This window comes from Palaemon carinicauda, chromosome 41 (genome assembly GCF_036898095.1).
Source record: "Palaemon carinicauda isolate YSFRI2023 chromosome 41, ASM3689809v2, whole genome shotgun sequence".
NCBI classification, from domain to species: Eukaryota; Metazoa; Arthropoda; class Malacostraca; order Decapoda; family Palaemonidae; genus Palaemon; species Palaemon carinicauda.
Window position 1 is genome coordinate 26,238,001 of NC_090765.1, and position 127,956 is coordinate 26,365,956.

General features: G+C 41.4%; 2 protein-coding genes and 1 long non-coding RNA gene across 6 annotated transcripts; all 3 read left to right on the top strand.

Annotated features, from left to right (window-relative positions):
* Positions 1–565: 565 nt before the first annotated feature.
* Positions 566–60,563, top strand: LOC137632459 (TAF6-like RNA polymerase II p300/CBP-associated factor-associated factor 65 kDa subunit 6L). Of its 4 annotated transcripts, none has more exons than XM_068364393.1 (9): positions 566–718; positions 8,941–9,081; positions 9,576–9,673; positions 27,630–27,769; positions 32,933–33,084; positions 34,314–34,493; positions 35,565–35,669; positions 41,273–41,539; positions 58,169–60,563. In XM_068364393.1, the coding sequence occupies exons 1-9, from the start codon at positions 647–649 to the stop codon at positions 58,832–58,834; spliced, it is 1,821 nt and encodes a 606-aa protein (XP_068220494.1). In that variant the 5' UTR covers positions 566–646; the 3' UTR covers positions 58,835–60,563. The 4 variants fall into 4 exon arrangements, with proteins under 4 accessions (XP_068220494.1, XP_068220492.1, XP_068220491.1 ...); XM_068364391.1 differs by having other exon boundaries at positions 569–718; positions 8,914–9,081; XM_068364390.1 differs by having other exon boundaries at positions 680–730; positions 8,914–9,081.
* A 7,431-nt stretch (positions 60,564–67,994) lies between these two features.
* On the top strand, positions 67,995–68,507 carry LOC137632370 (zinc finger MYM-type protein 1-like). Its single transcript, XM_068364305.1, has one exon. It carries the CDS (start codon positions 67,995–67,997, stop codon positions 68,505–68,507), a length of 513 nt encoding a protein of 170 aa, XP_068220406.1.
* A 5,857-nt stretch (positions 68,508–74,364) lies between these two features.
* Positions 74,365–116,936, top strand: LOC137632249 (uncharacterized). Its single transcript, XR_011042025.1, has 4 exons — positions 74,365–74,513; positions 100,300–100,432; positions 101,027–101,167; positions 116,751–116,936. It is a non-coding gene; the product is annotated as an uncharacterized lncRNA (long non-coding RNA).
* Positions 116,937–127,956: the final 11,020 nt, after the last annotated feature.

The following is a 127,956-nucleotide window of genomic DNA, read 5'->3' on the forward strand; positions in this document are numbered from 1 at the left end:
TGAGGTGCCTTGGAGTCTAGTGCTTGCTGACGCCATTGTACTGACTGATTAACAAGCGAAGGTATCCAACTCAAGCTAGACAGATGGAGATAACTTGAGAGTACTGTAGAGACTATAGATTGGCGGAGCAAAGGCATTATATGGGATCAGGGATATTAGGCCAAGAATAGCCTACATAAAGTGTTAGGCCTTTCAAATATCTGGGTTCTGTTATGAGACTTACCAAAAAGGTTATAAACATGGAAGTAGGGAGGGCAGAAGTTCAAGTATAAAGATAAATTATGGAATGGCATGAAGGAAAACGGTCTAAGAGAACAAGATGTACAGTACATATAAAAATGTGAAAATGTGAAGGCAAAGAAGAAGAAGAAGACCCTAACAGTGACCATAAATATTCAAAATATATGTTTTTGGATTTTTCCATATCTGTGTAACTTTTCTTGTGTCCGAATCCCTGTGCTGAACTGAAACTCAGTATTTATATATGGAAAACTTTAAAACGGTTTACTTGATTTAAGTTTATGGTTATTATTTTATTTAGATTATATTTTGTGTTAGTTTCTTGCAGTTTTTTATAGTTTATGAATTTTTTAGACTGAATACAATATCTAAACAGACTGTCCAAACGATTGAAACGACGATCTTCATGTCACAGTGTCTATGTTTGTTGTTGTTTGAAGAGAATGTTACGGCAATGGTCGACCGCAATGAAAACCGCGTAAGTATTTTGGTGTGTATAATTTTTGTGATCTGTTTTTATCTGGTTATAAATTGTAAATTAGACTTGGTTTCAGGCAGTGCATTAATAAAAATCCTTAAGTTGTCAGTTGTCACAATCTAGGGTACTTTATAGAGATGACCTTTTAGCCTTTGGTGGCATGGATAGATCCCTAAGCATTACTAATCTAGAGTACGGCGGAACAACGTTTGCTTACATTGTTTGTTGATATCACATGTCCTTCAGAGGGTAAAACGATAAAATTTACATATGCTGTTTTATAGAAAAGAAGATAGATATTGCTTATTTCAACAGAAGTAATTTACATCCTAACAAAACCCTCAATGACACCCTTACACGACCTATTCTATGGTAGCATACGGGGCACTAACCTCATTGCCTGCCCCCAATCTAATCTCACCACTTCCCCACATAACCTCACTGTCCCTCCACCTATGATTACAGCCACCCACCTAATCTTGTTGCTGCCCATCTCCGTCTAACCTAACTTGCCCAGGAGCATCATTAGTCATGGAATGCTTTTATGTTATATAAACCATTGTTGGAGCCTTTGCATATCAGTGGCCAGTTCCTCATGCATTGATTAAAAATGGCCCTAAACTTTCCCCCCTAACCTAACCTACAAGCCATGTCCTTACCTACATACTTAACAGGGGGCTAACTCCCCCTTGCGACCCCCCTTATGCTGCCGTATTCAAAGTTAGCCATAATAATGCATACAGGTGGCCGCTATCCTACATATACCCCCCATTGTTTTTTTTTAATATAGTTTGCACAACTGTTTTGCAGTTTTACATATTCCAGTGCCTGATCTCATGTTGGCTTGGGCACATATGTGAAAAGCCTGCCGGTACCTCTGCTTCTTGTTCAGTGATTTTGTAAAGCATATGTATTCTTTCAAATACCATTTGTCCTGTAACTGGAATACAAATCTTCGCTATCGGCGAAGCTGAAAGGACAAGCCATTAGAATTTAGCGAGGGTTAACCACCCATCCTGTTTGTTAGCGGGATTGGGGAGTGGGGACTACTGTCACTCACGCACCTGTTACTGTATCCCACTTTACTTTTGGTTTGAAGGGAGAACATTTGTTACCGCTCTTCCTCCTCCCCTTTTGGATTGCCACTAATAATCTGTCTTTTCAACTTATGTTTTTTTTTTTTTATATATATATATGAAAACATTCTTAATGTTTTGATATATATTTTAAGCTTTTTTTTCATTGTGTGTCAATGTTGTGCGGCAGGTTCTCTAGGACAGAACCTTCCCTTACGATCTTTCCCGGGCGAGTGTCCTTCCGAGTGAGTTGACCTTCGCCATGGGGGATTCTTCATGACTGGATACTACTTCTCCGTTCTAATGTTTACGTCACCTTCCCTACATGTTCTTGGAGGAATCTGCCTGCGGCCTTCACAGAGCTTGACTTCGGTTTTGCTCTTTCTCGCCGCTCTCCCTCGTCATGTGGGCAGTCGGCAGTTGCTCTGTGGAGGAATACCTTTCACGCTCATGGGCTAGGTTGCGCTCCTGGATAGTTTTTTCATTAATTAAGCTGAATTAGTACTGTACATGGTTGTTTTGTTACAGTTTTATGCTGCTGCTCTCCTTCTCCCCTTGGTGTAGGCCAGCAAGGAATGTGGAGTCCTTAATTTGGGTCTGTTCTCTCGGGGGACACATTTCCCTTTCAAGGATTAGGTGCTCCTCCCATGGGAGTTTTTCTTGGATTTTTTTTTTTTTTTCGTTCGGCTAATACAGCTGACATAGAAGAGCGGGGCCGTTCGTTCCTTTGGATTCTGCTGTCCTTGTGCCGTCATTTTCCTGTTCTCTGGAGCTTGTGGCAGCTTCTGATCAGCTATGTTTTATCAGGTAGCGCTCAGTGCAGACCTTTATCTTGAACAATGCTTGTTGAAGCGAAGCAAAGACCGCTGCTTGGAGGTCCGCCTCAAGGGGTTGGCCTACTTTCCCTTCCGAGGGAGAGTTTTCCTCACTAGGTGTTGGGCTGTTTCTCCCTTCCGAGGAGAACTTCCCTTCATCATATTTGTTGTCTCTTCTGCTGATGATCACCTCTCTCATTTCTGAGAGACCACCCACAAAGACTCTTCTTCAGAGTCCTTCCTGCTGAGCAGTCTTCCCTGCGGGGGATTGTCATTGACGAGCTCGCTGAGTTCATGGTCTTCCGTGTTGCCTCAGACACGCTCTTTCGTCTTTGGCAAAGAGTCGGCCGATAGACTAGTCGTCGACTTCTGACGAAGTATCCCTTTAGAAGGATCGTGGTATTGTCACCCTGACGAGTTTCATAAGTTTCTCTGTTTTCCCCCTGGTTGACGACCCTTGCCTGTCCTATTGACTACTCGGACTCGCCGTTCGCCAGCCTTACCTTGACAGTCAGATTGTTAGTATCTCAGCACACAGGTTGCATAGGCCGCAGACTATGTATAGCATTGTTAGCGAGGTGTTAGGGTTTCCTCTTCTATGTGCTAACATACATAAAGGGGAATCTCCAGGTACAGCCAAAAAGCCAGTTGTTCCGTAACTGGAATACAAACCATGCTATTCAATAGGGGTATTACTTTCGGCGTAGCTGAAATGACAAGCCATTAATTTTTAACGTGGGTTTACTACCCACACTGCTAGTTAGCGGGGGTAGGGGAGGGTAGCTTGCTACCCCCCCTCTCACACACCTGTGCTTGAGCCCACTTTTGCTCTAGGCTCGGATGGTAGTCGGACGTGTCCGCTCTCATTCTCGCCGTCATTTGACAGCCATTTAATGCTTTTTTTGTTTTTTCTTTTCTAGTTTTGTGTGTCAGCGTGTGCGGTGTTCTCAAGGGCGGAGAAACCTTCTCTTCGGTCTCTTCCCCTTTGATGTCGGTCTACCATAGGCTGGTAGCCTCTCCCGCTTCTCCTAGTGCAGCAACCCGTAGGGAAGACCTCTTGCGGCTTGCCCAGAGTTGGACTTCAGTCTTGTTCTTCTTCGCTGACGGTGTTTCGGATTACTGCACCTCTCAAGGGATACCACTCCCCTCAGCGCAAGCAGCCAACGTAGGAGTGCGAAGTCAGATGTTCCTGTCAGCCTTCAGCTTTGCCTGCGCCTGCTGCAGTCCCAGACCTCCGCAGCAGTGGCTGGTCGGAAATCCTGGGAGTTCTGCTGTTAACTCTGGGGAACATAGAAACACTGGTCGGAAATCCTGGGAGTTTTGCTGTTAACTCTGGGGGAACACAGAAACAAGCTTCGGCTTCGTTTCTCAGGCAACACTTTATGTCGACCTTCAATTTGGGGTAGAGCTTGTTGAAGGTAAGCAGAGAGTGCTGCCCGAAGGTTCCCCTCCAGGTGTTGGAACTTTCCCTTCCGAGGGAGGGTCCCACCACCAGCTACTGTTTGGCAATCTTCTTGTTTGCAGGGAGAATTGCCGACAACAGCAGTAGATGTTGGTAGCCTTTCCCGTCCGCGAGAATTTTCCTTCACCTGTTTCGGTTTCCCTTCGGGGGATTCCTCTAGCAGAAATTGGATTTGTCCATTTCTGTCCTTTGTGCTGACGTTCGTTCTTCGGGGAACCCAGAAACAAGCTTCAGCTTCGTTTATCAGGTAACACTTTATGTTGACCTTAAATTTGAGGTAGAGCATATTGAAGGGAAGCAAAGAGGGCTACCCAGAGGTATGCCTTCAGGTGATGGAACTTTCCCTTCTGAAGGAGAGTCCCATCACCAGCTGCTGTTCGGCAATCTTCCTGGTTGCGGGGAGAATAGGTGACGGCCGTAGCAGATTTTGGTAGCCTTTTCCGTCGGGGGGGGTAGTCACCCTTCACCTGTTTAGATATCCCCTTCGGGAATGAGATTTGTCCATTCCCATCCTTCGCTCTGACGTTCGTTCTTCAGATAACCTCTTTGTGGGAAACCAGAGAATGAACTTCAGCTTCTTTCTCAGGCAACACTCAATGTTGATCTTCGATTTGAGATAGAACTCGTTGAAGGGAGGCAGAGAGTGCCTCCTGGAGGTTCGCCTCCAGAAGTTGGAACTTTCCCTTCCAAGGAAGTCCCTCCACCAGCCACTGTTTCGCAATCTTCCTGCTTGCGAGTAGAATTGCCAACAGCGGCAGTAGATGTTGATAGCCTTTCCCGTTGCGGGGGGACTATCTTCACCTGTTTTGGTCTTCCCTTCTGGGGATTCCTTCGACGGGGATAATCTTCATCCTTTTCCCGCTCTTCATCTTTGGAACAGCACTCATCTCGTCTCGTCTAGTCTAAATTCCTCTCTCCCTGCTTTCTTGTCTCTCCAGCAAGACTCTTCGCTCCAGCAAGCTTGTGTCACCCTTTAGACTCCTGCTTCTCGCCAATCGTCAGCTTGTCATCACCTGTTTTCAGTTCGCTAATTGCCAGCTCACTGATCGCCCATTTCCAGTTCGCCGATTGCCGATCGCCAGCTCGTCAACTCGACGATTGCCAATCTTCTGTTTGCTGAACTCCAACTTGCCGATCGCCGATTTTCAGATCGTCAACTTAATGATCCCTGACAATCACTGATCTTCAGTTTGCTGGTCATCAGCTAGCTGAATTCCAACTCTTCGTTCGCCGATTACTTGCTCTCCTTTCGCCGATAACTGGTCTTCAGCTTGCTGATCGTCAGACCATACTGCTGTTCTCCAGCTCCCAATTGTCAATCACGAGCTCGCCAATCATTGTTTCAGATTGCCTTTTGCCAGTTCACCAATTGACAGCTTACAGATAAACCATTCGCCAACTCGCCGTTCATCAGCTCTTCTATTTGAAGCTCGTCTATTGCTAACTAACCAATTGCCAGCTCGCTAATCATCGATTGCCAGTTCGCCGATTCGCTAGATCTCCAATTTGCCAGCTCGCCAATCGCCTATTGAAAAGCTAGACAATCTCCAGCCCCAGCTCGCCATTTGCTTGCTTGCCGCTCGCTGTTCACCGGCCCGTGATCATCTCTAAGCTGCTCAGGATCATCACTAGTCAGGTCTCCTCTAGGTTGCAGTTAGAACCAGCATCTAACGGTTTAGCCCTGGATACTCTGCCTTCCGGGGTAAAGACACTTCCGGAACAATCCGTTCTGTCGAAGACCCTCACTTCATTGAAGTACTGTATGGGCTTCCCGATAGTCTCTCATCTAGAAAACGTAGATAGTCTTCTCACCTCTCTTCGGTAGCCCTCCCACATAGAGTTGAAGGAGTTTAACACAGATTGCTCTCTTTGAACCTAACCCGGCACAATATCGACGATTGGGGTAATGCACAAGGGCTAACCTAGGTGCTTAATACCCATCTCGCCTTTAGGGTTTTGTTTGTTTTTCACAAACAAAATTTCTTCGGTTCCCGATGTTTTCATCCCCTACTGCGAACTTCAAGGAAACTTCATTCACGTACCCAGGTTTCTTCATCGAATCCGGCACGTTCGTGGACGTTTATCCCTCATGAACATACGTTCTTCACCTACACTCCGTTCCTACTACAGAATGGCTTATATGCCATGTACCTCAAGGACCAGATTGCTGCTTCTGCTGCTACTTCCACTCTTGTTTCATGTATGGTATGGACTACCTCGCGAGCCGACTTTGCATGGATAGGAACTGCACTAGTTACGCAGTCACCAACAGCAAAGTCTTAATGACTAGTCTTCCAGCTTCGCTGAAAGATAATCCCTATTAAATAGCTACAGATTTGTATCGTTAGGAAAAATACAAATTATTTCCAAATTTGTCATATTACTTTTAAAATTTATGATATTACTTCACTGAATAACCCACTATAATCTTTGTTCTCCTTCATATTATTATTATTATTATTATTACTTGCTAAGCTACAACCCTAGTTGGAAAAGCAGGATGCTCTAAGCCCAATGGCTCCACCAGAGAAAATAACTATGTGAGGAAAGGAAATAAAGGAAATAAACTACAAGAGAAATAATGAACAATAAAAAAGATATTAAGAACAGTAACAACATGAAAATAAATCTTCCATTGATAGACTATAAAAACTTAAACTAAGAGGAAGAGAAATAAGATAGAAAAGTGTGCCCGAGTGTACCCTCAAGCAAGAGAACTCAACCCCAAGAAAGACCATGGTACAAAGGTTGTGGCACAATCCAAGATTAGAGAACAATGGTTTGATTTTGGAGTGTCCTTCTCCTAGAAGAGCTGCTTACCATAGCTAAGGAGTGTCTTCTACTCTTACTAAAAGGAAAGTAGCCACTGAACAATTATAGTGAAGTAGTTAACCTCTTGAGTGAAGAAGGAGTGTTTGGTAATCTAAGTGTTGTCAAGTGTATGAGGACAGAAGAGAATGTTGAAAGAATAGTCCAGACTATTCGGTGTATATGTAGGTAAAGAAAAATGAGCCGAAACCAGAGAGAGGGATCCAATGTAGTACTGTCTGGCCAGTCAAAGGACCCAATAACTCTCTAGAGGTAGTATCCCAATAGGTGATTGGTGCCCTAGCCAACTTGCTATCGTGTAACGGTAATAAAATTAAAAGTGTTAACATTTACCCAAGTAACATAAACCCATGGTGAGCAATGGGTTGAGCTTGCAAGGGAATGAAATACACTGCCATCCAAAATATGACTCAACCGATCAGCGCTAGTTGAAACATTACCAGCATTAAACAGCTTAGAGAATTATATGATATGGAATGCCATCCACAAATGAAAAATGACGTGGCTTAAAAGCACTAACGTTACTAAGATAGGGATAAAAGGATCCAAACTACCAACTCAGTCTTTTTCCTCACAATCTAGATGTCTAAAGGAGCAGCTAGGAATGGGGGAATGCAAAGGTTTAGCAACAGAAGGATCTAAAATATATTAGGAAATTGAGGCTCTACAAGAGGATTTAGACTCTCCAAGGTGCTGTGAATATTCAGAACACTTACAGAATGAGACACTATGGCTGCCAGACCCTACTATGGAAATCTGGTTAGGGTAAGCAACTGGTCAGGTATGTCAGACTTATGGCCTACAAGTTAAGACTCCTTGGCCTCCTGAGATTAACTAATGAAACTAATCAAGGCTTATCACTAACAAAATAAACAAGTAGTGTGGTTTTCTTTTGATTTTTTCCTTGAACTAAAAGCATGTTTCATTAATACATGAATTAGAAAGATACTTTCCCTAAGAGAAACTTTGGCGCAAGAGTACTCCACTCAATGGTTGTTTAAAACATTGCTATCACTGTGCAGGAATAATGATGAGTTCAGAGGAAGGTAGCTTTAAATGCAATAAAATTTATCAATCTAGAAGGGGATATGCTGACAATCACGAATGTTACAAAAATACTGAAGAACAAAAACACACGCTTTGCTTTTTACCATTTACTGCTAGTGTCTCATTACTTTGCTAGAGGCATGTATCTATCTTAAGAAAAGAAAATGTGAGAGTTTTTATAAAATTTTAAGGGTAAACATTGATAAACTGAGCTTCTGAAGCAATGTAAACACCATGTGAGTGACTGAAATAATTGAGAAGATTGGGGATAAAGTGCAGGTATAACAAAAGTTGCTCACATTATCACAGAAATTACCCATGGATCGGTACATAGCATTCACAAAAGCTGCTCAATATAAAGATCTCTAGTTGAGTAAGAAACAAGTAGCACAAATAATTGTTTATCAGCAATATGAAAATTAATTAAAAAGTTTAAAAGCAAATACAAAGAAGGCTTGAGATTGGTATGAGGAATAGAGAGAAATACTCAACTGAGCAGACTCATTTGTATATACTGCTTCATCCTATGCAATTTTGTCTCGTTAACGACTTGCCGACTAGCACCCCTTGGTTGCCATGTAGTAGTACTTAGGTAAGTCTCCCTACCTAACCTATATGTACTTGATGACAGATAGTGTACTTAAGTATAGAGAGGTCTTGTGATGAGGGGTCAGTTATTTATATATTCTGAAATTCAGCATATTAAGGTTCGGATGGAAATAATAGATACAGAATGATGGGTAAGAAACAAATTAATTCAGAACTGTATATACATAATTACCTAAAAGGTGGAGAATCAAGTTGGAAAAATGAAAGCAGCAGGGCAGGATAAGAATTGTACATTTTATGAGAAGTGTATTATAGAAATTCAGTGAAGTATAATTAAATCTGCATGTTTAATATAAATAGGAATATATGATAGAAGGAGTAATAAATCATATTTATTGTCTTATTCACTACTTTCAGACCTACATGCTTTTTGATATCCTACAGAATGATGACAAACGATGTGCTCAGATTGCTGTGGAAAGCATCATTACCTGGGGGGAGAGTGTGGGGATAGTTGATCTCTCCCAGGAGGTTGCCAGGGCAATAGCAGCTGATGCTACCTACAGGTTACGTCAGTCTTTGAATGTATGTATTGTAGTCATGTTGTGTGTGAAGTGGCCATATGAATTTTCTTGGATTTTTTCAATTTGTATTTTATGCCAAGTAATCTTGGTTGTTACTTAGTATTTATAACCTAAAAAATATTATTTTGAGTATTATAAGATATTTAATAGAAATTTTAAATGGCATTGTGGTGATTTTGTTGTAATAATATTACTGTAAGTTTTTGAGTACCATCGGGTGTTCAGTAATTAACGTCCACTAGTTATACTCCCTTGAGCTCCATATGATGTAATTTACATCCTGTAACTACCAGTTTTTTCTTTTTATTTTTGAAGTGTTACAAGTTTTAAAAAAAATTTAATATTATATATCAATGGAAAAGAAATTTACTTATGTACTACAGTGCTGCTAGATTTTCATAATTTTTTTCATTGGATTTAGCTTGGACAATTGCAACATTGTAATTTTTTAACATTTAGTTATTTCATGCTATTCTCTTTGTGTTTACATATTAGGTATGTGGTCAGTTTTTAAGACACAGCAAGAGACGCAGACTCACACCAGATGATGTCAACCGTTCTTTGAAATGGATGGATGTCCAGGGAGTTGCAGGGTATGTTGTAACTGCACGTTAAACATCATAAATACTGTAGTACTGTAATAACTGTATTTTATGTAAGATCACAGAACAAAGCCATGGTGTGTATCCTTCAGTTTTACTCATTCTAAATAACCAAAACATCTCTCAGCTACCTGAATTTAGTTTCCTGAGGCAATCAGGATTATATGTTTTTCGTGCTATAGTAGCAAAACTGGATTGTCTTAGCTAACTTAGTATGATAAAGTATTTCTATTTTATAGCACTGTAAATTTCACTCGCCATTTAATTTTTGAGGATACTTCAGATCTGGCTATGCAACTGGGTTGCAGTCCATCATGAAGAATGGTTAAGGAAAAATCTTTTAATCGAACAGCTTTTAACGTACAGTGATACCTCTTGATACAAATATTTTGGCTCACGTTATTTTTATGATGCGAAACGAGATGCAAAGATTTTCCCGTCCCATAATAAAAAAAAAATTTCTTGATACAAAACAAGGTACGGTAAGAGATTCACCCAGCCGCTGAGACTAATTTCAAAATTTGCGAGCCACCAACCTGTAAACTCGCCATCATCCTCCCGCGCTCCCAGGTTATATCCCTACTCTGATGCTAGTTATCGCTATAAGATCCTCCTCTGCTATTGGTCAGCATGTACTGTAATATATCCCATCGTACATCTCTGCATTGGCGTTCCTCGGCCAGCAGTATCGAACACATCAATTTAGTGTTTGTGATTTTGCTTTCGTGACCATTACAGCATACTGTATCGTGTTGCGATATTACGTTTGTGTATTAACCATGGGTCCCAAGTGTTTTGCTGATGTCTAGGGAAATAAGAGGATGATGCTTACGATAGAAACAAAGCTTGTGATAATCAAGAAGTATGAGGCCGGCATGCGGTCAAGTGTGATCGCTAAGGATTATGGCCAAAATCCGTTGACCATAGGAACCATCCCATGGATTCATGCGAGCTTTCCTTACCGGGATCTTCCCACCGAGGGAAGAGACATGCTTAATGTTAGAATGTCCTTCACGCCCCCTTCTGGGACGGATGTGCTGCCGTAATTAAGAAGCATGCTTCTCACAAGAATCCCTTTGTTAGTGAATAGCACCTTTCTCAACAAACACTCAGGCATGGCTGCACACACACCTCAGTGCCTTGGCTCTCCTGAGCACAGGTGGGTTAACTGTTTCCAATAGACAACCTCTCTTTTGAATACTTTTATGGTAGCGTGCTTAACACCAGCCAATTTTGGGTCATGTATGGATCTCAGTATCCTTTAGTGTCGACCCACTCTTTATACTTGCCTAGATAAAGTCAGTGTGAGTTTCCACTCACTCACTATTGTTACACAGGTCATCAACCCTCTATTAAACTCTTTATTTGTATCCCTGTGTAAAGTTCTTCAGCCTATTAGAATTGTCATTTGTTCCGTAACCGAAATACAAACCACGCTATTTACAAAGGGTTATTACTTTTAGCGTAGCTGAAATGGCGAGCCATTATAATTTAACGAGGGTGTATTACCCCCGCGCTAGTTAGCGGGGGGGTAGGGGAGTGGTAGCTAGCTACCCCTCCTCCCCCTCACACACAGGTGAATACTCACTTTAACTTTAACTTTAACTTTTGGCTCGGACTGTGACAGACGTCTCTGTCTTGGTCCTCGCTTGGCAGCCATTGTCTGTTTTGTCTTTACTTAATCGCTTACTTTTCTTTTACTCAATATATATGTAAACATGTTTTCATGTTTGTATATATATTTGAGTATAGAAATAAGTAAGTTTCCTTTTCAGATGTGTGTGTGTAGTGTACGATATCTACGTGGAGGCCTCGGCAGTTAGGCCACCACGGCGTATTTTATGGGTGGCGATCGAGTTTGACTTATGTCTTTCTCTCTCTCTCTCTCTCTCTTGAGGTCGTTCACCCTTTTACTACGTGTTACTACGCCCTTGTAGCCTAGCTTCCTTTCCGTGTGGGGGGTTGCTACGCTGTACGTTTGTATCAATTAGTTATGAATCTAATTGTAGTTGTTTTTTGTTTTTCAGCTTGTAGAACGATTCCTTTCGGGGTTTTCGTTCTTTCTTTAGTGTTCATTCATTTTTAAATTACATAATTACATAGTTACATAATTACAATTGTTATAATTCTGTTTTGGTTACAGCTCTCCTTCCACGAGTGTAAGTGGTTGTGAGGGCACGTGCCTGTTGTGTAATTCTTGTTCCTTTCCCTCGGGATTCCTCTTCGGAGCCTTCCCGGGGGAATGAATGTGTACTAATATTATTTGTTTTATTTCTTTACAGTTACCGATCTAGTTCGTTTCTGTAATATAGCAACGGTGTGAGCTGTCTGGTTGAGTCCTGGGGATTCGGCTGTTGCTGCCTCCCCCCTTGTATTTTCGTCAGGGGCGTGTCTCCTTCTACTGGTAGTACTCCCGTGTCGACGGACAGCTCTCCAGTTCATTTTAGAACAGTCAGGAGGCTTGCCTCCTTGGGCGGATAACTTTCCTTCCGAGGGAAGTTTTTCCTGTCCAGGCTTGAGTTTTTCCCCTTTTGGGGGGTTCTTCTCTTGCCTTTTTTTCGTGCGACTATGCTCTTGGTGCTGAGCGGTCGCACCTGCAGTTTCGCTCAAGGGGCTGGGCAACTGCAGGAGCTCCTCTTCGGAGGATTGCTCCTTTTAGGTCACTGGCTGACCAGTCTCTTCCACGAAGTGTTTCTCTTTCGTTCGCGAGAGAGTACACTCATAGAGACTCCTCTTCGGAGGTTTCTTCTGTTGCTGTTGGCCTCCCTCGCCGTAAGGCCCTCCGTCCGCCTCGTCGTAAGGGCCTCTCATCTCCCTATAAGGGTGCTTGAGGCGCCCTTTTGGATCTCCGTTTGCAGCCTACAACTCCTTTTTCTCGATCTTCCGCCTTGGTGCAGATGGACAGCAGTCTGATCTCGTCTTCCGAAGGGCAACGGTCTTCCCGACGGACAACGGTCTGCCCGACGGACAGCGGTCTTCCGACGGACATCAGTCTCCCGGCGGACAACGATCCCTTCGGGGCAAAGGGTTGCCCCCACGGGGGTTCTTCCCTTGCGTGTCAGGGTTTCCCTGCGCGCCCTTCTGCTCATCAGCGCTCTCCTGTTCGTCAGCGCTTTCAAGATGATCTTCCCTGAGGTTCCTGTTACGTGCCCTGTGCGCCCACGTTCGCCCTCGCGATCTAGAACTTCAGTTCAGGTCGGGGTCAAGGACTCTTCTTCTTTGCGCAGGCTTCCACGCGTAGCCTTCTGCTCGTCAGCGATCATCAGCTGCTCGCCAGCGATCATCAGCTCGCCAGCGATCATCAGCGATCTCCGGATCGCCCACGTGTGTTACAGCTGGCACTCCAACGTTCTCCAACACTTCTGAAGGAACATGGTTCGCCAGCTACTGGCTCACCTGCGCATGCTGATCGCCATCGCACGACCCTCAACTGCGGATGCTGATAGCCATCGCGCGACCCTCAACTGCGGATGCTGATCGCCATCGCGCAACCCTCAATTGCGGATGCTGATCGCACGACCCTGCATTCACCTGCGCATGCTGCTCGCCATCGCACAACCCTGCACGATCGCCCGCTTACGCATGCTGCTCCTCATCGCACAACCCTGAACGATCGCCCTCCTGCGGATGCTGATCACCATCGCACCCTTTCACGCGATCATTCACCTGCGCATGCTGCTCGCCATCGCACAACCCTGCACGATCGCCCGCTTACGCATGCTGCTCCTCATCGCACAACCCTGAACGATCGCCCTCCTGCGGATGCTGATCACCATCGCACCCTTTCACGCGATCATTCACCTGCGCATGCTGCTCGCCATCGCACAACCCTGCACGATCGCCCGCTTACGCATGCTGCTCCTCATCGCACAACCCTGAACGATCGCCCTCCTGCGGATGCTGATCACCATCGCACCCTTTCACGCGATCATTCACCTGCGCATGCTGCTCGCCATCGCACAACCCTGCACGATCGCCCGCTTACGCATGCTGCTCCTCATCGCACAACCCTGAACGCTCGCCCTCTTGCGGATGCTGATCACCATCGCACCCTAGCACGCGATCATTCACCTACAGATGCTGCTCGCCATCGCTTACCATCACGCGGTCATTATCGCCAGCGATCGTCTTCACCTACGCGGCAGCACGATCCCTCGCCGTCGCGCCATCGCTTGCGTTCGTCGCCTCGGACACGTGTTCATTTACCTGCCCACCGTCACGCCCACTCGCCTGCGCGCCCGCGCGATCGCTCGCCTGCGCGACCGCTCGCCCGCGCGACCGCTCGCCCGCGCGACCGCTCGCCCGCGCGACCGCTCACCTGTGCCCCCGCGCGACCATGCGCCTTCGCGCGACCGTTCGCCCTCGCGCGACCATAGTTCGCGGCGAATTCCACAGCCGGTGGTAGCAGCAGGGACGCGTGCTCCTAGACGGCACTCGGGATCACCTCCATCCAAGCACAGGTTGGTAGTGCAGGACGAAGACAGGTCAGTACAGCATTCTTCCCCACCTTCTTTTCAGGCAGGTACCGTCATGTCCACTCCAAAGGATCGCCCGATCCCTTTCACCTTAGCGAGGATTTCGGACTCTGTGTCCTTGGAGCAGCAGACATGGTTTGGTCCGCTGGCACGGGCGTTAATGAGGGTTATGAAACCAGCACTCGCCGGCCAGGGTAACAAACCAGCGGCTGTCTCTCCTACGCTGAAGAGAAAGAGAGGAGTGGACTTCGTGGTGACTTCCCCCAGGGCGAAGTTGGTTCCCAAGAGGTCGGTCTCGAGGGTCCCCTCTCCTTCTCCCGCCCTGGAAGGATTTTTGGCGGGGGGGCTTTCCGTTCAAGATTTCTCCATCGGACAAGGGGTGACTGCTTACCTCTTCCTCTGGGAGCTTACCAAGTTCTTTCCCTCCTCGGTTACGGCCCGAGGTTTGGTTCAAGGAAGCTACAGGAAGATCAAGGGTACTTTCCTCCTCTCGAGCTCAGGCACCTTGGCCTTTCGTCATTAAGTATCTACTTGCGGACAAGCTCGATGTTGTACCATCTGGGCGCGCTGACTGAAGGCTTCCTTCGGGTGTCTCATCTGTGGAGGTCGACGACCTCAGACACCCTTCCATCCTTGAGAAGAGTTTTGTTTGTGCCCAAGGACAGAGACTTAGACAGCTGCTGTGTGGAGTAAATCGACTTCCGGTTTCACTCCTCCAAGGCGCTTTCTTCCAGACTCTGCAGGGCTCCAGCGCCCTTTTCTTTCAACCACGTCGTCCTAAGTTATCGGCTACGACAACTGGGACAAGGTGTCCAATTGCAGTTTCCTCCTGTCAGGAACAGATGGCACGGGAGACTCCCCCGGGGGGGCATAGTCCTAAAAGGAGTTCACGAACTCTAGGATTGCAGGTTTTTTCGCTGGGAGGATGCTTAAGGTTACTCATCCGAATGACAGCTTCCTGATGCCCATTCCCGCACAATCTCTGTGAGTAGCCAAGGATATCGCGCCTGCCGTCTCTGTCAGCGAATTCAGTGTCTCTGAACCTCTATGCCATAGCGTCAGCAGAGTTGCCTGGTTGGGCAGAATGATCCATACCTTAGGCGAAGGTCTTCCTTAGGATCATCGACGGCTTCACCCCCGGCCCCCTCAGTCGATCCTTTCTTGTAAGGAAGGATCTGAGAGGGGATGTCCATAGTCGACCTCTCAGCCCTGATCAAGTTTGTCGAACAAACTTCGGCCAGCGTAGACCAGCAGAATCGATCAGACTGGTAACGAGGCGACAGGACTCCTTTAACCCTGGATCGGAAGGACGGGTACTTTCAGTCTCCATTCCATCCATCTTCCAGGGTGCTCGTCGAATTCAGCCTAGACTGCAAGTATTCCTGCTTATGATGCAGTGTGGCTATCCCGCCGTGGCATAGCAGGTTTGTTTCCCCAGAGAACTCTCCCTGCCTTCCTCTTGGCCGCTCAGGTGCAGGCTTCCGCCTCCTCTGCTGTTTGGAGGACTGGTCAACTCCGGTAGGCTCGGGTTTCGACCTTCTTCAGCGCCGGGACAAGCTTCCGGATGCTGACCATGAGTGTGGGCTCATGGTATTTTGCTTGGAGCCTTCTCTTCCTCTGCCTCAACATCTAGAGTATCTGGCCATGATATTGAGTCAACCGCCTTACCACATTGGAAACCCCGCTTCTCGTCCGTCCAGCGAGGTTAAGCAACGTCGGTACTTGGATGGGTGACCACCTGGGGACGCCAGATTCTGTTACCACATCCTCCGAGCCTTCCTTTTGGTTGACTGTGGCAAGACTGAGGAGAGTTGCAGTACCTGTTCTCAGTCAAGCAGAGCTTTCAGCCCTACCTTGGAACGTTTCCTAGTTCTTCTTTCCTCATTGACCCGTCTATAGTCCGAACGGTCGCCTCAGGATAAGTTCCATGTGGGGCGATCCAAGTTCCGGTGGCTTCAGGCAATGTTTAACCGGACTCCCTGGCCCTATGGGACCAGCGGAACTATTAAACCTGCAATGGGTGTTGACCTATGGAGCCTCTTGATGGTAGTGGATATTCTCGTCCTTTCCCCACATTCTTGATGCGGTTCTCGGACTCGTCAAAGGAAAGGGGGGGGGGCATGTTCCGGTCCAGGCCTATGGTCAAGACCTGAAGGATACCTCTCCATCATTCAGGCAGGCTTAAGGGCCTTAGTCTGGCCCCTCTTCAGATCCTACAGCTCCTGCCAAGTCGCCCCGTAGCTCGTCGACTTCATTCTAACCAGCAGGGGACGCATTTTCACACCTTCACATCTTGCAGTAGAGATACCGGGATGATTGAGATTCTCTCAATTCCACCATCGGCTCTCTCATTCCAGGCAGGGGAATGTTTCTCTCAGACTATCCGAGCAGAGCCTCATAGAGAGAGTGTACCTAGGGGTCTTTGACCTTGGGGAACCAGCAAGTGCTGGTCTGGGGGACCTGATCGCGACACCTCAAGCTTCCGCTAGTCTTCCCCCCAGTCTCAGACCCCGAGACTCTGGCAAGATGCATTCCGGTGATGGTGGGACAACGTCGACGCCTGCGTCTTCCCTCCTTTTTGTCTGCGGACAATGGGTCTCAACAAAACCAGGTTGTCTGTCAACCTTTCAATGGGAGAGCTCCACTGGGACTATGCGCAGAATGGTTTCTGGACCCTCTGCTTCCCCTGACGGAACTCCCGGGAGAGCTTCTCCCACGGCGCAGACTACTCAAGCAACCACACTGCAACATCTCTCCCGAACCGGGGCGTCGCTTCGGCTTCATGCCTGGAGACACTACGCTTCCTCCTCTAGAAGAGACAACCCGCTACAGTCGCGGTACGGAGGTCGCGTCATCTGCGATAGTCATCCACAGGGGTCTCCCAGGCAAAGTGAAGAGTCTAAGGTGGTTGGTGCCGTGGGAGATATACCTCTTCCCGTGAGGCCTCTTCTCCAGCAATAACGGTCTTATTGCCTTTCGGCGGGAGGAAACTCCTTTCCGCTCTCGGCAATGAAGCCTGTCGCTCAGCCTTTCCCTGACCTTCAGGCTTAAAGGAATAACTTTTTCCTGCCTGCTGGATCTATCCTCGCTCATGCGAAGCTACGATCGTCCCTGCCCTAGTCGGAGGAAGACCTCCAACTTGGAGCATGGCTCGGACTTTTAGTCCTTTAAGAGATCTTCTCAAGACCCTTTTACGACAGGCCTCGGATTGTATTCCGCCTTGGGTCTTCTGCTCACTCTGGCCACGGCCAGTGTGTAAGCAATCTTCTTGGTCTCTTACTACTCCCCCCTTTCTAAGGAAGAAGGGAAGGCAACATTCAGGCTTGCTCCTGAGTTGTTGGCTAGACTCCGAATCTGAGGGTCCCGACCCTTCGGTCCGATTCATTCAAGATTTCGAGTCTCCATTCTGTGTCTGATGTCCCAAGACCTTCTCTTTCTTGCCAGTAAGGAATCGAGAGTTTAGCGCTGGGAACAGCTGCAGTTTGGCCTCAGTTGCAGCCGATTTGGGAACACAAGGAGGACATGGGGGGAGAGTCATCAGTATACCTCTTCAGCCCGGACTCAAGGACATTCATCTCGACCTGTCTTCAGACCCTCCCCCGTCACGTCGCCCTACAGCACGATGTTGGATACATCGCAACGTCCCTCGCCTTCGAGTAATACTACTCTATGACGCAGGTGCTACAAGCTGGAGTCTGGAAGCGTCTGATGACCTTCGCAGCCCGCTTCCTGCAGGGCGTGACCCACAGGAGTCTCGATACGTTTTCTATCGCTCTGTGGTGGCTACACAACAGCTGGTCTAACCTCAGGCTCCTTTTTGGACAGGTAGCAGAAGGTTGAGGGCATTGTTATCAGGTTTTAGTCTGCATGAACGAAAGAAGTATGTCTGGCCCTTACTTCTTTCTTCATCATCCCCTCTACGGGGAAGCAGCATCCTGGTCTCTGCATAGCTGACCTCAAACCTCTGCAGGTAAACCATGCTTCCTTGTGTTCCGAGTATTGAGTCAATACTGTCGCGTCCCCCATACCCTGACGAGGTGGTATTGGGAACGTCCTAACCCAGAGTTCCTTCTGGAACTCCAGGTCAACTGCCTAAGACGGGTCACACTTCTTCCTTCACACACAAGCTTACGTAGGCCACATGGTTCCTTGCAGAGCAAGGAACTTGTGAGGTGCAGGGACTCCTTTTCTCGAGTGCGACTCACTCGGATTCTGAGTCCCCGGGTAAAGCCAAAGCCAGTATGGCTGGGGACTTTCCACCCTTCCTAAGGGATAAGTCACCCTTTGTAAATAGCGTGGTTTGTATTTTGGTTACGGAACAAATGACAAATTCGAAGATAATTTGTATTTTTCCTAACCATACAAACCTTAGCTATTTACACATATTTGCCCGCCAGCCCTGTCCCCCAAGACAAGTCCTACCTCTAAGTGAAAGTGAGTATTCACCTGTGTGTGAGGGGGAGGAGGGGTAGCTAGCTACCACTCCCCTACCCCCCCGCTAACTAGCGCGGGGGTAATACACCCTCGTTAAATTCTAATGGCTCGCCATTTCAGCTACGCTAAAAGTAATAACCCTTTGTAAATAGCTAAGGTTTGTATGGTTAGGAAAAATACAAATTATCTTCGAATTTGTCATTTTAAAAGTGTCTTTCTGTAACTTTTGGACTTGATAACGTGGAAGGGGAATAATCTATAGCATCTTATGACACAGCCCTTTAGACAGACTAACTGATTGTCCAACCCCTTACAAGTTCGGAAGACGACGATATCAGGAGGAACGAACTCTCCTTCCCGAATGGAGACTATCCTTTGGTTGGGTCATGTGTGGGTCTCGGTATCCTTGAGTGTCAACCCATTCTTTATACTTGCCTTGATAAAGTCAGTGCGAGTCTCCACTCACTCACCATATTTACACATGCCATCAACCATAATGCTCTCGCACTTGAGAGCAATATGTCTCTGAGTACGTAGTATTTTGACTTTGAATCATCGTTTACCAATGAATGCACTGCTTTGCTTGCACAACCTTTTCTGACTAGATTGGAAACCCAGCAAGCCACACTTCATCTGTGCTTAGCGTAATCCTGGTACACTTGCGAGCATCGGCTGCGCTCACACTTGAGCACTTCACAAGTAACAAGGCTTCATGTGATCCCATGGATTCACGCGAGCTCTCCTTAGCTGGATCTCCCCACCAAGGGAAGAGACATGCTTAATGTTAGAATGCCTCTCACACCCTCCTTGTGGGACGCATGTGTTGCCGTAATAAGAAGCATGCTTCTCACAAGAATCCCTTTTTGTTCCGTAACTGGAATGAAAAAATAACGCTATTTATATGGATACTGTATACTTTTGGCGAAAGCTGAAAGAACGAGCCATTAAAATTTAGCGGGAGTTAACTACCCATCCCTTTAGTTAGCGGAGGGTAGGGGGGTTAGCCTGCTACCCCTCCCAATCACACACCGGTGATTGCACTCACTTTACTTTTGGCTCAGATGGAGTGTGGTTGTCACCGACCTTCATCCTTTCCAAATTTTGGACTGCCATCATTGAAGGCTGCACCTGCAGGAAATTCATGTCTGATGTGGAAACAGATCCCAAAGCCTTTGCCTTGTCTGCAGAGGACAGTGCTGTGATATTGATAACAAGTGTGTTGAATGTCGGGAGTGGTCTTCCTCCCAGGTATGGGCGTAGGCAAAAGAAGAAGTCTGAGCGGGACTCTTCTCCTACGAAGGATGCTTCGAAACAGAAGAAACCCAAGGCTTCTCCCTGTCTTCTGACCTTCTTCCGGGGAGCTGACGAGTAGTAGCGTATGCCATTTAACTCCCGGCCAACCTTGGTCCTTGAGAGACGGTACAACCTCCCCTAGTGTGGTTGTCCTGGCTCTCACCCCAAGTGAGGCTGTCTCTTTCTCCTCTTTTACAGGTCTGGCCATCGTTGGGGTTGCCTGGTGATCCTATGAAGTAAGCGTTACTGCAGTTTTTTCATCGGGATGCTGAGTTATTGTCGGACGTCGACCCTTTGTCAGTTGTTGACACTGTGGTGTCGGAGTGCTCGTCAGCTGTTCCGTCTGCTGCTCCTGCGGCTATGTCCGCTTTACTATCATCTGCTGCCGAGGTCTTCTCTCCTTTCCCTGACAAACATCCTGCAGGGGGAGAGCTAAGTCCGTGGCATGTCTCTCCGACGAGTGTTTCCCTTCATAGTAAAAGGTCAAACATAGAGACTCCTCTTCGGAGGCCTGCTGATCCCACACTCCTTCATTGTCACGTCGGCGGCAGGCTACCTTGCTGTGTCCGTCCTCCTCGCCGCCTGCAAGGTGGTCTTGCTCCTTCGGCCAAGAGACGTCTTCTCGCTTCCACTCCTCCTCAGTCTTCTGCAGAAGAGGTTATTTGACCTTCGCCTCCGTCTTCGACCTCCTCTCGTCTCTCCACATCTCACCAGGCTCTTGCACCTCATTTTCCTAATCGACGGTCTCTCCATCGTTCAGAAGAGTGTGAATCACCCACGCGTTCACCTCGTAAATCGCCTGACCATCATCATCATAATCATGTTCCATTTGATCAACGGCAATGAGCGTTTTCTCGTGTACCACCGGTACGGTTGGTTACTCGTGAATCGTCTTCTCCGACGCTTTCTACGTATAAATCACCCGACCATCGGGATCAAGCTACGTCTACACCAACGCGTCTAGCTCGTCAGTCGCCTGACCAATGTCAAAGTGCGACTTCTCGTGCACCACCTGAATGTGGGGTTACACGTGAATTGCCTCTTCCAGCTGACCATCTATATCGAACGTCTCGTACTCCTCCTGTATCGTTATCTTGTGAATCGTTCGCTACACGAGAATCGCCAACAACGCAGGAATCGCTTCCTCGTTAGTAATCGCCGGCCTGTCAACAGTCCCCTGCTTGGCCCCATTCATCAGCCCGCCACCATTCCCCCGCACCGCAGTTTGCCTACGCGGCAGCGCTCACCTGCGTTTGCTGGCCCACCAGCATTCACCTGCTTCTCAGCGATCGCCGGGTCGTCAGTGTTCGCGTTCGGCAACGTTCACCTGGTCGTCAGCGATCTCCCATGCGGTGGCGTTCTCCCCAACGCATTCACGAGGCTTGTAGACCTTCTCCATTTTGAGAGACGCTTGATCATCCATTGAACCAGCGTTCACTCGTTTTTAAGCCATCGCATCGCTCTCCGGTGGAATGCGTTTGCTCACCTGTTCAACCTTCTTGACCAGCGACGCGTGAGTCGCCTTCTAAGGGATCATCGTCAAATCGTCCTGCCTATCGTACAGTGGTACCGTTCGACCCAATGTTACCATGCTATCACTCAGCAACGTGGGAACACACTCACTCCTTTCAACCTTCTAACCATCGATTGTCGCTTCTAGAGCAGGAGTTTTCTTGTCGCTCTTCAATGCGTCAGTGACCACCTCATCTTCTGACAAGAGAGGATCGCCTACTACAACCCCCGAAAGCGATGGTTGTGGCCTCTAAGAAAGGAAGGTTTACTTACAATCGTTCTTCATCGCCTCACTCCCCTCCCCGCAAACGCGTAACGTTGCAACTGGCGGGGAAGGAAGAGGAGGGAAAGTTGCAGGGTTTTATGATTCCTAAGCTACCTCCCTTTAGAAGGGAATCGACTCCTACAATCCCAAAATCGACAGCATCTGGTGTCGAGACAGCTCCAAATGACTTTTCTACCTCTTTCCCTTCAGAGGATCTCTCGGAGAGCACTTCATCGAGTAAGCAGCTGTTGTTCAATGCCCTGGTCATGGTGGTATCTCAAGCCTTTGCCCCGTGACTTCCAGTATGCCCGTCAGAAGCCCAAGTGGTGCCAGCCGATTCGGGACTTAGGACCATGACTACTTCCCCCTGAAGAGGAAGAGGGGATTTCCCAATAAGGTCTCCTCCTCTGAGGTTTCATCATCGTCTCAGCTCCTTGATGCCTCACCCACTGTTGCTAGAGGCTTCCAGAGGGAAGAGTCAGTGTTGGACTCTTCTCTCCCGTTTCTGACGGAAAGACCTCAAAGAGAGAACAGCCTCGCCTTCAGCTCCTTGTTCTTTTCCTACCGAGGAGGTCACTTCATCGAGACCTTTTGCCCTAGAGCCTTTATTCCCTACTAGAAGGGAATCTAAGGACTCTTAAGACAATTCCCAAGTCGTCCTCCAGGAGCTGAGTCAGTCTTCCTGTTGACTACCACGACCCACCCCGGGGTCAGTCATTGGTGGTGGATGAAGATCCTGCTGCCAGCCCAGCTTCAGACAATGACCAAAGAGAGTCAGAACACGGCTTTCGGCCGGTTTTGGTTATCATGAGGGCCTTTAACCAGTGATCTGATCCTGAAACAGCCCTTCAAGAGGGCACCCAAAAGCCTCCTAAGACCAGTGCATCCCTGCCCTGGTCCGGGGGATTGAAGGGTGTCCGGCATAAGATCGCCTCCCAGTTGTCTTCTATCTCATGAGTCTTTCCGCTCTTCCTCGTCCCCTAAACTCCTCCCACCTTCGGGTGTTAGCCAGAGAAGATATTACGACATCATGGATGAGGCAGTCTCGACTATGTCACCCCACTACTCTTTGGAAGAGCTGATCAATGGAGTCTCTTGAGAGGCTGTCTTTGTGTCAGGTCTCTTTCTCAGCGTCTGAGATCCTGAACCAAGAAAAGGTTGCGAAGTATGCCATGCAGGCTACTTCGTGGCTAGATCATTGGTTAGGAATGATAGGTTTCCTGGTGCGAACCGGGGATTTCTCTAAGGATCATACCAGGAAGGCCTTGGAGACCTTTCTTCCCTCTCGGGCATTCGCACCATTGAGTTTCTGGCCCACCAGGTAGTGACCCTTTGGGCCAACACCATTCTGAAACATAGGGATGCAGTGGCCGAGAGATTTCACCAGCAGTTTCCGAACACTGAGATCACTAGGCTTCGAACTTCCTCCATGGAGGGGTCCTTCCTCTTTGAGCATAGGGACGTAGAGCAGGCTGTGGAGAGGTGGAGGAAGTGCAACACGGACTCCCTCCTTCATAGGACCCTTACAGCTCGGCCCTACAGACCACCAGCCAAGGAAAAGTGTCATCGAAGAAAACGGCAGGCATCCCCAAACTTAAGGTATCTAAGAAGCCCTTTCCTGTTAAGGATGGGAAAGGCAGCAAGTCCATCTGTGGAGGCAAACACCAGAGAAGTGGCGGTAAAAACTGCAAACGCTAGGAGAGGTCATCCCCCTGCTTATCCACAGTAGGGGGATGTCTTTTCATCATACAACAGGATACAGAGGCCTAAGAAGGTGGCGAGACCCTTCTTCAGAAGTGAAGAGCTTTCAGCCTAGCGATAGTTGTCTCTAATAGGTCACCGATCATCCCTGGCCTGTTTAGTGCCCAACAACCGCCTCAGGATTCAATATCTCCAATGGGAGCTGAACTCCAGGTAGAATCAGACCAGCAGTTCCCCAGACATTCTAGTCCCTATAGAACTAGAGGAGCAGATGGACCTCAGGTGGTGGGTGGCAGACGAGAACCTTGGCAGGGGTGTCGGCCTTCTCGTTCTTCTCCGAGTTGATTCGCTATTCAGATGTAACCAAAGTACACCACACGGCCTCCGGCCTTTTGTTCAAGTCCGAAGGGTGCCACCACATAAATCTCTTAGAGATAAGGGCAGCCTTCCTAGGAGGACTCCAACTGTTCCAGCAGTTCCTGGTGGGTCACTTTGTAGTTTTGATGAGCAACAACACCACTGTAGTGGCTTTCATAAACAAACAAGGCTGTACCTTTTTATAGCCCTATGCCATCTAGCAGTAGAGATACTGAGATGGGCAGAATACAACTCAGTGTCCCTATTGGCCCGCTTCATTCTGGGCAAGAGGAGTGTTCTTGCAAACAATCTGAGCAGAGCGACTCGGGTAGTGGGCTTCGAGTGGTCTTTAAATCATCTAATAGCCAACAAAGTCCTAAATTTGTGGGGTTCCCCGACTGTGGAGTTGTTCACAACATCCCTGAACTTCAGGCTCCCACCTTACTGTTCCCCAGCACTGGATCCCTAGGCTCTTTGGCAAGATGCATTCCAACAATGGTAGGACAACATCAATGTTTACGCCTTTCCCCCCGTTCTGTCTGTTGAGAAGAATACTCAACAAGTCAGAGCATCAGTCAATCCCTGTATAACTCTCATAGCTCCACTATAGCATCACACAGAGTGGTTCCCAGACCTTCTGCAACTCCTGACGAAACTTCCGAGAAAACTCCCTCTGTGACACGATCTACTCAAACAGTCACACACGAACATCTTTCACAAAGCCGTAGCTTTGCTATGAATTCACGTCTGGAAACTACCCAGTACCTCCTCAATCAGAGAGGATTTTCGCAACTGATGGCTGGACACCTTCAATGATCTTCAGCTTCAGTCTACTTGGATAAGTGGACTGTCTTCTGTGGTTGGTGTCGTGAAAGGGGTATCTCTCCCCTCAATGCTACTATTCCACAATAGCAGAGTTCCTTGTGCATCTTCAGGAAGAAATGTTTGCAGTAAAAAGCTAATGTTCAGCCTCGAGCCTTGCCTTTAAACTGAAGAGTCAATATTTCTCTCCTTATACAAAGCTACTAGCTTACCTGCCCCCCTTCGTAAGTTAGACCTCTATGGAATGTGCTTCTCGTCCTTTCAATCTTTGAAGGGTGCTCCCTTCAAGCCATTACGCCAGGCAACAAATTGCCACCTCACTTTGAAGATGGTGTACCTACTCACCTTGGCTTTAGCTAAAAGAGTGAGTGAACTGCATGGTCTTTCCTATGATATTGCCCATTCAAGGGGATAGGGGAAGGTAATTCTCGACATTATCCCTGAGTTTATAGCCAAGACTCAAAATCTGAAGTAGCGTATCCTAGATTCGTTTCCTTCCGGATTGGGAGTCTTCGTACTGTAACCGATGATGCAGTTCAACTGTTATTATGCCCAGTAAGAAGTTTGAGGTGTTACCTCAAAGGAACATTAGCAGCTCGCCCCTGACTGTCAGCACACTATGTCAGCACGGGGAACGTCGAGAAGAGGGTCCCGAAGAACACCATCTCTGCTTGGATTTGCAGGTTCATTGACCTGGCATTGAATCCCGACCCTCCTTCAACATGATTACTCATAATGTTAGGGGTATTGCAACGTCCCTCGAGTTCAAAAGAAACTACTCTGTGGTGTAGGTATTGCAAGCTGGTCAGTGTCAGGCGACCTTCATTGCCCACTACCTGTAAGACGTGACCCAGAGGAACATGGAGACATTCTCCATTGGTCTTGTGGTGGCTGTACAACAAGTGGTTTAAAATCCTCTGGCTCCTTGATGGACTAGTAGCAGATGGTTGAAGGCAAAGGTTACCTGTAATTAGTTTGGGCTGAATGTATAAGCATTGGTTTGTATTGGTGTCATGGTTACAACACACACTCCCTTGTAAGAAGTGTGGGAACTGACACCTATATTACGAAATAGAGGAGGATAGTAATCCTTATGCCCCTTTCACATAAGCCCACACCTTTATCAGGGATGACGCTGGACATAGAAGAAAGAACCCTTTTCATACTATACTGGACTTTAGTCCAATCACCGTATTTAATGCTGAAACTTACATTCACTTGATATTAAGCTATAAAACTGTTAAGACATGGATAAATGAAAATTTTTATTATATCTTTTTTTATTGTTTAAAAAGAGAATTCTTGTGCCTTTAATATCCTCAGCTCTGAACTCTATACTTGGTAGTTACTATGTGACTCGGGTTGGTCTCAGGTTTGTGTATACTGTATTGTAATGTATAGGCAACCCCAACATCTATAAGAAATTGCGATAATTAAGCATCTCATCTTAGGTAGTGCTTACAGCATGTCTTGAATGATTGTCAGAATGACTGGCTCTTCTGCTTCTTCCCTTTTGCCCCTTTCACGGAGGGCAGCAGCTATGACTGTTACATGCTGTGCCATATGTCTGATCTTAGTAAGCTTCATAATTACCAGCATTTCTTCATAGTCAGGGTCTGTAAGGAAGTAAATCTCCCATCCTCCTTTACATGGGAAAAGAAGGACACATGCCTACCAAATCATTTTCTTATGTTTGTTATACATTTCCAACATCTTCCCTTCATGGTAAAATAGATTTTTATCCTAACTTAGTACTGGTGTCCCATCAACTAGTTTTGACCCAGGCCGTAATGGCTTTTATTATTAGCTGGTCAGGAGGTTAGAGGACTGTAATTTTCCTTAATTCTATAGGGGTTTAGAAAGGAGGATGATTCCACTAAGGAAAAGAACCTTCCAGTGAGATTTATAAGAACTGTCTCTCACCAAAGAGGGAGTTTCCTGTTTCACATAGATCAAATAACCTTAGAAATACTTTGTATTTCTGCTAGTCATACAAACCCAAGTCCGTTTATTAAATCCCCCCCTTTTTGTTACCTTAACTCTTTGCTATTGACCAAACAGTTTTCCTGTTTGTCCTGTATTATCTCTTATATTATGAGAATCCGATTTGTATAGCTATGAAAAATACAAATTGCTTTTTTACCTTTGCCAACTTCGTTGCGAAGTTTATGTTTGGATTGGTGTTTATTTATTTTTTTGTATGTCTGTCTGTGTGTTTGTGATTTATATAACTCAAAAACATTTTGCCTGCCAAGGTCAACTTTATCATAATTTGGGAATGATTAGGTCAAAAGTCAAGGACAAGGTCACGAAAAAGTCAAACGCTCCTTTGCCATAGCGTGACCAATTTTTATTTAGTTTGCATGAAACTAGTGCTAAATGGGCATAATTCAATTGCCTATCTTTTGATATGCAACATTATATAGTGATGTCATTATCCTTGTTAGCAGTTGGGGTCAAAGCTCAATGGCATCAATGAACTTGCAGAAAGTGCGGGTTTTGTCATTACCTGGCCATATTTATCCGGTTTGGCAGTGGCAAAGGTATGCGCTCTACCTAGTGCCCTTTCTAGTTAAATTTTTTATATTTGGATAGAATTTCACAACAATGCTTGTTTCCTAAATTGGTAAAATATGTGATGAGAGAAAGGCGGGGAAGAAAAAATCAAAAGAATAGTGAAATTATATGAAAAATATTAACATGTCCGGATCTTCAAATTCAGATACAGTATTTTAGAGTTTCAGCATGTGTGAGTGTGAAAATCTAGAGTTAATATATTATGGGCATAAAATGTGTATCAAGTTTTGAAAGGAAAAATTAAAATTTTATTAGACCTAGTATAGTACTTTAATCTTAATGACATTCTCAATCTTGAAATGAAGTAGAAACACTGATATTTCAAATTTTCGAAAGACAAGAGTTCCTAATGTCTTTGGCTAATTATTTTTAAGAAGAATATTGTATTCAGGAATTCTATACGTACATACTTACGTCCTTTTTCCTTCAGAATATGGAATGGCACCAAAAAGAGACCAAAGCAATATTTAAAAGTTTTGCAGTACATGAATGCAACTTGCTCCTTTTTCAGGTACACAGGTAGTGAACCTGTTGAGTGGATGGGTGTTGGAGAGGTGGGTGTCTACATCCCAAATGATCCCACTGTTAACCTTGCAAGCACAGCTCTTAGTGGGGATATATTCCACCAACCTGGTAGTCCTTGTGTTAGAGGCAAGTAGTTTCAGTTGTTTCCCGCTATTTTTAAAGTGTTACCTATATTTTCAATATTATATAAGAAGTTTGTTCCTACACAGATACAAACCCTCATCTTTTCATAGGATTATGCTTTCAGTATAGCTGGAACTAGGCTTTTAAGATTTATAACAAGGTATATATAGTTACAGGCAGGTGGTGGTCTTCAACCACTGGTGAGCACCAGTGAGTACTTCTGGTGCCGTCAGGCAGCTGTTTTAATCTTTTTCATTTGTTTAGTTAATTGATGGCTGTTTGTTGTGTGCAAAAGATATTAACGGTGAAGAAAGGTTTTGCAGTTTTCCTGATAAGTGTAGCTGATTGGCAGTTGTATGTGTAACCTACTGATAAGCACTTTCATATTCCCATTTGACAACATTCCTGGTGCTGTTTATTCTCATGCAAATGGGAAGGTGTGTCTGCTGCCACCAAGCTGAAATGAAACTTCCATGTCCAGGAGGCGCTACAGACATATCTCCTGTTGGTACTGTCTCTTAGAGTTCCTAGGATCTCTCTCCTCTGAGTGATGTCACTGTTGGTAAACTGGAAGGCTGGAATCCTTTCATCCCAACTAGCAATGTGTGATGAGAAGAAAGACCACCCTAAGGTTTCCTCTGTGTTATCTCGCCATCTCTCGAGGTCATCTTAGTCTTCGTCTTTGGTGAGGAAGTCATGGGGACACTTGGGATAGAACTGTCTCTCCCTCACACGGAGAGAAACAGCAGGAATCACATACTGTACATGTAACGCCTATCGATCAGTCTCCTGGGGCTTCTTGGTCCATATTTGCCAGATAATATAAAAATCTTACTCAATATTTCTTAGAAAATTATATCTTTGACCTGTCCAATGTTATGATATTCGCCACATTGATATGAAATGCACTAATGGCATAAGTTGTTTTACCCATTGTAAATTTCATAACCACTACAGATTGTTTAGGAGATGAAATTTGTTTTCATTGTAAGGGAGCTCACTATCCAGGTTCATGACAATGTTGTCAATATGAACTGATCAAGCAATCATTGAGACAGAAAATAATGAACACATCCTTTGGTGCTACCAGGAAATAACTTTTGTGACATATTAATGCCAAACTATCGACTTGGTCATGTGTTTTGTCCAATCCACATGAGTTGACATCTAGTTCCAAATCAACGCTTTCGTCCAAAAGTTCTAATTTATAGACTCATGACCACTTCACCCTCTTCAGCATCGTCGCCTCTCTAAGCCACTGTATTCTCGTACTTCTGCTGTTACTCTACTAAATTTTCATTTAAACACATGTACAGTATATCAATAAAGTAACTGAAAATGCAAAAAGTACTAGCACTTAAAATCATCTAGATAAGCAAGAAACTCGGATTCCTGTACAGAATTGGTTTGATACTTGCCAGTTATGATATTTTAATATTTCATTTAAATATGTTATTCCTTCTTGTATAATAAAGTAACACCAGTATTTTAGTTTGAATAAGTAAATTTAATTAAAAAAGTAAACACATTTAAGTTTGTTTACATTACTGCATACATAAAAAGAAATAAAATTGTACGTAGGAATAAAATTTTCTGTATAATAATATAGACACCTGCCCTTAAAGAAGATTTTATTGATTTCATAAAGAAATATATTTCCTCTTATCTCTCATTTCTTAACAGAAAAATTATATTCTTTTTAAAGAAATATCTTTAGAAATAGCATAAGATGAAAACATGAAATATGTCCCACTATAATTTCTAGTCCCCTGCAATTTGTTAATCATTTATCAATGGTCAGAATGAAATAAAAAGCTTGACAGGTGTGAGTGATTTAAGACCTCAGCCATCGATGGGTGAAAAATTTATTTCCTGTTTAACTTCAAAAGTTCAAACTCGCTGCAAATTTTTTTTATGTTGAACAGTCCTTTTATAGTTTATATATCAAATATCTGTTTTAATGTTGTTAATGTTTTTGAAATATTTTATTTTATTTTTTCATTACTTCTTATATCATTTATTTATTTCCTTATTTACTCTATTCACTGTGCTATTTTTCCATGTTGGAGCCCTTGGGCTTATAGCATCTTGCTTTTCCAAATAGGGTTGTAGCTTAGCTAGTAATAATGATAATAATAATAATAATAAAAATAACATCAAAACTTGAACCTGTGAATAGTGGATTTCACGCGCCTTTGCTTTATACACGACACCCAAAAGGTGCTCGCGCGAGGGTTGTAACCTCAGCATTCCATGCTTTTATCTTTCTCTGGTATAATTGGAAGGTTTTATCAGAAAAGATATACAAGAAGGACTTCTTTTCACTGGGCGCCACAGGTCGACCCAGAAATGAAGTTTTTATTTATTACACAAAGAATTTCACGTTGTATAATTTAAACACGCTTGAAAAGGCAACCCTTTAGGCTGATGTGTTTGTTAGTAAGCAGAGTAATGGGAAACTGATCTTCCTCATTCCTTTTTTCTTGAGGATTAACTAACTAGTTTTGCTTTTCGATCTTGTGAAATTAAAGCTCTCTTAATGAACCTTGATGCTTATGGAGGTGTAAACCCAATGGGTATTTTTTCTTTGTTTTTTATAAAGACCGCAGATTTCTTAGCTACAAATTTATCAGTTATTTTGTGCAAGTTAGTAAAAAGAGGCTCTTTTAATACTTATTGGAGAATTGGTAATGTTATTCTATTATGTAAATGCATTTGTGGTAGGCCGAGTCCTGCTGATTAACCTACCACCCAATTTCCATAACTCCCATATTGTCTGAAAATTTTTAACATCTTTTGGCAAAACTTTTAAATAAGTATGTTGAAGGTTATCATCTGTTCACCAGTTTGCAATTTGGCTTTCATTAAGGCCTTGTAGCATGTGATGCCCTTCTTACAATCTCCAATGCTGTACAGAAATTCCTTAAGTGTTGTCTGGAAGTTTGTATGATTGGCCTTGATTTTAGGGCTGCCCTTGACCGTGTTAATCATGAGGCCCTTGTTTTCAAACTCAAATAGTTGGGAGTGGGTGGGTCTTTTCTTAGCATCATTACTGAAAGTAATAGGTTGCAGAGTTGTTGTGGATTGGGCTCCATTGTGAGTATAGGAATATGATATCTGGTGATCCTCTGGGTAGTGTTCTTGGTCCATTGCTTTTCATAATGTATACACATGACATGTAGTTTGGCCTATGAAACAGGCTTGTTGCAAATGCAGTTGATGCTACTCTCTTGGATCAATTCCATCTCCTGAATGTAGATCTAGGGTTGCTGAATCCCTTAATATAGATCTAGCTAAAATTAGTGCATGGCACAAATTATGGGGCATAAAGTTGAATCCTAACAAAACTCAAAGTACAGTCGGCCCTCGTTTATTGTAGGTTCTTGCTTCACGACTTCAGTTTCATACGCATAAGAACATTATTGTACCTGTCAAATGGAAATTCTTATAATCGCGATAAAATTCATGTTGAGCGATTATTTCAAATAGCCTGTGCTCCTTTACATTGGGAGTGCTTTGTGCCACTACCTATCTCTCCAACCAGCTGGTCCTAGCTCTCTCTGTACAGTGTGTATCCATTTATTGTGGTAAAAAGGACCTGTAAATACTCCTGCTCCGTCAGGCTTCACTTTGCCATGCTGAAATCTGGAAAAAAAAAAAGAGAGAGAGAGAGAGAGAGAGAGAGAGAGAGAGAGAGAGAGAGAGAGAGAGAGAGAGAGAGATATATTAGCCTGAAAATCACATGTTTGCTGCCCTCCAATCCAGTATGGTGATTGGTATGGGTTGCCACACCATTCAATGATATTTTCCAATAAACACAATAAAATTATTTCACTAAGTGATAATGCATTAAAATAAAATGTACAACTTTTGAAATTGCGTGACTTACCTTAGTTAAGGTAACGTGGTATTAGATATGCACCATTTACAACTTTGGAGGGCAATAGCTGGTGAAGGCAGTGGAGCGGAGGTGATACAGGTGTTGCTTCCACTGAGGCTAGTGAACGACTAACCGTCCCCAGAATACAAGCGAGATCGTGCTAGACGTCTATGCGCAGAAACAAAAAAAATTTTGATGCGGATCTGACGCAACGCTACTTTTCCAGGGTTAGAACCTCATACTTTGTGAGAGATAGTGAGAGAGAGAAGGAATCAGTATAAGATTAAAACTTATGATTAAATAACTTTTTATAATGTTTAACTGTTTATACAATGTTTACTGTATGCACTTTACACAATAAAAAATTTCATAAATACATAAGTTTACTGTATAATACTACTATATGTAAGAATATGGGGAAAGGTAATACTCTACAAATAGAGGGTGGGTTATTATTAGTACAGGGGATGTTTATAAAGATTTGAAATATACGTAAATAATGAAATGAATTGGGCATTACTAATTCATGGATTTTCACCTTTGGGGGGATGGGTCCTGGAACCAATTATTAATGCTGGATGAGGATTTGCTGTACTTGTACAAAGCGGGGTGTGGCGATGACTTTCATGTCGAGTCATCTTACCTTGTACTGAAGCTGTGTTGCTAATGTACAATTACATCTGAAAAGTCATATGAACTAAAATATCATTAAAAGCACTGGAAAAGAATATATTGCAGTACAGTGGTTACTTAGTGTGTTAGTCAAGAGCTCGCGGGCAATTTTTTCTCGATCTTTGTGCCAGTTTTTGTTACCTAACTCTTGCAAATAAGGAGGGCTTACTTCCAGTTTAGCTGAAAGACTACTACAATGAAAGGACTCAGATGTGTATAGTTAAAATTTTACAAATTACTTTTAAAAATTCTGTTTTTATTATAAAAACTAAAAACTCAGATTTTTTAGAATTTCTCATTATTTGTCTTTCTGTTTTATTAATTTGTCTTGTTGTGTGAATATAGGATAAGAAGTAAAAGTTTAAAACACTGATGACTTCAGTCTGGTAAAGTTTTATTTGTAATTTATAATATTGATAAAAAAGAAATACAACCTTTTAATACTGCTTTGGTGATGCTCGTTGGTTCCTCATAAATAAATAAGTGATGTAGTAAAAGCTTTTGGTAGTCCTTAGGGTTGTTTTCTGGTTTATATTACAGATTTCTCTTGAATAATTTTACAAATGAGTTTCACTGAAGTGCAATACAGTATTTTCAAATTTCTTAAATTTCAGGTGAATGGTTGAATGTCAGTGGGCATAATTTAGTCAAAGCTGAAAACAGCGGGGAGATTTTACCGTCACCGCAGACATTACCTCCAGCTTTCGTACAGTATTACCAAACACTCTTTACTGTTATTGCAGGTCCTTCTAATGATTTGTTTAAGGTAAGTTTTATATATAGATGGAAATTTTACAGTGTATATGCTCCAATAAGAGTAGAAACAAGCATACAATTATTTGTAGAACGAGACAGGAGAAAAAATGGCTACCTGTGAGGGATGAGCTCATATCCCATGAAGGAAAAAAAAGTCTTCAATTGAAAGTTCATATATTCCCAGTTTTCAAAATTTCCAGAAAAATATCTTTAATTTCTTTATACCTATAAGAATTTTAATTCTTTATCATAAATATGGATATGAATGTGTCGAGGTGGTTTGGCCATGTTGAGAGAATGGAAAATGGATGTCTGCTAAAGAAGGTGATGAATGCAAGAGTTGATGGGAGAAGTACTAGAGGAAGGCCAAGGTTTGGGTGGATAGATGGAGTGAAGAAAGCTCTGGGTGATAGGAGGATAGATGTGACCTAGGCAAGAGAGCGTGCTAGAAATAGGAATGAAAGGCGAGCGATTGTGACGCAGTTCCGGTAGGCCCTGCTGCTGCTTCCGATGCCTTAGATGACCGCGGAGGTAGCAGCAGTAGGGGATTCAGCATTATGAAGCTTCGTCTGTGGTGGATAATGTGGGAGGGTGGGCTGTGACACCCTAGCAGTACCAGCTGAACTCGGTTGAGTCCCTTGTTAGGCTGGGAGGAACGTAGGGAGTAGAGGTCCCCTTTTTGTTTTTGTTTCTTTGTTGATGTCGGCTACCCCCCAAAATTGGGGGAGGTGCCATGGTATATGTATGTATGTATCCATTTTATACTTTATTGTGCATATCCATGTACATACTCAGGTATAAATATAAATAATGATAAAACTAAAGCATCCATTACAGTACATAGATACAGTACAGTATATTGATATTTATTAAATGTACTTCATACATGTACATATGGATAACAAGGACACATACATTTATTTATTTATTCATATATACTTACACCTTGTATGTATATACAAACATGTATAATAGTAATGCATATCTATAATTATACTGAATAAGTAACTTAAAAAGATTGCTAATTTTTATCAAGAATTCTTGTTTTCTAAGTTTATATCAAGAATAATAAGTTATATCAGATAATTGATGAAATGTACTATGGTTTGCACTATCGTTTCTGTAGAATTTGCCAATTTTGAGATGATTAATCACCCTGTATAACATAAGTATGTTGACTACAGCATCTATCTTGCAAGTAACTATTCTTATTTTTAATTTATTTTTATGAAATTACAGATGATGTGTGAAGATGTGTCAACTTCACCTGGAATCCGATCTTTTGTGGGCCACATAATTGGAGGTGTTGTTCGAGGAGCAAATCGTGCCAGGCAAAAGCCATTCATCTTAAGAAGACTTCTTTTGATTACAAGAGCTCTTCTTGTGAATCCTCACATACATCTAGGTCCCCAGAATTATGTAAGTTGGTGTATATGAATAATCTTGTATTACTGAAATAGTTCTTTCATGATTCAATGGAAGCACCTCAATATAGGAAATTAATGTACAATTTCTAACCATATAGAATTCAAATAAGTTTTCATAGGAAAGTTTTTTCATTGATTATAATCATATCTTTACTGTCAGCTTGAAAGCACAGTCTTTTTATCTCCTTATTGTACACGCACTCAAAATAATTTCACCTCACTAACCAAAGATTTTAACACCTTATCCATGATAACACCATTTTCATACTGTTTACAAAAATGTTTTGTTATCGTTAGTTTTCCCTTGGATGTTTTAATGCGCTCATTCGTTGTTGTGATTAGCGATAATACATAAACAAACGCATAGTTTCCCTTTTGGGCATTGTAAATTTATGTAGGAAAAACATGCTATAGAATAGGCATTATTTTGTTCATTTCTGATATCTTAGGATACAGTAAGTAGAAAAAAATTTATAAAGATGTCTTTACATAACCTAAACCTAACCTAAACTCAGATGGTTCTGTAATTTACCAGTTGTCATATATTACGGATACATGATAAGTTAATTAAAATTTACTTTGATTATTTACCTTGTCTAATCTAAAGGTCATCTTATATGCAGAAATATAAGTCACTTACATTTATTAACTTGCTTACAAATATAGTATTGTATTATATAATTTTACGATTTTTAATTTTTAATAGTATTTTCAGGTGCTGTACTTTACAGTATTTAGTTTGTTTTAATTTGGCCCATACTTGAGGTAATCTTTGTTTTTTTTATACTAAATGTTGCTTATTATCAAAGGACTCCTTCACTGAAATGGGAAGTGGAATAAATATTTCATTTATATATATGGTGACAGCATGTCTGATTATCATATGCTTAATGACCATAATAAAAGAAATTTAATCTTGCAAATGATTACATTACTGCATCTTGTTAATGTTTTATCCAGTTTTTTCCAATCTTATAGAATAAGTGTGAGTTTGTGTGAAGAGCCATTCAATTTTGTCCTTCCCTATAAATTCATAAATATAAGTCATGATTCTTTGTTTCAGATGCGCGACATCATTAATGTCCTTGTTTACTGTCTGATTATTGAACGAAAGCTCCCACAGGACACCCAAATGCTTCGTAGTCTTGCTTGTAATGTTTTGCTACAGGTGAGTATTTGTATTTACACTTCATATATCTTATTGAAAATAGTGTTGGGAAATACAATGAAGTAATGATCTGTGATTTAATTTTCTTCTTTAGTACCATTAGTTATATTTGCATTTTTTATTGTTGCTACATTTTGCATTGACTCTAGTCATGATGCATTGGCTTTGTCATCAGTAACGGTTGTAAAGCATAAGATTTTTTATCCACCATATTTTAACCTATGGTAATTAAACTTACCTACTCCATTAACCGTTGTCAATGATTTGTTAAAATATGCTCAAATGAATACCCTCTGATCACATGAGATATAAGAAAATCATAATAGATTATATTAAGAAAGCAAGATAATGAAAAATATTCTGTGTTCTCAAGATTTTTCATACTTTTCTTACCTTTCTTTGTTTCCTTTATCAATTCTGTCCTGTTTCAATCTCCATAACTACAGAAAGGCTAGCTTATTCTTTATTATTATTGTTATTATTATTACTAGCTAAGCTACAACCCTAGTTGGAAAAGCAAGGTGCTATAAGCCTAAGGGCTCCAACAAGGAAAAATAGCCCAGTGAGGAAAGGAAATAAATAAACAATATTAGAAATAATGAACAATTAGAATAGAATATCTTAAAAACAGTAACAACATCAAAACAGATATTTTGTATATACATACATACATATACCAAGGCACTTCCCCCAATTTTGGGTGGTAGCTGACATCAACAAATGAAACAAAACAAAAAGGGGACCTCTACTCTCTACGTTCCTCCCAGCCTGACAAGGGACTCAACCGATTTCAGCTGGTACTGCTAGGGTGCCACAGCCCACCCTCCCCCATTATCCACCACAGATGAAGCTTCATAATCCTGACTCCCCTACTGCTGCTACCTCCGCGGTCATCTAAGGCACCGGAGGAAGCAGCAGGGCCTACCAGAACTGCGTCACAATGCCCCCTGTGGCCGCAGGGGCATAAAAACAATTAGAATAGCGCCAACGTTATCCCTGCGTGTCGTAAGAGGCGACTAAAAGGGACGGGACGAGGGGGCTGGGAACCCCCTCTCCTGTATATAATCCTGCGAGATGTCAACATTTTGTATATACATACATATACCAAGACACTTCCCCCAATTTTGGGGGGTAGCCGACATCAACAAATGAAACAAAACAAAAAGGGGACCTCTACTCTCTACGTTCCTCCCAGCCTGACAAGGGACTCAACCAAGTTCAGCTGGTACTGCTAGGGTGCCACAGCCCACCCTCCACCGTTATCCACCATAGATGAAGCTTCATAATGCTGAATCCCCTACTGCTGCTACCTCCGCGGTCATCTAAGGCACCAGAGGAAGCAGCAGGGCCTACCTATTTCTAGCACGCTCTCTTGCCTCTCTCACATCTATCCTCCTATCACCCAGAGCTTTCTTCAGTCCATCCATCCACCCAAACCTTGGCCTTCCTCTTTTACTTCGCCCATCAACTCTTGCATTCATCACCTTCTTTAGCAGATAGCCATTTTCCATTCTCTCAACATGGCCAAACCACCTCAACACATTCATATCCATTCTAGCTGCTAACTCATTTTTTACACCCGTTCTCACCCTCACCACTTCGTTCCTAACCCTATCTACTCGAGATACACCAGCCATACTCCTTAGACACTTCATCTCAAACACATTCAATTTCTGTCTCTCCGTCACTTTCATTCCCCACAACTCCGATCCATACATCACAGTTGGTACAATCACTATCTCATATAGAACTCTCTTTACATTCATCCCCAACCCTCTATTTTTTACTACTCCCTTAACTGCCCCCAACACTTTGCAACCTTCATTCACTCCCTGACGTACATCTGCTTCCACTCCACCATTTGCTGCAACAACAGACCCCAAGTACTTAAACTGATCCACCTCCTCAAGTAACTCTCCATTCAACAAGACATTCAACCTTGCACCACCTTCCCTTCTCGTACATCTCATAACCTTACTCTTACCCACATTAACTCTGAACTTCCTTCTCTCACACACCCTTCCAAATTCTGTCACTAGTCGGTCAAGCTTCTCTTCTGTGTCTGCAGCCAGTACAGTATCATCCGCAAGCAACAACTGATTTACCTCCCATTCATGGTCATTCTCGTCTACCAGTTTTAATCCTCGTCCAAGCACTCAAGCATTCACCTCTCTCACCACTCCATCAACATAAAAGTTAAACAACCACGGCGACATCACACATCCCTGTCTTAGCCCCACTCTCACCGGAAACCAATCACTCACTTCATTTCCTATTCTAACATATGCTTTACTACCTTTGTAGAAACTTTTCACTGCTTGCAACAACCTTCCACCAACTCCATATAACCTCATCACATTACACATTGCTTCCCTATCAACTCTATCATACGCTTTCTCCAGATCCATAAACACAACATACACCTTCTTACCTTTTGCTAAATATTTCTCGCATATCTGCCTAACTGTAAAAATATGATTCATACAACCCCTACCTCTTCTAAAACCACCCTGTACTTCTAAGATTGCATTCGCTGTTTTATCCTTAATCCTATTAATCATTACTCTTCCATACACTTTTCCAACTACACTCTACAAACTAATACCTCTTGAATTACAACACTCATGCACATCTCCCTTACCCTTATATAGTGGTACAATACATGCACAAACCCAATCTACTGATACCATTGACAACACAAAACACATATTAAACAATCTCACCAACCATTCAAGTACAGTCACACCCCCTTCCTTCAACATCTCAGCTCTCACACCATCCATACCAGATGCTTTTCCTACTCTCGTTTCATCTAGTGCTCTCTTCATTTCCTCTATTGTAATCTCTCTCTCATTCTCATCTCCCATCACCGGCACATCAACACCTGGAACAGCAATTATATCTGCCTCCCTATTATCCTCAACATTCAGTAAACTTTCAAAATATTCCTCCCACCTTTTCCTTGCCTCCTCTCCTTTTAACAACCTTCCATTTCCATCTTTCACTCTGTCTTCAATTCTTGAGCCAGCCTTCCTTACTCTCTTCACTTCTTTCCAAAACGACTTCTTATTCTCTTCATATGACTGACCCAATCCCTGACCCCACCTCAGGTCAGCTGCCCTCTTTGCCTCACGTACCTTGTGCTTTACTTCCACATTTTTCTCTCTATATTTTTCATACTTCTCTATACTATTACTCTGCAGCCATTCTTCAAAACTCCTCTTTTTCTCTTCCACTTTTACCTTCACTCCTTCATTCCACCATTCACTGCCCTTCCTCATGCTGCCTCCAACAACCTTCTTGCCACACACATCACTTGCAATCCCAACAAAATTTTCTTTTACTAACTTCCACTCCTCCTCTAAATTACCAGTTTCTCTTACTCTCACCTCGTCATATTTCATTTTCAACCTTTCCTGATATTTACATTTTACTCACGGTTTTATTAGCTCTTCAACCCTCACTAGCTCCCTTTTACATCCACCTACTGTATTCCCCCACTCTTTTGCTGCAACTAATTTTCCTTCCACCAAAAAATGATCAGACATACCGTTAGCCATACCCCTAAACATGTGCACGTCTTTCAATCTTCCAAACATTCTTTTAGTTATCAACACATAATCCATTAATGCCCTTTCTACTACTCTTCCATTTGCCACTCTTACCCATGTATACTTCTTTTTATATTTCTTTTTGAAAAAGCTAGCACTTATTACCATCTCTTGTTCAACACACATATCTACCAGTCTCTCACCACTCTCATTTTCACCTGGTACGCCATACTTCCCAATGACACCTTCTACCTCTCCAGCGCCCACTCTAGCATTTAAGTCACCCATGACAACTACATAATTCCTTCTACCCAGTCCTTCTACACACCTAGTTAATTCATTCCAGAACTCATTCCACTCTTCTTCACTTTTCTCACTACCTGGCCCATACGCACTGACAAACGCCCAACATTCCCTACCCAACCTAACCCTTACCCACATTAACCTAGATGATATTTCCTTCCATTTAACTAATATAAGCATCAAAAATGAATATCATTGCAGAAAGTTAACACATGACAACAATAGAAAACAATCAAAATGATCACTCCAAGAATAAGTAGTTGTGTAAAGAAAAATGAACATGGCATCCTTACCCAATACCTTCAGAACACACTAATTCAATAAACAGTTTCTTCAGAGAACCCTCGTTCACTGGCAATCAAAACATGAATCACTTCTAGGGATTAACAACTTTAAATGTATAAAACACTGACCTAAATAGCAACTTTGCTTCTAAAAGGTCAAACCCTTCTTGAGTCTTCACATGAGAGAAGTTAACTTGCCGAGTGCACAAGGTGAACTGAGTGGGAACTGGGAAGAATGAATAGCAATGTTCATTACAGCACTCCTCATCACAAAAATATCAAAGAATACAAAATATATATCAATTATTAGTACATAAATTAGAAAAATCAAAGAAAATAAAAGATACAAAATATCTATCCATTATTATTATACATATGGTACATATACTGTAGTATTATCCATTTTGAAATTGTAGGCAAATGGAATCTTTACATCTGTTAGTTTAGCACTTTAACAGTATGGAGCATTATATTTCCTACATCACTCGATAGGAAGACAAAGATAATGGCCTACATTATCCATTTGGTGGAAATAGTGGCATGCTTTCTATTAAAATTCTGGACCCAGAAACTGGAACCTGTCTATATATTCCATGAACATATCGCATGTATGGTTGACTATCGTGTCTACCATGTTTACAGTAGTTTTTGTTCTAACCCTCTCTTCCCTAAGAACAGCATCTTTCATATGTATAAGAGACAATTGAGTGGGCAAATTGAAGTAGCTTAGCAATACAATTGGCATTTTATTTATCATTACATTGATGCACAATACAGTGTCTAATTTCTGTTCAAAAACCCATTTCTTCCACTCTACGCTCTTGTGCTTGATGGGTGTTCTATCAGTGTTCACTCCCTTAAAAATATGAATGCAATCACATAGTTATATTTCAAGAGTTACATTGCTGTGTTTCAGTAGAGAAATGGAGATTTGCAATTCAATCATTTATCCAAGAATCTCATGAAATTACTTAAATTACAGGTGTCAGAAATCCTCACATGATACCTAGATTAAGTCATACATTAATTATCTGTTCAATCCTAAGGATTCTATCCAGCCTGAAAATGCTGTCTATTGAGACAATTTTCAAAAACTAAGAAGTTATTGGGTATCATTATTATGAATTTTTAATTATAGAAAAACTTTCTGAGTTAAATTTTGTAGTCAAAGAATTGTAAATCAATCATACACCTAAGGATGACTGTTTACGCTTATATGCCAGCATCTCTTTCTTCCTTTATTACATTTTCCTTTGCCTTCACAGTTCTAGTCTCATTAACCAATACATTATATGCAGTGAAAATATTATTTTTATTTTCATTTAAAGTTCCATTTTTTAAATAAGTTATGATTTGATAAATTTAATACTGTACTTATTATTTCATCCAAACATCATTTTTTGAAATCATTGATATACTTTACCCACAAGCTGACAGTGTTTTTTATTTCCATTCAAAATTTTAGGTTGTATCAAGAGAACCTGGATGCTGGGAAACTTGGGAGACTGTTGTAACAAGCTTGAGTGGTGTTGTTGCCAGCAGTAGTCGTCCTTGGGGTCAGCATATTGGAGCTCTCATTGGTCTTCTTACTTTGGGATCAGCTGCATTATTGAAAAGCTTGACACCTATAGCTAGACCCTACCATAACCGATTAATGCATGCTATATCAAAGTCTTCAACAGCCACATCACGGGATGTTCATGATGCACACACTGCAAATGGTCTTCTATTGGTATGTGATCAATGTTTGTATCTTTTGATGGGCATCCTTGATACTCCAGAATGATAGTATATTTAAGCTCTTACATGTATTTTATCAGTGTCAGTTGATGCTGATATTGTGGGGAGCTAATACTGTTTGTTCCTATGCATATACAAACCTTTCGTCCTTTATATAGAGAGATGTTTTTACCATGAGCTGGAGCAGCTGTTGAATTCATTAAAGAGGCGGTTAATGACAGGTTGGGAGCACAGTGCTCCTCCACCTGGTGAGAGATCCTCACTTAGTTTTTGGCCATAATAAGTATGGACGTACTGTTGCAACCTTAATCAAACTTTTAATTTTTTTTCTTTTCAGGTTGTGAATGCAGGCTGTAGATTGCTTTAGAAATAGATAGGAAGCAAAAGATTTGTACTTGCAGGAAAGGTTGGACATTGCAACTGGCTGTAGACACACAATCTCTCTCTGACTCTTGTAGTTTGCATAATTATCGGCAGTCATCCCCGTGCGCCTAGTGTAGGTCATATGGCTTCCTGTGCAGTGGCAGGTATTTACCTGAAAGAGGACGAGACCTAAGCCTTCTCTGTCTTCTGTCTTGGCAACACCCTTGTTCATACGCCCCTGGCTCGATCGCGAAGGACTATGTGTCAGGAGCAAGGAGCGTTCAGAGTTACATTGGCAGGCTTTTCAAGTTGTAGTGGCATGAGGAGCTTCCCTAGTGTTTGCTGCACCGTATCGGAGGTTGGAGGCTCTTCTCCCGGTTCTGTGCAGACTGTTGATGACAAGTTTTGCCTAAGGCTCGGGCACTCCTTTGGTCTTTCAGGTATGCCCTTTATGACTTTGTTGAGGGAGCAGGTAGTTAGGCTACCACTACCCCAGTATCATTGTCTCCCGTGGTGACGCCAGTGGTAAAAGACATGGTTGTGTCCCCAGTAATGTCTCCAGTGGTAACCCCTAATCCCTAAAGGACTGCTAAGACTCGTAAGGTGACACCTGTGCCGGTGGGAAAACCCTAAGATTGGGCTTTAGTCAGCCCCAAGGCAGAAAGGGTGTGTTGCCCCATTGTTGGGTATTATCCCATACACCACCCCGTGTTAGCCACCCTTTACCCAGTAACTCCTGTGCTAGCCACCCCTTACCTGGTACCCCTGTATTAGCCACTCCTTACCTGGTAACCCCTGTGTCAGCTACCCTATACCTGGTAACCCCTGTGTCAGCTACCCTATACCTGGTAACCCCTGTGTTAGCCACTCTTTACCCAGTAACCCCTGTGTTAGCCACTCCTTAACTGGTAACCCATGTGTTAGTCATCCTAACCCTTGTGCTTGGGGGTCCAGAGTCTGTGTATCCCCTTCCCTCTGAGTCTGTCGTGACCCCCCGTGACAGCGTTCCACAGTGTTGTGATTCCTATTGGAGCAACCTGTGTGGTTTATCCCGTCAGGGGAGTGTTAACATCGTTAGTTACTTAGACCATAACTACTCTGCTCGGGCTAGGAAGAGAAAGAAATGTGCGTGTTCTTCCACCACCAACTCCTCTTCCATCTCCTCCTCTGACTCCTCTTGGACTTTCAACTCTGATTCTCACTCTTCTTCTGAAATATAGAAGAGGAATTACCAATGCTTTGCTATAAATTTTAATAGCTGAGTTCCCGTTACCCTGAAAGCATGCTCTTATTAAAGGAAAGATACAGATTATTTTAAAAATTTAGAATTTTTCCTTTCTTTTAGTCATTCTTAAATAAAGTTTGTGCACAGTAGTATATTATATAATGGTCGATATTTAACTGATGGAACGATATTAAAACACACAGCCTAATGTGAAGACAGCATCAGATATGTCAGTCCTATTAGTGATAAGTGTTAATGTCTATGAAGGCATAGCACTATTTCCCTAATTGTTTATAATAGTAATAGGGGAAGCAATAATCTTCACAGACAGTGAGGTCCCTATAAATAACTACTTATGGTGACCTAATGTTGCAGCATATGAGAATTTCAAAACAATGTACTGTAATCAAAGTCAAGCTTATGATGACAAAAGCAGAGGAGATTTAGTCTGAATTATAGCTGTTCATTATTATTGTTGCAAGATAATAAATCCCTTGAGAAGTATAATTATTTCAATGAATCTTACCAAAGCTCATTTGCTATTCACCTTTAAAGGGGGGGGGGGAGTGTCATGGTGAATACAACTTCTTTCTTTTAAGAGGAGCTACTACAACAGAAACAAAGTGGTTAGGTTTGGTTTTGATCAATTGCCTTGTTATTTTGTATTAGACCTTCATTGTCGGGCTTTTCCCTATTTATTTTCACGCCATAAATGTGCTTGGGCGGAAAGTACATGTGATGTCACTGAGGGACTTTGGCAGTGAGAAGTGGATGTAAATAATCTAGGTTTCCCAATTTTGCTTGTTGGGAAAAGATTTTGTATCAATTTTTTTGAGATTTTATGCATTATAATGCCTCGTTGGTGTGTTTCTGCGGGGTGCTCGAATACAGCTGAAAATATCTCCTTATATTTCTTCCCAAATTATGAATTGTTAAGGAAACAGTGGGTCACTCAAGTGCAATGCACACAGGGCGAATCGACACCCAGCCAAACCTCGTTTTGCCACATTGTTAACAACAACTATGAAATAATAATGATGGTAATAATAATCATCTTCATCTTCATGCTCATTCTCATCCTCATAATAGTACATACATACATACTTACATATGCCAAGGCACTTCCCCCAATTTTGGGGGGTAGCCGACATCAACAAATGAAACAAAAACAAAAAGGGGACCTCTACTCTCTAACCATCATAATAGTACAACAAAATAATTCATAATATTGATTATAAAAATTATTACAAATACACCTACCTGCATTACATTTTTTACACCATGTTACGAAATCCATCAATCAGTTAAATATCTGCTACGTGTTGGAAACTTTTAAAAGTAACTTTATGATAGTGAAATTTAGATATCTTCTCAATTTTTATGCTCAATTTAAAATACAAAGTACACACAAGCACAAACACACACACACTCTCTCTCTCTCTCTCTCTCTCTCTCTCTCTCTCTCTCTCTCTCTCTCTCTCTCTCTCTCTCTCTCTCTCTCTCTCTCTCTCTCTCTCTCTCTCTCTCTCTCTCTCTCTCTGTGCAAGCAGGGATTTTGGATCCAAGTTTGGTTAATAAGCATTCCCATTCTATATTCTCTGAATATGCATCCCTAGTTCATTATTCTTTCACATGCATATTTGAAGCCGTCAATATCAAAGGTGCAGGGTGTTCCATGAGCCAGTCATGAAATGTTTTCAAGTTGATGCTAAAGATACATAGAGATGTTTGATACTTGAGTAGTGTTGGGCAAATGCACAAAATATATTTTCTCTAGAATAGGTTTAAAAGTTTTACAGATACTATACAGTATTTTTATTTATATGTGATTTACTAAGCAAGTTATGAATTTTTACAGGAAACGTAATTTACAAAAACTTGTTTTGGGGACCTTGGATGTATCTATAGATGTGTTAAACTCATTTTATACACTAACACCAGGGATTAATATAAAAACTGAATATCATTGTCTCTGGTTATCATCCTAATATCATTGCCCGGTTTAGAATCCTCAGCTTATATAATGATTATTTTAATTGTGGATTTTATGCATTTGTTGTGAATAGAGAGCAGAAGATGATACTCCAGAAGAGAAATGATAGACATTGAAGTGAAAAAAATGACAATAACTCACTCTCGCTCATCCTTACCTGTTCGTAAATTAAAACCATCTCTCTACATTAAATTTTGATATATCCCTTCAATTTATTTTCCTTCCTCTCATCAATTTTATCTAATTATTTTTAGCATATTTTATTTTAATATTTGTGCATGATGAATATCAAGCAATTTAGTGTAAATACCTAGAATTATACAATACTTTGTAGGCTACAATATTTCATGTGCTTATATTAATTAATACAGATTTTGAATAAAGGAATTTACTACGTGACATCCTATTTATTGCAAATTTTGCATTGATGAATTTTATTATTTTTCCTGTATATAAGAGAGCTCTGTCTAGAAACACTTAGTGTGTTCTATTTTTAGCTACCTCCCCTCAAAGCTGACATTGTTTTGTTGGTTTTTTATGAAGAAACTTTTTTTTTCTCTATACTGTATCTTTTATTTCTTAATGGACAAATTTCAATTTCACTGATGTTTCCTCAGCAACTTTATTCATGGGGTTCAAAACGATGTGGTTTCAGAATTGCCGATGACTGATCCTCTTTATCTGCTACATCTTCGTTTATCATCCAAATCTATAGAAAAATTGCTCAGATCTATGTTGTGTCCGCTGTCTAAATCCACTTTTACGTGGTTGACTGAATGTAAACAAATCCGGTAGTGAAGTCAAGTTGTCTCTACGTGACGTAACACAATGGTGCAACAGCCTTTGCTAAATCTCACGAGTCTGGTTGCGGCCTATGTCAGCTGGTATAAGTAATTACTTCAACAAACGAAAATGCAGCCAAGTGAGCTTTATAAGAGGGAGCTTAATAAGAAAAAACAGCATTATTGGAGAGAGGAACATTTCCTGTAATGTTTTCAGTTTTGTCTTATAAAACTTAACAACCCTCATATAGTATAGGAATCTAAATTTATTTTATGAGATACTACCAACCTCCTCCTCCATTGAAGGAATGTGGAAAAATTTATGAAAATTTTCAGCCATGGAAGTAGATGAAAGAGAGAAAATAATTTTTTCCATACTGAAACCTACATATAAGAAATATATTCCTGAGCGTGAACGGCCTTGAGCACAGCAAAGAATTCCAAGCAATTAATTTTTAGTGATGATTCTTCCTTTGACTAACTCTGATAGATGTTAAAGTTTTCATAATCACACACAAGCCTTCTTGGGTAGCATCTGCATAAAAAGATATGTCTGCAAACCTTGTTTCTACAGATATACCTTGAGCCAAATGATAAAGATCTTCCCACCATTTCACCATTTTATATTGTAATTGGTTCTGCATCACTAGAATACAGATCAGATATTTTGTTCCAATAACATTGTAGTTGAAACTTGAATTCCCTCATCTTTAATTGACCCATCGAAACAAAGAAACTTTATTCCCTCATCTTTAATTAACCAATCAAAGCAAGCTTCTTTAGAGAGGCCATATCCCCTGTAACCTCATCTACATCTGAACCGACAATGCTTTCATCTGCTTTAAATTTCACCAACAGAATAAAGGACTGAATCTCTTTTATGAAGGAAAAGCCTCAAAATGAATTATTATTATTATTACTAGCTCAGCCACAACCCTAGATGGAAAAATAGGATGTTATAAGCCCTAGAGCTTCATCAGGGAAAAATAGCCCAGTGAGGAAAGGAAATAAGGAAATAGATTACAAGAGAGTAATGAAATATTAGAATAAATCTGTCATATATAAACTAAAATCTTCGCAATAAAACAAAAGCAAGATAAATAAGATAGATTAGCGTACCCAAGTGTACCCTCGAACAAGAGAACTCTACCCCACGATAGTGGAAGATCATGGTACTGAGACTATGGCACTACCCAACACTAGAGAACAATGGTTTGATTTTGGAGTGTTGTCCTCTTAGAAGAGCTGCTTAACCATAGGGTTTGAAGTTCAAACTATTTGTGGATTACACACAATTTTACTTATCCATAAATGATATAGACGACACTACTGAAACTAAACCGAATCCTTGATAGTGTTAGAGAATGGATGACATTTAAACAACTAAAATTAGATGAGAACAAAATTAAGTATATGGAGGTCAGAAAGAGAAACACTGTGAGAAACTTGGGTGATATTCAAATAAACATAAATAATGACTCTGTGCCGATATCTAGTAAATTTTGTGATCTAGGCGTATTTCTTGACTGCAACTTGTCTCTCAATACCTAAATAAATAATGTAGTAAAAACTGCTGATTATCATATAACAAAATATTGCTTTTATAAAAAAGTACCTGGATGAATATTCAATAAAGAAACTTGTGATAATCTGTGTAATTGCCAGAATTAACTACTGTAACTCCATCTACTACAAACTACCAAAAGTACAACTTAAGAAATTACAAAACTATAAACAGAGGAGAAAGACTGATAAAAGGTATTGTGCAACCAACAAATCATCCTAACACAAGAATAGTTATAGATGATTTCAAACTATTAGAACCTAGGTACATGTGTATTGTAAGCTCTAGAGCCTTTAAATATGCGGCCCCAGGACTATACAATAGGCTCCCACCTGACATCCGAATAATTGAAGATATAAAGGCTTTCAAGAGGAAACTGAAGACTTTCTTATTCTGCGAGTGTTTTGACAGTGATGATCAAACCGTAAGCGAACAATATGCATTGTGAAATGTTAAATGCTCCCGAATGAACGTCGTAAAACGACCATGGAGGTCCTGTAGAGAGTAGGGTTCCCCTGCTGTACAGGACCAAATAAGCAGCCCTTAATGTAAGTAAGTAGTTAACCCCTTGAGCATAGAATTGTTTGGTAATCTCAGTGTTGTCAGGAGTATGAGGATAGAGGAGAATGTGAAAAGAATAGGTGGGGCTATTTGGTGTATGTTTATACAAATGAAAAATGAACCAAAACCAAAGAGAGGGCTCTAATAAAGTACTGTCTGGCCAGTCAAAGGACCCAATAACACTCTAGCAGTAGTATCTCAATGGGTGGCTCATGCCCTGCCCATCCTGCTGCCACTATTTTCTCCAAATATCAAATCCATTGAGAGGGAGCCAGATGAGACTTTTTCATATTGACCAGGACTCCTGTCCTTTTGAATAACTTGAGTAATCAAAGTTTGCTGAGCCTGAATCTTCAATAAGACGCTTTCAAAATTATCCTGTCGTCTATTACAACAGAACTCTGATGCCCAGGAACCTCAGCCACTTGGAGATGGGAGCCATCATCCTGATAAATACTTGAGGAGCAGTTCTGAGATTGAAACAGTTTTCTTAATTGATAGGTCTTTAACCCATTTATAAACTAATGGGTTTCATTGATTATGGATGAATAGGAATGTGAAAAAAAGCTATCAAGCCTTGAAAATTTTTTAGATGAGCTGGAAATGGGAGGGAGGATTTAAGGACAGAGGAATTCAGCACCCCGGGTTGTGGTGGCTTATTGTGAACATCCCTGCCTAGTGATTTGCCATACTGGGGTTCGAGCCCACTCAAGCTCGATAGTTCCTTGTTGTTTCTGCAACCTCACCATCCTTGTGAGCTAAGGATGAGGGGTTGGGGTGGGCTATAGGCCATTGCCTGGCCCTCCCTGGTCCTAGTTTAGGTTGAAGGGGTCTTGGGCACTGATCATATGTATATATGGTTAGACTCTGGGGCATTGTCACTGTCCCTTGCCCCTGGCATTCATGAGCTGCCTTTAAACCTTAAACATTACCTCAGTTAGGACCCAAGGATGAGGTTGAAAGGTTTCCCTCTACTGGGATCTTTATGAAAGTACAGTCATTTATTCTGCTATAACATCGAGTCCTGTTGGTAGTGCGGTTGGATTGCATGTTAAAAAACTCTGTAGGCATATCACTGATCTGAAAAGACTCCCTAGATGTAATAGAAAAAAAAATCTTGAGGTGAAGTAGCCTCTGAACAGTAGAGATAATAAAAAGACCGACATGACATGACCCCACAGAGTACCATTTTGTGTTCTGGAGGCTACCTGAATTCCCACATTATCAATCCTATCTTGATCAAATATTTGCCCCAATAAGGCACCTGAACTGCCATATTATCAATGCCATCTGGATTTCAAATTGACATCAAATATAGAAGTAATTAAATTGAGTTTCTGTGCACCGGTTACTTCCCAACTATAGAGGAACACAGGGATTCCCTACATTTAACAAGATTCATAAACACAGCAGTAGCCTCCAGAGACCCATCCAAAATGTTTTTATTTAAACAGTTTAGCTAATCAAAAGTAAGATCAAGGTCTGCATGCTCTGCCAACTTTTTTGCCATAAGAGTTGAAGTAATCCCTATGAAATCAAGGGGACACATTTCTTTAATCAGTATACTTGAAAAACCTGTATTCAATGACTTCCTTTTGTTTGGATTGATAAGGGAATCAAGAGAATTAGCTTGTTTAGAGATAATAACAAGGTTGAGTAGTTGATTTTTTTTATTGATTAGCAAATACTTCAGTGGCAGATAAGGATTTAACAAAGGACAGGAAGCAGAATTAATAAACTCATTTTCCTCCAGAGATAATTTATTCACTCTATCCTTGAAAAACTTGGAGTATAGGTGACTTAGATACATAAGCATTCAACAAAATAATGGAATATTGTAAGAATTATCAGAACTTACCTCGGCGAAACTATTCAGATAATATTCTGCAGTGCAGTTTCTCAGAGATTGAAACAGAGATACCTCTTCTACTTCCTACTTACCTTCTTGATCGTGCTTCATAGAATCTTCCCAAGTTGGAATCAACAAGCCTTCCTGTTTATTTACTACCTTTTGCACTAATTCCTGGTAAGGGATTTGTTTTGGCAGTAGAGATACTAGCACCCACATTAACACGCATATTTAAAATTTGAGATGAGCTAATGGCTAAGCCTACAGGAGACTGATCTCTATTGCCACCCAGAATGTGATGCAACCATTTCTCAGCTCAAACCAAAGTCTTTAAGAACCAATTTAATAATTGCAAATCATGGTCTACAGAATCCATCCAATATGCAACATTGGTAATAAATGTAAACAAAGGTTGTTTATGAAGGCTTACTTCAGCAGACAGAGAAATATTAGGATCCAGTCTGACTACCTCTTCTTCTACCTCTTCTACCTAGTAATCCAGTGGTTGAATAGAGCTGACTGGATTGCAGAAATATCATGGTTTCACTATAAGACCTGAAATAATTTGGGAGAGTGGGGCTCAGGGAGAGGTTATTAACACTATAATGCTCTGTGTACCAACAGAACCCTTACTGACTGGTACAACAGAACTGATAGGCACAACTTAAGGAGTTTTCTTTGGATTTCAACCATGGCAGGTTAGGCTATGCTTGCTGCTGCCTGTACCCAATGGCTTCCTGGCCTTTTGAATTTGCACAAATATAGTAAAAACAGTGAAAAGCATGTGAAGCTCATCATTATCTATAACTGCATGCTTAGTTATACCCGGTATGGGATCACCAACTTGACTTTCATAGTTATCAACTACTTTAGTCTTGTTTATTTTTTCCCTTTAGTTAAAAGACGGTTTTTTTACATGCACATCTACTAACTGAAAATAATCCATTATAAGATGAATTGAGAAGGAACCACATTCTTCATAATGGTTTGTAAAATCACACTTTCGACCATAGCTGGTGAAAGAGAATGGGGATCATTATTGCCAAGCAATAGATCCTTTGAACAACCATTACAAGAAAAAATAGAGTACCCAGAAGAAGACATCCCCTTTAATCTATCATCATCATCATTATCTCCTCCTACGCCTATTGACGCAAAAGGCCTCGGTTAGATTTTGCCAGGTGTGTCTATCTTGAGCTTTTGATTCAATACTTCTCCATTCATCAACTACTTCACGCTTAGTGCTCAGCCATGTAGGTCTGGGTCTTTCTACTCTTCTAGTGCCTTGTAGAGGCCAGCCGAACATTTTGTGAACTAATCTCTCGTGGGGAGGGCGAAGAGCATGCCCAAACCATCTCCATCTGCCACCATCATGATCTCATCCACATATGGCACTTGAGTAATCTCTCTTATAGTTTCATTTATAATCTTTAATCTATAATGATTATTAATGAGTTTCTATAGAATTTCCTGATACAAAATTGTAATCTGGATAGTGGATGCACTTGAACCTGTCAAGAAGATAACGGAAAGACAAATGGGTGTGGTTTACTCACGCAGTGGTATTGCCACACACTGCCTCATTATCCCAATACTATGTTAGAGGGGCAGGGCTGTTACAAGGAGGAAACATGAAATTTTTAGTTTCAGCATAGACATTAACATTAAACCAGCACCAAAAGAGGAACAATATGAATGCCAGAGGATGTCCATGGAAATGATGGAGGGTTTGAATTATTACTATGGACTTAAGACGCATGGCTAGATTGAGGTGGGAAGAGAAGACCACCATTGCAAAATTCTGGAGGATGTTATCAAATAGCTAGAAAATAGATGAGAAGGGATAAGGAATAGTTAGTGAGAAAAACAGTAAATTTAGAATTAATTTGATGAATGCTAGTAGGAAGTACCAGAATATCAAGGAAAACGCCATAGATGAAGACTGCTCCAATTAAGAATTCAGGTGGAAAGTGCAGCGGACAAGAAATTGGAGTATATTCATACCACATCTTACCCTATACAGTAGAGCAAAATTCAAGAAAGTTGTTATACTTTACATAAAACATATTTGTATAATAGTCTTGTCCATACAATTGTTGAAAAATTCGCTAGTGTGAAGACAACAAGCATTCCAGATGAAAACATATGTCTTATTTAATTGAGAGCTTCCAGAAAATGGTCGCACCGGGTATCCTCCAATGTTGGTATAAATTGTAATCGCCATTGTTGGCTAAGTTAATCACCACTTTCAGTAAAAGATTGGTTAGATCAATATGGAGGAATAATACAATACTGTACTCTAATAACAATAAAACAAATTATCTTAATTCTGTGAGATTGATACCATTATCTCTGTATACATAAAAATAATCCAGTTTTATAGCTTGTGTTACGAATAAAGAAAACTACAATAATATCTCATCAAGACCCTAAGAAACTGCACTTATAGGTTTGGAAATCTGAAGGCCATTGATTTGTAACGGTTGCTGTTACTTAGTATCAACTTAACTAATTTTCAGATTGACAATGTCCTTAAAATAGGTTTGCTTATTGTTGGCAAATGTAGAAGGTGTTTGATAACTATATTTTCCATAAAAACAGAATTCGGACTTCAGTTACAAATGGCTTCCTTTCAGTGCCTTAAAGTGCTTTCATCTTCATTTGCTTTTGCTTGCCAAAATAGCAATTTGCAATTATGAAATCAGTACTGAGGATTATGCTTGGTGTGTATCCTACCCCACATTTAAGTATTGTATTAAGTAAAATAAGAGGTTTGTACAGTATTTATTGAAAATAGGCAAAAATGTTCAATATTAAACTTACCCGATAATCATGTAGCTGTCAACTCCGTTGCCCGACAGAATTCTACGGGAGGGATACGCCAGCTATCACTATACTAGAAGGGGGTGTACTCACAAGCGCCACCTGTGGCCAGGTACTACAGTACTTGTTGTTGACGCCACCTCACTTTTTCCTCTGTCGTGCTTCCGGCAAGACGTTCTTGGATACGCCTATGATTTTGGAGTATTGTTCACGGTTTGGTGAAGTATTTCTCTAAAATTTGCAGCTATTCGCTATACTGGAAACTTCTATATTAGCTTAGTTAGCTTTTGGAATTAATTTGATTTTTTATGGTGACGAAGAGAGTATGAACTCTCTTTCACCTTTAAATGGCCGACCCTTCCCTTAGACGGAAGTGTTGGTGTCTAAGAGAGTATAGACTCTCTTTCTTAATTTTGCTCTTCCTCCGCTTCCACTTGCTGTTCCACCAGTGAGGCAACACTCGCTTGAGGTACAACAACCTCTCCCATCCATGAGTCAGTCTCCTCAGCTCTCGCTGCAGCGAGCTCAACCCTCCTCAAGGCAAGCACCTCAACACCTTAGCCTTGCGCCTCAGGAGCCTCAACTTGCGAGACTTTTACTGCGTTCTGCGCAGCCACTTCCTTTTCGCTCTCAGCTCACACCGCAGGAACCTCAACTCATTCCTCAGGAACTTGCTACTGCGCATCCGCCAACCACTCAGCAAGCACAACCCTTGAGTTCAGCCACTCATGCCAGGAGTCAGCCTCCTCCACCCATGCGCCTACCTTCTGCTACTTCCTTTGATCAGCCTTTGCAGACTGAGCCTCAGGTGTTCCCTCAACAGAGTCTTGAAGAGGAAACCACAACTATTGTTGTTCCAGCTCGTTCTGACTCTGCTGTTCAGCATACCTTACCTCCATTTTCAAATATGATAATGGAGGTTATTTGTATTACTTATAAAAATATATTTGTATTCCTTGCAATACATTTTTAACAATATCGCAAAATATGGCAAAAATATGAATCATGAGTTATGAATGTAAGGTAAATATTATGTTGATATTAAAACCCCATGCAAGCATGCATAAAGCACTCTAGCACTGGTCATGGAATTTCTGAGAAATGTTAAACGCCATGCACACGCTCTGCTTACCTTACAGCATGCTCTACATACAGCATGCTCTGCTTACAGCATGCTCTGCATACAACATGCTCTGCATACAGCATGCTCTGCATACAGCATGCTCTGCATACAACATGCTCTGCATACAGCATGCTCTGCATTCAGCATGCTCTGCATACAGCATGCTCTGCTTTCAGCATGCTCTGCATACAACATGCTCTGCATACAGCATGCTCTGCATTCAGCATGCTCTGCATACAACATGCTCTACATACAGCATGCTCTGCATACAGCATGCTCTGCATACAACATGCTCTGCATACAGCATGCTCTGCATTCAGCATGCTCTGCATACAACATGCTCTGCATACAGCATGCTCTGCATTCAGCATGCTCTGCATACAACATGCTCTACATACAGCATGCTCTGCATACAGCATACTCTGCATACAACATGCTCTGCATACCTTACCGCATGCTTCTCAGTCACACATCTTTGGTTGTTGCCAACTCACTAGACTGTCAAGCAGTTTCATAACGTTGCCTTCTAGTCTGCTACTTTTGCACCAGTGAAACCCTCACTGAGAGAACTTAGCTTTTCTAGGATATGGTCCCTGTAGATGAGAAAGTTCTTTTCTCCCTCCTTCTGATATTCCCTTGAGGACTCTGTCATTTGGAGGGAGCCTTTAGCTGCGTAGCCTCCTATGGACTTTTATTTAAGCATAACATGCTTCCAGGGAAGGTAATGGTTCCACTTCAGTCGCTAATCCCGTCTATTACCACACCTGCTCCCATAGACCTTGAGCTGTGTTGCAAGACATGCAGTCCAAGCTTAGTCCTTGTTAGAGGATTTTTTGTTTACGGAGTCAATGTGTCACGGGGAAGACGTTCAACAACCAGCAGAAGTGACTTGTTGTGACGCAGTGCGGCAACCTCAGCAACCCGATAGGAGTTGTCTGTACGACCCAGACAGTCTAGACAGATTCGGGTTGTCACTGTACTTCCTCGCTTGCCCATGGTTGACAGTTCACAGACTGTGCAGCAGTACCATGATCTTGTGTCCGGCTCCGTCAGACGACTGGCTTTTAAGAGCTCCCACAAGTCGTCGCTGTCTGGAGATTTTCAAATGGACTATGGATCTGACCAAGGAACTGGGCCTCCTGGTCAATTTTGAGGAGTCTCAGCTCGTCCCATCCCAGACCATTGTCTCCTTGGGTATGGATCTTCAGAGTCGAGCTTTTCGAGCTTTTCCGTCGGCCCCAAGGATCTTCCAAGCCCTAGAATGCATCCAGAGCATGCTGAGAAGGAACCGATGCTCAGTCAGGTAGTGGATGAGTCTAACAGGGACACTTTCATCGCTGGCCCTGTTCATCGTGTTAGGGAGACTCCACCTCCCCCCCCTTCTGTATCATCTAGCTGCTCACTGGATAAAGGACATGACGCTAGAGACGGTCTCAGTTCCTGTTTCCGAAGAGAGGAGGTCTTCTCTCGCGTGGTGTAAGAACAGCTTTCTTCTCAAGGAAGTCTACCTTTGGCTGTTCAGAAACACGACCGCCGTCTCCTCTCGGACGCATCAGACACGGGCTGGGGTGCGACTTTGGACGGACAAGAATGCTCGGGAACATGGAATCAGGAGCAAAGGACACTTCACATCAATTGCAAGGAGTTGTTGGCGGTTATTCTGGCCTTGATAAACTTCAAGTCCCTCCAGCTTAACAAAGTGGTGGAGGTGGACTCTGACAACACCACAGCCCTGGCTTACATCTTCAAGCAGGGAGGGACTCTTTCGTGGAAGTTGTTCTAGATCGCAAGGGACCTACTCATCTGGTCTAAAGATCGAAAGCTAACTGGTAACGAGGTTCATTCAGGGCGGTATGAATGTCATGGCAGATCACCTCAGCCGGAAGGGTCAGGTCATCCCCACAGAGTGGACCCTTCTCAAGAATGTTTGCAGCAGACTTTGGGCCCTGTGGGGTCAGCCAACCATAGATCTGTTCGCTACCTCGATAACCTAGAGACTCCTGTTGTATTGTTCTCCGATTCCAGACCCAGCAGCAGTTCACGTGGATGCTTTTCTGCTGGATTGGTTCCATCTCGACCTGTATGCATTCCCGCCGTTCAAGATTGTCAACAGGGTACTTCAGAAGTTCTCCTCTCACAAAGGGACACGGCTGACGTTGGTTGGCTCCGCTCTGGCCCGCGAGAGAATGGTTCTTAGAGGTACTGCAATGGCTGGTCGACATTCCCAGGACTCTTCCTCTAGGAGTGAACCTTCTAAGTCTACCTCACGTAAAGAAGGTACACCCAATCCTCCACGCTCTTCGTCTGACTGCCTTCAGACTTTCGAAAGACTCTCAAGAGCTAGGGGCTTTTCGAAGGAGGCAGCCAGAGCGATTGCCAAAGCAAGGAGAACATCCACTCTCAGAATCTATCAGTCTCAAGGGGAAGTCTTCCGTAGCTGGTACAAGACCAATGCAGTTTCCTCAACCAGTACCACTGTAACCCAGATTGCTGACTTCCTGTTATATCTAAGGAAAGTAAGATCCCTTTCAGCTCCTACGATCAAGGGTTACAGAAGTATGTTGGCAGCGGTTTTCCGCCACAGAGGCTTGGATCTTTCCACCAACAAAGATCTACAGGACCTCCCTAGGTCTTTTGAGACCTCAAAGGAACGTCGGTTGTCCACTCCAGGCTGGAATCTAGACGTGGTCCTAAGGTTCCTTATGTCATCAAGATTTGAACCTCTACAATCAGCCTCTTTTTAGGACCTCACATTAAAAACTCTTTTCCTCGTGTGCTTGACAACAGCTAAAAGAGTAAGTGAGATCCACGCCTTCAGCAGGATCATTGTTTTCACATCTGAAACGGCTACATGTTCCTTGCAGCTCGGTTTTTGCTAAACGAGCTTCCTTCACGTCCTTGGCCTAAGTCGTTCGAGATCCCAAGCCTGTCCAACTTGGTGGGGAATGAACTGAAGAGAGTACTTTGCCCAGTTAGAGCTCTTAGGTACTATCTAAAAAGGTCTTAACCTTTACAAGGACAATCAGAAGCCTTATAGTGTGCTATCAAGAAACCTTCTTTTCCAAGTTCTAAGAACTCAGTTTCTTACTATTCAGGCTTCTGATTAGAGAAACACATTCTCATCTGAAGGAAGAAGACCTTGCTTTGCTGAAGGTAAGGACACATGAAGTGGGAGCTGTGGCTACTTCAGTGGCCTTCAAACAGAGCCATTCTCTGCAGAGTGTTATGGATGCAACCTATTGGAGAAGCAAGTCAGTGTTCGCATCATTCTATCTCAAAGATGTCCAGTCTCTTTACGAGTACTGCTACACCCTGGGACCATTCGTAGCAACGAATGCAGTAGTAGGCGAGGGCTCAGCCACTACATTCCCATAAGCCCATAACCTTTTAACCTTTCTCTTGAATACTTTTTATGGGTTGTACGGTCGGCTAAGAAGCCTTCCACATCCTTGTTGATTTGGCGGGTGGTCAATTCTTTCTTGAGAAGCGCCGAGGTTAAAGGTTGTGATGAGGTCCTTTAGTATGGGTTGCAGCCCTGTATACTTTAGCACCTTTGAGTTGATTCAGCCTTCCAAGAGGAACGCTGCGCTCAGTAAGGAAGACGATCTTATTAAAGGCAGAGTAACGGTTCAAGTCGACTTCCTTACCAGGTACTTATTATTTCATTGTTATTGTGGATAACTGATTATATGAAATACGGGATACTTAGCTATCCTTTAGTCTTGTACACTGGTTTTTCACCCACCCCCCTGGGTGTGAATCAGCTACATGATTATCGGGTAAGTTTAATATTGAAAAATGTTATTTTCATTAGTAAAATAAATTTTTGAATATACTTACCCGATAATCATGATTTAATTGACCCACCCTTCCTCCCCATAGAGAACCAGTGGACCGAGGAAAAAGTGAGGTGGCGTCAACAACAAGTACTGTAGTACCTGGCCACAGGTGGCACTTGTGAGTACACCCCCTTCTAGTATAGTGATAGCTGGCGTATCCCTCCCGTAGAATTCTGTCGGGCAACGGAGTTGACAGCTACATGATTATCGGGTAAGTATATTCAAAAATTTATTTTACTAATGAAAATAACATTTTGTCCATTTATGAAAATTTTTATCAGTATTTTATTATAATAATGACTCTCCTTTGGTGATCTTGACTCTTGAGAATATCCTATATTTTAAAATACTCTTGTTATATTTTTTTTCTTTTTCTTTCTCCTGTTAGTGGATATGAAGTAGGATGTAAATTTTTGGTTTACCGGTTAAGAAAGTAAAAGATAACTACTGACCTGGGTGACTGTACAGTGTTTGTTTATTTTCTTTTTCTTCATTCCAGGCTGGTTTGGTGAAAGTAATGACATCGTTTATTAAAGGTCTGCCAGATCATTTAGAGATAGCATCATCAAAAGAGTCGAGCAATGAGAGTAATGAAGGAAATCATGGAATTGATAGACTTTCTCCCTCTGGGGTTGGTAACAATGAAGTTACTCTGGATCAAGTTTTGGAGATATATAGATTAGGAGAAGAAGCATTTGGTCAAAGTTTTGTTGTCCAGGTCCCGTGTGTTTATATGTGTTGCACTCGCAACCAAGTGCCCAGTTTTTTACAGTCATCTGTGTACAGAGACCAAGCTATTACAGGAGATGCTCTTCTCAACCCCCCACCCACAAAACGGGCAAAGAATAAGACACAATATCCAATGACCAAATCAAAGCCAAGAAGAGGTCCCCCAGTTCCATTGTCTCGAGTCTTTGAAGGCTATAAACCTCTATCTGATAAGAGAGACTATATTCCCATGAACATAAGAGGATGCTGTGTGAAATCTCTTGACAAATTAGTAAAGAAAGAAAGAACATTCCATGCAGTGATTCCTCATCCCCATCGAAAACTATTAGCTCGTTATTGTTCCCGCATCACTGGCTGTATGCCACATAATACTTTTACGCGACCCTTGTATCCCCCTTTAAAGCCAGGTTACTCGATGCAATACTTGATTTTGTAGTGGTTCTGTATATTTGTTATTTTGAATATATTTAATTAAGATTTAGAACTAGTAGTAGCTGTGTAAAGTATTTTGAAGTGCATTTTCCTTGAATATTTTAGTCTGCAGTGCATTAGAGCAGATGTAAAACACTTATAGTTTATCAGGTGGTTGCCTTTTATAAAGTAATTTATAAACATGCAATATGTCATTTTGTACAGTTTTCTTACTTCATTTTGACATATGGTTATAACTGTTGATGTATCTTGAAGATTCATTTTGTATTTTGGGTAATACAGTATAGCTGGATTCCCAAAGATTAATAAATCTAATGCTAATGTTTATTTACGGGAATGGTAATCTTTACCAAGTCCCATTTCTTAACTAATTCTGTATTTTACTTGAAAACTTTTTGTGACCAATGTAACTGGATATTTTACATTACACTTAAAGTTACGTGGATGCCATTAAAATGTGTAGGGTCAGATTTGATAAAGATTACTCCCAAATCCATATGCTTTATGTTGTTGCATATTTGATCTTGCAAATTGCAAGGTTCTTAAAGTTTTGTCTCATAGATGATTTTACTTAAATTCTGTGTAATATGGAAATTTCCTTTACTAACATTAGATAAACTATGCGTACCCAAATTATGCCGTGTTAATTTAAATATTTAATGATATATACGACCAGAAAAAAATTTAATACTCTACAATATTTAGTAAATTACCTGCGAGTCACATGCAACCTCAACACTTCAAGTGATGTATTGTTGTTGGGTTTTGTGTCTTTAATGACTGATAGAATGAGAATACTATGAGAATACTAGATAAAGTGGCACTCCTATACCACCCCGGGCCAGTTTCACCCAAATGGTCTAGCTCACAATACTGTGCTAGGTGGTTTTGAAGGGTTTTGAGTGTTGAGAGAAAAAGTTTGGAATTTTTAATATGCACTTTATAGATATTAGCATTATGATTTGCAGGCATCAAAATATTAGAATTCTGTTTAGGTTATAGCTAGCAACTACCAACTAGGGAAGACTCTTTATTTTATTTATAATCTGTTAATCTCTCTTTGCCGGCTTCAGCCTCCCCCAATCCATTGAAAACATACACTATTAACAAAGACTACAGTGTAAATTTTTTTATAAAGATGGTCGAGTAGGAAATTATTATATTTTATTTATATAAAACCACTAAAAAATTACAATTAGGTATATATGATCAACAGTTTTAGCAGGTAACATACTGTAAATGAAAGTGGTTTACATTCTTGTATTAAGTGTGTATTTTGCAGCTTTAAATTATTCCCAGTTACTTTAAATCCCTGTTTTTATTGATTTCCAAGTGTATATTAACAACTACAGTAGTGTGTAATTTTTCCATTTGTTGTCATCCTTTCATCTAATATTGAATGACATTTTCTTATCCCCATCAAAAAGATATATAGCCATTTATACTGAATGAAATTCTAAAAAATGGTATTGCAAATGTATATATAGTAAAATGTATGATACTTTCAATGTTAGCTAGCAATATTCATTAATTTTAATTGCTATCTTAACTTAAATGCAATATATTTATATGTCAATAATGAAATGTTCATTTCATCATTATTTATTTTTTCTCATCTTTTTTTTATATACTGTCACTTTCAAGTTCATGTACAGTATATACCTTGTGTTTTTACTGATCAATATTGTAGGTTGAAAGCCTACTGTACAATAATAAATAAATTGATTACTTAATTATAACTGTATCTTTTAGGCATTAACATGGCTAGTTTCTTTAGCTTTTAGTTTCAGTATGCTGCACACACAAATTTTGTGATTTTGCACTTAGCAAAATTATAAGACTAACCAAATTCAGCGCGAGAAAGTCTTAAAAAATTACCTTGGGCACAGTAATTACATTTTTAAGATTATATATTGTATTCCTTAAACTTTTGGCATTTATCTCGCTGTGAATCAGTCCATTATTCCCATAATTGAATCTGATCACTTAAAATTGATTTTGAACAAGCATAAATTATAATACATTAAAAAAGTACTATCAAGATCTTTGTATATTACCAAGCTAAAATATCAATTCAAAGAGATGTTTTCTACTTCTAAAAGAGGTCTAAATGATTATTGTTTGTTACATTGACCCACTAGGATTGTTTTTAATTATAAGTGGAAATTATAGCAGGTGAAGTTAAAAGAAGTTCAGCAGCTACAGGGAAAAGGTAAAGCAACATGTAGAAGGCCAAACAGCTTGAGGTGAAAAGGTTATTGCAAGGAACTTTAAAGAAACATCTCTAATGTATTGCTCAAAGCATACACTAAGCAGTGCATGTCTACAGTGACTCTGAGACAACAATACCTGTCATTGTTTAAAACCTTCAAATACAATACATGCATATAAAATAGAGCATTACGGGATCTTTGGAACTTGATTCAACAAGGAAATTTCATTGTGATATTACTTTATCTCAAGTGCTACATTTTAGTTGTATGAGATTTAACCTAGTGAAGTATTTACAAGAAAAAATTAACAAGGTTGTCTTTAAAGCTAGGTAAGTACACTTTCCTTTTTATCAATAAATATTTATGCTGTAAATTGTATTAAATCCTATTCTGTTCACTTCAGAAGAAAAAGTTCTCATTCCAACATTTTATTGCTTACATATACTTTACAAACAAACTATATTTCTTGTTCAGTAAATTATGTTAACCTTTTATTCTTTGCAAAAGGCTCTAAATCTTTTTCTCTTAACTACTTGGTGCCGAAGCGCACCCACTGCACCTCGTTCCAGGACTCGCACTCCGGACACGTGGTTGTAGGAGAACATAAGCTGCCCCTACACGATGAACACAGAGGATAAGGGTAGGAAAGGGTATAGAATGAACACAATGGGTCCACGTGGGGACCGCGTAAGACACAAAAGGGGGGTCGGTGACACAAAGGGTCGCACTGGGTATGGAGAGAGCGTCGAGATGTTATCGCAACGCGACCAGAGAACTTACTGGAGATCGAGACCTGAGCAAGCATGCTCTCTGACCTGGGGTTAGCCTCAGGGCGTGTATCACTCCACCTGAGGTTACCCCTCATAGAAAACGGGACTTGGGTAAACTACACAAAACTCTGGTCGGTTGGGAGGAGATCCCAGATACTCCTAAGAAAGTAGTTTGAGGTAAGTACTGTTAGGAAAAATACAAATTACTTAAAATTTGTGATTTTTATGCATAGCATAACAATGTAATTGTCACCAAACTTGTTGGAGACTGCATCTAACATCATAAGAACTTTCAAATTGAATGGAAGCTAGTGATAAGTTTATATACTGTATATTTTTTCTATTAATTTTCTTTCAGGCAGACCAGATGCATCTGGAGAGGAAAAGATATTTTGTTGTCTTTGAGCTGTACAAGTAAGTATTGTAAGTGTTGAAAATGCTGCCTTTTAGAATTAGTTGCAGAGGAACTAAATACCTTGCTGCATATGGTAGTTGTTTACATGTAGTCAGTGAAGAATGTATCAGTTATTTGATGACTCATTATTGAGAACCTCTTCAGATATTGCATGAAATAAGACATAAGTTTATTTTTCTTTGCATTATTTGCATTTTAGGTTTCAGAAACTTTATATAAGGGAAAATATTAGGAAATGTTTTAACTAAATTCATGAAAATGTTTTTGTTTTAGACATATACTGTATGTAGGGGAAATGAGATATGATTCAAATTAAAAGACCATAGATTAGGTGAAGGGTGATCTCCACTGATTAAAGAAAAGTTTCTTATTGGGCTCCTCTGCCTCGATTGTGTATTGTGGTACCCACTGTTGGACGGATGCTAAACAATCCGTCCAGTGTGTTTTCATCCAAAGCTGCTTTACTTTCTCCCTTTAACTTTCTAACTTTTTCCTTTGGTTTATTCCCACCAACTGCAGATCCTCAACTTATTTGGCTTGCTCCCATTTTCATTTGATTCAAGAACAAATCCTTTGCACCAACCATATGAGGAGCTATATACGACTCTGTAATATGGTTTCAGTTCTTCAAAGAAAAAGTTTTAATTGACAAGACCTCCCATTTGAATTAGGTGTAATAATATAACCAATAAGACACAAGGAATCATTAGCTGTAGTCAATATCAATATTTTCATTCACTTCATGATTTGAAGCTAAAATAAAATTACTTCTCAGGTAAAAAAATTAAAATAGTTCTGTCTTAATGAATATGATATTAATTTGCAAAAAAAAAAAAAAATAAGGAAAAAAGATTTTTAATAAGATATTCTGATTATTTCTAGGAACCTCACCTGATGATATGTTGACATTATCCATGAAAGCTTGAAAAATTCCCTCTAGTAAAGCAATGAGATCAACTGGCATCTAACGACAATAACATGCCATACATGATGTATCGCCTTCAGTCCAAAAGTCAGTTTGGTAGTGTCAAGATGTGCACTATATATTGTCAGGGATTTTGATATTTTATAGTAGCTTAAAGGTGTCTTCTCCCAGATTTATTAGCAATTACTGTGTAGATTATACAAGAGGATTAGGTTTAGGTGTTCATGATCCGCTTTCTCTTTGTGTCTCGTGGTGAGGACAGTTTGTGATTTGGAGAATTAATTGTTGTTAGGAGTGCAAATGCCTCACGGTTCCTCTTTGGAAAAGTGTCTCATGGTGCTGTTTTGTGGAGTATTCATGAAGCTACCTAGACAAAGTTCATAACAGGACCCTACTATTTCTTCTAAATCATATTAGTTACGCTTTCTCAATTTTTCTCACTCTATTTCCTTCTCTGTCTAGTTGGATCCATTGATAACAGAGGAGTTCATTTGATCATGATCTACATAACTATTGCAATGTGAAGGAAGAGGGAGTTGAATAACATGCCTCCATGAACTGGAACTTCACATATTTGAGCATGGAGAAACTTTCCTGTCAAACTGCCTTCTGTACGGATTCTGATTTCAATGTACGTACTTGCAAACCTCTGAAGTGTTTGGTATTGGGAATGTCAATTCTTAGTACTGAAATAAGACAAGGATATCTGTGAGCTTGGGAAATAATCTGTCACATGAATACCCTACCAATGAAATTACTCTCTGATGCAGTGTTTAGAGTCAAAGTAAATGTAACAAAACATGATATATGAGACTATTTCCAAGGAACTATAATTCTACTTCTCTGCAGGAAGAGAAATAACTTCCAAAAAGGAACATTTTTGAAATCATTATGCCTTTGGTTTAATGATATCCATGACCTTTATTCGTATGGAATTAAAAAGACCACATTAATGACTACGTTGGAAGTTAACTAGATGAAATTATTAGGACAATAACCTGCCATTTGAAATTGAAGTACTTTCTCAAAATAGAGAGGTAGGTACTTACACTCGTTAATCTCAGATGCGCAAACAAACTTTTAAATTCAGTCAATTAAAAATAATAGTAAGGAAATATTTTTTGTATGTGGATTAGAGCATCATTTACAGTCAAGTGTTGCACCAACCTCAGGTACATAGTTTTTATTATTACTAGCCAAGATACAACCCTAGTTGGAAAAGAAAAATGCTATAGACCCAAGGGCTCCAACATGGAAAAATACCCCAGTGAGGAAAGGAACAATGTTAAAACAGATAATTCATATATAGACTATGAAAAGACTCATGTCAGCCTGTTCAACATAAAAAAAAAGTTTGCTGCAAGTTTGAACTTTTGAAGTTTTACTGATTCAACTATGTTCTTGAGCACCTTATTAAATTTAAGACTTGTATGGTCTATGATTACCGTAGAGAACTGAAATTACTAATGATTAAAATGGGCCTATCAGCAAGATATATAAAAAAATCTGTTTCAGAGAAGTATGAACTGAAAAAGGAAAATAAGAAACCAGGAAACAGTTTGCCCAAGAATAGTGAATACTGTATATTAAAATAAAATTTTGTTTGAAGAACTGCCTAATACAGAAGAGGTTGAAGCATAAAATACAGAATTTAAAAGAAAAAGATAATTGAAGCAGAAACTAAATGTACATGAAAATTCAATTCCTAGAAATGATAAACAAATTTACGGAGTTTTCAATCAGTTAGACGAAAAATATCCTTCGGCACTCATATCCCACTACAGCCCCCACCATTGGGCCATTTGACCAGAGTTCCATAGATTGCATCTAATGCTTAAAGAGGATGGACATTATGAAACAAATCATAATTTTAACCAAAGAAACAATGGAACACCCATGCCAAGACGGAACTACCTATATATTGACTAAAAGAAACACAGGATGGATTTGCAACTTTAGTAGTCATCTTTAAGCCTAAATATCATTAAATTCTCTAACAATATAGGGGAGATAAAGACACTCCATGACGGATAAATACCACCTCTACAGAAACTAAAAACCATAAAAAGCAAATAAAAGCATTACAAAATTTATGGATAACATCTGGAAGTGTAAACTAGCATCCTTGCAAACTATCAGATACTCCAGTAACTCCACAGAGAAACAAAAAAAAAAAAAATCTTTCAATTCCACCTGGTTGTGCATGCATCAAGGCTTCACTGGCCATTTAATGGTAGACATAGTAGCTGTGTATTTGTTTAAACCATTTGTAATTTGGGGAGGATTTCTATTTGTAAAACAATGTCTTTGAATTGAAGAAATAAATTTTGTTCAGGGACTACATATGTTCTGTATTTGTATCATCACTAACTCACTTATACATTAATTTGTTTAAGTATGCAGGTGTGAAGGCTTTATCTGCTTAACATATTGGATAGATGTATAAAACTATGGACTGGTGGAACCAAAGAAACTTAAAGAGAAGTATTCTATAGAACTCAAAATTACTGAGAAATAGGGGAGGATCTGTAATTGAATTGGGATTTTACAGCAGGGCTATGGACAGTATTACTCATATTTATTAAATAGAAATACACAGTAAATAAGGATCGGGAGTTTAATGTCTCCCAATTGAGAAGTTACTAAAAGATTTTTGGTTTACAGTGTAGGAGTAGATATCTTAAAAGTTAGTGCAGTATATATGTAATTCACTTTAGTTAGCATTCAAAAGTTCATGCTAAGAGATAGAAATATCTGTAATTTTGTGAACTAGAACTTGCATGTCAGACATTTGGTCTCCAAAACACTTGCTGTAAACGCCAAATCTTACTTATCTAAGCCAAAAAAATAATCAAGTTTTCCTTATGTTTATATACATACATACATACATACATACAGTGCCGTTTCTAGTTGCAGGCGACACAAGGGTCGCCTGGGGCGCCATTTGCTTGGGGTGCGCCAAATTGCCATCCAAAATAATATATAAACAAATGAGAGAAGTATTATTTTTACGTGAATAATTCAAATAAATACAAGTTTAAACGCGAAAATAAATGAATAATGGAAGTGTTAATACTTGATGCAACGGTGTTTAATGTTTCGGAAAAGTTGGCACCACTGGATAAGTAGATGTCGTCAGTATCAAGGAGCTTTAAAACTAAGACAGCTGACTGCTCGCGACACCACCTTGTGACCTTAGTTAAGTTCTAAGCATTATGTTTACTCCAATCTTTACTTCTTTTATAAGTCTTCTTAAGCTGTCAAAGCAGCTGTCAAGCATTCAAGCTTTTATCAATCATGAAGAGGCAGTCCAAGCTGTCAGGTGCATCAAACAAGAAAAGAAAAAATGAGGAAGAGGAAAAACCGAGTCCAAAGTAGAGGTAAGTGACCAGCTGTGTTGTGTGTGCATAAGACTAGCCTATAGTTTTTATTAGAAACAAAGTTCATTTTTTGTAGATATTTCTGAGTTGAAAATTCGAATGAAATCCAGGAGCTATATACCTTATAAACCAATGATCTATAGTAATGGATAGGACATCCATCACTTTTTCGCGGTCAAAGCCGGAGGCGCTATTTTGCGTTGATTCCTGTCATAAATGAGGTCAAAATAATCCATAATTATGATGCCATTTCCACGTTTTGGCACCCCTGACTCATTTTAAACGGCGACCCCGAATAAATAGGGATAAAGCTGAGAGGATTATTATTATTTTAAATGTTGCGTTTTCCTAGATTACTCTATTTGTGCTATATTAGTTAATATTGACATTTGCCCATTCTCAAGGATTCTCAAGAGGTTAATTGTAACTTGTACACCCTAAGCATAGGCCTACATGCTGCAATGCAGTGATATTTGTACAATAAAAATTTGGATGTTTATAAATTATCAATTATTTTAGATTGCACTCCAGATTTAAGTCACAAGGAGCAATTATCTGATAATTCGAATAGTTACAGCTGAAGGCACTGCACAAATTAAGTAATATTTTATCGGGTTCCTTGAGGCCGAGCAGACAACAGGAGACCTCTCAAGACTCATTCTAAAAAAAAAACGAGCTTAATATCCCCTTTTAAGACTGCAGAGGACAGTCATATGACAATGGGGCAAATATGAGAGGAAAAAACAAGGGAGTCCAGGTTAGACTTCTTCAGTTAAACCCCAGGGCTTTATTTGTGCCATGTGGAGCGCACACTGTTAATCTGGTTGTGTGTGATGCAGCAAAGAGCTCCTCAGATGCAACTAGCTACTTTGGCTGCCTGCAAAAATTATTTAATCTCTTTTCTGCCTCCACTCAAAGGTGGTCGACCCTAAAAAAACATGTGGACACAACTTTGAAATCCTGGGCAGACACACGGTGGGAGAGTCGAACTCGAATCAACAGTGTTGAGGTTGTAAGATTCCAGGCTGCAAAAGTGAGAAATGCTCGTTTAGAGGTGAGAGAGAGCAAGCACTGCAGATCCAGCTATTAAAATTGAAGCACAAGCCTTAGCAGAAGAGCTGGGATCATACCGGTTTTCTATTTGTACGGTGGTGTGGTATGATATCCTTAGAAAAGTTCAAACTGTGAATAAACTTCTGCAATCACAATGCATGCATCTGGATGTAGCTGTGACATTCTCAATAAGGCTGAAACCTCCATTGTTAGCTACAGAGACACTGGGTTTGCTGATGTCCAGACATCTGCCAAAGAGATATGTGAGGAGATGAATGTGGAAGCTGCTCTAAAGCAGAAAAGACTCAGAACTACTAAAAGGCAGTTTTCCTATGAGACCCCTGATGAACCTATTACCGATGCCTTGAAAAAAAAATGTAGTTTTCATTTTTCAATGTAGTTGTGGATATGGCCATTGAATCTCTGAGAGAGAGACCTGGAATGATGAGTGATGTTGCAAAGAAATTCAGTGCTCTCATAAACTTCTCTGACCTGACATCTAGTGAGCTAGAAAAGCAGGCAAAGGATTTGTGTAATACACTCACATGTGGGGATCATTCTGATTTTAATTATGATAAACTGATTGTAGAGATGCAGTCATTTCCAAAACAATGGCCAAAACAAAATATGACAACATTAGACCTTTTTGTTTTTCTGGAGGAGAAAGGCCTGAAAGAGATCTATCCAAACATGTGGGTGGCATTAAGAATTGCTGTCACTACACCTGTGACTGTGGCATCTGCAGAGAGAAGCTTCTCTAAACTTAAGCTCATTAAAACATATTTAAGGTCTACTATGTCACAGGAGTACCTAAATGGGCTGGCAATAATAAGTATTAATAGAGAAATATCCAAACAGATTTCGTATGATGACACTATAGATGATTTTGCTGCAAGAAAGTCAAGAAGAGTCAGGTTTTAAATATGAAACACCAGTGAAGAAAACTTGTATATAATAGTTTTAGCATAGCCCTCAACATATATGGATTGAGTTCTATGGTTTTAGATTGGCAAGATTACCTTTTTCTATTTATCTTAGGTAGGATTTGCAATAAAAATGTATAATGGTGTTATTTTATTAAAATTTACAAAAATAGTTTGTATACTTTTGAGTCTATACTTTTCCTTGTTGTGTATACATATACGTGAATTTGATTTATTAATAAAGTATGTTGTTTTGTTGTGGAACTTGAGATGCTAGTTGTGTTCGAAATTGCTTATGTTATTATTTCCACCGTGGAGGGAAGGGGGGGGGGCCTAACGAGTTCTTGCCTGGGGTGCCTAATGAACTAAAAACGGCCCTGCATACATACATACATACATACCGTATATATATATATATATATATATATATATATATATATATATATATATATATATATATATATATATATATATATATATATATACTCACACAGTCAAGCAGCCCTCCTTATTAGCAGGATTAGGGAACAGAGACAAGCAGGAATCCACAAATACTTGCTGTCTTAGCGTGGTTTAACTCATAACCTACCAACTTGCTGCCCACTGTACTGCCTAATATTGTTTTTATTTGTTTCTATCAACGTGTAAGTAATGTGTTGATGAATTAATGCATTTCAGTAAGTGTACAGTACATGTATACACATTTACTATGTACATGGTAAGAGTACGGTACACATAACACTTGTCATGCCACACTTAGATTTAGATGTAATATATACAATAGCAACAAAACACTGTACTGTATATTACTATAATATATGAACAGTACTATCACTACAGTACAGCTTAATTAGGCAAGGTAACACTTTATTGTTATTATTATTATTTGCCAAGCTACACCCCTAGTTAGAAAAGCAGGATGCTTGTATTCGATGTTTTGAAGCTATTTAATGTCCTTGATCTTGTTTCACAAAATTCGTCATGTTTGTTTTACAGTAATAGTAGAGCGAATCAACGGTCACCTCTTGTTATTTATTCAGTGACTTTAGACCAAGAAAATATTTGTGTGTGTGTGTATATATATATATATATATATATATATATATATATATATATATATATATATATATATATATATATATATATATATATATATATATATATATGTGTGTGTGTGTGTGTGTGTGTGTGTGTGTGTGTGTGTGTGTGTATATATATATATATATATATATATATATATATATATATATATATATATATATATATATATATATATATATATATATATACTGTATATATATATATGTGTGTGTGTGTGTCATTTGGCAACCGTTGCTGTAGAATGATTTTTAACACTTACATATCGTGAAAATTCATTATTAAAGAATGTGAGAATATCCAGAACGAAGTAGGCTACAGGAATATGGCTAGATATAAGTAATATATTCAATGAACTTTTTTTTCTTTTTTTTTTTTGATAAGTTTTAGATCAAAGTTTCAAACCTCATTGAGCAAACACAAGGTCAAACTATACGATTTCAGAATTATAGTCTGGTGCCCCAGTCTATGGGATTATATAACTATTTCCTACTGGCGACAGCCGCACACACTGCTTTTATGCCAAAGCAATGAGAAACGATATCCCAGATTTGGAACGAGTCCAAACATTCACTAGAAACGTGAAAGCGGATACAGGCCAGGTAGAAAGAAGCTTGATAAAACGGATAATACTGGTTTGTTGGTTCAATTATTTTTTTTAGCATTTAGGTCTACCCATGTTAAAGTTTTTGCGAGATTTACAAACTGACAAACTAGATTTAATTTAATCCTTCTGTTCAAGAAATCACAAAATGAATCAAGAGTATCGCGAGATATTGAAAAGCAAAGTAATGATGACAACACCTGGTAGGGCCAGTTTAAAAGTTATTTTTTTTTTCTTTCAAACAAAAACTTACAGCAGAAACCTTTAAGATCCGAGAAATTTACTTAAATCTATGTTATCAAAGCTTCTGGGAGGAACGTAGAGAGTAGAGGTCCCCCCTTTTTTTTTTTTTTTTTTTTTTTTTTTTTTTTTTTTTTTTTTTTTTTTTTTTTTTTTTTTTTTTTTTTTCATTTGTTGATGTCGGCTACCCCCCAAAATTGGGGGAAGTGCCTTGGTATATGTATGTATGTATCAAAGCTTCACTGACTTAGTGGGTTCTGTAACATTTTTGTGCTACAAAATCAACACCTCGCCTCACCACATTACTTCTGTATAAGACTTACCAACAGTCTAAACTAGTGCTTCACACAATTATCCAAAATTTGTCAAACTCTAATTTACAGTAATTGGTTGTCGTTGGCTTGTTTTCAATCTTTACCTACGACTTTAGTGTCGACCGTTTATTATTATTATTATTACTATCCAAGCTACAACCCTAGTTGGAAAAGCAAGATGCTATAAGCCCAGGGGCTCCAACAGGGAAAAATAGCCCAGTGAGGAAAGGAAATAAGGAAATAAATAAATGAAGAGAACAAATTAACAATAAATCATTCTAAAAACAGCAACAACGTCAAAACAGACATGTCATATATAAACTATTAACAGCATCAAAAACAAATATGTCATGAATAAACTATAAAAAGACTCATGTCCGCCTGGTCAACAAAAAAGCATTTGCTCCAACTTTGAACTTTTGAAGATCTACTGATTCAACCACCCGATTAGGAAGATCATTCCACAACTTCATTCAACATGTTGAAGATAATCTAACGACAACATTCACAAGTAAAGACTTAAAATTAAAATCGTATTCGGAAAAAAAACCCTCGCATAAATGAAGTAACAACAGGCCAGCAATATGATGGTTAGGGTTGCCAAGAGAGCGGTAGTTTCAGAGATTGAGACATTGTGCGGTCGAGAGCAGACTCAAAGAGTTGACTCTTAGTGTTCATCGGTCAATAAATATGTGACAAAAGAGAAATATATTATTACGTGTTCGTGTTATTATATAAATTAAGTTTGGGTATTGGACGGAGTCCCTAGTAACTAGTAGTACCAAGGAATATAAAATTTTTGTGGATTGATTAAGTTTTAGCCATGATCAGTAAAGGACACTGAAGTATTTAGATTATAGAAAATAAAACAAACTTCATTAAAAAAATAAAATGCATCTGAGAAAGTAACGGGCACACTATTCTATCTTTTTTCTCTTACTCTTGTCATTTTGAAGTTTTTATTGTTTATATATGAAAGGTTTATTTTAATGTTGTTCTTTAGAATTAGAGTTTAGTGAAAGGTTGAAAAACAAATAAGATAATAGCCATGTTAAGTAAAATATGGAAATCAAATCGCCTGAAATTACTTATAAAATCGGACTATATATCAGTTGAGTGAGATTGGTGTTACTTATGGACACGAGTCCTAGTATGACAATGAAACAATCTCCAATAGATTTAGTAGATTTGAGAACAAAGCCCTCAAAAGGATATTGGGTGTTAAAAGACAGGACAGGATTAGAAATGAAAATATAAGAGATTACGCGAGTACCATATCTTGATTAGACCATGATATTCATTTACTGTTAAATCGTCGCTGTCAAAAGACCCATGAAATAAGGGTGTTCAGTTTCCTCTTGAAAGCTTTAATGTCTTCAATCATTCGAATGTTTTGTGAGAGCTTATTATATAGTCTCGGGGCCGCATATTTAAAGGCGCTGGTGCCTAAAGTAGACATATATCTAGATTCCAACAATTTGAAGGCATCTTTAACAATTCTCGTGTCGACACGATTTGTTGGCTGCGCAATGTGTAGCAATTCTCTTAATTAAGTATTTTGGACGCCCGGTTCCGATAACTTGGTGGGTAATTGTACATATTTTAAATTCAATTCTCGCTTTAATCGGCAGCCAGTGTAAATCATTTAGTATTGGGGTGATCCTTTCACTTCGTGGGACACATTTTATCAGTCTTGCTTCTCTGTTTATTATGTTTTGTAATTTCTTAAGTTGCACTTTAGGTAAATTGTAGTAGATAGAGTTGCAGTAGTCAATCATGGTAATAGCAGTTTATCACAAGTTTCTTTACAGAATTTTCGTCTAGGTACTTTTTTTTACAAACGTAATATTTCTTAGATGGTAACCAACAGTTTTTATTACATTATTTATTTGGGCATTTAGAGACAGGTTACAGTCAAGAAATACACCTAGATCTCGAACTTTACTTTTACCAATACATTATACAGTACCACAGTGACCCGCTGAAGACACAAGTGTGAAGTGTCCGGCCTGTGGTCCCATGTCCTGCTTACAGAAGTCACACAACCACTTGGCAATGAAATTTACCTCCACAGCTTATCAAACATTTGTATAGTTGTTGACTTGCAATTCTTGTGAACACCTGAAAACTAATTTCTTTAGATAATAAATTTAAAACCATATAATCGTTAATTGATGAAAAGGGCAGATGGGACAATTCTAACCACCGAAGAGGCAATTTCTTTGAAAAGTGGTTGATGACATTTCATCCCACAATTCCAAAGGTAGTTTTCATAGATATATGGATGGTTTCGCTGTGAATTTGTGCATGGAGCCTCGAGTTTGTTAGCTCAGTGGCTGTGTGAGTTCTGTAGGTAGGACTTATTAATACGTATTCTTTGGTCTATGACTGATGTCTACAGTTAAAACGTATGGGTTAAAACAAACTATGCTAAAAAATGCGTTGTGGATTCTCAGGAACTGTTATGGTTGAATAGATGATTATAGATTGTCTAAAATTTTGAACTTGAATAGATATCTGTGGTAAACCTGTGTATTATCATTCTAAACTCCACCTGCATTCATAATGGATAAATTTTCTACAAAATAGCCTCGGGATCTATTTCACCAGGAGTGGTAAGGCAAAATACCTTTGAAAATCATGTCTGTATTTTACAGTGGCCGGCAAATTACTCTTAGAACTAAAATATTAAGGTAGATAGTACACTTTGGTGTAAATGATAGACGTATATAAAATATTAAGAACTCTAACTTACTAGTTAAGGGCTGTTTTCTTCTGGACCAGTCTCGCACATGTAACAGGCTAACAGCACTTTGTCTTGCAGTACTCGCTATATAGTTTGTTTGGTCTTATCCGTCTTTCAAATGTTTTGAGAATAATACGATGTAAACCGTGTTGATTGTCAAATCCTCGCTATCATAGCATTGCATGAATGAAATCGCGGAAAATGGACCAAATGAGAGTAGATAGCAACTAATAATCAATCAAGGACTATAAAGCAAAGTGAATGGAAGGAGATACCAAGAGGCGTCCCAAGTTAAATATTTATTTGACATCGCACTCCACATCACATAGGGAAAGCATGAAGAGAGAGCAGAGTTGCCAGGTTTTCTAAGTGAGAAAATGCCAACTTCTAGTCAGCTGTAGCTTTAAAAGACCAACCCATTTGTAAATATGACCAAAAATAAGGGACTTTGACGTAGGAAAAATCTTTTTTTGGGCTCAAGCCATGTCGTCCTGATTGAAGTTCCTCATGGTTACTGTATGGTATTTCTGCGATTGATATTACAAGAGAATTACCGTCAGATATCACGGGATTCCAATAGAACGACTATACGAAGATATCGTGTATAATCAAGGACGTATCTTAAGATAACCATAGATATCTGCACCCCAAACAGACCTTACCCAGTCTAATCCTCAAAGGGGAAGGAGGATAAGTGAGGAGTGGCTATATTATCTTATCACCTTTCGAAAAATATAACATTTAAGGCCAAACTTTCTTTTAATGATATTTGTTTTAAAAGGCCAAATATTACGACTTTGGCATAAAAAGGCCAACGTGGTAACCCTGAGAGAGAGAGAGAAAGAATCCCGGCCGATGAAAAGTGAAGAATTCTGAAACCGATCACTCAGTCACGAGCTAGTCTTAGAGTGAGGTAGATCGTTATGTGGGTGTCTGAATGACAGTTTGTTTTTCTTCTGAAATCTCCTTATGCTTATTAATGTGGAATTATCCTTAAATCAGGTATGTATTTGCAGCGACTCTGGTTACAAGTAAAATTCTAGAGAATGGAAATGTAAATGGTACTGTCTAGATCTCGTAAAGTATCCTAATATAGATTGGGATCAAAGCAAACTGATTTAGCATTGGTTGACATGGTAACTGACCTGATGTTGATGAGGCTAGGTCATGTCATGTTAGTGGCAGGCCAAGCCTAAGTTATGCTGCATATTTCACAAAATTAGTCTGACATACTTTAGGATACTAGACAGTCACTGTAATCTATGCCAAGGTCTAGTGTAGACCTTGGTGTAATCGACTGAGTTCTCAGTCTGACATGGCTGAAGCGGAATTTCATCTTAATTAGTTGCTAATGGTATAAATAACATTGTCTTCCTGAAGGTTGCTGGTTAAATCAAGTCTGTCATTAGTTAGACTTTTTGCCTTCTCACTTAGAAATTCAACTTTACACTAGACTTTTTATTCAATTTTATTTAAAGTTTTATATTAATCCAAGTTTACAATACATGTAAACTAGGTCTAACGTTATTAGTTGGCTAGTACTGTACTAATTTATAAAATGCTCCCCTACACCATCATGGTTTATGTGGTTTTACTTTACTGTAGCACAACATTCCTAAACTGAATCTGGAGCCTTTGTAGGGTGACGGTCAGATCCCGTAGAAAACGAGAATATTCTGAACTGTGGCCGTCGTTCTAAAAATGATTTTGCCTGGAGAAGCTAACTTAAAAAACCCACCTAACCTATGCTAAAAGCCGTATCCTTACCCAGGGGGGCTGCGCCCCCCCCGACCCCCCCTTACACAAGAGTTTCCTTACCTACGAGTACAACGGGAGAAGCTAACTTGAAAAAACCCACCTAACCTATGTTAAAAGCCGTGTCCTTACCCAGGGGGGCTGTGCCCCCCCGGACCCCCCCTTACACAACATATTTAAGATCCGTACAGCGTTTTTATTGCATACAAGATAACAGTCGGAGCGATAATAAACAAATTAGGACACTTGGTCGTAGCGCTACAAACTACCCCTGAATCTTATCAATATTAGTGAATACTTACCTCATAAGCTGGAACTACTATACACAGAAATTTAACTCTCGAGGCTAGGGCTACAGTATAAACTCGATCTGTGGTTCCTCCAAAATGTGAAGGTGTTAAATGAGTAAGAACTTGGTATCCTAAATCAGTGATTTTAGTTTCCACCATCTCTGGATTTTGGATTCCCTGTGTAGTTTTAGGACCACAATAATAGGGTCCTACAGCAGGAAATTGGGGTTTTTGGGTATGGGATTTCACAAAACGATTTAGGGAAGGGAAGCTGTTTAGCCCAACCTGACATAGAGCCACGTCTTCCTCACAAGCATGTATGATTACGGCTAACTTAAAGTACGGCAGTGTAAATGGGGGTTGCAGGGTGGCGTTAGCCCCCCCCCATTGGGTAAGGACATGGCTTGTAGGCAAGGAAAGGGCAGAAAGTTGAGCTTAGTTGATGTTCATTTTTAATCCACAAGGGAGGAACTGGCCGCTGATATACAATGGCTCCCGGGGATGGCATTACCCAACTCCTTCCCTAACCTCACTTAGGCTAGGACACTAAAGCTCCTGATTTGAGATTTACTTTTGGTATTTTTTTTTTTACATGAGCACGCTCTCCATTTACTCCAAAATCATGCATTCCTGCAGCACTCCTCTTTTTGTACAGTAATTAGGAGGGAAAGCAAAAAAAAAAAAAAAAATAGCAAATGTGGGAGATGGGAGGGGTTGGTAGAAGAGATACGAAGCGACCTGGAACCGACGTCGTCAACAGTGTCAATCAAAGAAAAGTTTATGACGTCAGCGGAGATTTATATTCAAAATATATAATAAATTAGAAAATGGATCAATTACGCCAAAGTGTCACTATTTGTGAATTTAGTAATACTGTACTTGACAATAAATCTTATCATTTTTTTAAAAGAAACTTTTTACGCGAATGACTATTTTTGCAGCGTATGACTGTTTTCATTGGCGGGAAATTGGCAGGCATCCTTAGGCAGTGGTCAATACATGGCGTTAGTGTAGCAAAACGTCGTCTGGGAAAACTAGTTATTCTCAAAATAGTTTCTGTAAAAAACACTTTAATTTGATTTATATCAAATATTCGCCTAATATAAAATACACATTTCACAAATATTGACACTTTTGAATAATTACTCCATTTTTAATTTAGTATATATATATTTTGAATATATACAAAATGGACGCTGATGTCATGGATTTTTCTTTGGTTGACTACGTTGACGATGTCGGTTCCCGGTCGCTTAGTACCTCCCCCACCAACCCCTTCCCCCTCCCACCCCTTCCCCCTCCCCCCACCCGCAACATATCTGGCTACTTTTTGCTTAATCAGCATTTAAAGAACCTAATCATTGTACAAAATGAGGAGAGCTGCAGGACTGGATAATTTTGGAGTAAATGGAGAGCATTCTCTTGTAAACAAATACCTTTTTTTCTGTTGGCTACCTCACTTATCTGGAATTATAATAGTATAAAGAGTTGCAGATATAATGGTCCGTAATAGTGGCGGCTCTCTTCAGCACTCATTATTTTTACTTGATATTATCAAGAACATTCATTATAGCGATGTTTTTTCTGTTACTAAACCAACGATTTTTATAGGGGTACTTTATTAACTTTTGGCGAAGCTGAAAGATGAGCCATTAGACTGTTAGCAAGGGTTTACCACCCGCTAGTTAGCGGGGGAGGGTGAGGGGTAGTAACACCCCTCTCACTCATACACTTGGCCTATGAACCTCACTTTATTTTTGGCTTGGGGAGAGAGAGAGAGAGAGAGTGTCGCTTCCCTCTCCAACTTACTAGCCATTTCACTTAAATTTTCTTAATCTTATGTTTTCTTTTATATATATGAAAACCTTCTTAATGTTTTTATATATATTTTAAGCTTTTCTTTACAGTGAATGTTATTGTTTGTGTGACAGCATAGTGCAGCAGGTTCCCAAGGGCTGGGAACCATCTCTTAACGATATTCCCCCCTTGAATGATGAACAACCCGTAGGCTGGGAGCCTTCCGAGTGACTCGGCTGTTGCCTCAGGGGAGTCCTCATTTGTTCCTACACTGATACAAACCCTCATTCTGTATTGTAGGAGATATTCTGGCGCGAGCTAGAAAATACGGCAGAAAAACCTTAAGAATGGCGTTAATGATCGGGAAGGTAGTTATCCACCTGTTAGAGTTGGAGGACCGCCGATCGGTAGCTACTGTTTACCTCCAATCGAATTCTAGCCATCGCAGTGGTAACACCGCTGCTCCTGCTGTTGTTTGACTGGCAGACTAGCCTTTCTTTTTTGTGCTTTTCATTAATTCTTTTTCTTTGTTGGATGTGATGTCCTTTATTATGAGGAAGTGTCTTGTGGTGCCCCTGAAATCCTGTAGCACCTTTATGTCGCCGCTGGAGGTGGATCCTGATTTCCTATGCCCTGGGTGCAGAGTTCATAGGTGTTCTGAAGGCTCCCCCTGCCAAGTATGTAGAGAAATCCCAGAAGGACTTGTTACCTCCAGGTTTGCCGTTGAAAGGTAAGGAGTCTCGGGCCTCTTCTTCAGCCTCATGTTCTCTCCCTTCAGACTCTTCCTTGCCTCCCTCCTCCGGGGGAGAAGTCAAGGAAGAGTGGCACCATTGATTTAACCCCATTCCTCTTGGTCAGGCGGATCCCGTTGCCTCCCCTAGCGGGGCAATGTTTTCTGCCACCGGGAATGTTTCCGTTACTGCTTCCGTTCCAGATCATGTACGAGCAGTATGGCCTTCCCTTGGACTTAATGGTTCTCCTTTGGAGGAAGTTTGGAACCAGTTCCTCGCGGGTAAGGTTGTGCCCCAGGTTCTCAGGAGTTCCGGACCTCGCTTACCTCCCGTCAACTCATTCGGCGCCCGCTGAAGTTTCAGTGGATGTAGTAACTTCAGCTCCTGCGGCGCCTACTTCTCACACTGTTTGCGCTTCTACAATATCACAGCGTCGCAATCGCAAACATCGCAGTACCTCCTCCTCCTCCTCCTCCTCTTCAGAGGCTAGGAGGGAGAGAGAGAAGAGGAAAAATTCGCCTTGATGTTCTCGCCGGAGAGACAGGCAATATAGGAAGAGACATCATTGTTCTCGCTCTTCCTTGCGTTCTCTCTCTTCACGAGATGTCTCGCCTCTAGACTATAAGTGGTCTCGGTGCAAACCTAAGAAGAGCGCTTCCTCTCATCATCGTTCTCTCTCGCGAGGGATCATCTAAGCACTCAAAGCGCTTTGAAAATAGCGCTACGTTATGTTCTCGCTCTTCATCGCAAGAGAGGTCTTCAAAGCGTAATAAGCTCTCCCCTAAGAGAAGTGCTTCTTACCGCGGGCGCTCAGAATCGCTTGCCGATTCTTCTCACAATTTTTCATCTAATCGCGCAGGGGCGCGGCCAAGGGCAAAGCGTGTCCTGATCTCCAACCCTCTCCTTCACATATTAGTTTGAGGGTCTCCGATCACTCTAGGAAAGTCAGAAAAAGCGCTTCTCCTCGCTTTCGCTCCTTATCATCAGAGAAGGATCACTCGCCCTTCGACTTCTCGATCTCGCAAGTCTCCCGTCATACACTCGCGGGGTCAATCTCCTCACCCTCGTGTTTCAGATAGGACAACCTCGCACCCGGATCCTTTGTTTCCTAATGAGTTAGGGATTACGAGCCTCTTGAAAACCTCAGAAGAAGACGTAGGGGTTCAACCCTTCTTCTCTTCAGTTGAGAGCAGAGGGACAAGGCCAGATCGCTGATCAATTCGGCTTCTTCCACCTTGTCCTTCAGACCTTTCAAAGAGAGGAATCTCTACAAGCTGTACAAGGTCAGGCACTCGTGGCGCCATTATCCAGCGCTCAGCCTTCCCCTGCAACAACAGTAGCATGATTTCCTACTTCGCCATTACCTCCAGAGTCTCCGATTTCTATCGTTCTTCCCCTTTCGAATAAGAAAGATGCGAGGAGTAAGGCAAAAGTTTTGTCTGCTGCTTGCGTCTCCACTTCACCTGTAATAACACGCAAGGAATTAGCGCAGCCTGAGGATTCCTTGGAAGAGCCGCTGTCGAAGGACTTGGAGTCCTCCTATTTAAAGGCTCTAAGAACTTTGTGTGATATCTCAGGCCTCGGCGATTTGCATCTGTCTCAACATCTTGACGGTCCAGCCTTAGATAGGGTAGTCGTCCTCCACCGAACCCTACGGCCAGAATTGAACCTCCCTGGTCTGTTCACACTGCAGGCCATCTGAGGAAGGTCTTGCAGGCGGTCTCGGGAGAAACGGGTTCCCTGAAGTCTCAGGGATCCCATAATTTTTTGCAATTTCCGTTTTTGAGGCAAAAGTGCTTTTACAAGGTCAGAGACACCAACCTTTCTCCTCTGACCTTGGATCCCCTCACGGCGAGGCTTACACCTGGCTTCTCCTCGGAGAGAGAGACTACTCTTCCAGTCTCTTTCTCAGCCACAGCATCCTCGGCAATGGAGAACCTGTCAAACCAAGACTCCATGCAGTCCCTACAGGAAGTCCTGGTTGCTGGGGCCAAGACAATGGACTTCCTAACTGCTACAACAGTGACCATGTGGGGCAATTGGGTTCTCAAAAGGAGTAAATCGGTAGTTTCCAGACTTCATAGGCGCATCGCTAAGGCCGAGAGATCATATTTTAGAAACTCGGACCTTCTACAACCTCTTCTCTTTTCTAAGCAAGCAGTTTCCTCTACTGTAGATACTTGGAGGCACAGGACACCACTATGCAAAAGGCTGCTTCTTTTTGCACAATGCAGCTGCAGCATCTAACAACACAATCTAAGGCCACAATCGCAGCTTCACTTCCAGAGGAAAGTCGGCTCCTCCCAAGGCTAAAGGCAGAGGGAGGAACCCTAGATAGAAATAGGGTTTCGGATCCCCCTTTCCAGTTGCGTAGGGGGTTGCCTGCAGGGGAGTTGGAGGAGGTGGAAAGCTATGGGGCCCCCATGCAATGGACCATCGGGTTTTATGTTAGGAAAAATACAAACTGTTACAGGTTTGTCATATCTTTCCAACAAGGACAGAGAATTTGCAACTCAGCTACGAGATAATACACTTTCTGTCCTTCTCCATCCTATGGAGGTGTGGGGGCGTTTCTCCTTAACTGCAACTTCCGAACATCCACTGAGATGCGCGTTTCAACCGTTACGTCTGGGTACAGAACGATGTGTTTTTCATTGAGGTCTCCGAGCCTCTTCTCCAGTTCTGTCCTCTTCTCCTGGAACAATTTAGTTTTTTCAAACTCTGTTCAAAAAGGAGAAGGCATACAGTCAAACAAGCAGTTAGTCCACAGGACTTCCTGGGTATGTTGGACAACTAGGACTCTCACTACTAGATTCTGGAATGCCGTCATCAAGGAAGTGTCTTCAACCCTTTAGCAGCTCTTACGAGAAGGTTTACCCTAGTGTCAACCTAGTTTGATAGGATCAGTTTCATTTTCTGAAGACCTCGGTACAATGGATTTATCTTAACAGACTCAACATCTCATCTTCGTTACGGATTGAAGTAAATTTCAAGAGATACCCTGGCTTCCTTATCAGAGACAAGCACCCTTATATATGTTTGTTTTTGTCATAGCAGAAGTATTTTTTCCGCAGATCGACTGGATTCTATGAGGAGGATAAGAAGTCTTCCCTCTATGAGATGCACTTTCAGCCAGCAGTCTTGTCAACGTCTCGCTTGGGTTCATCAAGCCCGCATTTGAGTCCTTTGAATCCAGCCTCCTCTTTGGCATGAATAAGAACAGGAGTAGTATCTCCCTCTTTTTCGCTGGTCTTTGAGACCCGCGTAGGATACAGACTCAAGAAGACGGTTGACAAATGGAATCTTCGCAAAGCAGTCAACTTCATTGACTGTTCCTCGAATTGATTTCTTCCTTCAGATGCATCAAAGAAAAATGAAGGGGGCATGCTATACCACTTGGTCTCCAGGCTTTGGTCAGAGTCCGAGCAGTACTGCCTCATAAACCTTTCAGAGATGAGGGCAACCTTCTTGTTGGCAAAGGGTGCCATCCCCTTTGAGGAGAACTCAGTTTTGAGCTCTGGCTCGTATCTCAGACAATGCCCGATGTCGACCTTCAACTTGAGCTAGAACTTGAGGATGGGAAACAGAGATTGCGGCCAAGAAGATCGCGTCTAGATGATGGAATTCTCCCTTTCTTTAGTGTGTTGATCGTGTCCTTCCTTTTTGCTGAAAAGACTTCCCTTTCCCGTTCGTCTCCCCTTCGAAGGATTCTTCCAGCGAAGAGAGGGATTCATCCACTCCCTGGTCGAGGTAGTAGTTCCTCCACCAGCCACTATGCAGCAATCATCTTGCTTGGTAGAAGGATCGCTGACAGCAGCAGCAAACAATGGCCGGCTTTCCCATCCGCGAGAGAATCTCCCTTTTCCTGGTTGATCTCGCCTTTGGGGATTCCTCCCACGGGGATTGGGTTCACTTATTCTCCACCCTTGCCCTTCAGAGTACGCCTCGTCATCAGTAATCTTGTTTCGTTAGAAGACTCGTTTCACCTACAGATGTACAGTAGATCCTGAGAGATCCTATGGGAATTGGATTCGTCCATTTCCCGCCCTTGATCTTCGGGAGCAGGCCATCAGACTCGTCTCGCCAGTAAGACTTGTCTTGCCTAACGGACTCGTCAAGTCCAGTTGAGTCATTGGTAACTCCCTACGGAGATCCAGAGAGAACCCCCTCACTGACTCTTAACAGCCACATGTGAACATCCTTCACGATGCAGTATCTTTGCTGTGACTTCACGCCTGGAGACTATCCAGCTCCTCCTCTCTCAGGGTGTCTCTCCTGCAACAAGTTGCAACGAGAATGTCTGGATACCTAGACAGATCTTTGGCTTCGGCCATCCAGGTTAAGTGGACTGTAAGTTGGTATCATGGAATGGGTATCCCTCCCGTCAATACCACTATGCCAGCAGTAAGGGAGTTCCTTGGTTACCTTCAGGAGGAAAGCTTCTGTTGGTTTCGGCAATGAAAGGCTACTGCTAGTCTTTGAGCCTCGTTTTTAGACTTAAAGGAATTTACCTTTCTTTCACGTTGGCATCGCCCCTCATAGGAAGTTTTGAGCCTACAGACCCTTAGTCGGAAAGGAGACAGTGTTTCAGGACTCCAAGCAGGAGAGGTCACCTTACCTTGATGACAGATTTCCCTCTCGTGTTGACTTAAGCCAAGAGATTTGACGAACCCCATGGGATGCCCTTAACATCGCATTCACGATGATAGGCCAAGTGATACTCGACCTAGTTTCTGACAGCTCAGAAATTAGTCTAGGAGTCCTTCGTTGCATAACCAATGATCCAGATCAACGGTTACTATGCCAAAGAGAAACTGGAGGGCCTTCCTCGAGGAAACTATAGGAGCTTGACCCCGAGTTTCAGCACTTTTCACCAGCTCGGGGAAAGTCAAGAGAAGGATCACCGACGACACGTTCTTGTCTCGGATTCACAAGGTAATGGACCAAGCATAGAAGAGACAGAGAGCTCATAACATTAAAGGCAGGATTATGCCCTAACATTTATAAGACTACTCTGTGAGACAGGTCTTGTCAGTGGGCGTGTAGAAGTGTCACATGACCTTCACCACTCGCATCCTGTGAGAAGTGACTCACAGAAACATGGATACCTTCTCCAGAGATCCCATGGTGGCTACACAATAAATGATTTGAAAACCTCTGTCTCCTTGATGAACAAGTAGCAGATGAGGGAGGGTAGAGTTTAACTATGGTTAAGTCTGGGACAAGGGACAGAGAAGGACTGGCCCTTATTTTCTTCTATCTTCCAGCCTGTGGAATAGCAACACCTACAGTACTCTTCAACTAGACCCCACTGTCTGCAGGTCAAAACTTCCAATGTGTACCTGGTATAGATAGATATACTTGTTACATCCCCATACCCCCTGGCGAGGTAGGATTTGGTAAAGTCTATGGTACCCTTGGAAGAGTCCGATGACTCGGAGAACTCTTTCTTGGACCAGTCACAGTGCTAGTATCACAAACGCACAGCTTGCATAGGCCGCTGTACATGCAAAGCACAGTTTTAGTGAGGTGTAGGGTTTCCACCAATTATGTGCAAAATACATAAAGGGGAAAACCCCCTGGTCAAAGCCAAACGGCCTGTTGGCACTGACTTTCACCCTCCTTAAGGGTAAGTGAACCCATATAAATGGCGTTGGTTTGTATTTAGTGACGGAACAAATGACATTTAGAAGTGATATGTATTTTTCCTAATGATACAAACCTTCGATCACCTTCAGAGCGTAAAATCGCTTCAGCGTGAATCGTCAGCCTACCTCCTCTTCCAGTGATTCGTAGCTTCTCGACGCTTAAACGCTCATCGCTCAACAGGGTAGCGTTCGGCTGTTGCTCATTGCGTTTCAGTCTAACCCGTCGCTCTCCTTCGGAATGCAATAGCCCTCCAGGGCGTAAATTGCTCAGCCTTCATAATCCTCACCTGCTCGACAGTCACTCCATCGTCTGGTAAAGTATGAATCGCCTGACCATTTTCGACGATCGAAATTTTGTGTATCACCTTAGCGTTTGGTTACACGGGAATCGCCGACGCTTCCATCAGTTCGTGGATAACCTAACCATCGTCAACGATCGACAACTCGTGTATCTCCCAAGTCTTCGGTTACACGTGAGCCGCTTACGCGTTCGACTTCTCGTCAAGCTTCTGATACGCGAAAATTGCCGAGAACGTGAGAATCGCCTGCTCTTCCACCACCTCGGAAATTGCCTGCTCGTTAGCAATCGCGTGCTCGTTAGTGTTCGCCTGCTCATCAGCGATCGTCTTGCCAGTAGTGTTTACTTCAGCAACCATATTCGTAGCTTAGACCTTTACCGTCTTGGGAATCGCTCGTCCGTCGCTTAGTGAATCACCGTTCGACTGTAACTCAGAGCGTTCCCAAACTACCCCGTCGTCTTCCTTTGGAATGCTTTCACCCGCCTGTTTGCGATTCACTTCAACGAGAATCGTCTCTCATCGGTCAGCCTTCACGCCCAGCTATGCGTGAGTCGCCTACTCGAGGATCGTCGACACAGTGGTAACGATCGATCCTGCGTCATCGCGGTATCGCCCGTCAACACGGGGTCACACTCCCTCTTATCGATCATCGAGTCATCGGTCTTCATGTTGGCAATCACTATCGCGTCCTGAGCAGGTGGTTTCCCGACGCTCTCCAACGCGTCAGCAGTCGTCACATCCTCTTGCAAAGAGGATCACCAACTGCAGCCACCAAAGGTGGTGGTTGTGGCAGGGAGGAAGGAAGGTTATCAATCGTTCACCGTCATACCACGAAGGCTTTGGAAACCTTCCTTCTTTAGCACCCGCACCATTGACTTTCTGGCCCACCAGGTAATGACCCTGTGGGCTATCACCATTCTGAAACGTCCAGCGATTCGTTTATCACCACCTCGAGAGTTGTTTATTCACTGCCCTCCCTCTATAAATTTCCTTTATAGTATAGAATGAAAAACTATATACAAATATATTCTACAAATTTGTACAGTCTATATAGTATTTATGTACGCTGACACATGACGAGGTGTCCAGTTACTGTATCTTTGTTTTGGAGGAACTCGTGTGAAGTATGTGGTCTATGAACTGGCATTATGATTCCTTCTTAACCTAACCTAACAACTACAGATTCTACATAACCAAGGGACAATGGTAGGGATGGGCAACAGTCATCGGCATTTTTCCTTCAAGAATGGCATCATCTTCATTATAATACCTGCACCACTCTTTCTTGAACTATTTTAGATAAATATTGTCATTGTTCTCTTATACTTGACTATTAATTGGAAGTCTTGTGTATTTTATCTTTTTTTTTTTTTTTTTTTTCTCTCTCTCCAGATACTATCATCTTAGTTGTTGGGACTCATGCATACTTTATAACCCAACACTTGAAAGACGTTCTAGCCCTTTATGTAGAATTTTTTTTCATTGAAGTTATAGATGTCTTGGTATACTTTATTTATAGACTAACCCTATTTAGCTATGTTAGCGAGCGTAGAGCAGAATTCCTTTACTCATCATAAATTTGTTGCAGAAAATATTGGATAAGAAGTCTTGGTATTGAATATGAGTTTTTTTCCAAAGCAGGACTTCTCAAGTAAATTTATTTTATTATAAACTCTTACCAGAGCACTATTGTGTGAGCTTATTTTAGTATGTATGATGAGGATGTACAGTATCTAATATTTAGCTGTTCTTTTACATTTATGGAGTCAGGAACTGTCAATGTTTGTATAGTATGTTCAGTGGTGATGTTGGAAGGTTTCCATATCTTTTGCACATTGTTTTTCATTAGTCTTGGGATACCTGTCAAACATTTTCATTTTAGGTAATCCGGTTTAAATTACTTGAAAGTGCATTGATCACACTGTATTTACAGGTAGTGCACTCATCCCATTTCTTTTTCAAAAAATACCAATTAGGTATAGTAACCTGTAAAGACATGAATCTTCACACCCTTAGAGCATCTGCATTGGAATATTCACATTGACACATTCTTTTGATTCAGATGGCAAAGGTGAATTAATCCAAGAATATAAAATAAAAGAAAAAATGCCCTAGATATTGGCAGAAAAAAGTTGTCATCTGCCTATTGACTTATAGCTCACAGATATTTTAAAGTCTTCAATTCTTTTTCATTTCAATTCATAAGTTTATAAATAATTTTTTTTAGCATTGATACATACTATTGATTAAAATTTATGTTCTTCACTGTAGGAAAGAAGAATTAAATGAGTTAGAGATTTTGTCTTCTTAGTGGAGCAAGGTTACTTGTTGTTTCTCCATGAGAAACTTAAGATAATTTGGACCAGTTAAGAATACAGGACTTTGTATTACTGACATTGATAAAGAGGTGATAGGAATTTAGCAGACCTAGAGTATGCTGATGATGCTGTCCTTATTAGCAGAACACCAAAGGATTTGCAATACTTGCTTACAAGAATGCATGAAATATCACATGAGGTTGGGCTGAAGATAAATGGAAAAAAGATAATGATGAGAACGGAGAGTACAGTGGAAGATGAAATATCATTGGAAGGAGAAAGGATTAATGAGGTAGAATCATTTAAGTATTTAGGAACCATGTACAAAAATCAAATAGATCACTTTGCCATTAATAAAGAGAGAAGGAGGACTCTGAGAAATGTTAGAAGCTATAGAGGTGCAGATATTGGTAGTGATCACCAGCTCCCCATTGCCACACTGAGATTAAAACTGAAAGTACCCAGCAGAAAGGTAGATAGAATACCTAGGTTTGATACAACTAAACTTCTAGAAGAAAAGCACAGAGAAACATTTGCAATTGAATGTAAGAACCGATTTCCAGTCTTAGAAATTTTAAGAGATGAAGAGCATCCAATTAATGAAGAGTGGTGTAATATTAAGGACATATATCAGTCAGATGGTAGAGAAGTCTTGGGACACACTGTTACAAGGAGAAAGCCGTGGATATCAAATGATACTTAGGATACTATAGAAAGGAGAAAAAAACAAATTGATTGTTGAAAGTTTTTGAGGAAGTAAAAAAAATACAATGTAGAGCATGCTAAATATTTCAGTAATGATAGGGAGGTCAAAAGGAAAGCTAGGAATGACTGGAGAGAATATTTAGACTGTAAAGCAGATGAGGCTGACAAAGCTATGAATTTGGGAAGTGGCTATGGTGTAGGAATTGCTCATAGAATTGTTAATGCCAAAGAAGAAGAAGGATATGCCAATCTAGGCCTAAAAGAGAGATGGATCTGTTATAACAACAGAACATGAAGAAAGACAACGTTAGATGGAACACTTTAATGATATTATGAATAGGAGATATGAAGGGAATAATTTGATTGATATACCTGAAGCTGATGAAGACCTTGATGTGCCCATGAATGAATTCAGTGTGTTTGAAGTTGAAACTATCCTTAAAACATTGAAAGAGATGGAAAGCTTGTGGATGCGATAGAATAACTGCCGAGATGATACTGCCCGAAAATGAAGTGACTCCCAGAGTACTAACAAGATTATTTTGTAGAATGTGGCATGAAGAGGCAAAACCTGATGAATGGTAGTTAGGAATGTTGGTAAAAATGGCAAAAAAAAAAGACCTGACTGATTGCATTAAATACAGAAGCATAACACTTAAGTCAGTTACGAAAATACAGTATGTAGTATGCTTATTCTAAAGAGACTGGAGAGAAAGATTGATGAAAAGCTGAGATGAAGGAGCAGGATTTAGAAAAGGTAGAAGTTGCACTGACCAAATTTTCACTTTGAGACGTACAGCATTGCGTAGAATATAGAAATCCACTGTTGGTGACATTTGTGGACTATGAAAAAGCCTTTGACAGTGTGCACCGGCCAATTTTGTGGAGAGTCCTGCGTCATTGTGGAATTCCTCATAAATATGTAAATTTGATTCAGTCTGCTCATGACCATAGCAAGTGCAAAGGTAATGTTAATGGAGTCTTATCAGATGAATTTCTAGTGAACAGTGGAGCACTCCAAGGGAATGTGTTGTTCCCTATGTTGTTTATCCTCCTTGTGGATTTTGTAATGCATAGAACAGCCCTAGATGGTGGAGAAGGATTGGACCGGATTGGTAAAAGGAATTTAGCAGACCTAGAGTATGCTGATGCTGCTGTCCTTGTTAGCAGAACACCACAGGATTTGCAATACAGTACTTCCTTACCAGAATGCATGAAATATCACACAAGGTTGAGCTCAAGATAAACAGAAGAAAGAGAGATGATGAGAACGGAGTAGCAATCGAAGATGAAATTTTATTGGAAGGAGAAAGGATTAATGAGGTAGAATCATTTAAGTATTTAGGAAATATGATCTCCAATACAGTCTTTAGAATTAGAGTTTAGTGAAAGATTGATAAAAGCAAATCAGACAATGGCTAAGTTAAGTAAAATTTGGAAATCAAATCGCCAAAATTACGTATGAGAATCAGACGAGTTTTGTGAGATCGGTATTACTGTATGGACATAAGTCATGATATGACAATGAATCAATCTCCAATAGATTTAGTAGATTTGAGAACAAAGCCATCAGAAGGATATTGGGTGTTAAATGGCAGGACAGGATTAGAAATGAAACTATAAGAGATCACTCGAGCGGCATATGTGGATGAGATGATGATGAAGGTTAGATGGAGATGGTTTGGGCATGCTCTTTGCACTACCCAAGAGAGATTAGTTCACCAAATGTTCAGCTGGGCTCTACTAGACACTAGAAGAGTTGGAAGACCCAGACCTACATAGCTGAGGACTATTAAAGTGTTGAGTAGGAGATGATGAATGGGAAAGTATTGAATTAAAAGGTCAAGATAGAGACGACTGGCGAAATCTAACCAAGGCCCTTTGTGTCAATAGACGTTGGAGGAGATGATGATGATAATGAAAAATCATTAATGGTTTTAACGATTGTTTTTCATATATTGTACTTTATATGGATGCATAGCTTTTACCTTTGTGTATGTTAATTTCATGGGGAAATAATAGGTCAATGAAAATCACTATGTGTTTAGTTCACCTTCTTATCCAACATATCTTTAGGAAATCTGATAAGCTGTGTAGAATTGCCTGATAGGGATTTTCTGAGTGTGTCAGAAAATATCAAGTAATTAAAGAGCATAGTATGCATTTCTCTAATTGTGTATGTATTTGATATTTAGTAATTTCATTGTTTCACTATTTCTTTGTACTGTACGTTTATTCATTTATCCTATCAACTTTCTTGTACAAGTAATTTTCAAGAATTTATAAAGGGAGGGTTTTTTTCTGTTAGAAATGGAATGACATTTTATTGGTTGAATGTTGAGATTAGGGCTAGGTTGATAAGAACCTTAATCTTTTTATCTAGATGGAGCCGATTTAATCTGTAATATACTGTATCATTGACACTTTTATTTTTATGTTTTTTAAGGCTAATTTTTTTACATCAATGTAATGTATATGAATACTGTATGAAAATATTTTAGAATGCAACCAAAGAAGAGAGTGCATAGGCTAGTTCTTGAATTAGGAAATTATGGATCGCTTTTGAATTTTCTGGGTTTTACTATCATGAATTTGCATTGACTTTGTCAAACAAGATTCTTTATTTTATAGGAATATTGGCTGAGAAATTCTTATTACCTGGTTTATTTATTTATCTTTTCTTCCTCGTATAGGCTGTGTAGTTACTTGTTTCCCATATTGAATCCATCTTTTATAAATAGAGTCCTGTACATGTCTGGCTTAGGCTAGCTAGCAGACTGGGGCTATTTGATGCTCTGGAGGAGGTTTAAAGGTTGCTCATGAATGCCAGAGGCAAGGGACAGGACAGTACTAGAAACTGACCATATATGGGTATGATTAGTGCTCAAGCCCTTTTTCCATCAAGATAGAGCCAGGGAAGGCCAGGCAATGGTTGTTGATGAATCTTCAGGTAGATCTCAAACCCTACCCTTCTTAGCTATTGGGCTTGAGTGTGTCTCAAACTCCAGTTCAACAGATATCCAGACAAGGACTTCTCCAATATGCTACCTCAACTTTGCAACTCAGTGTAATGTGGATTAAATTTAACAGATATTGTTATGTTAAACTTGCCTAGAATTACAGGATGTACAGTCAGCCAAATAACAGGTCTTATACAAGATTATAGCACTCCTCGCTGGCAATAAAACCATTCCATATGTACACAAGCAAAGAGGAATAAAATCCAAATCTATATTCCTTCTTCTTCAAAATCTCTTTAGCTGGATTAGAAAAAAATGTGACTGATTCCTCAGTTTGTAGTAGGTGAAATGAACATTGTGACTGACCAATTTAGCAGAGAAAACCAGCTCTAATAACGGGGAGGTCATTAATCCAGCAGGTGTGTCAAATGATCTGGGAGATTTGGAGCAGGCCCTACATAAATATTTTTTACTACCTCTCTCCAAAGAAAATAGTCTATCTTTTGTCAGTGGATACCTTTCCCTAAAGTTAGTCAAACCTGAACTTTTACACTTTTCCTCTCAATAGTTAAGTAGCATTAGGGTTGGTCAATTCCAGAATAACTCATCACTGTATTCTGGCACGAGGTAGATCCCATACTTTAAGGAAGGATCTATTCAAATAACTGAACTCTTTTAGGCACCCAAATACCTTTGTACTGTACTTCATCCAAGTAGGCTATGTGAAGACACCACCAACTTCTAGGAAATAGTGTTTTTTCATGTAGGATCTGTACTATTGCCTCCATAAGGAGATCTACCAATACCCTTTATCAAAGATAGTTGTCAGTCCAAAACCAATAGCACCAATCTAGAGCCATTTCAGCTACTAGAACCTCTCTGATCAGTATGATAGAATTTTTCTGTTTTCTCAGTACTAAGAATTCTTCAGTTCCCTCCATTAAAGGTTATAGACCAATGTTGGCTTCTCCTTATAAAGTAATTTGGATATATATAATGGTGCTTAATGGAGACACCGATCCTTCTTGAAAGTTTATTATAATGTATAAAGGTGTTATATTAGTGTAGTAAGCTCAGATACTGTAAATTGTTTTTATCCATATAAAACACTAAATATTGTTTGTTCCAACACAGAGACTTACCTCGAACTACTTTCTTAGGAGGTACCTGGAATCTCCTCTCAACCGACCAGAGTTTTGTGTAGTTTACCCTACTTCCGTGTTCTGTGAGGACTATCCCAGGCAGAAGGATACGTGCCCTGAGGCTAGTCCCGAGCCAGGTCGCGTGTTAGCTTGGGTCTCGACCCTCGGTAAGTTCTCTGGTCGTGTCGTGATATCATCTCGACGCTCTCCTTGTCTCAGTGTGACCCTTTGTGTCCCCAACTCGTGTGTCCCACGTGGCCCTCTATACTTTCCCTTGTGCTCTCGCGTGTCCACTTGCTTTCCCTTGTGTTTTTAAAGTGTTTTCTTGCCCTTATTATCCTTTCCCGCTGCGTTCCTGTGTCTTGCCGTTTTGTGCTAGTGCGGTATGGAGCATCATCGCCGTTGTCCTGGGCCTAAGGCTGGAAAGTCGCGTGGTGCGTTCTTGTCTAAGCTTTAGGTGGACCCGCACTCCCTTTGCTCTTCGTGCAGGGGTAGAGTTTGCTCTCCTTCGGACACGTGTCCGGAGTGTGTGTCATGGACTGAAGTGCAGTGGGTGAGGTTTGGAACGAAGAAGAAGAAGTAGTCATCTAAACGCTCGCCCAGGAAGTCCAGCATTTCTTCGCCCGCGATGTCTACCGGAGACAAGTCTGACAGGGTCCCTTCTTCATCCCCTACCCAGAGTAGGGGACGAGGTAAGTCCGTTGCGGGGAAGAAACCAATGGTTCTTCCCTGGGGTCGTGTCTTCGGGATTCTGGGGTTGCTGATCCTTTACAGGCAAGTGAGGGGCCTGAAAGTTTAATTAGTGAGGGTCTGCAAGACGATGCCCTTGTGTTTGGGGGGCACGTCTCTTCGGATGACCCTATGTGGAATAAAGATGTCCTTGTATCTTCACCAGCTTTGTGGATTTATGTTTCAGGTGCCTCCGCAGCTGAAGGAGCCCCAGGAAAAGAAGATTCGCCGTTGGAAGATCCCCTCGGATGGGGGCCCCCGAGAACTCCCTGTAGGTCACCTTGAGGGAAGAGGACGGCCTTGGGTCCTGGTTCTAGAATATTGATCGTCCGATCTCTCTCCCAGCCCCTCTATCAGCGGTTCCCGACGTCTTCCTTCAGCCTTCGACATCTGGAACCCAGAAAATGGTGAAAAGGGACGCGCCCGCCTCTTGGATCTGTTACGAGGAGTCGCCAGAGTCCTCGGAGGTAGGCTCATCGTTGTCGTCGGAGGATGAGGCGTGGAGGAGACACCGTCGAAGGAGGAACAGATCCAGGAGACAGCGCTCCCCCTCGAGGTCCCGCTCTAGGTCACGGCATGGGAGGAAGCAGTCAAGGTCCCCGAGGAAGAAAGCCAGGAGGAGCAGTTCACCGAAGGAGCAATGGGTCCTAGTTCCCCGCAATAAGCTCGCGTACTTTACTACTCTCCCGAGCACTGCGGGTTGGCTTCCCGGAGACAGTCCTCCTAGAAGGCCCTCCACCAGCCATAGAATTGACCCTCACAAAGACCCAAGGAGTTCTTCGGACAGGCGTAAGGCCTCGAAACAGGCTTCTCTACCCGCCCAGTGGAGGGAGTTGCCTTTTCGGACGGGCAGCCTCGTTGAGTTAGCTCAGCCGACGATATAGAGGGACGGCTTCCTCCGTCGGGCAAACCCACGGAAGCCTCGCCCCCCTTAAAGAAAGGCAAACGGAGGACGGAGGTTCCCGCGCCCTCTGCAATGCCCAGCCTCAGACCACAACCTAGTGCGGAGGCCCCCGTCAGTACGGTTCCTCAACCTCGGACGGAGGGCGCGGACGGCGACACTGAAACCGCGCCAGCGGAGGACTCCGCTTATAGGAGGGTTATTGGTCTGATTCGCCATCACCACAGGATTGAAGAACCACTTCCTTCCGACGAGGATGCCTGGCGGTCTAGCCTTAATAGACTGGTGGAGGAGCCCGTTCAACAGAAGCCCTCCTTAGCCCTACCTGTGGCCAGAGATGTGAGGCTTGGCCGTGCTCACATAGACAAGGTTGTGGCACGAAACGCTGAAGGTTCCTAAGTTCAGGGTTCCTCCAAGTTTCTCCAGGGGTTGAAGTCCCAAAGTAAATACTATTGGATGGAAGGACAGCCGCAAGGAGCCAGAAAATTGGAAGACTCCTTGGAAGTTTTAGGTCAGGGAGCTTCGGAGGACAGAGTTTCTTCAGCACCTATCTGTTTTTCTCCATCGAAGGCGACGATGATGGAGGAGATGTCCAAAGATCTCGTCAACGTCGCCTCTTGGTTAGACTGGTGGGCCTCGACACTAGTAGGCATCCAGGCTTCCGCCGACTCTGCAGTTCCGTCCAACCAAGCGCTGTTGAAGGAACTTATCAGCTCCGGAGGGTAGGCCTTGAAGTTCCTAACTTTTCAGTCCCTAGCGTTATCCGCCAACTGGGTTCTGCGACGAAGGGACACAGTCTTAAATAAATTGTCCAGGCGTATGCCTTACAGGGAGGCGAGGACTTTGAGGAACCTTCCTGTATGGGGTGACGGATTCTTTCCCCTGAAACAGACACAAGAAGTGGTTGAGAAACTTCTGAAACGGAAGGAAGTGAACACTCCCAGACCTCATACCATGAGGAGGCCCACTTACAGAAGGCGTCCTCCGGATGGACCGTCGACGTCTTGAGCCCCCCCAACCAGGTGAGGAGAGAGGCCCCGGCGTCCCTGTGGTTTCAGCCTTCGCAGCCCTCCCGCAGGGGTGATCCCACAGCCCCAGCCTCTTATAGAACAGCCCATTCAGCTTCCAGGAGAGGACGGTCAGGTCGCTCCTCCAGAAGGAGGTAGGGTGAGAGGCTCCCCACTCCTGTCCAAGTCTCAGGTAGGGGGATGCCTCAAACAATTTTGGCAAGCATGGAAGAATCACGGAGCAGAACCCTGGATGGTAACAGTGTTAAAAAAGGGGTACAGGCTTCCGTTCCTGGCAGATCCTCCACCTCTTATCCCAGCAAGTCAGGCGGAGTGGTTAGCCCCCAGGGACCCCTTGAAGAGGGAGGCCTTACAGGAAGAAGTCTCCACTATGTTAATGAAAGGGGCAATGGAAACGGTGCTACAACCGGGTCCAGGTTTCTGCAGCTGCCTCTTCCTGGTGGAGAAAGCAACGGGGGTTTGGAGACCAGTCATAGATCTGTCAGCCCTCAACAAGTTTGTGTGCAAGACCAGCTTCAAGATGGACACCCCGAAGTCGGTCCTGGAGTCCTTGAGGGAAGGAGACCTCATGATTTCCATAGGTCTCAAGGATGCCTATTTCCAGATCCCCATTCACCCCTCCAGCAGAAAGTACCTTCGGGTGAAGTGGGATACCCAGATCTTGCAATTCAAGACTCTTTACTTCGGCCTGTCGACAGCGCCCCAAATTTTCACGAGAATCTTCATGACTGTGTCCGTATGGGCTCACGAACGGGGAATTCGTCTGATTCGCTACCTGGACGACTGGTTACTCCTTTCTTCCTCAGAGACAGTTTTGAAGGAACAAGGTGCGAAGCTACTGCAATTCTGCAAGGTTCTGGGTATCACCATCAACCTTGAGAAGTCGCACCTGTCTCCCTCCACCAGGATGACGTACTTGGGGATGGTTCTAGACTCCCGACTAGTGAGAGTCTTCCCATCAGGGGAAAGGCTGAACAACCTGGACTAGATCCTCCGTCCCTTCCTATCAGGCCAGCCCAAGAGAGCGAAGGATTGGCAGAGATTGATAGGCCATCTAGTTTCATTGGAGAAGCTGGTTACCCAAGGGAGGATGAAACTCAGGGCCATCCAATGGAACCTGAAGGGACTCTGGAACCAGGTAGGCTCGCCCTACGAAAAAATTCCTGTTCTGGAGAGACCCAGCATACACCCTCAAGGGGATGCCCTTCGCAGCGGAGCCCCCGGAGATGCTCCTCTTCACGGACGCCTCCAAGGAGGGATAGGGAGCTCACCTTCTCGGGAAGTCATTAAGGGGCTGTTGGACGGAGGTGGAAAAGACACAGCATATCAACGTCCTGGAGATGAAGGCCGTTCAGAAAGCGTGCCTTCAGTTCGTCGGTCTTCTAAGGGGAAACACAGTGGCGTTAATGTGCGACAACGCCACAGTAGTAGCCTACATAAAGAAGCAAGGTGGTCTAAAATCGAAGGAGTTGTGTGATCTCACGTTGGAGATTCTGGATTGGGCCGAGTCGGAACAAGTCGTAATAACAGCAAGATTCATTCCGGGAAAGAGGAATGTCCTAGCCGACGGACTCAGCAGAATGGGCCAGGTGGTAGGGACCGAATGGGCCCTTCAGCTAGAGGTAGCAAGTCTCATCATCCAAAAGTGGGGTTCGGGGTGATGGACCTCTTCGCGACCAGACTGAACGCACAACTCCCCGTATTCTGTTCTCCTGTCCCAGACCCAAAGACGGCATTGGAAGACGCCTTTCAACACAGGTGGGACAATCTCGACGTATATGCCTTCCCTCACTTCACACTGATCAGGCAAGTGCTCAGTAGAGTAAGAACGGCTCTCAATCTAAGGATGACTTTGGTAGTGCCTTGGTGACCGGAGAGGGAATGGTTCGCGGTTCTAAAAGAGCCAGCGTGCCTTCCCCCGTGGTCTCTGCCAGACAGACCAGATCTCCTGAGGTAACCACACTTCCAAAGGTTCCACGACAATCCACGATCTCTGCGCCTTCACGCGTGGAGGTTATCCAGCGGCTCATGAGGAAAGAAGGTTATTCGGCTGGAACAGCTGAAAGAATGTCTCGTTATCTGAGGCACTCATCGGCAGCGGTGTACCAGGAAAAATGGGCCACTATCACGAAATGGTGTGCCTCCAGAAACATCAAGCCCTTAGGAGCCTCGATTCCGGACATTGCGGATTTCCTCGTACATCTCAGGGACGTGGAGGGCATGTCAATTCCAGCCATCAAGGGAGTCCGTGCAGCGTTAGGCCAAGTTTTCCTCCTGAAAGGCATTGATCTGGGTTCCTCTAGGCACATCTCTATGCTCATCAGGAGCTTGAGCAAACCTGTCCTCCCCATGCCTCCAGGGTGCCGCAATGGGATGTAGCTAGAGTTCTGAAAATGCTGAGTGAGCCACCATTTGAACCTTTGAAGGGCATAGTAGATAGAAATCTCACGCTCAAGACGGTCTTCCTCTTGGCTTTGGCTTCAGCTAAGAGAGTGGGCGAGATCCATGGTTTGTCCTACGAAGTCTCGCACACAAGAGGTTTGCGAGAGGTCTCCTTCAAGTTCGTTCCTACGTTTGTGGCTAAAACACAAAATCCAGCTGTCTGGGATCCGAAATTTGAAGGGTTCACGGTTCCAGCAATTCCTCGGTTAGGCAATCTGGAAGATTTGAAGTTGTGTCTAGTCAGGGCCATAAGGAAATATCTGGAGAGGACTGCCAGTCTCTGACCTGGCATCAAGAACCTCTTCGTCTCCACGGGCACGGTGAGAAAGCCGATCTCTAAGAATACCATCTCCTTTTGGCTTCGACAGGTGATCATCAAGGCCTATAGTAGTGCCGGTCTTCCCCTTCCAGGTAAGCCCAGACCACATGACATTAGATGTATAAGTACCTCTCTTGCCTTTGAGAGAAACATGGCAGTAGTGCAGATCCTCAGGGCAGGCACCTGGTCGAACCAATCTACGTTCACAGCCCACTACCTCAAGGAATGTTCGAGGAAGTCTCTAGGCGGGTTCTCCGCGCTCCAAGCGATTTAACGGCCAAAGCCCCAGGTATAATCGCGGTTATCTAGACCAAAAAGACACAGGTTCGTTTTCCCTTTTCCCCTTGTCTTCACTTTTCTCTTCTTTCCCTGGAGATTTGACCAAGTAGAGACTGCACAAGATATGGATTCACAGTTTCATCACTGGCCACAACAGCAAGAAATTTTTTAAGGGTGAGTACTTAGACACTAGTGTGAGCTCTTTGTGTAGTTTTCCTACGGTTCGTTTTCCGTCAACCTTTGGAACCTAGTCTCCTATCTAGGTTTACAGCCGTCCTGCTTAGTTGGGTCTAGGTCAGGTAGACACTCCCACCTCCTAAAGTGTAAGTCTCCTAAGAAAGTAGTTCGAGGTAAGTCTCTGTGTTGGAACAAATCACAAATTTTTAGTAATTTGTATTTTTCCTAACATACTTACCGAGAACTACTTTCGGGTGATGGCCCTTCCTTCCTTCCCCAAGTGCCTTTCTGACCCTTAGTTAATTTTTAACATCCAAGAACTTACTGAGGGTCGAGACCCAAGCTAACACGCGACCTGGCTCGGTACTAGCCTCAGGGCATGTATCCTTCCGCCTGGGATAGTCCTCACAGAAAACGGAAGTAGGGTAAACTACACAAAACTCTGGTCGGTTGAGAGGAGATTCCAGGTACCTCCTAAGAAAGTAGTTCTCGGTAAGTATGTTAGGAAAAATACAAATAACTAAAAATTTGTTATTTCTATATTCTACACATTGCTGTACAACATGTCACAAAATGAAAATTTGGGCAATACAACTTCTACCTTTTCTAAAACCTGCTTCTTCATCTCTCAGCTTTTCATCAGTCTTTCTCTCCAGTTTCTTTAGAATAAGCATACTATATATTTTCATAACTGACATAAGTGTGATGCCTCTGTAATTTTTGCAATTAGGGAGGTCTCCTCGTTTTGCCATATTCACCGACAGTCCTAGCTCCCATTCATCAGGTTTTGCCTTTTCATGCCACATTCTACAAAATAATCATGTAAGTATTCTTTGGGGTCACTTTATTGGCCAGTATCATCTCGGCAGCTACTCCTGCGTATCCAGGGGCTTTCCATCTCTTTAGTGTTTTGAGGATAGCTTCAACTTCAAACACTGAATTTATTTATGGGCATGTCAAGGTCTTCATCAGCTTCAGGTTTATCAATCAATTTATTCCCTTCATATCCCCTATTCATAACCTCACTAAAGTGTTCCATCCAACGTTGTCTTTTTTCATGTTCTGTTGTTATAACAGATCCATCTCTCTTTTTGATGGGTATATGCTTCATATTTGCCCGAGTCCAGATTTCTTTAATAATTCTATGAGCAATTCTTACACCATAGCCACTACCTGAATTCATAGCTTTGCCAGCTTCGTCTGCTTTCCTGTCTAAATATTCTCTCCTGTCATTCTTAGCTTTTCTTTTGACCTCACTATCAATGCTGGAATACTAAGCATGCTCTACCTTGTAATTTTCATTACTTCTTGGAAAACTTTCGACAATCAATTACTGTTTTTGTCTCCTATTTATAGTATCCCATGTATCATTTGATATCCATGGCTTTCTCCTTATAATTGCATGTCCCAAAACTTCACTATCAACTGACTGATATATGTTTTTGATATCACATCATTCTTCATTAATTGTCTGCTCTTCTTCTCTTAAAATGTCAAAGACTGCAAATCGATTCGTACATTTAATTGCAATGGTTTCTATGTGCTCTTCTGCTAGAAGCTTAATATTCAAACCTAGGTATTCTATCTACCTTTCTGTTGGGTGCTTTCAGTTTTAATTTTAGTATGTCAGTGAGGAGCTGGTGATCACTACCAATATCTGCATCTCTATATCGTCTTATATTTCTCATAGTCGTCTCTTCTCTGGGATCTCATCTATTACATTCTGCAATTCTTCATAGTATTTATCTTTCCTTTCTTCAGGGGAAGCATGATAACCTGCAAGTACAGCACTATATTTATTATGTTCTTAGCTCAGTTGCTTTCATCATCATAAATTAAAGAATGCAGTTATCCTTATTTATAGTATTATGAAAATAAAGCAAATGACTTAATTCTTTGTCATTTCTTAATTCATTAACTGGATTGTAAAAACTACATGCAAGGTATTGTTATCAAGTACACTAACACAGAAAAGAAGTAATGTACACATTGTTTTCTCATGGTTGTATTGGGATAAATGTGACTTTCATTAAATGATTTTGTACCAATTGCATCTTACCAATTTTTTTATGAAATTAAATTTTTATTCACTGTCAAACAATTGCTCTGACTATAAAAGTCTCGGTCATTCTTGAAAGAATCTTGGAGGTTTTATTAAGTTTCTTACTATTGAGTGAAGCCTCTAAAGTTCTGTAAGGGAAGGTGGTACAAAATGTATTTTCTTGTTTGTTTTGTCTCTGTTGCGTGAGGTGATCTACTTTGTGTAATTGCTGGTGTTTCACAAGTGTACACACCTCTGTAGAGTTTCTTAGTTCACAATGGTTTTTGTTTATCAAATATAGAAATATTTAATAAATTTTGATCTCCAAAACATATTATGTAAAAATTTTGGTACTCTACAGTGAATTCCTGAGTCAATGAAGTTTTAAGACCAATTCTGGCATTAGAAAGACTCAAAGGTACAGATAAATTATGTTATGATATTGCTATCTAATATTTCTTATTTTTCGTATTACTAGTATGACCATGGAAATAACAAAAAAGAATTATCTTAAACTTTTATTTATTGTTGTCTAACTAGCCTAAATGCGCACATCATTCAATTTTTTTTTTCACCGTGTTAATTTTCTTTTGCTTTAATGATTTTTATTTTCATTTATATCATTCATTTTTTTTCACCGTGTTAATTTTCTTTTACTTTAATGATTTTTATTTTCATTTAAATTCTGAGAGAATGTGTTGGTAATTATTGCCAATTTCTTTATTTCTCTCTCTCTGCCTGTCAATTATTGAATTAATTATTTGTATGTAATTCTACTTTGTTCATTTTATCACCATTAATCGGTTTGGTGCATGTTAACTCAGTGAATTAAGTAGTCCTATTTTAGGATTATACTGTGAGTCATGAGAGTTTGCCCTCACCTTTCCCAATTTATCTTGAATATTGTAAATTTGATTTTGACTTCAGTGAAATATGTTATATTTTTCTTTCTCTGTAAGGATTTGTATCTGTTTTCTTATAACTAGAACATAGAGGAATACACAGTAATGAGAAAAGCTACCAATATTTCAACTCTGAAGTATATACTGGTATTCTGAAATGTTTGCTAATACTGAGTGAAAGTAATGTACTCTTCGTTATTAATGTTTCCTCTTGGCATAATACACTTTAGAATTTCTATGATTAGATATTACTTAAGAAAGCCGTATTTAACTTATACAATACTAGTGTTTAGTTGTCATTAATATATTACTGTAATCTTTTCAGTTTCTTCATTTGTCCACTACTCGAATACTATAATGAGAAGATGATAAAAATTGTGAATCAAGAGCCACCCTTTGGTTGTCAAAGCAGCAGGAATCACCCAAACCATCTTCAGGTTTGGGTGTTTAAGTTGGAGGTGGGTCATGTAACTGTATTGCTAACGTGTGTGTGTGTATATATATATATATATATATATATATATATATATATATATATATATATATATATATATATATATATATATATATATATATATTTATATAGATAGATATAGATATTTATATATATATATATATATATTTATATATATATATATATATATATATATATATATACTATATATATTATATATATATATATATATATATATATATATATATATATATATATATTTAAATAGATATTTATATATATATATATATATATATATATATATAATATATATATATATATATATATATATATATATATTATATATATATATATATATATATATATATATATATATATATATATATATATATATATATATATATATATATATATATATATATATATATATATATATATACAAATATATATATATATATATATATATATATATATATATATATATATATATATATATATATATATTCTGTATATATATGTGTGTATGTATATATATAGATGTGAGTTTTGTATATTTTTTTTTTGTTATTGAGGAATAATATAATGTGTTTCCTTGCAGTGTATTTGAATGGAAAGTGACGACTCAACAACACAAAGTAACTAACTGGGTTTTGGGTGCTTCAAATTTGCGGGATGGGTCAATGCACAAGTGGAGACTTGCCACCACAGACCAGTGATGAAGTTGACAAGGCTGAAGAAGGTAAAATTATATTTTTTTGTCAAAGTAATGCGCTACAGGTAACCATCACTAATGATGCAGTTGTTAGGTCTTGAAAAACCAATTGGTACTTGATTCATCTTGTGAAAATCTTAAATTAATGTGACATTTTGATAGAGACACTTTCTTAGAAACTCTAAAATAATTTGAAGTAAAAGTTTCTTATTACCCTTTGAGTATTTATTCATAATAACTAAATACATTCTTAGATTTTAAATTGCAAAAATTGGAAAAAATGCACAATATTAAACAAATATTGCTTGAATGTAAATAAACCTGCTTTATGCACTTCAAACCCCTTATATAAACTCATACAAGTTTAAGTAAATATTACAGTATACTGTACAATATGCATAACTAAACTAAATTTTTGCTTGATAGACAAAATTATAAAAATAATGAAAAAGAAAGAAATCATTACGTTCCTGTATCACCAATACTCACCAATCCCAAAAATAGAACTTGCCTGTGCACTGTACATTGGTGTGTATTTACATTTATTGTTATATTTTACATACTGCACACAGTTACTAAAGAAACTTCAAGATCTACAGTATTAACTTTATATATTTTTCCAAATAAATGCACTCGATTATTTACACTGTATAATGGTGAACGAATGATTAGGCAAATCTATTCATGTATGTATATTTACTATACAGTACTACAGTTTGTCTGTTTTTAATTGGCTTACAAAGCCATTGCTTTTTAATATATGTTTCACTCAATGAAATACTGATAAGAAAATAAAGCATAAATTAGCAAAACATTCAACTCTAATGATTGTATTAAAGCAAAAATTATCCATATGCATAACTAGAAAATGGGTCTTTAAATTTTATTTATTACTGATTGCAATACTGTACTGTCAAATCCCCGTTAACACGAGGGTTATGTACCTGGAGATGTTGTGTTAACGGAGATTGTGTTAGCGATTCATAATTTATCTAAAAGAAATAATGGTAATAGGGGGTTTACATTCCTGGATATTGGGAATGTCTGTCTATTTTGGGATTTTGTTACTATGAAACTTAAGCACATTATTTTTTGGCTCGAACAATGTCTTCCTGATGTAAGTTCCTCTAGGCAGCTTTCTACTTGGGATATTTCTGCAAGTGATATACCAGAGAATTTTACCTCTAGAGGTATCAGGGGGGTTACTACCCCTGGGGCGAATATCGCAAAAGATATCGTGTATGTAACAGGGACGTGTTTGAATACAACCACGGCTATCCTTCCCCGAATAGAGTTAACCTTGTCGATAAGGATATGTGATAAGATCGGTAACGTGGGAGAGCCGTTACAGCTCAGATACCAGTGTGTTAGTGTAAATACGTATGCTAGTGGCCATACCTTTTTGCAGCGCCATTTTGATAAAGTGCTCTAGAAGTTTCTGCTTTGTATTTTGCAAAGTGTTTATGGTTTTTGCTCATGGATACTTCTACTTCTGCTTATATGCTTACGTTGAGTACTTTGTGTTTTGTTTTGGTTGAGAATTTTGTTTCTCTCCCTTTTCTTTTTCGCGATGCGTAAGTTTTTCGTGTTGCTTTGTTACGTGGCCGAAGCCGGGAGCTCAGGTTTTCAAATTCCTCATTGTTTTATCTGAATTTCTTAGCTAGCCTAGTCTGTTTTAAGTGTTTTGTATATATACCTTAACACTTTTTTTTCAATTATTCTTGGTTAGGCATTTGCTTTGCATGCTTGTCTTTCCTAGTCTATGCCTTAGGCTAGCTTCTCCCCCCCTTCTTGCCACTTAACCGTAGAGTTCTTGTGGCGGACGGCACACCTCACTTGCTATCGATGTGTCGTAGCTTGCAACTGCCTCTTTAAAGGGATCCCTTTGAGAGTTTATAGATGGTTGGATCACTGTTAGCTTAGGTCGGCAACGTTCCGTTTTTGTCTATTCTAAGCCTTAGTTTTTGGATAGGCAGCACTGGTTGAGGGAATTCGTTCCCCTTGCCTACTACCCTTCGTCTAGCCTACTCGACTTAGTTTCTGGTTAAGTGGCAGCTGGTTGGGAGAAATCATTTTCTTTGCCTACTAACTGTAGCTCCTTTGGAACATTTTTGGTTTTGTTCTAATATTAACAGTTAGGCCTTCCTTAACTGCTGTCTTACCACTTTCTAAGGTTATCAATCTCCCTATTCATCGTTAGGTACTTTCCCCTTGCTGTGTAACTTCGGTTTCTTTGCCTAGTGTGGTTTTTTCCTTTCGTCTGATGTTTCCTCGGTTACTATATGGTGTGGCCGTTAGCCTAATATGTAGGTAGGCAAGAGAATTCTCCTAGATATAGGTTCATCCTCTTCGCCGCCTCATGTAAGGTTGGCTGCTTCTTCCCTTTCCTTGTTAGGCTACGTCTTCTTGGCCGTGGAACTTTAGTTCCTTTACCTAGTCTGATTTTCCCTGGCATTTGATGATTCCTCGTTTGCTATATGTCTAGACATGCCAGCTTGGAGTTGTCGTTAGCCTACACTTGGGTAGGCAAAGGAATAGATCCTATTTTAGGAATCCTTCTTTTTTGCCGCTTTAGCAGCCACCTTGTATCCGGTCGGCGACTTCTTTAACTTTTAGGCTATGTCTCTCTTGCTGTGGAGCTTTGGTTCCTTTGCCTATTCTGGCCACCACATCAGCATTTTTCACTCCTCCATTCAAAATGCACACCGGTTTATTTACATTACACTTACCACATTTTACAACGTAGATCTGTCATTCCTACTGTTCTTTCGTCTTTCACTGCCATTTTATTGCCACATTTGCGGCGTGCAATATCAAACCCATTTCAACAGGTTAATTTTATCAAAAATTCCATATGTTGCCTTGAAATCTTCAGTATCTATTTTCATATGAATTTCCCCGCCACTATCAAGCTTAAACTTTGATCGTGTACATGTGGGTTCGGTTGAGGTGGTGTTGGCTGGTTGTGGATCGGTGGTAGAATATGAGGGAGATGACAGAAAGTCAGAATTGCCGGCAACTGAATCTATTTTTTTTTATTTCTTAGTTCAAGTTTTTACCCACATTTATTTCTTCTGTTTCCTTGTTAACTTCATTGCTCCAGCAGTAAAGAAAAATAAATTGCTAATGCGTTTGATGTGTTGTAGCATCGTACGTTTGTACATACCACACAGTGCAGTTCATTGTGAATTTTAATTTGAATGTGTACTAATTGATATAAAATTAATTGTAAATAAATAATTATTAGACTAAAAGGAAAAATGTTACAATCTCTTATTTATTTACCGAACTGAAAGAAAAATAAATCGCCTATGTGTTTGACATGCGTTGTAGTACAGTATTTTGCTTTTGTACGTACAATAGTTTTGTTTGTGTTTTTTTAACTTAAAATGTACTTATTGATATAAAATTCATCGTAAATAGATAATCATGAGATGAAAAGGAAAAAATATGGTATGATCTGTTATTTATTTACCGAAATGAAAGAAAAATATATCACTACAGTAATGTGTTTGATAAGCGTACTGTATACTGTACCTTCAATGTTCATGGATTTTCTGAATGGTAGACAAGGGCATTCTTCAACTTCAGGTCTCCCTTAGCATCGGCACTGAAAAAGAGAGTAAGAAAATCCTTGGAGGCCTTAAATCCAGGTGCTGTCATCTCCTCTACCGAGATACAAGTCCAGTTAGGCAGTTTTTTTTCCATTATAGACCAATTTCGTATATATTAAAAATCTGCTTTGAAGTGTAGCCACCTTCCTCGATAATGGACTTGAGGGTAACTGGATAGGCTTTTGGCTGCTGCTACCTCGGCAGAGGTAGCCTCCCCAGTCATCTTGAGATTAAGGAAGCCATATTGTTTCTTGAAGCTGGAGAACCATCCAGAACTGACATTGAAGGTCTTGGCCGAGTCTTCCTCATTCTCATCTAGCAGATCCTTGTAGATACTAAAAGCTTTGGCCTGTAAAATGGCCATGGTGATAGGGACATTGTCCTTGTTCATGTGTTGTATCTATTGCGCCAATAACTTCTCCATCCTCTCCATCTTTATAGATTTTACTCAGGAATATTGTGAAGAGGAGGCTGATGTACCAGCAACAGAACTGACTCTGATCTTGTCAGCATTCGCCCTGATGGGGTGCAATGTGCTCTCATTCACTCCTCTGGCGTGAACAATCACTGAAGTTTTTTTCACCACGGTCATAGGGATTCAACACCTCTTTGTTTCACTTTCCTTTGAGGTAGCAGGACTTTTGGGTGCCATATTACAAAATTTTATGTAGTACAAATGCTGTGTTAATGTAGGTTAATGTGCTCCACTACCCCACACAGTGAGACCAACATAAGGCAGAGAGTGAGCGTGGAAGTAAGAGCGTCCCTCTCAGACTCACGTACTCTCGCTCTTAGGCAGGAAATTGAACTCGCGTAACATCGGACATTTCGTATTAATAGAATTTGAACTCGTGTAAGATCGAAATTGTGTTAACAGATCTCGTGTAACGGGGAGTTCTCTGTATTTATGCACAAAAGTACCTAAAGGGTTTTCGCATTACAGTACTTATTTGGCAAGAGACAAAAAAAATCAAACTTTGAAGATAAGTTAATTCCAGCACAATATACTAACTTATCACTCCTTATTTAGAAGTATTATTTCGGCTAAGCTGAAACTAGGCACTAAAGCGTTTGTGAGGTGTAACTACCCTCCAATAGTTATCGGAAAAGAGGAGCGATGTAGGCTAGTCGCCATGCTCACACTGCACTAACGACTGACTGTCACACTTTATTTCAGCTCGGTGGCGTGCAGAAGTGTCTCGCTCCTATGCTTACCAAACCTAAGAAACAAAAAATTGGCTTACCACACCTGACCTTAAAGGCTAAAATATTTCCATCTAACATTCTCTCTTTCAGGTGTGCTTGCTTGTGAGGGTCTTAAAGACCTTGTGGATTTGTCCCTGGTATTAAAGGGCAGCGTTGCAGCACCTTCATGTCAGCGAAGAGACTCATCTTCATGGTCTCTGTCCTGCATTCAAGGGTCATCTTCATGGTCTCTGTCCTACATTCAAGGGTCACTCCTGTACACGAGTCTCCTGGTCTCAAGTGTAGGGAGTGGTTGCCCCACCCCCAGTGGCTGAAATTTAGTAGGTGCTGGAAGGAGAAGGAAAAGAGGGATTACTCCCCTTTGAGGTCAGCCTCAAAAGGGAAGATACCTTGCCCTTCATTCTCTGTTGGCTTGATCTCACTGCAATGACTGCTCAATCAGCTTCCTCTGGGAGTCAGTTGAGTACAAGTGCGCTCATATGACTGTTACATCCTTTCTTGTTGGGTGCCCCCATTGCTTCCCCCAGCGAAGTAGTGCCGGCCACCACTGTAGGGAAGTGTTTCTACGACGCTGTTTGTGTGTTGTGGCCTTTTTTGGGGCTCACTGGTTCCCTGTGCAAGGAACGGTTGCAAGAGGTCTTACAAGACGACTAGGCGCACAACGGTAGTAAAAATCCTCCCGTAGGTCTAATTCCGATCTTCTCCCGTGAGACTTTGGAGGTCCTGGACGGAAAGAGTCTTGCGTGTGCTCGGTTGCCGAGACATCTCCCTGCCCTGCTTGCTCTGCTGTTCACCCTGCTCAGGTGGGTGAGTGTGAGCTGTTGAGGACAAGTACTCTGCAGAGTGACTTGGCATGGAATCCCTTTGGGTTGACCCTAGGGACTAGCTTGGCTACATCCCGAGAGCTGTTCGCGGAGTTAATCTTTACATGAGTTCGCTCGGCTGGATGAGAGACAAAGTGAGGGGGCGGAGGTCCGCCTCCAGCTGTTGAGATGTCGTTCCCTCTGAAGGAAGACAGGCCTAGACCAGCTTGTGCTTGACAGTCTCCTTCCCCGTGATGAGATATATTGTCAGGAGTGCAAGTGGTTGATCGTCCCTCTTGCCTGCTGGAGAGGCGACCTTCTCCTGAAAGGTCACCCTGAGGAGTTTCCCCCGAAGGGCTTTGGACTCTTCATGCCCCGCTCTAGTCCATCGTAGCAGAGCTGGACGGTGATGGTGGGAGGTGGTGGTCCTCTTTTCCTTCCCCCTGTCGATGTTGACGTGAGCCGCCGGTTTCTGCCTTGCTGCCGGTGTGTAAGCATCCAGCACCCTGTCCTCCTTCTCCCTTAGGGGAGAGGAAGACATCACACCTATCTCCTGCAGTAGATATGGCAAGCGGGAGAGTTTCTATCCTGGACACAATCATAAATGAGCGCCCAGACCAGTCACAAAGAGACGAGTCATAAGCAGTGTTGCACACCTTGCCTTTTGGCGAGAGGGTAAGTCAATATTCCATGCTTGGGTAGGACAAGCTCACCACAGCTTATGAGTGTGATGCTCCTCTTCTCCAGTCATTCCACTGTTACTCTCGAATGCTCGACACCTTGTCAGGGACGAAGGCGAGCTCTACCTTGATTGTGTGTGCACTCCGCATCCCCCAGGTGGACGAGCATATTCGGAGTAAGCGTTCACGGGTACAACACCTTACCAGGACGAGCTGAGGAAGGCATGCCTGTCTGCGCGCTCTATTAGCTCTCGCCTCGCTGGCGCACTCTCACCCACCTAGGCAAGCTGAGGCAGGTGTGCGAGGCAGCACACCTCTCCAACTCTTGTCCCTTGAGTGGGCACAGGTAGGTTGTGCTTCACCTCTGCGAAGTGGAACATGTGTGCAATCCATCACACCCTACCAGCCCTCGCCTCACAAGCGCTCTCAGACTGACTGTACTTCACCTGCTTGGGCTGAACAAGGCGCTCATGCTAATGAGCTCTTATCATCGTTTGCCATGCCTTTGCGCACAGGTAGGTTTTGCCTTACCTAAGCTAACTGGGAAGGTTGCGCACACCGGCACACCGGCTCAGTCCATACCTCCACGTCGTCCCAGGCAGGTGGACAGCATGCTCTAGTGTAGAGAGCATGAACATGAACTTGATCGTTAGCTGAAATTTTCGCACCCTCTTCCCTTCCAAGGCACTCCACCAAGGCCTTTGAAGCAGGCGTAAGGGGCGCAGTCAGGAACCATCTGTTTTTCAAAGGATGCACCTAGGTCCCAGGACTTAGTTCAGGCAGTGAGGCAGGGGGTCGTAGTACCGACCAGTCTTCCAACTAAGATTCCTTCTCAGGGGATTCCCAGCATCCCGTTCGAGTCCTCACAGGCAAGTGATGCCCTTGCAGAACACAGGTGATATAGCGTAGCTAGACAGCCTCCTCCTCCCACCTATCCCTTGTCTTTCAAGGTATGAGAATTGCCTAAAGACCAAGGATCGGACTAACCAGGACCCTGCTTGGGAGAGGCTGGGTGTAATTCTCATCATGCCCAAGAGAAGGAAAAGGGACCGAAGAACTGTCACTCCCCCTCCGTGGTACACGATCCATTCTTGGATTAGTAGGAGATCGAGGTCTCTTAGGGAGATTTCTCGTGGATAACTATAGGCTTACGCTTATAGAGGTGGGCCAACCAGAACCTCCAGGTCAAGCGGCAAAGTTTCCTCCTCCCTCCGCCTCTGAATGAGCAAGGCCCTTCGGTGCCGGCAACATAGGAGAGTTTCTCCTTTCTGGAGGAATTTGACTTTCAACCCAGAGAAAAGAAGAACGCAAAGACAGTACCCAAGAATTGGCACTATAGGTGTCGATCTCGGGAACGTCTCGCAGGTCCAACTGCCTCCTTAAGACCGTAGTATAGTGGTCGGCCTCATAGAGCACAGCCCTCAGCTCGCAGGAACCAAAACAATGACCTCTGCCCTCCCCAGGCTGATATGGATTCTAGGCAGGGGGGGGGGAACCATATGATGATTGGTCCGAATATTCAGACGGAGTGCTGCCAGCGTCCGCCAGCCTTAAGATCTCTCCCTCGAGGAGAAGGATACCAATCTCATCTTCCTGCAGGTACAGTACTTTAGGAAAGGACATGGTCCTTGATCTCTGTTCCGATGTGCCAAAGCCCACCAGGACTAAGGTAGCGTTCTAGGCCCCAGTGGCAGGAACGTCACAGTCCTTCAGATATGAGAACCCTTGTCATTCACTTCCTCCGCCGTATGAATGACAGAGGAAGTACTATGAAGTGGTAGGGGATGATTCATTATATTCTTTACACAAGGCTCTTCTCTGGCCAAACTGGCAACCTTGCTAGTTCAGTACTCTGTGGCTTATGGCGCCAACATAGAGCAGGATGTGAAGTGTTTGTTTTAATCCGTTTCTGTATGGGTTATTGGTTGGTCACAGTAGGATGCCTTGTTAAGAACAAGGATTTATCTACCCCTGAAAGTAAGGAAGTGCTTTTCACTTTTCTACTCTCGGGAGCAAGGACCCTAGAGTTCTTGACTGAGAATGTGGTCAATCAATGGGTCAATTGGGTTTTAAGTTCAAAATTCCAGTGGCAGGTGCAGGGAGGAAGCGATGAGCCTTCGCAATATTCCGACGGACGGCCTTTCCTGATTTAACGATGGAAGACTTGTAGACTCACTTCGAGTCATGTCCTATCGCTCCTACCCCTCGGCACCGCCAGTGTAGAGAGACACTCCACCCAGGACTCAAGGTCAGAATAAGAGCATACCTAAGAAGCAGGCAGCGCAAAGTCAGAGCCCAGGCGGCCCTTTTGACCTAGGGGCCCAAGAAAAAACATAGAGGAGGCAAGAGGCACCATTGTGGATGATCCCAATAGGGAAGGTTTTCCCCCGGCCAGTCCACTGGTAGGGGGATGCCTTAAGAGTAAATAGCGGAGATGGATGCGTCACACAGCTGAACCTTGGTCAGTTTTTGTGTTGAGAAAGGGGGTACACTGTCCCTTTCATCAGCTCTCTCGCTCCCGTTCACCTGACAATGTCAGTTTTGTACAGGAAGGGTTCTGGAAGGAACAGGCCCTTTAGGTCAAAGTCTGGAACATGCTAGAGAAGAATGATCTTCAAGAATCCCCAGAAGTGTCCCCAGGCTTTTACAGTTGTTAATTTCTTTTTGATAAAGTGTTTGGAGGCTGGTGACCAGTCATCGACCTCTCAGCCCTGAATGAGTTTGTCGAACAGACTCAATTCAAAATGGAAATGGCCCATACAGTCAGACAGGCTGTCAGACCTCAGGACTTCATGATATCATTGGATGTAAAAGAGGCATACTTCAAGATCCCTGTGCATCATGGAGGAAGTACCTATGTTTTACCTTATCAGGCAAGATATACCAGTTCAAAGTGCTGTCCCAGTAATCAACCTCCCAGCCTTGAAGGAGTTTATCTTACAGACCCCGTTCAAAATAGAGAAGGCTCTGGCAGTCAGAGAGGCTCAGACCTCAGGATTTCATGATATTGTTGGATCTAAAAGATACATACTTCCAGATCCCTGTGCATCCATCATCGAGTAAGCACTTACGATTCTCCTTGGCAGGCAAGATATACCAGTTAAAAGTGCTGTGTTTCTGTGTGTCCACAGCATCCCCAGTGTTCACACGGTTCTTCACCCTGGTGTCCACCTGGGCACACAAGAACACAAGAATGACATTCGTTTCCTTCAAAACCTAGATGATTGGCTGATTCTGGCAGACTCGAGGGAGTCCCTTCTCCTCTATGGAGACAGCTTCTCGTATTTTGTCAGGATCTGGGGATCTGGATAAACTATGAGAAGTCCCATCTGCAACAGGTCCAAGACATCGTATATCCAAGGAGGAGAATCAGGACTAGACTAGGCAAGGTATTTCTATCCGAGGATCGAGTAATAAGACTTAGAGAGACATCCCAGAGCTTTCTCTACAAATTGCCAGCACACCAGTGGCAAAGATTGTTTGGACATCTGAATTCTCTCAAAGTTAGTGCCCAACGGCTGACTGCATTCGGTCTCTATAAGGACAGCTGAACACCTTTTACAGACCCACTGAACACTCTTGTGCCAGTAGGGTACGAGCAGAAGGGAATCTTGAATTGGTGGGTGTCATACACCAACCTACTCATGGGAGTAGATCTTCTCCCTCCTCCCCCGGATTTGTTGCTTTTCTCAGATGCATCAAAAGCAGGGTGGGAGGCTTATCTGTCTCGCATAACGGTATGCGGGCTTTGGTCGGAATCTGAAAGGCAGTGCCACACAAACCTAGAAATGAGGGCAGCCTATTTGGCCCTTGAGCATTTCCACTGGCTCCTTTTAGGACTCTGTAGGGCTCATGAGTGACAACACTACGTTGGTGTCCCACATAAACAAACAAGAAGGTACCTTTTCACATCACTTATGCCAGTTAGCTGTGGAAGTCCTCAGATGGACGGAAGGCAATTCGATAGCTCTATCCGCTCGATTCATCTGGGGCAAGGGTGGCAGACATTCTTAGCAGGAGGACTGTCCTTGAAACAACAAATAACCAACAAAATTTTGACTTGGGGTGTTCGACAATCGACCTGTTTGCGACATCTCTAAACCGGAAGCTTTCAGCGTATTGCTCACCAGTGCCAAATCCCCAAACATTCTGGCAGGACGCCTTCCTACATCTGTGGGACAGAAAGGATATCTAAGCGTTCCCCCTTTTCTGCCTAGTAAGGAGGCTATTGAACAAGGTCAGGGCATCGCGAGATCTATTGACTCACATAGCTCCTCTGTGGCAACATGCAGAATGGTTTCCTGACCTTCTACATCTGCTCACAGAGGCCTTGAGAGCTCCCTCCACTTCCCGATCTATTCTGACAACCACATGTTGAAGATCTGCCATTGAGCGATACCATCGCTTTGACTTTATGCCTGGAGTTTATCTAGCAACTGCTCGCAAAGAAAGGCATTATGAAGTCAGTTACGAGGCACATGCGAGGATACCTCTGGAAGTCTTTCTGCCTAAGTGTATCTGGCAAAGTGTTCAGTCTTTTGTTGTTGGTGTCATGGATGGGTTATCGCTCCACTCAGTGCCTCTATACCAACAATAGCAGAGTTCTTACTGTACCTCAGGGAGGAAAATCTTTGTTCGGTGTCAGCGGTGAAAGGCTATAGCTCAGCCTGGAGCCTCGCCTTCAAACTGAACGGGGTTAATTTCGTCCTTGACGGAAATGTCTTTCCTCATGCAGAACTATGAGTGCACTTATCCTCAGTCAGAAGTCAGACCACCTCCTTGGAACATAGTCAAGGTCTTATGTTCACTGAAAGCAGCCCCTTATGAGCTTTTTTGCCAAGCCTTAGACCGAGACTTGACCTTGAAGACGGCTTTCCTTCTAGCCCTGGCCTCTGCTAAGAGAGTTGGCGAGATACATGGTCTTTCCTATGACGTCCATTCAAGGGGGTGGGGGTTAAGAGATACTTGGTTTCGTCCCCAAGTTTGTAGCCAAGACTCAAAATCCAGCTGTAGCGGATCCTAGATTCAGACCTCTCCGGATTGAGCCTCCGGTCTGTAATATGATCCCGATCAACTGTTACTATGCCCTGGGACGGTGCTGAGGTACTATTTAAAAAGAACAGCAAGAGCCCATCCTCAGATCAACAGGCACTTTGTTAGCATGTGGAGGACCAAAAGGAAGATCTCAAAGAATTCGGTATCTTTCTGGATCTGACAGGTGATCAAGAAAGCTATAACATCTGACCTCTCACATTTTGGTTGACTTCCCCGTGCACACGATGTCATTGGTGTGAGTACATCCCTGGCCTTTCGTAAAAATTTTTCTGTGATACAGGTATTGCAAGCAGGAGTGTGAAACATAAAACAACGTTCACTGCCCACTACCTGCGAAATATAACCCACAGGAGCCTACATTCACCTTAGGTCCTGTGGTGGCTGCTCAAAACAGTCTAAAACACCTAAGCTCCCTGGTAGGACAAGTAGCAGTGGGTCGAGGGCAGATGTCACCCGTGGGTAAGTCTAGGATGAATGTGCGAGTGACTGTCCACTGTTTCATTCTCCCTTCTCTTGGGGTGCAGCATCTGAGGAACTTTGCAAGTTGACCTTGTTTTAACTGCATATGGGTACCATGCCTTTTGTGCAACCTGTTATATGTCCATATATTTGTCTCCATCCTCCATGCAAGGTGGAGTCGGGCAATGTCTAGGTTAAGTGAGGGGCTTAGCTCCAATCGTACACTTACCTGGTCAAGTCATATGGCTAAATTCTACACCAGCACCGATTGCCCAGCCTGTATCCTGAAGGATAACAAGGTGTCAGGGCGCCCTCTAAACAGTTTGTGAGAAGCACAGAAGGTCACCCCAGGACAGCCTTCCAACCAGTTGGTTGTGGGATTTTCACCCACCTAGGGGCGAGTCTCCTAAGTAGAGAGCGAAAGGTTTGTATGTTACGCAGGAATAAATGATAAATTTCAAAATAACTTTTATTTTTCCTAGCTATACAAACCTGTGGCTCTTTAAGCTTCCTGGTCCTGCCATCACCTGTCCCCTAGGAAGTCTTACCACAATTGCAAAATGACAGTCAGTTGCTAGTGCTGGTATGGGTGGGGTGGTTAGCCTACCCTGCCCCCCTCCCCCTCCCCCTCCCCTTCCCCCACCCCCACTAACTAGGGGAAGGTAGTTACATCTCGCAAAAGCTGTACTGGCTAGTTTCAGCTTCGCTGAAATATTATTCCAAATTAAAGAGGTAGTGTCCTTTATCCAAATACACCTAAAGCAGTGTCCAGGTCTGACAAAAAGATATTAGGGAATTTCTCCAATAATTTATTACTCAGTAGGGTAGTGCCATTAGCGCTCCTCCTGCATTGCATCCCTTCAGCTCCCTATCTGCATCCACTTTTAGCTTTTTACTTTCCTTTCCCTTATTTTTTTTGTTTTGGCATCAGGCCTGTCTTCATAGTTTTTTTTTTTCATTTTTGGTTTCAATAATCCACTTATTTTAATACACAAAATATTTAACTTTTGGGGGGGTCACTTTAATATGCTGTGTGGTCTCCAAGGACTTTTCTGTGAAAAGTTTTGAACAAGGAATCTTTCCTGTGAATGGGCTCAAACAAAATCCGATACGACGTAAAAATCAAAGAAATATTGTCTCCTGCTCAAGAGACCTTCGAGTGAGGCATTATTAAAGTCAACACTGCCCCTCCGATGCTGAAAAGTATTTTATAGTTGACATCATTACTACTTCTTTTTGGCATAGACACAAGAACCAATGCTATAACTGGGGACATTTCTACTTGTGCATCGACTTGAGCCCAGCCACCTTTAGTTGTCGAAAGAATCTTCATCATTGTGAAGTGAGCAATCTTGAAATACGAATTTGGCGATTTTTAATCTTATTTTGTACAGTAAAATTTGCCAACTTCTAATACTAGTTTTCAGATTTTGACTTGCTCATTTTAACATTACATTACTGTACACTATTTGGCGATTTGTAAATTGTGTTATTTGGCTGTTTTTAATACTGTACAGTATTAATGTTCAATTTTTAATGCAAAATTTTACATTATGACTAGCGCTGTTAAATATTAAACTGTATTTAGCGATTTCTAACTTTAAATATTTCATTTTGACTTTTGTTGTTTGACGATATTTTGCTGCTAAGAAATTTGGTGTCTTATTTAGCGTTTTCATGTAAGAAATTTGCGAATACTCAACATTGATAATAGGAGTTGAATGTACCTTATGGGAGCCCGTCTGTAACAGTGAAGTGTCGTAACTCAAGACCGTCATAACCTGAAATATTCCTGTACCAGCAGACATACTCAGTCACCAGAGACAGGTTGTAGGTAGGGAATGGTCCCTACACCCTTTCTTAGTGGAGGCTTCTTACTTAGCAGGGCTTGGACAGGATCAACCCGTTTGCCAGTCGACCAAAATGGAAGCTCCCTGTGTTTTGCTCGCCTGTTCAAGACCCATGGGCTGTGTTAAAAAATGCCATTACATGTATGCCATCCCTCTGTTCAGCCTGATCTGCCTGTTAATCAACAGGGTGTTGATTACACCAGAACTAAGATGACCTGATGGCTTCTAGATGGCCCTATGCTGAGTTGTATCCCAATCTGTTAACTTTTCTAGTCAAGAATCCGAGAGAAGTACTTCAGGGGCCCTCGCTTAACTGTTAGCATCTTCAGAGGTACCACTAATACATGAAAATCATCAAGATCTTCATTGATGGAAACTATCCAGCAATTTCTTCAAGCATAAGTATTTTTGCAAGGCACTGCACAGATGTCTAGATACAGTTTCGTTATTGGTTCTCTGCACCTATCTATCTAGGTAAGTGGGCTATCTTCTGCTATTGGTGTCGTAGAAGGGATGCTTCTCTGGTCAGAGTGATTCTACTGCAGATAATGGATTTCTCTGTCTTTCTTCACCGAGAGAAGTGGCTTTCAGTCGTGGCTGTGAAAGGTTCCACTCAGCCTTCGGTATTGTGCCAGAGTTTGTATCCAGAACTCGGACCATGGGTGCATATGACCCCAGAATCAAGACCTTTTCTGTTCCCTTTGTGTAGCTTCTGGTGTGATCGAGAGGAGATGCTTTTGTGTCTCATGAGGGCTCTGCAGTGTTACCTGAAAAGGACCTGACATCTCGGTATTGAGTGGCAGAGATTTTTCTTTAGTAATGGCAGGACCAAGAAAAAGGTCTCAAGGAAGAGAGTCTTGTTCTGGCTTTATGAGGTGATCCATAAAGCGTACGCCTTGACTGATGAGAGGGTTGAGGTACCAGCTAAGCCCAGAGCTAACAAAGTTAGGGTTATGGCCCCACTATAGCTTTAAGAAAAAAATCAGTCAGTGGGGCAGGTTATGAAGACCAGAGTCCAGAAGTGACAGACCACTTTAATGGCCTTCTACCTAGGGGAAAATACCCGAAATCCCTTGATAACTTTGTACTTAGTTCTATGGTGGATGCTCAAGTAGTTGTGTAACCAGCACAGCTCTCACACGGGGCAGAAAACATCTCATGTATGGTAACGTGTAAATGCTAGTCTGAAATGAATGGTAGAATTACTATGTTAATTTTTCCGAGGGGATCAAATCTTACAAATTGTAAATGTGCTGCTTTGGACCTGATACTGGCAAGTTACACTATGGAGCTCCATTTTTTATATTAAAGAATGGAGGGGGAGGATGGTGGAATTTATACCAACCCACTAATTATCTTACAGGGATATGATTTCAAATTGATATTCCCTTAGGGGGAAGGGTTTCTCTTTATGGTCAAGTACATGCATCCATGTTCAGGTGAGTCCCTATCAGTCTTTCATAACTATGAAAGACAGTTATGAGGTTGATGGAGTCACTGCTCACCTTCTGTACAAGACCAAGGAGTGGACACTTCGAGGGAAGAAAATAACTATCCATTCCAGGTCTAAGGGGACTTCCAGCCCACCAACCAGTGAGTCTCTGTAATTAAAGGATGTGTTTTGTATGTCTCTTTGGAACAAATAGCGAGTATTTTTCCTAGCTATACAAATTTGAGTTCTTAAATGTAATTTACTTCAACTGCTACTCTTAGTCCTGGCGAAAAGATCAAAAGCAAGCTACTCCAGATAGGAAAGGGGGTGAGGCACCTCACCTTCACTATTCATAAGCTAGTTAAACACACTTTAACAAATTCTAACGTCTGTCTCCCTAATTAAAAGACTCTGGTTTGTATTCCTAGGAGAATTATAAATTACTTTTAAAATTTGTCAAAAATTGATCGTGATCATGTATTATTATTATATTTTTTATTGGTCTTCTTAGCTTCTTATGTTGCAGGAAACAATCCTGGTTTGTCACCATCAAGTAGTGATTCCAACAAAGCATCAACAATGAAATTGTTTCGTCGCCGTTCATCTAATACTTCTTGGGTCAGCACAAAATTTGGACGACGGCGTAAGACGAAAGATTTGTCAGCTGCTTTTAATCTTTTGGACTATGATGCTAAGGTAAATTATATTTTGTAATAAGAGGTAATATAAGTTGTTTTGAATACAGTATCCTCAGTTTATTAGATATTTTGGATGTCTTGGCTATTGATAAAGTATCAGAACCTGGAAGATACCAAGAGAGTTACGTAAATTTAGCCCTAGACATTGGTAAGGTGTTAGCATAATTCCAAAAATTTGCCCTTCTATAGCAGACATGAAAACAGCAGTTTGTTGATAAAGGGGAAATTGGTAAAATCTGAATGATTTATAATATTTTAACATTGCAAGGAATGTGAGTCATCCTTTAACCCTTGATACTTAGCCTAACGCTCTAAATCCACTTTTGTTCCCATACTAACAAACCTTCCATTATTTATTTGGGTCATCTCTTGACGAAGCTGGAAGGTAGCCATTAAACTTGGAGTGCAAGGTGGTAACCCTGCCTTACTGCTTGAGCGGGTAGGCTAGGGGTGGCTAGGGGGTACCCACCCACCTCTATATATACTCTCACAGGTGTGAGGTTCGTCAATTTTTCTTTTGGCTTGGTAGAGAATAGACGTCTCCTCTCGCTCCTCCCAAGGCTGTCATTGGACATCAGAATTGCTTATTCTTTTCAGGTGTGCGTGATTTTTTCGGATCGCCTTCATGCGGATCTAACCTGGGGGCTAGGGTGCTGCGTGCGGCACCTTCATGTCATCATTGGATACTGACCTGCACTCTCTGTGTCCTTTGTGTAAAGGGCATTGTTGCGAGCAGTGTTTGTCCTGCGCAGAGTGTAGAGAGTGGCCTGCCTCCCAATGGGAGAAATTTAGACGGAGCAGGAAGAAGGCCAAGCGTAATCTTTCTCCCTTAGGGGTGAGGAAAGCATGTTCGTCTTCCTCTCGCACCCCCAAATCTCCTTCAAAAGCTCCTTCTCACTCTTTCTCTTGCGGGGGACGATCGAGTTGGAGCATAGACTGACTAACTCCTTGGTAATCCTGGGGTACTTGGAGGGTGGGTAGTTGCATCCTCTAGAGGACCAACTTCACCTCCAGCCACCAGGGAGCCATTCTCCCCTTCAGATGTGTTGAAGGTTTGGCCAACCGTAGGGATTTCAGGACCCCCTTTGAAGGAAGAACTACTGATTCTCTTTCAGCACGGTGCAGGAAGGACCCTTCTCCAAAGCCTTCAACATCTCATGCTCTGGAGCTGTGCAAAGTCCACCATCTGTCGCCCTCTCCTTGAGCTTCCAACGACCTCCTGCTGACGACAACCCTACTTGCCATCCTGGGACCTTGTCGTCCCATAACCTCCAACCTTTTGTTTCTTGCCTCAGGAACCCATCGGTTGCAGGTAATGATCTTCTGGGGACCAGCACTCCTCCCACTTGCAGCGCTTAAGAACTTCTCCTCGACTTCTCCTCGCTCTTCTGGACACATTTCTCCTGATTGTTGTTCGCAACGAAACTGGATTGTAAGGCATTACGATCTGAACGCTCTTCTTCTGGAAGGCGTTCGTGCTCTAGAGCTTAAAGCTCACAAGGCTTTCAGTCTCAACGCTCTCCTCAGAGGCATTCCTCTTCACGAGGAGAAGTGTTGTGATCGCGCTCTGCACGATCATGAGCATCCCAGTCTAGACCTAGGTCCAGACACTCGCGATCTAGATCAGGAGGATGACGCTCGCGCTCGCGAGTACGACACGCCTGTTCACGAGGGTAGCGTTCACGTTCAAGAGTTAGGCAGTCATGACGCTCATGCCGTTCTTGAACAATAGCTAGATGCTCTCGTTCACAATCGTGAACCGCTTGTACATGATCAAGGTCTAGACAGTACTCATCTTGAGGTGAGGTAGAGGTAGGCGTTTGCGCAGTCCTTCCCTCAGACAGGCTTCCACCTAAACCTCCAGTGCCGTTTACTGCCTGGGGAGTTTTGGCAAAGCGTTCGCCTATGTGTCGCTTGGAAACGCGTCTCCGATGTGGTGCGTTCTCCAACGCTTAGGGTTGCACCTACTGAGAGGCCCTCTCTACTGACTTCGTCGGACATAGATGCTTCTTTGCTGCAGCAGAAATGCGTTAGACCTTCTGCTTCCAGTATGGCTCCTACTGCTCCTATTGCGAGCACTTCAGCTTGTGAATCGCGCTTGTTGATGGGCGAATCTCGCAATTTTCTGCGCGAATCTTGCAATTTTGCATGTAAATCAGCGATTTCCGTGAGCAATTCACAAGCAGACATGTTGGAACTGCGAGCAAGTGTGGTACCAACACCTCTGCCTCGGCTTCTACCACCTTCAGCGGTTGTCCGATACTCTTTCCAGAGGGTTTTAAGAAACCTCCTAATAGGTTCGCTGATGTCCCTATTAGTCTGGATCGTCCTCGTCCATTGATGGAACCTGTTCCTCTGCTGCAGAGAGACTCCCTTGCCTCGACTCAGGCTCCCTCTAGAGCTCCCCCTAGGTGACGTTCCTTTCCTGGATCGCCAAGGGAAGCCCATGGCTTACCTAGAGGTTCTGAGCTTCCTGCTTTGGGTAGCACTTTTCTCTCCATCCTGCAGAAGTCTCTGGGTGTGGCTCCTCCACTGCCACAACATCAGACTGCTCAGTTAGAGCGACCCTTAGGATTCTTTTTGAATCCTCGTCGAGTTTGTCGCTTGGTAGTCTAAACCCTAGAAGGAGATAAACGTTGGACAAGGTAGCAGATCAACATCTCGATTGCGTGCCAAGGGCCTTCCTTCTTCTGACTTACATGGCCAACCTGCCTTTTACTCCAGTTAAGGCAAGGGAAACCGTGACTAAGAGGTAAAATAGAAGGATGAGAGGCGTAACACCACCTCACGCTGATGTCATCCACCCTAGGACGAGTAGGGACTTGGGCTTTCCCAGGTCGATAGCTGTCCATCCACCTAAGAGTGAGTTATCTAAATAAATAACGGAAGGTTTGTTAGTGTGGGAACAAATGACAAAGTCAAGAGATAATTTGTATTTTTCCCTACCTATTACAAATCTGGAGTTATCAATATAAATTGGCCTGCCATCACCTGTCCCCCCCAGGAGTCCTGCCTGCAATCAAAAGTGATGTACCTCACAGCTGTGAGAGTATATATAGAGGTGGTTGGGTACTGCCCAGCCTCCCCCAGCCTACCCGCTCAAGCGGTTAGGCAGGGTTACCACTTCGCACTCTCAAGTCTAATGGCTACTTTCCAGGTTTGTATTAGTTAAGGAAAAATACAAATTATCTCCAAATTTGTCATGTATCCCTATGTACAGTACATTAAAGAAAAGTCCTTAGCATATTTACACAATATGGTAGTAAAAATGTATCTAAAACAAGAAAAACAGAATTGTTATATTAAAATTTTTTCGTTCTTACACGAATACTGTACAAACCCTTTCACTCTTTACTATATGTATGTATAACAACCTGTTGGTAGTTTGCTGGGGTAGCTGGGTGTAGAGTAACTAACCACCCCCCTTAAATGCTCACTTAGTATATTGTCACTTTTTGTTTTTGACTCAGAGTCTAGAATTTTGTCTCTCTCCTCCCTTAACCCTAATTTAAACCAGTTGTGAATTAATTTGTTTACTTGTCAAGTGTGTTGTTTTTCTGATATGTAGGCTTGCACTAACATTAAGGTTGCTAGCGTAACCTTTATGTCAGCTCAGTGGATAGAGTCATGTTCCTGTAGTGCTACTTGCAGACATGTGGGAGATTCCCTGTTGGCCATGTGTTCAAAGACGAGAGCCCTCAGCTTCTCCGTTCCATTCGAGAACGTACCTCCTCTTACAGGAGCGAACCTGTCAGTCTCCGTCATATTTCAAGGGATGACAGTTGGTTCAGAATGGTCTTTGCTTCCTCTAGTGGCAAAGAGATTTGGGACTTTGTGAGGTTCCCTGCCTTTGGATATGTATGCCACCCACCTGAATCTCTAACTCCTGGTTGTTGCTCTCCAGTCCCAAACCAAGCTGCAGTTACGGAAGACATATTTTAATACCAATAGGACGGTCTACGGGAGTAAAAATAACACTAAGTGATTGTAAGGTGGCCATCATCATCATCATTATCATTTCCTCCTATGCCTATTGACACAAAGGGCCACGGTTAGATTTCGCCAGTCTTCGTTATCTTGAGCTTTTAATTCAATACTTCTCCATTCATCATCATCTACTTCACACTTCATAGTCCTCAGCCATGTAGGTCTGGGTCTTCCAACTCTACTCTTCTAGTGCCTTGTGGAGCCCTGCTAAACATTTGGTGAACTAATCTCTCTGGGGAGTGCGAAGAGCATGCCCAAACCATCTCCATCTACCCCTCATTATGATTTCATCCTCATATGGCACTTGAGTAATCTTTTATAGTTTCATTTCTAATCCTGTCCTGCTATTCAACTCCATTATCCTTATAGGGCTTTGTTCTCAAATTTACTAAATCTTTTGGAGATTGTTTCATTGTCATACCATGACTCATGTCCATATAGTAACACTAATCTCACTAAACTGATATAAAGTCTGATTTTTATATGTAATTTCAAGCTATTTGATTTCCAAATTTAACTTAACTTGGCCATCGTCTGAATTGCTTTTTTCAATCTGTCACTAAACTCTAATTCTAAAGACCCTTTATTGGAGATCATAGTTCCTAAATACTTGAATGATTCTACCTCATTAATCCTTTCTCCTTCCAATGATGTTTCATCTTCCATTGTATACTCTGTTCTCATCATCTCTGTCTTTCTTCTATTTCTCTTCAGTCCAACCTCGTGTGATATTTCATGACTTCTGTTAAGAAACTATTGCAAACCCTATGGTGTTCTGCTAACAATGACAGCATCATCAGCATATTTTAGGTCTGCTAAATTCTTATCACTAATCGAGTACAGTCCTTCTCCACCATCTCCAGCTGTTCTATGCATTAAAAAATCCATGAAGAGGATATACAACATGGGTGACACCACATTCCCTTGGAGTACTCTGCTGTTCACTGGAAATTCATTTGATTAGACTTCATTAACATTAACTTTTCACTTTAAATTTACATATTTAGGAGGAATTCCTTAATAACGCTGGACTCTTATCAAAAGTGGAATTTTATATTCTATGCATTGCTGTCACATGTCTCAAAAGGAAAATTTGGTCAGTGCAACTTCTACCTTTTCTAAATCCTGCTTGTTTATCTCTACGCTTTTCATCAATCTTTCTCTCCAGTCTCTTGAGAATAAGCATACTATATATTTTCATATCAACTGACTTAAGTGTTATGCCTCTGTAATTATTGCAATCAGCCAGGTCTCCTATTTTTCCATTATCACCTACAATTCATCAGGTTTTGCCTCTTCATGCCACATTCTACAAAATAATCTTGTAAGTACTCTGGGAGTCACTTCATTTTCATCCAGTATCATCTCGGCAATTATTCCATTGTTTCCAGGGGCTTTCCATCTCTTTAGTGTTTTAAGAATGGCTTAAACTTCAAACGCACTGAATTCATTCATGGGCACATCAAGTTCTTCATCAGCTTCAGGTTTTCAATCAAATTATTCCTTTCATATCTCTTATTCACAACCTCACTGAAGTGTTCCATCCAATGTTGTCTTTCTTTATCTTCTGTTGTAATAACAGATCCATCTCTCTTTTTAATTGGTATATGCTTCTTCTTTGCCCCGATAGAGGTTTCATTAACAATTCTATGAGCAATTCATACACCAAAGCCACTTCCTGAATTCATAGCTTTGTCAGCTTCATCTGTTTTACTGTCTAAATATTCTCTCCAGTCATTCTTAGCTTTTCTTTTGACCTCACTATCAATACTGGCATACTTAGCCTGCTCTACCTTGTAATTTTCATTACTTCCTCAAAAACTTTCAATAGTCAATTTATATTTTTGTCTCCTTTTTATAGTATCCCAAGTATAATTTGATATTCATGGCTTTCTCCTTGTAAATGCGTGTTCCAAGACTTCACTACCAACTGACTGATATATGTTCTTAATATCACACCATTCTTCATTAATTGTCTGCTCTTCATCTGTGAAAGTCTCTTAGGACTTCAAATCGATTCCTACATTCAATTGCAGATGTTTTTTTGTTCTCTTCCAAAAGTTTAGTTGCATTAAACCTATATATTCTATCTACCTTTCTGTTGGGTGCTTTCAGTTTTAATTTCAGTGTGATGGTCCCAAAGGAGCAGTGTTAGCTTACGTTTTCAAACCAAAGCAACAACGTGGTCATCTTTTCATTCTGTTTATGAACGTTACAAACCCCACCCACAGGGAGCTAGGCAACTTTGTCTGTGTATGAACATTGGCAATCCTCCTAAAACGAGGAATGATCGCTACAATAACTACCGGTATATTTTTTTTTGTGGGAAAATGCACTCACATCGTATAAAATACCACAGCTAGTCAACTATCAAATTTTCCTCTGGCAATAATGTTACTGTTCGTCGCACATACATTATTCCTGCAACCGGATTCGTTTTCAAATGTTTACCCAGAGTCACAGATTACGCATGCGCTAATGCAGATGGGTAAGTATATATGCATGCAAGCTATCTTTTTGACAACAAGGGCGATAGACCATCTTACAATTAGAACTCCGTTCTAATATATTGTAATGGCTATACAGTATCCCTTGTGGGAAACCAGGTTATACATTACTCATTTACCATCCTGTAACCAAACATACTGTATATACGATCTGCCTTCATAGGCACTTCCTTTCCTCTCTGATCAGAGGTCTTAGTTTTCTTAGAAATACTTGGACCGAAAACTTTTTATAAGTGTAATCTGTTCTCTAGAAGGAAAAATTCAATACTTATGCCAGTTTTACCGATCGGAGAAAAAAAAAATACAAACTTTTTCCTCGTCTTTTTAAGAAAGAGAACTATTGGTAACAAACATTATCATCCTCCAACAGAGTTCTGGACACAACTATAATTTGGGCTACGCCCGTATGCTTGTCCTGCTGACAGGTCTGTGTTACTTGTCCGTAGATAAATTTATGCCTTCGGTAGTTATCGACCGGTCTCTTGTTAGAAAGGCGATTTCTAAGGAGAGTTGCTGTAATAACATAAGTAGTACAGTGAACCCTCGTTTATCGCGGTAGATAGGTTCCAGACCCGACCGCGATAGGTGAAAATCCGCGAAGTAGTGACACCATATTTACGTATTTATTTAACATGTATATTCAGACTTTTAAAACCTTCCCTTGTATGTTAACAAACTACCCTTTAATGTACAGAACACTTAATGCATGTACTATAGTACCCTAAAACTAAAACAGGCACAAATATTAAAGGCGACTTTATATCATGCGTTTCCTAAACACGCCAAAAAGCACGATAAAAAATGACAACCAATGTTTTGTTTACGTTTATCTCTGATTATAATGAACAAACAAACGCATTTACACATCTGTGTATAGGTCAGTTTTTGCATCGATTATATTGATTATTCAGTACAGTATGTTGATTTTGTTATTACCAATGTTTTACTTAATTTTTCTTAGGACTTCCAAATGAAATGTTTTTCTTTATGACGCCGCCTGAAACGACGGCGTCATTAAGTCCATCCATCCATCCATATACCAAAGGCACTTCCCCCAATTTTGGGGGTAGCCGACATCAACAAAGAAACAAAACAAAAAGGGGACTACTCTCTACGTTCCTCCAGCCTAACCAGGGACTCAGCCGAGTTCAGCTGGTACTGCTAGGGTGCCACAGCCCAACCTCCCACATTATCCACCACAGCTGAAGCTTCATAATGCTGAATCCCCTACTGCTGCTACCTCCGCGGTCATCTAAGGCACCGGAGGAAGCAGCAGGGCCTACCGGAACTGCGTCACATTCCTATTTCTAGCACGCTCTCTTGCCTCTCTCACATCTATCCTCCAATCACCCAGAGCTTTCTTCACACCATCCATCCACCCAAACCTTGGCCTTCCTCTTGTACTTCTCCCATCAACTCTTGCATTCATCACCTTCTTTAGCAGACAGCCATTTTCCATTCTCTCAACATGGCCAAACCACCTCAACACATTCATATCCACTCTAGCCGCTAACTCATTTCTTACACCCGTTCTCACCCTCACCACTTCGTTCCTAACCCTATCTACTCGAGATACACCAGCCATACTCCTTAGACACTTCATCTCAAACACATTCAATTTCTGTCTCTCCATCACTTTCATTCCCCACAACTCCGATCCATACATCACAGTTGGTACAATCACTTTCTCATATAGAACTCTCTTTACATTCATGCCCAACCCTCTATTTTTTACTACTCCCTTAACTGCCCCCAACACTTTGCATCCTTAAGTACGCTCAGTAAACAAACGAAGGCATTTAACGAGCATGATGAAAGTGATAAATAATGATATTACAGTAAAAGCTTTTAGAAAATATGTTATTACAAATATTATTTACCGTATCTATATAAAATCATACATACGTAGCAAAGCAGGAAAACAATTTACGAGAGAGAGAGAGAGAGAGAGAGAGAGAGAGAGAGAGAGAGTTGTTTTACCTACGTGAATGTAAATTTAAAAAAAAAAAATAGCCCCATTTCATATAAAATAGATAACAAATATTTTACTTTATCATATTACAGTAGTCTGTATAATACTGTAAAGTTCAGTCCATGAAACAAAAACACGCCATTTGATTACAACAGCTGATTCATTCTCTCTCTCTCTCTCTCTCTCTCTCTCTCTCTCTCTCTCCGTGTTATACAATACTTACATGAAGAAACTAAAATTAGTTTTCTTAGTGTCAATTAAATACGAAACGAAAAAATTATGCCGAGAGTCTTCATCCATTTCAATCATAGCTAAAAATACGGCATCCGATTTCATCAGCAAACCACTATTTTTTGGGAAACATCATTTTATTCTAGAAAATTGCTACTCTTTAAATAGTTAATTGCACACATTAGGAAAGTGTGTACTTTTGTTTTTAAATTTCGGGTGTGTTTTAAAAATCGAGTATTGTTGACTTCTTTTTTTTTTTACTTTTGGCTGTGATTAGATCAGCTGACATCTAGCTGCCGCTCTTGAGAGTGTACGAATACACTAACAAAGTATCGTTTATACCATTTCTTAACTTATTCAAATCGTCTACAGTATACAGTTGATATTACATAAGCACCAATGTGTTATAACCTATCAAATTTTTTCGTTTATTACATTTAAACCTCTCTCTCTCTCTCTCTCTCTCTCTCTCTCTCTGTGTGTGTGTGTGTGTGTGGGGGGGGGCTACTTTTCACTACCTCCCATTCCTTACTTCTCTCTATCTCTCTAACAAATGATATCTTTGTTGCTCCTCAAAGTTTCATTTATATTGAAAATCAATCATGATTCAATTTTCCTTACTTTCTCCAATCTCGCACCATCGGTCACATCACGGTATTTTCGTATTTCCGGAAAATCCGCGATATATGTATACACATGGGTTATGAAAAAAATCCGCGAAGTGGTGAATCCGCGATGGTCGAACTGCGAAGTAGCGAGGGCTCACTGTACTAGCTATCTGGTTTACCAATTTGTATCATTCTTACTCGGCCAACCCCCACTAGATTGGTGGCAGTTGGAGGGAGGACAGGATTCCCCCTTCATAGCAGAAGTATAGAAATAATACTGTATTGCGTTCCCAATATCTCATGAGGGAGGGTATTGGGTAAAGTCTAAGGAATCACAGGTTTTTATTAGAGTTCCTACATTAAAGACCAGTGATGTTGCTAGTTACATGAACACACACACTTCTGCAGGCCGCTAATAGTACTTGCCCCTAATAGGGCATAGCACAAGAATCTAGCAAGGGTAGTGTTCCTAGTACTTCAGGCTTACCGAAGTAGAGAGAACCCCGGGTCAAAATACCGAACTCAGTTGCTAAAGGACTTCCTCCTCCTTAAGAGTGAGCCTACCCAATATAAATAGTTTAAGGTTTGTATTTGTGCAGGAACAAATAACAAATTTGTAATAATTTGTATTTTTCCTAACATACAAACATTCCACTATTTCTACACATTGGCCCTCCACTGTGTCTCCCAAGAAGTCCTGCTAGTAAGCAAAGTGGTTACTCAACCCAGGTGTGAAAGTGAACAGGATAACTGGGCTATCTCCACCCCCACCCTCTAACTTTCAAGTGGGGTAGTTATCCCTCACTGAAAATTATCATGGCTAGTTCACCTTCGCTGAAAACAATATACCCAATATAAATAGTGTAATGTTTTTATGTTAGAAAAAATACAAATTCTTACAAATATTTAGATCTGCCAAAAATTTTGAATTTTTCAATTCTTTGCGAACCCTCCCGGCATAAACTCTGTTATAATTGCTGCAGAATTTGCTGTTCTTGAACTTTGCTGCTTAATTTATTACCTCTCAATATGCTGTACAGTATAGAGTACTGTATAGTATTGTTGTGATAACATTATAGTATCCAGTGTATTAGTAAAATGGTTATGAAAAGCAAACTAATATACACAACTTTATAGCTAGCACATGTAAATTATCCAGTGGTAAACTTGTTCCTTAAAAAGTTTAAAGGCCCCTCATGAATGGCAGAAGCAAGGGACAATGAAATTGCCGCAGCAAGGAGGACAATGCTCTAGAGACTGACTATATAGTGCCCAAGCCCCCTCTCCTACCAATCTAGGACCAGGGAGGGCCAGGCAATGGCTGCTGATAACTCAGCAGATAGACCTATAGGCTCTCCAAAACCCCCAACCTTGGCTCACAAGGATGGTAAGGTTGCAGACACTAAAGGCACTGATGAGTCTGAGCGTTACTCAAACTCCTGTCTGGCAAACACCAGGCAGAGACTTTAAACCAATCAGGCCACAGTAACAAAGATGCATGATGAAAAATATAAATTTGCATTTCAGTTATTAGAAAATTCTCTCTCTCTCTCTCTCTCTCTCTCTTTCTCTCTCTCTCAATAGCAAAGAGTATTGTTTATACTATTTCTAATTTATCAAAACATCAACTATATATAGTTAATATAGTATTACATAAGCACCGATGTGTTATGAGCTATCATAATTTTCATATACCTGTAATACATTTATAGCT

Excerpts from the sequence above, each read along its gene's own strand:
- LOC137632459 (XM_068364391.1), top strand. The coding sequence starts at position 647 with ATGTCACAGTGTCTATGTTTGTTGTTGTTTGAAGAGAATGTTACGGCA. Across the intron at positions 9,674-27,629 it reads GATGTCCAGGGAGTTGCAGG|GTACACAGGTAGTGAACCTG; the intron begins GTATGTTGTAAC and ends CTCCTTTTTCAG. Across the intron at positions 35,670-41,272 it reads CTTGTAATGTTTTGCTACAG|GTTGTATCAAGAGAACCTGG; the intron begins GTGAGTATTTGT and ends TCAAAATTTTAG.
- LOC137632370 (XM_068364305.1), top strand. The coding sequence starts at position 67,995 with ATGGCCATTGAATCTCTGAGAGAGAGACCTGGAATGATGAGTGATGTT.